A 138,530-nucleotide genomic window follows, 5' to 3' on the forward strand; every position below is an offset into this window, starting at 1 on the left:
CTCAGGGAGAGAGTTAAGGCCTCAGGAGGAAAGAACTCAGTGTAGTAACCTAATTTCCCGTCCTCGCTGCTGTCCCTTGTATATACATTGTCACCTGCCCAAGTTACAATGCTTCAGCCACTCAACAGAAGCACCTGCAGCACACTAGGTCTTTGTTGGAAACAAGAGATACCTTGACAACCAAAAACAAAACACACAAGCTGCAGGGAGGAGCTTACACCCAACCAAGTCTCCTTAGACACATTAAGGCCTGTGGGTTAGAGTCTGCAGCAAAGAGTATCTTGGGCACCAAAAAGGAGCAAGGCACTAAGTTAAGGGGAGGGGGTCAGGAAAGACTCCCTAGAGAACGCAGCTCCCCAGAGAATGGGGTTCTAAAGGATGAGAAGGATGGGACACAGGATACAGAAAGGGACGAGCGAGAGAGTGCCACAAATGTGTGGAAAATTTGGTGTGGTTGGTCCACGGAGCTGAGAGGAGACCATGTGACATTAGGGAAAATTTTAAGGTAAAGATTTTAAGCTAGATTTTAATTTTAGTTTTACCATGATCACTCTGTGACATGAACGTATGTCTGTGACAGGCAACTGGTCTCGAAGACAAAAGAACAAAATCAGTGGGAAGGCAGCTGTACACTCAGGGCCAAGACAAAGAGTGTCCCTTCTAAAGAATAAAGATGTGTGTTATCAGGCCAGTGCTTGTGTGGGGGCTCAGAGATGATATCATTGGTCTTGGGAGAGGAGACAGTGAAGGAGCCAGCCACTGTGTGGGACCACGCTGAGGCCTCAGACTTAGGTACTGAGGAACTAGAGGCACGGTCAGGCCAGATGTAGGAACCGCCGAGAGAGACAGCAGTGATCCCATTTTGAATGTGCAGAGGGAGGAAGCTCCATGGGACACTCAGGGTTTCTGTTGTTCCGGGCATTCTGGGGTGTGTGCTGTGCTCCTCTCCTGGCCCTGCCCACCTTGTCCTCCTCTCAGGTGGCAGACCCTTCCCCTTGTCCCCCAGCCATAGCATCTATCTCTTCAGGAGACATGTTTGCCCTCTCTGATGACTTTGCCTCACCAGAGCCTGCAGCTCTGCTCTCTCCTGTTCACCTTTGTCCACAGGCCAAAGTACGCTTCTCAGGAGGACCGCTCAGGGACTTAATGGCAGGTGGGGAGTAAATGGTGATCGTGACTCACCCTGCCCACTAGAGCTGCCCTGGGGAGGCGAGTTTTTTGTTAGGGGGATGGTCCTAATGGCTAAGTGTGAATCAGGGTGGTCTCCTTTTATTATGGAAATGAGCCTAATTGGCGGTCAATCCCAGTGAAAAAACTAAGCAGGAACTTTCTCAGCCAGCCCAAAGGTCAGCTGTGAGACAGAATTTTCTTTCTCACAGTTTCTAGCAAGCGTGGTCAGTGTTTAGTCATCTCTGGAGGCTCCTTTAGGTTTGTGTAACTTAATATTTTCCAAGCGAGTTTATTAGTAAATCCTTTAGCACCCATTTTACTACCCCAAGTTTCTCCAGCATCAGCGTCTTTTAGGAGACAGGTGCCTCTCTGAGTCTCTGATGTCTTCTGATAATCTCTACCTTGGGAAGCAGGAAGTGGCCAAAGTAGTAACCTATGATCTTGTCACCTGGAAAGGAAACACAGAACTACAGGGAAAAGGAGAGTCCTTCCCAGGCAACTCCAAGCAGGAAGTGACGTACTGCCTCAGAGAGGCCGGCACACCTCCTCAGTGCCTGGAACCCAGAAGCAGGCCAACTGGTACAAGGGCCACAGGGACGGCAGGCTGTTCTTGTTTCACAGAAGGCAGACCGTACGTAAGGGCAGGGGTACGTTTCTGGAGACACAGTCGCCAGTTAAATCTCCCCTTGAACTGCAAGTCAACACGTGTGAAGGACTAGGTTCCCCAATCTCTCTGGGACCAGAAATCTACTGTCTTTCCAAACCTGTGCATTCCTCTTGACCCTTCCCCCTTCTCTCATAAGAAGAGAAACCCCAAGTCTGGCTGAAGATACCGTGGCTCTATGGCCTGGGATGAGTAGGCCATGGGGGTGGGGCGTGAGGGTCTCTGAGGTGAGATGCCATGGGGAACACAACAACTACAGACATCTTTTCCCCATAATTTCTTTCTTTCTCACTATATACAGTCACCATTTAATTGAACATTTTCCAGGGGCCCAATCACCTCACACAAGAGGCATTTAACCCTAAGACTCGATAGCAACACTGTTCTAAGAAACTGAGGCAGGAGTGGCCTCTCACTGGCCCTGGCTGCTAGGTTACAAGCTCAAAGGTGCTTCCCCATCCAGGTCCATCTCATCAGGAAGCCATTTCCCTCAGTTTTGCCAAGAGTCACTTTCTGAAGAGTGATCACTGGTGTGGTTGGGGATAGGCGACAGTCACCTCTGTGGAGATCCTTGACGATGTCACAGGGCAAGGCTGGAGTTGTAGGGTCTTGGAAATACGGGTCAAGTCTTCAGAGATCCCAGATGAGTAACGCCTAGAGACCCCAGAACCAGGCAGAGGGCAAGGCAGTCCACAGATACAAACAGCCCTAAGGAGGTATCACTCACCTGCTCATGGGATGGATATGTGGGTGCACATGAGCTCCCAATCACATATCCTGCAATGCCATGGCAGGGGGACACACATATATGCATGCACCTGTGCATATCCACCACAAGTTCTGGAGGATACTGAGGCAGGCCATGGGAAGAAGGGCTCCCTCTCTGTCAGATGAGGCTGGCAATGCTGGAGGTGGTCTCATGACGCTGGCCAGAAGACAACTGTCCCGAGATGCTAAAGATGCTGCCGTTATCAGCGTGGCCATTTCGGGTGGAGAACGCCTCTGTACAGATCCGGGGGCAGTGTCCACTCACACCCACCTGGTACAGTAGCAAACCCAGCAGCAAGACTGAGCCCAAGGAAGCCAAGGTAATGCCCACAGACAGCATGGCAGCCAGTGGCCGTGCTGGGGCAGGGGCAGCAGCCAGGCCAGCCAGGGTCAGGCCAGTGACCAGCAGCACAAGGCCACTGAGCAACACTACAACAGCGTCGGCCCCTCCACCGCTGCGTAGCAAGGCCACATGCTGGGCCTGGCGTATGCAGTTCATATCCTGCACGGCAGAGCTCATCAGCTGCTTCACCAGAACCATCAGGGCCAGCAGGCAGAGCACAGTGCCCACTGCTAGTCGCCATTCACCGGATCGGCTGCTGGTAGAGGACAGCAGTGCCACGCCGCCTGCCCCACAGCCAGCCACAAGGACCACGGCCACGGAGAAACAGAGCAAGGAGCGCCGGGGCTGCTGGGACCACCATAGTTCCACCTGCTCTGCCAGCACATCCGGGGGCAGCCCCCTGCCCACTGAGGCTTGTTGGGACATGGCTTGGTCAGGCAGGGTCAGGATAAAGGATCAATGCCAAGGTTCAGAGGGTGTTTATCATGTCCCTGTGACTCCATCACCTGGTGGGCAGCTAGAGGTCCAGTCTCCTCCTCTCAGTCCAGGTTATGGTTACCCTCACCTGCAGGATAGGATTGCATGTTATCTCCCACCTGTCTGGCCCTCACAGTCTCATCCAGGAGTCTTAGGGAAGGGCCCAAGAATCTTCCCCAGGTTTCTCAGGACCTGCTCCTGAAAGCTGCAACCCCAGCACTATACCTTGGGAAAGCACCTCCCCTGACCCCAACATTGTTCCCTCCACCTCAGAGCTTCCCTCCCCGTCAGAGAATCCCCTTGCCCAGCTCCTGACCTCTCTTGCTCGGGCTGTCTCAGTTGCCTGGTCCATCCAAGCTGTCGGAAGAAGCTGGTGGTGCCACAGTGGATGATGGGACAAACCGTCAGAGATAAAGCCTCATTCAGGACCAGACTCACATGGCCTCAGCTGTCATCGCTGAGTCCTAGGGTGGGGGAAGCTATGGGGAAGGGAGGCTGCTGACTTAACCCCTCTGGAACCAGCAGGCTGACCCTGCCCCTTCTCTCATAGGGCTGTATCCTTCCTTCTCTGTGGGTCAGTACCTGACCCCTAACCCTTCTTCCTCTAGTCCCACCCTATCTCTGTCAGGCAAAAAAAAAAAAAAAAAAAAAAAAAAAAGATGCACGCTCCAAGTCTCTCTTTCCAGGGCTGATCTTCCTCCTGGGCCAAAGTCATCTATGATGCAACAGGGCCCAACCCAAATTCCTCATCTTACCCTAAACCTGTTCCTCCTGTGTTCCTTTCTCAAGATGCTATTGCCACCCTCTCGGCCCACTCCGGGGGCTCCTCAAGGCCTTCTGCTGTTGCCAGTCCACGGCCCGAGGGTCTGCCTCTCGCCTCTAAACACATCTCTGTCCAGTCCTGTCCTCAGCTCCCATTCTGAACCTGCCTGCTCTCCACTGATCCATCCCCCCTGCTCTACGACTCCACGTGTTCTCCAAGGCAGCAAAAGGAGGACTCAGGATTTGAACCGCAGCCTAGTCCTTCCCACCGTGGGAATAAGGGGAGGGATCTAACAGTGTTACTCCTTTAACCTGTTCCCTATGGACAGGCAGCATGACTCACACCAGGTAAAAATAAAGCTAGCACTGCTGGCAAGGAACTCAACTTCCTGCAGCAGTAGAGGCCGATCCTGTAGGTGTCAGCTGCGAGTCCAGGGGGGGCTTGGGAAGCACCAGCTCACTTCTTAGAGGATTTATCTGAAAGGGGAGGACAGAGAAGTTTATTCTGAGGAGTGGGAGAAGTCATCTAACATCTTCCTCTCAGACTTCCCATGGGGCAAAGGGGCTCAAAACATACTTTTTGAGTCAGAGAGACTCTGGGTGAATCAGAACCCACATGGAGCAAGCACACTGCTGAGACCGAATTTTTACTCCAACTGTCCTTTGCAGAGGCTGCCCGGCAGGCAAGGTGGGTGGGGTAGGTGCTCACGCCCCCACGGGTGATGAGGGAGGGGCCGTGGGCGGAGTCTGTCCCAGCATTCCTCAGGACTGTCTGAAGGTGCTGGCACCGTCTATTGGGGAGCGACCCCAACGTGGTTGGAGGTTCCCGGTAGTAGAACCGGTGAAAAAAGGTGGGGGTGGGGCGTGTGGGGCACTCACGGGAAGCTTGGCTGTGCTGAATCCGATTTGAGCAGGCAGGACCTAGCAGGTGGGGCGCTCTAGGTCTGTTTCCGGGGAGACGCTTCACCTGCCTAACCTGCACCCAGGTGAGCTGGAAGGAGGGGGGATTAACAGGTGCTGTTTCCAGGGCAGGGCCTGAGCCAATTGGCTGACGTGGCCCGGCTGGGGCTGAGACATTCCTGGGAAGGGAGGGGCTTCTGGCCGCTGCTGTTAGGTCTGAAAGACAGTATGCAGATTGGGTCAGCAGGAGGAAAGAATGCTGTCCCTCTGCCCAAGTCTGAGTCCTACCACGCCACCCCCCAACTCCAACCTCATTCTACCTTCAGCCCCTCCCCGAAGATCCACAGCCAAGCCTGCACGTAATTACAGCCCAGGCCTGTAATCTTTGCACCCTGAGAGGCTGAGGCAGGAGGAGAGCCAGCGGGAGGCTCTCTGAAGCCTCAGCTCCAACTCCTCATTCCAGCTGATTCTGGCCTTTGGGTCTAAATCTCACTGTACCCTCAGTCCCAGTGTTGACGTCTAGCCCCTCAAAAACCCTCAGCCCCAGCGCCCAGCGTCAGCCATAGCCCAAACCTAGCTCCCCTCCATCTTAGGCTCCCCCTAGCCCCCAAGCCCTTTGTTTATCTTCCTGGAGGCTTCAAGTGGGTGGCAGGGTTAGCCTGCCCCGTGGGTTGGTAGAGGCTTTCTGGTAGACATCTGGAGCTCCCAAGCAAGCACTACTTGGATACATTTCACATCCCTTGACAAGGGAAAGGAAACCCTTGCCGTTCAGCCAGACTGTCCTCCACCTGCCCCAGGCCTCTCTCTGCCTGAGTCTGGCCAACTCATTGAGCCAAGATGCCCCATCCGATCCAGTTGATTCGACTGCACTCACGGCCTGTGCTTTCTCCATGTTCCCCCCCCAAAGTTAGTTAGCTTCCACTCCCGACCCAGCTGTGTATTCCCCAGCCATTCCAATTCAGGGATAGCGACAGTTTACTAACCACCATGGTCTCAGCAGCCAGCACTCGGTAGCGGGTATGGTGCAAGGTAATCGGTAAATGTTTGTTGAGTGGCTGGCTAAATAGACGTGTGAACTGACGGCTGTGACTGTTCTGACCTTTGAGCATTTGGGATGAAACCAGGCTGCGTGGTCCTCGAGTGCCTCAGGGATGCATTTGGACAATGCTGGGTGTCCACAGGGGTGTTCCAAAGTGGAGCGGGGATATAGTTCAGGGCTCTGCTTCTAATCCGCAAATCTAGTTCTTAGACACCATGCCCCAAGTGGGCAGAGGGTGACTGGCTGGAGGGTGTGTAGGCTGTCCCACATCTTCTGTCCTACCCCTTCTGCAAAGTATATGTTAGTATGTTCTTCACTCTCCTTTTGATGTGTATTAAAACAACAACAACAACAGCAGCAGCAGCAGCAGCAGCATCAACAACAAACCAAAACAACAAAATGAGATCCAGGCAATCTTCCCAAGAGCAGTTCATAAAATAACAGAGCCTGGTCTGGCTTCCTCTTTGTTTTGTTCTGTGCAGAAGACTGGGAGCCTCACATGGTCTGTATGCATGCATTACAGCTTAGTTTTGTACTTTTACTCTTCTCTCACAGTATTACATCCAAATTCAACTGCAGTTTCCCCTCCCCCTCCTCTCAGAGACTCCCCCTCCCCACATCCCTTCCTCCCTCATTTCTCTTAAAGGAAAAAAAGAGCAGGCCTCCCAGGGATCTCAAAAGAACATGGTATAACAAGTTATAAGGTCAAGTCCTCATATCAAGGCTGGATGAGGTAACCCAGTAGGAGGAAAAGGGTCCCGAGAGCGGGCAGAAGAGTCAGAGATAGACAGCCCCACTCCCATGGTTAGGAGTCCTATGAGAGCACTGAGCTAGACAGCTATAATGGACGTGTAGAGGGCCTAGGTCAGACCCAGACAGGCTCCCTGATTACCACTTCAGTTTCTGGGAGCCCCTCTTACTTATGTAACTTAAGCCTTTCTAATAGCCTGCTTCAAAAGAACAGGAAAACTAACACATTAAAATGAGTGTGTTTGCTGGGCTGGAGACATAGCCCAGTGGTCACTCAGCACATGGTTCAATCCCCAGAGCTGCAAAACACTCTCTCTCTCTCTCTCTCTCTCTCTCTCTCTCTCCTCTTTAGGATATATATATATATATATATATATATATATATATATTCTAAAATATAGCTTATTCTAGAAGGTATTAATGAGCTCTTCGAAAGTCTTATACATACAAACTGTATCTCAGTTCAAATTAGCTACACATTGAGTACCCGGCAGCCATTTTCGTGTGTGGCTGCGACTTTACAGGGGGAGTACAGCTCTGGCCAGCTCCCCCCCCCCCCCCCCGCCCGAAGACAACTTTAAGGCTGTTTGACCACTGCAGAACAGGAGACCTTGGATGACAGTGGCTATTAGTCCTGCCACTGTGCAAAGCATTGTGAACATGCCCTCTTTAAAAGAAACAAGCCTGGGAGAGCCTAGGTCTGGCAGAGCTCGCCAGCTTGGATTCCAATATCCTGGTCTTCAGTCTCGTGCTGACCTAATGTCCAGCCGTCTTAGACAAAAGCTCATGCGGGGAATCCCTGAACATCCCCTTTCTCTTCTCTTTCCCTTTGTGTCTCTAGAGGAGAAAGCAGAGCCTGTGGCGTGGTTCACATGGGGAGGAATGGAAGGTCAGGAGGTAGAGGTGGCAGTGGCCTGCAGGAGAAGCTGTAGGTCTTGAGGGGGTGTACAGGGGAAGAACAGGTGAGCTGGAGCCCCACCTCCCCCTATGCTCAGCCAGAGGCTGAACGAGCCTGTTACGGTCCTGCCACTGCCTGCTTGAGTCCCTCCCATGGCCAGCCTGGGTTCTTCATGATCTTTGAGGCCTTGTTTGATGTCATCCCACTGCTTCAAATCCTGTGGGTGCTGGTGGCTTTCTCTGCTTTCCTTCCAGATGATTCCTTTACTTCAGGAGCTCAAATGTCACCTTTGGCTGTTTAAATTCCCAGAGGGAGGTGTAAACAATGCCAACCCCTCCTCCTGAGGCCTCTGATTCCACTCCACCAAAGTTTATTCTGGGAGAAACAATGAGTTTATTGGGATTTCGTCCAGAGCATAGGTGAGGGGTTAGTTACTCGAATGTGGGTGCTACTCCCCAAAAGACTGCACTACCGAGCAGGGATGATGGCTTTCCCACAGCTTCGTAGACCCGAGTTCCCTCTAGTAGGTCCCCAGACCTCAGCACAACTGACTCTGGCTGGAAATACCATTCAGGCTGTAAAACTCAGCACATAGCACCCCAGTCAAAATGAAAACAAAGACCTAATCCATCAAGGTCCATAGTTTTGGGAAAGTCTCTAAATGTAGGAACCTGACTTTCTGGCTTCTGTAGTTCTGCTTCTGGCTATCTGTTCTGGTTAATAGAAAGCATGTCAACCCAGGACATAGTTTCGGTGCTTAAAAGCTCATCCTGAGAAGGGCTCAGACTAACACTGGGATCCTGAACACCTAGTGTAGCCTCCAGCCGGCTAATAAAGACTTTCTATTGGCTTAAACCCATGTCTGAACAGTCTTCTCTGGTGGCTACCCCTCCACATCCCTCTTTCATAGCCTTCCTTGGCCTATATACTGTAGCCCTTCCCCAATGACTCACATAATTAGGTCAGAGATGCACACAGCAGGTGGTATGAAGTGGTGATGGTCCCGTGACCCTCTCTGCTTCTCTATGAGAAGTCAGTAAGACCAGCTGGGTTAATCTTTTACAAGTGGCTCAGCTGAACTCTGAAGATGGCCATTGTTGGACTCTGAGGACAGTCATGTATGTCCCCTTCCCAGAAGAGCTACCTGAATACTGTTTCAAAATTGCCATGTCCTCAGCATTTCTCATCCCCCTTACTTCCTTTATTCCTCTGTCCTTCCTCTTATCACTCCTATATACACGTTACTGTGGGCCTCCCTCTCGAAGGTCCCTCTCGACCTTTATGAGGAAGGATTTGCTTTGTTTGTTTGCTACCAGTGCCTCCAGCTCCCAGAACAATAGGTGCTCAAGTCGACATTGTTGAGTGACTGAGTGGAATTGTGGGTTTTGGAGATAGGATGATATTGAGGCCCTAGCTCTAGTAATATAATTTTAGAAAACCTGCCAGGTTCCTATCACTTTGTTAAAGCATCATAACCAAAGGCAGCTTGGAGAGGAAAGAGTTTGTTTCATTTAGCATCACAGTCCATCCCTGAAGGAACTCAGGGCTGGAACCCTGAGGCAGGAGCTGATGCTGAGGCCATTAGAAGAGGCTGGCTCCTGACTGGTTCCCCATGGTTTGCTTAGCCTGCCTGAAATGAACACTTAGGACCACTAGCCAGGGATGGAGCCACCCACAGAGTGCTGGGCCTTCCCACCTCAGAAATCAAGAACGTGCCCTGTATAGACTTGCCTACAGGCCAATCTGATGAAGGCATTCTCTCAACTGAAGTTCCCTTTTCTCAGGTGAGACTAGCTTATGTCACATTGACAAAACATCTCACCAGGACAGGCTTGGTAGGTCTGGGTCTCTTCATTAGTAAAATGGGGCTAGCATAGCTTAGTAAGTGGTTATGAGGGGGAATTAAATGGTAGAATCCACCACTGAGCAAACAATTTTTGTGTCCCTTCTGTGATCCAAGTATTGTGCAGGAGACACAGGGGTGGGAGCTAATGTTCCTGTCATCTGGGAGGAAAGACTAGGAGAGGAAAGGACACACAGTACGGGGTAGCCACAGGGCATCAGTGGATCCATTCCTAGTGTGGTGACAGACCATTCTTCTAGGTACACATTTGTGGGGGACATAGGTCCCACTTTTGATTTTCATCCTCTTTCCAGGTAAGAGCTCTAGATTTATAATTCCTGGCTCATCCCCGTGTCTACAGGTAAGCTCCTGACTCAAGCTAGGCCCCAAAGTCTCCCTTTGAGCAATTTAAGACTGGGAGAGATGGCTCAGTGGTTAAGAGCACCTGCTGCCCTCGCAGAGGACCCGTGTTTGATGCTCCAGACACATGTCAAGCAACTCTGTTGCTAAAATTCCTCCCCTGAGGGAGAAGTAATGTCTACCTCTCTCCTGAGGTCCCTTGACAAGCCGAGGTACAAATTCCAACATTGTTCACTCTGGGAAACCAATGAGTTTATTAGGCCACCTTCTTCAGCAATGGAGGCCATGGGTGGTAGTGTGGGTGGCCTTAAAGCAGTCACACCGGAAGGTCTGCACCCAGAATAGATGACACCTCCCCCAGGAATGCATAGATGGAATTATTCTTTCTAGTCCTTTGACCTAGATTCACAGAATCCCACCCACTCACCCCCAAAGTCCACTTAGTTAGACCAGAATTGTATACACCTGGTTGGGAGGTTTGGCTGACTCCTCAGTGAGGGCCCCATGGACCCTCTGGCTCCACAGGGAAGGTCAAGGGTCAACAAACCCAACCGTGGTGACACTTTTTTTTTTAAGAGTGGCGTAGTTGAGCTGGTGAAGGAAGATAGTGGTAGTTTATCTCAGCAGATCGTCTTGTACAGTAGGCTTGAAAAACACCTTCAACCTCAGTACCAGAGGATCTGATGCCCTCTTCTGGACTCCATGGGCACCTGCACTCACCCATGTGCATGCATTTGGGAGAGTAAGGGTGTGTGTACATGCACTCAAGCAAACATTTACAAAAAAAAATTGGGCTAGAGATTTCATTTCTGTTTGGGGCCTCTGAGGAGCTGTATTAAAGTGCCCTTCTGCCAGCTGAAATTGTGACGGGGTGCCTGTCTGCACAGGGGGCTCTGTGACAAGACAGGGGGTGGGCTCCTCCTGTGTCCCAGGCCCTGGATCAGGTCCTTCTTGAGGTTTTGGGTGCTTCTCAACCAAAAGAAAGCCCATGAGACACCAACAGAGCCGGAAGACAAATTCCTCTCTCTTTGCTTAAGCGGTCTGGAGTCATAGCCAAAGAAGGGCACCTGGAGCCTCCCGCTAGAACTCACAGTTCCAATTTTAACAGTTACAACAATACACTAGTATGTGTGCCTAGAGCATTCTAGCCCTCCTCTGTCACATGACACCTACTAGACGAGCAATAAATACAGTTCTTGTAAACCTACCAGCCTCAGCAGGAAATCAGTAATGCTAGTCCCACTTGCTGCCTGCTACATGACTGAGTTGTATCCTTATGGGTGTGACCCCAGTGGGGCTCCACTCACGAGAATCTGCCTGCATTTCAGACATAAACAAAGCAAGTTTAACTGCTCTCTTGAATCTTTGATGGTCTTGGGGAGCTGAGGGGAGATGAACCCCACTCCTGGTCCTGAGATGTCACTTGTCTTTCTGAATTCAGAGCAGTAATTGTAGGGTTGGGGATTTAGCTCAGTGGTAGAGTGCTTGCCTAGGAAGCGCAAGGCCCTGGGTTCGGTCCCCAGTTCCGAAAAAAAGAACCAAAAAAAAAAAAAATTGTCCAGAGCAGTAATTGTAATGAGGTGGTACCTTATTACGTAAAATGGCTGTAATGATCATACCCAGGATTGCCTGTGCTTCTCAAATGCCCCTTGGCATTGATACATATTAGTCAGACATGCTTTCTGGAAATAGTGGAGGAAGGCACACATTGATGCCAAGACTGGGACTGTGGGCTGGAGTCTTTCATGTTAAAAGAAGAGGAGGGCAGAGGGGGCACATCTGAGATCTGAGCAGTTTACACTGTCTGGCCAAAACTGATACTGAGATTCTAGAACAATAGGGGTGGGCACACACATTGGATATCAGAGGCATGGAGAAAGAGAATGATTCTGAAGGCTCTTACACTAGGTTGACAAGCTTCTCCCAAGGCCATTAGCTGTCATACTCATTGAGTCCCCAGAGCTCAATGACGAACAGCAACCAGAAGAACAAGAACTGAGTTCATGTACCAATGGGTGACTGGCTGCCTTCTACAGCTGCTGTGGGGGATGGGGGACAAGGGATGGCTGCTAGACTCAATCTACCAGTGAGGGTCAACCAGCTGAAGAGACCTCAAGGACAAGGTGATCATTGTGCCTTCTACCTCCCCATGAAGTCAACATAGGCCAAGTGGAGGGAGGTCTGGAGTAGCCAGAGAACCCGGATCACCCAGCAGGTGTAGGAGTGTGGAAGGCAGGATATGGAGAGCTAAAAAAGACTGAGTCTCTAGCCTCAGATTCTGAAGCTATGTTCCTCTCTCAGCAGCTGAGAAAACAAGCCATTGGCTCAGGCACTAGCTGGAGGCTGGAGCTGGGGGCGGGGATGGGGTGGGAGTCTTCCTTACTTGCAGTTACTTCTGTTTTCTCTTCATCTGCTGGACAGCAGCCATAGAAAGCTTAGACATAAGATAGCTCATTTGGGGCATTTTCCACTGCCCCCACTTCTCTCTTGTTTAGAGTCTCTGGGAGTCACATTCTTATACTCTCCAACTCCCCTGGCCCCTGGTGTTTGTACAGGCCCCTCTCCAGGACAGTATACCAAAACACAGGCTCTGGAAGCCACTGGGCAGCAAAGTCCCAGTCATGGCCCCACCTATGTGACTGTGTGCCTGCCATCACTCCCAAGCCGTCTTTCTTGTAGGAGGAAAGGTGATGGCTTGATCAAGCACATTCCCGGGTGATGTGTGTGTCATTTGAATGACAACCTCAGTGAATTTCCCTCTGCTCCTCAGAGCTCCATTTCCCCCTGCAGGTTTCTCCTTTCTAGGCCGTGCTTCCTCTCCCTTCGATTGGCTAACTCCCACCAGTCCCGAAGTCAGCAGAGTTCATTTCTCGCCCTCTACTCAGTCATCTTCCTGGTCAGGCCACCAGTGGGCAAAGGACAGGATGACTGTCACACTGGTATGGAGGACAGGAACTGGCTTTGGAGATAGGGTGTGGGCTGAGAAAGGAAGTGGTCAGTAGAGACAGAGCCCCCAGGGACACTCATCACCCTCAGAGTCCTTTCCAGTCTTTGCCGTGTACCTTCCAGTTTGGAAATAGGACAGCAGAATTTCTGGTCTGACTGTGAAAACAACCAGGGGCAGTGGCTACAGTGTTGGCAAAGCAGTCTGGGGAAAACTGAGGAGCCTGGGAGATGGCAGGCTTCATGCAGCCAGAGGGGAACCACGAGGAAGGACTTGGTCTTAAATACCTATATAGATATTTGTTCTCTGCAAGAGAAGTCAGGAACATTTCCTTACCCTTCTTTGCTCAATATTGCCTAAAGGAGTCTCTTTCCTGGTGTCTGCATGTGGCTAGGCTCTTGGGATAACATCATTGGAGAGAAAAGTATAAAGTGTCCCCCCCCAAAAAGAGGAAGCAGGCAAGGTCATACAAACACGGGTGTGAAGGCAAGAGGAAGGGCAGGAAGCCCCTCATTTTGTTTCATAAGGAAGAAGAAACTGGAGGAGACCTTGTTTGGTCCTGACTTGGCTGGAAGAGACGAGAGTCAGGAGGGAAGCAACAGGTGAATTACTTAAGATGTGAGCAGGTGGGCCAGAGAGATGGCTTGGAGGTTGAGAGCACTGATTGCCCTTCCAGAGGTCCTGAGTTCAATTCCCAGCAACCACATGGTGGCTCACAGCCATCAGTAATGAGGATCTGGTGCCCTCTTCTGACATGCAGATATATATGCAGAGAACTGTGTATATAATAAATTAAAAAAAAAAAAGTTGTGAGCAGGTAGCCCTGTCCTCATCCCAGACCCATGGCAGGAAGCTGGCCCTGGATCCTGCCAGTTCCCACACAGGAACAAACAACAGTGACTTCGGAGAACCCACAGCCCTCAGTCCTCAGGCACTCTCTCCTCCTGGCTTTCCTGTGTGGCCCCTACCCTAAGCAGAAGCTGGACAAGGTTGTGAGCAAACACCTTTATTCTGACCCTGCCCCCTGCCCCCATCTTTCCATGAAAGAGGCTGGTGGGACTCAGGTAGAAGTCTGGCTCAGTGGCAGACACCCGGTGCATCCTGTGCTTCTGGCTGTGACTGGAAATGGCTCGCCCGGAGGTCACTTGGTGTGCACTTCAAAATCCACATCTGAGTCTACGAGGGAAGGAAGCCGAACTCCAGCGATGGTGTGGAAGCCTGGGACCTGCTCCTGCTCTTGGATCTGGTCTCTGAGGCGGCGGATTTCCAGGCGTTGCATCTCGATGATCCTCCCGGTTTCCTCTTGTTCATTTAGCCTCATAGTAGAACTGGTGCCGACGACATCCTTGGTGAGCACTGTAAGGGACAAAGCAGGGTCACTGTAGCCTGTTTACTAAACTACTGAAGTCACCCACCCCCTTTGAACATCTTGGGAGCATCCACAGAGGGAGAGAGAAACAGGTCACTTCACTGTCACTCCAAGTGGTAAGTAAGCCTGTGTGAATGCCTCACTGAGGACACTTATAACTCCCCAGGGGTTGATGCTGGAGTCTGGTAAAAGATGATGCTTCTAGATCCAGACTCTTCTCTCTGTGTGGCATCTGCTAATGCTTCCTGAACCTCTGATCTTGCCCTCATTCTGGGCATCCACAGAATCTGTGGCTTTTGTCAAGCCTGGGCCTCAAAGGTCTGGACTCCTGGCAGTAATATTGGCTCCCATGCCATGCCACCTCTTTCTTCACTACTCAGGGGTCCCTTTGCTGCCCATGTCCCATGCCAGCATGGTAGCCTGACCACAGACTCTTTCACTGTTTGGACTCCTCAGTAATCAAGACAAGATTGCTTCTTCCTGTAGTTCCCTCCTACCTATGAGATGGGCTGTAAATTCACAGTCTTCTCTGGCCCATTATATCCACCATGAGTCTTCCCCCCACCCCTTCATTTTCTTGGCACCCTTTTGCCCCTGTTTTCTAATCGATTTGTTCTTCCATTTCATGTATCTTGCCCAGCCTGTACAGAGACAGCCCGGCCTTACAGGGTCTCCCCATCCCCGTGTCTGGCCTGCTGTGTGTGCCTGAGAAAAGTAGCAGGTAGCCAGCCGACTGTTTGCCTTGCACAGGCCACAGACTTTCCATCCCCACAGCAGCACACCTGAACTCTGACCTCCATCCCCTCCATTGGTCTTAGCAGATGGCGCCGCCTGTCTCTCCTTCCTACAGCCAGCCAGCCCTCTCCTGTGGCTCTAAAGGGAAAACTAGAAAAGAATGGATGCTGGAGGCGAAGGGAGAAACCGTTTCTACAAGGAAGCAGTCAGCAGTGGCCAGTGGTCAGCCTTGCCTTGGCCAGCGTTTAAAGAGCAATCGGTTTATCTCGCCCTTCTTCCTTGGAGAGCCTGGTCCCTCCTCTTCCTGCCTTTACTTCTACAAGTCCTTTTCTGCAGTCCCACATTCACGATCTTAGTGGTTGTCCCTTCTTCCCCTCAAGTATCAACCCTTCATCCCTCCGATACACGCTACTCAGTGTTTCTGGAAACGACTGCCCTGGATTTGACCACTCAGCATCAGCTTCTGTCTTCTGGTCCTTCCCACTAGCCCTCAGAGACAGACACTTAACCAGTCACCATCCAGCTTCCTGAGGGATGAAGTGTTTCCTCAAGTCCTGGAGGCACTTGGGGTCAGCCTGAGAGACTCAGCACAGAGCTTTTCTTCCTGGTTACCACAGGCCTGCCGACGGTAGTTTCTTCTCTCCACAGCACCCCTCTATGTGATCTAAGAATCTTGCTCTAAATTGTAACTTTCTTTTTATATATGAGTATGCCGTCCTCATGTACACTAGAAGGCATCAGATCCCATTACAGATGGATGTGAGCCACCATGTGGGTGCTGGGAATTGAACTCAGGACCTCTGGAAGAGCAGCCAGTGCTCTTTACCATGGAGCCATCTCTCCAGCCCTAAACTGTAACTTATAAGGCCTTCTAGGATGCCCAATCACAGAGTGAGGGACCTCAGAGGTGGACAGTGGTAGGCTCTCCACAGAGGCAAGGAAGGTCCACCAAACCCACAGCCTCAGGCTGGAGGCTGGCCTGGCAGTTATTTGAAACACACCTGACTTGGGTCACATTGTCTATTGGGGTTACAGCTTGGAGAAGATGGCCCAGTAGACCCCACGTGGCCATCTGCTGTTTCCTGCTCTGTCTCCCACTCTGGTTTGTGAGCGTCCCTAGAGCCTGGGCCGTGCTTTTCCCATCCCCTCCCATCATTCCCCTGTGGCTTCTCTCCATTCTTTCTCATAGCAAATTGCCTGCTCCTCATACTGTGGGTGAGTCTTACGGGGGCTGCCTTTGGTGTTTGAAGCCCTGCCTCTTCCACAGCTGTGGGAAGCCATCTGCTCTTGCCTCTCTGCTCACATCCCCACTCTCCCCTTGCTCCTTTTCTGCTCAGAACCTGTCACCTTCCTGACCTGGTCAGTGTCCCCCTCTGCATGCTGCTCACAGGCTTCTTTTGCTAGACAGATGGCCGGTATTGCTTAAACAATGAAGTTATTATTATCACCACTATTGTTATTTGCAGTGTTGCGGTCTGAACCCAGCAGCCTCAGGCATGTGGTAGAGATTCAGTGACGGGCGAGCTGCATTCTCAGTCCCAAATCCAACTTCAAATGATGGAAGATAAGGACGTGGCCAGGGACGCAGGGACTCACTCCCACCTCCGTTCTACACGCTGTGTCATGTCTATTTTCCCTCTGGTGGTTTGCAAGATTTCTCTTTATTTCTCCCCCACCTTCCTTTATATCATCCCTCTAGGCTCTAAAAAGTTTAATATGCTCATATAACATAAAGAATGCAGTGCAGGGAGGCTGAGTTAGAAACTCTAGAACACACATGAAGCACAGTGGGAGATATATATTATATACATATGTATACAATATATATCACATGTATGACATCATGTGACATATCATATGCATGATATATATGTGTATATGTGTATATGTACTTATATATAATGTATATATACGTGTATATAGTGTATATATACATGTATATATTACACACATATATAATACATGTATATGCACATAACATATGCATATATTAAATACTATATTATATATAGTATAATATATTATGTATGTATTGTGTGTGAACTCAGAACTACGGGGAGATGGGAGTCGAGACAGGAGAGTTTCTGAAAACTTGTGTATAGTTAGCACTCTGGTACACATTCATCTGCATTTACACACACACACACACATACACACACACATACACACACACACACACAGAGTGGTTCTCCTGTTGTGAAATAATCAGAGACACAGAGTGGTTTGGTTCCAGAGCTCCGGCCTCGAAGCTTCTGCCCAGTATTTTGGTTCTTCTGAATTGCTGTTTGGATCCACAGTTCAGCCTTTGTCTTCCCTGTGCTAAGCCACCCCTAGTCTTCGGTGCCTGCATTTGCCCCTTTTGTCCATGTTTCTCCTTGCTGGCACACTTACCTCTAGGACCATTTTTCTTCTGATATACAATCTTTAAAAGTGATTTTTAAGAAGGTTTTGTTGGGGGACAAAGTTCAATTCTTGTCAATTTTCTTTCCTTTTAGCTCCATTTGAAAGAAGTCGTTTCCCTAGTGATATATGTCTGGGGTAGCCACCAAGCTTCAGCACTCTGAAGGGTCTGTGTCACCAGCACTGCCTCTCACTGTTGCCACAGAGATGCTACATGACGCCTGCCATCATTCTCCTGAGTTTGAGCCCTTGCTCTTCTCCCCGACTTCCCATCTTCCGTGTTCTGTGGTTCTGATGTAGGCTTGCTGGTAATTATCCTTTAGGGAACCATTAGGATTTCTGGATCAGATGGTCGCCATCTTTCATCTATTCTGAAAACTCCCAGTTACTCCTTGGGGTGGCCTCCTCCTTCCTCATAGTCCAGACAGCTGCTGGCTTAGTCCGCACCATCCTGGCTCTGTCTTGTCTGGGCTGACACCCGGCCACCACCATCTTCATTCTTTAGTTCACAGCATCTGCCTGCAGATGTGTGTATCTACCTTAGAGCTCCATTAGTTCACTGAGGTTCTAATTATAATAATTACAGTTCTCATTTCTACTACTTTGGTTATTTGTGGTTTTTAAATATAAGTTGTCTATAAAATTTTAGAAGACTCTTGCTTTAAAAAAAAAGGGTTCGGGGTTGGGGATTTAGCTCAGTGGTAGAGCGCTTGCCTAGCAAGCACAAGGCCCTGGGTTCGGTCCTCAGCTCTGAAAAAAAAAAAAAGAAAAGAAAAGAAAAGAAAAAAAAAAGGGGGGGTTGGGGATTTAGCTCAGTGGTAGAGCGCTTGCCTAGGAAGCGCAAGGCCCTGGGTTCGGTCCCCAGCTCCGAAAAAAAGAACCAAAAAAAAAAAAAAGGGTTCAAGGGCTGGAGAGATGGCTCAGTGGTTAAGAGCACCGACTGCTCTTCTAGAGGACATGGGTTTAATTCCCAGCATCCCCATGGCAGCTCACAACTGTCTTGTAACTCCAGGATTCAACGCCCTCATACAGGCATGCATGAAGGCAAAATATCAATGCACATAAAATAAAAATAAATAATTAAAAAAAATTCAAGCTGGGAGGTGATGGCTGTGTTGGCAGCCAAGCCTTTATTTATTTTTTTCTTTTTCTTTTTTTTTCAGAGCTGGGGACCGAACCCAGGGCCTTTAGAGTGCTTGCTCTACCACTGAGCTAAATTAAAGGCAGCCAAGCCTTTAATTCTAGCACTTGGGAGGCAGAGGCAGAAGCAAGGAAACTCTGACTGGAAAGACTAACAGTACGACTGCTGCTACTACTGCTGCTACTGCTACTACTACTACTAACAGTACTACTGCTACTACTGCTACTACTACTACTGCTACTACTGCTGCTGCTGCTACTACTATTACTACTGCTGCTGCTGCTGCTACTACTACTACTAGTAGCAATAATAGGAATAATAAAATAAAAAATAAAAATTCAAATTCCACTTTTTTTTTCTTTTCTTTTTTTTCGGAGCTGGAGACCGAACCCAGGGCCTTGAGCTTGCTAGGCAAGTGCTCTACCACTGAGCTAAATCCATAACCCCCAAATTCCACTTTTTATTTCTTTAAACATAGAGAGTATTAAATCTTTTTATTATTTCTTCATGTGTGTCCCGTGTGTGTGTGTGTGTGTGTGTGTGTGTGTGCATGTATGTTGAGTCCTTGTACAGCTCCAGGGACGTCATCTGCTTGGGGTAGCAAAGAATTGAAGAAAGGACAGGCAGAGAAAGAGAATCCAGAATCAAGGGGACTGGCTCTCTGACGGAGAAGCCACAGCAACCCCAGTAGCTCGGTGTGTTTATTCTTTTTTTTTTTTTTTTTTTTTTTCCGGGGCTGGGGACAGAACCCAGGGCCTTGCACTTCCTAGGCAAGCGCTCTACCACTGAGCCAAATCCCCAGCCCGCTCGGTGTGTTTATTATACGGTTGAACAGAGAGACCAGATTATTACATACGTCCTGACAAGGAGGTGGTCTCTGTAGGGAGCTGTCTTCAGGTCAGAAATATTTGGGTGGGGGTGAGGGAGAAGAAAACTACGGTGTGTATCTTTTTTTCTGCACATGCTGTCAACATTTGCACGTGGACCAGGAGGGAAGATTTTGGCATTTCCTGTGGGGTTGAGGCTCTGGGGTGCTGTCGACACAGACATGGCTCTTGACACACAGTTCATGTCAAAGCACATATTCCCTCGTTCAGCGCTTCCTCCATTTTCTGTGTGCATGTGAACACACATACACGTGTGTGAACACGTGTCTGAGTGTACATGCATGGGAACACATGTGTGCCTGTGTGTGTTCCCATGCATGCCGCTACACACATAGAGGTTAGATGTCAATTCTCTCCTACCATGCAGGTCCTGAAGATCCATCTCAGATTATCCTTTTACCGTCTTGTGGGGTCACCGTCTCATTTTAATAGTCTGACTTTTCGTGGTCTCTGTTGGTTCTATCCGACAGCTTGAGCTTGGAGGTTTTAGCGTATGTTGGATCTTTTCTTATGCTCTTGACTTTCAGCTTAGGATCTAGTTCCCGGGCCTTTGCAGTAGGGATCATTTGCCCACCCATTTCCCAGCTTTCTGCCGGTCTCTTATTTCCTTTGGTGCTCCCTTTGTTCTCACAGATCATTTATGCCATTTTAGTTGTCTTTTAATAGCCAGCTTTGGTTGTAAGTTCTAGTGATGTGGTTTTAGTAATGTGAAAACAACCAGGTATATCTGCTGGGTCTGTTAGTTAATTGTCTTGCAAATTTGAAAACAATATAAATGTTGTTAAAACTCAAGTAGTGGTTAGGGAACGATGAGTTCTCTTCTTCAAAGGATTCTTAAACACCAGCTAAATGGACCAGGTCTACGCAACTTGAAGAATGTGTATTTTTGCACTGGCTTGTCTTGGGAAGGGGGCGGGCGCACATTTCAGAATCCAAGGTCAGGCTTCTGTTTTGCACAACCAAGGTCAACAACTGGAATGCCTTGTCACCAAGTGTCACAGCGAGTGCTGCTTGAATAAATCTGTAGTGGATGATGAATATGATTGGTTTGTTTTCAGACAGCTCATGGTGTGAGTGTTAGGGGTGTGTGTGTGTGTGTGTGTGTGTGTGTGTGTGTGTGTGTGTGTAGCAGATGTTGAAGAGACTAGAGAGGTGGGGATCAATGCTTCCTGAAGTTGGGAAATGGATTCGTGCAAATTCACCAGATTTTTGCTTTCAACTTTTTATGTCTGGAAATTTCCATATCAATTATTATAAAGAGCCTGGTGTGTGTGTGTGTGTGTGTGTGTGTGTGTGTGTGTGTGTGTGTGTCAACTAAGAGCTTTTCAAAGTGCTTTGGTAAATCTATATAGTATTTTCTCCCCACTTCCTTCTTCTCCTCTCCTCTCCTCTCCTTTTTTATCCTTTCTCCTCCCCTCCCCCCTCTTCCTTGGTGTGTGCGCAGGTGCACATGGAGAAGTCACAGGAGGACATCTGTGTCTTGCTCTTGCTCTCGACCTCTTATTCCCGTGAGACAGGTCTCTCACTGAACTGAAGATAGTTGTTTTCAGCCAGGTTAGTAACCAGCGAGCCCCTGGGATCTTCTTGTCTTTCTTTCTCCACTTACCCCTGCACTGGGGTAAGACTTCTGTTTTCATTCCACCAAATCCTGAGACTACAGATGTGTGCCATTATACCTAGTGGCTCTTGTGGCAGGCTTTCTACCCCACCCCCAACCCCCTCCATCTCTTATGAGGTGGGTCTCATTATTTAGCCCCGACTTTCCTGGAACTCTCTAGATAGACCAGGTTTGGCCTTGAACTCACAGAGGTGCACCTGCCTCTGCCTTCCCAGAGCTGGGATTCAAGGTGTGCGCCACCATGCCGGGTTTGTAATATTTTAAGAGAAGTTTTGCAGTTGTCGACAGGTAAATCTGAGCTTTACCCTCCCCTGACCCCCGCTGACCCAAAAGAAGGTGGCCTCAGCTCTGAAAAATCCGTAGCACACGCTTCAGGATGGACACCGTGTTCTCATGTCCATGTTGAGGACTGGAGATGGTGGCTCCGGGTACCACTCTGGTTCTAATTGTCATACTAGCTGTAACCTGACACAACTGTATACAAGAATATATACGTATACGCTTAACAACAGATATGCATGCAGTCCAGGCCCTGAGAGTCACTAGGTGATCTCATTGCTGTGTGAAAATCAGGCAGTCCCCTTACTCTAAGAAGGCCGTGAGGATAAGGCACCAGAATCATACGTGGAGCTCATCATAGACTGCACATAGTCACATAGCACAGGGCTCCACACAGATCACAAAAATAGCCCAGAGAGTTCCTGTGGCATCCAGAATCCCAAGGCATTGCTCTGGGATGCTTTGGCGCACGAGTCTTTGTTCCTGAATAGCAACCAACAGAAGACAGGGTGTGTCAGCTTCACTGGCTAACCCTTCATAGAGATGCTGTATGTCCTTGGTTGGTCCTGATCATCAGGTATGAAGATGACGGACAGCATTTCTTTATTGCCACAGAGCCTGTGGGGACTGGAGGCTGTCGGTCAACATTCCTTTCTTAGAGAACTGTGTGATGTGTTTCTCATAGGCTCCAGTGCCAGGAAAAAGTTTATTCTCCAGAGAAAAAGCGAACAGACCAAACCCTTCTTTCTGCCATGCAATGACCACTATGTAAACTACCCCCTTTTCAAGACAGGGTCTCATACTGTAGCCTAGGCTTGGAGCTCATGGCAATGCTCCTGCCTCAGTCTCCCAAGTGTGGGCATTCACAGTCATACTTCTCTATTTCCCTTTATGCCTTGGCTATCAGATAATTCAGAGGTGCTTTAATGTGTCATCAAAGTCACCAACTTAGTGGACATTTCTTATGTAATTCCTCCCTCCCTATAAGTAGTTTCTCATTATTTTGTTTTAATTTTCATTGTACAGGTCCCTTACCCACAATTCTAAAATGTAGAGGTGTGTGTGTGTGGGGGGGGGATTGAGATTTAAAAGAAATGGAACGTGTTTTTAAATTCATGAAGCCTGGTTTGAATATTCACAAGTCACTGCAGAATACTAATATATTTGATTTCAGGGCACTGCCCCAGACCTCCTGGGGATGTTGCATAATATACAGTGTGCGCTTTTCTAAAACCCGCAAGATTCTGAGTTCTGAATTGTAGCTAACACTGAGGATTTCAGACAGGTGCCTAGGGCCCCATCAGTGGGAACATGTATGTGGGAAATTCCTCAGATCCTCTGGAGAACTGATGTGTGCCTTGGAGAGGCTCCGAAACACCATGGGTGGATGTGACCCTGTATTGAAAGAAGTCAAAGGGAGACCTGCTCATGGCCGTCACTGGGTCTTGGTCTCAGTGCCCAACCCCTCTCGGCATTACCTGACTCTGGAGCTTCTTGTGCTCGCGTTTTCTTGGATACTTTCAGGGCTGATTCAAGGTCATAGATTTGGGAGCGGGTTAACTTCAGCTCCCTGCGGAGCTCATTAATTTCTTTGATCAGAGAGACATTTTCCTTTAAAAAAAGAAGGAAAGACAGTGAGCGTGATACTCAGGTGCTCTGTGGGTACAGGGTGGGCCCTCCTGGGCTTAAGAACCCAGGGGCCTGGACCTGGGTTAACCCTCTGGATCCTGCACCTAGCAGTAGCCTCAGTCCTGCTCATTGCCAAACCTTTCAGAGTAGCAGCTAACTGGATTTCCGGTGGACTTGGCACCTTTCCTACCCGTCTGTGCTCTTTCTTAATATTTATTTATTTATTTTATGTGTAAGTACACTATAACTGTCTTCAGACACACCAGAAGAGGGCATCAGATCTCATTACAGATGGTTGTGAGCCACCATGTGGTTGCTGGGATTTGAACTCAGGACCTTTGGAAGAGCAGTCAGTGCTCTCAACCGCTGAGCCATCTCTCCAGCCCCTGTCTGTGCTCTTTCAAACATCCACAGTGCTGCTTTCCTGGAGACTCTGGATAGGCTTTAACTTGCATACGCACGGTGGCCCCTGGAGAGGCTAAATCCGCTGGAGATTTACCTACTTACGATTGCCTGATATCTATCTACTTATAAGTCTTTACTAGGTACCTGTGCTGGCTGGTTTTGTGTCAACTTGACACAGTCTAGAGTCCTCTGAAAGGACAGAACCTCAGTTGAGAAAATGCCTCCATAAGATCTGGTTGTAGGGTTTGTGCCATCCCTGGATAGGTGGTCTTGAGTCTGTAAGAAAGCAGGCTGAGCAAGTCATGAGGAGCAAGCCAGTAAGCAGCATCCCTCCATGGTCTCTGCACCAGCTCCTGTCTCCAGGTTCCTTCCCTGTTTGGGTTTCTGTCCCGACTTCCTTCGATGATGAACAATGATGTGGAATGTAAGTCAAATAAACCCTCTCTTCCCCACCTTGCTTTTGGGTCCTGGGGTGTTTAGAAAGGTAGACAAAGGGAGTGGGGCTGTCTCTGACTCCTTTGCCTGCTCTTGGGGCCCTTTTCCTCCTCCTGGGTTGCCTTGTCCAGCCTTGAGGGTTTATGCCTAGTCTTATTGTAACTTGTAAGGCCGTGTTTGATGGGTATCCCTGGGGGGCCTGTTCTTTTCTGAAAGGAAATGGAGGAGGAGTGGATCTGGGGGTCGAGGAAGGAGGGGAAACTGCAGTCAGGATATAATAAAGTGAGATATGGTCCCTGCTCTTGGGGACTTTACAGTTCAGTTGGGGTAGGAACACATTTGTGCTGCTCTGGCTTGCTGATGTGGAGGACACAGGCACACAGAAAGACAATCTTGTCTGAAGGACAGATGGACTCTTAGGAGTTGACCCCAGGGCTGAGGCTTAAAGGACTTAGCAAAGAAGAGAGACAAGAACGTCCTGGGTCATGGAACAGCAGGACACGGGGACACAAGTAGGACATGGCCAATATGGGGTGAGTTTCTTTCTTTTTTTTTTTTTTTCTATTTTCCTGCACCTCAAATCTCTGCCTTCCACTTCACACTTAGCACGAGGGTCCTCCTCAGATATCGCCAGGGAGGAGTCCCTGTCCCTGTAGGTATGGAGCAATTGGCCACTTTGTTCTCAGGGCCCATAGCCTCAGGGTTCAGCCTGTTTTATACATGTCCGCAACTAAATCAACTCAGCATAGTTAAATGGAGCTGCTGAATCAGTGGTTCTGGTGCAAGTTCCGAAACTATTTCTTCTTTGTATGAGAGACAGAGACAGAGACAGAGACAGAGACAGAGACAGAGAGAGAGAGAGAGAGAGAGAGAGAGAGAGAGAGAGAGAGAGAATGTATTAGATGTGCATGTGCACGTCTATGTGGGCATGGTGGCTAGAGGGGGACATCAGGTGTCCTGCTGAGACACAGTCTCTCACTGGGCCTAGAGCTCTCTGCCTACAGCTCTCCCACCTCTTCTGCCCACAGCACTGAGGTTGCAGGCACACACAGTCACGGCAGCTGTGTATGTGGGAGCAGGGCGTCTTCACACTTGTGCAACAAGTGCTTCACCTACTGAGCCATTTCCCCAGCCCAAGTCTCTGTTTTCCTAAGTGGCAGTGCCTGTCTCCCTGCTCTGTCTATTGGACGGTGCGGTTTAGGACCACATGGGGGCACTGCTGGGTGGGGGTGTCGGGCCAGAGCTTGGAGGACAAGTCCTCAGCTGTGAGGAAGCACCTGGGGAGCCCTGGAGAGAGCAGGGCCTGTTAGAGAGAACCCAGAGACCCCCTCCTCAGAGACTCTCAGTTTAAGCGCAGACCTAGACCTTTAGAGTTTCAGCAGGCCACTACATCTCAACACTGCACACTTTAAAGATCCCCTCCATGTTGGAAGCAGTTCCCTGCCAGTCCCCATTCTCCAGGCCAGGCCCCATGCCTGTTTTTCTGAGCTGGAGGGTTTTCTCCATCTAATGCCTTACTTTTTTAGGCCCTGATGACAGTCATTCATCTTCCTTTCCAGGTGCTGTAGTAAAATTCCCTGCCCGCCTCCCCTGGGTCTTTTCCAGGCCGGCTTTATACCATAGTGCGACTGCTTCAATACAGTTCTTTAATTGGACACTAAGACCTAGGGCATCGCGCTGCATGGGAGGTGCTCAGTAAATATTTGTGGGCTGGATAAGCAGGTGAAGAACGTGGTGGGCACAGAGACCGAGGAGAGGGTCTTTTGAGAGCCACAAAGAACTGGGCATACTTACGGGCCTGGGGGCTTGCTGGGGGTGGGGGCGCTTTTTTTTTTTTAACCTCTCTTAGCTGGCTTTGTTTAGCTTCACTTTTGCCTCATTCAATAAAAGTAGAACACTGGGACAGAGACTAGAGGCTATGGGTGCCCTGTCTAGTCCTCTCAGGTTCCTCTCCTAGGCACATCCAACCATTGTGTCACTGAGTCCCATCAGTTTTGTGTTTCGGCTGTCTGGCAGCCCCTTTCCTCTAGTGGAATGACTCCGGGCAGAGTCCTAGGTTCTCCCTACCCCTCGGCAGCCCACGACCCTGTGACTGAGATTTCAGGCTCCTGGTACCCTGTGGTGTGAGTCCCTGTCTTTGACCCCACTGCCAGTTTTTTGACACCTCCATGATGAGCCCCTCTTTATTCCCCCTTATTATTTTATTTTATGTGTATGGGTGTTTTGCCTGAATACATCTGTGTATCATGGGCATGCTTGGTGCCCGAGGAAGCAGGAACAGGACATTGGATCCCCCGGAACTAGACTTACAGATAGTCGTGAGCTGTGGGTGCTGGGAATTGAACCTGAGTCCTTTGGAAGAGCAGCAAATCCTGTAAGCCACAGAACCGTCTCTCCAGTTCCATGGGACGCCATCTTAATGGAGTGAAACTGAGGCCAGAAATCAAATGGAGCCCAGAACCCTGCACCTGCTCTTGCTCCTTCATTGGCCCTTTACCTCCAATGCCTCCGTTCCTGATAGTTATCTGTGAGCTGACGCTAAAGATGGAAGTCTGTCTTGGCTGTAGTCTCTGGTGTCATTTGAGTCAGAAGCAGAACCTAACCCAGTGAGAGGCAGAGACGACGACGGAGGGTGGAGAAGGCTATCTCAGCCGGGAGTCCCGAGGGAGCAAACTGAAAGGAAGGCACCACTGCTGTGCTGATAAAAATGACGCTAAGAATAACCGAGAGGCTCGGCAGCCTCCACACGCTCGGTGTGCGCGCATCACCTCCTTCAGCAGCCTCATGGGGAAAGTTTCTCAGATTCCTGTGGCTGTGAGGACGTTGAGAAAGTGACTAATGGGAGTTTGAGTATGGCTGTGTCCGCCTCCAGACTGGTGCCTTGTTCCTACTTGTCTACTCTCCTCTTTACGTCAGTCTTATTCCAGTGGTTCAGACAGAAGGATGGCCAAAGATATGCCCACAAAGACACAATGAGTTCCCTAAAAATGTTTTCTAGGGGAGCCTAGGTTCTGAGGAACCCAAAGGTCAGAGTGATGTCAACTGCGTGTGACTTTGTAAATTAAATAAATAAAAAAAAAAGATAGTGAGCTCAACAACTTTCAAGTTTGGAAAATCCCAGAGCAGTCTGCAGACACTGAGGTGTTCATGCGGAGGCTTTGAAACAAGGTAACCAACCAGGGCCGCCTTAGGCCTTTGGAACAGAGAAGTGAAGTCTTGGCTGAACTTTCTGATAGTGATGTCAGGGAAGGGAAGGAAAGGGAAGGGAATGCCCATAGCTCCCCCTACTGGTTTCTCTGAGTCAAAGCCTTTAAGAACCTGATCTGGCCAAGGATGAGGGTTGTGATCTAGGGAGCCTCACATCTGTTAGCAGGATCATCTACCTGTACGGAAAAGCCAGCTGGTTATCTTGCTTCCTTTTCCCACCACACTCCCGTGCCTGACATGGCATCTCAATTCGTCGTTTCTACTCTGATATGCCTTTGGCGTTGTCACATTCCTCTCTCCAAGATCTTTTATTTACCCCTAACCTGACAGGTTTTCCTGTCTCACCTGCTTCTTTGCTCGCCAGACTGAATTCTCTGCTAATGGGGTCCATCTTTATGAGACAGTGACAGCTGTGCCCGAGAAGCACTCTGCTCTACACTCAGGATGAACCGCGACCCAAGGCTGCTCCAGCCAGCTCTTGCTGCCTCAGATGCTCTGCAGTAAACTGAGGTCTGTGGGTTCAGGAGCCCCCCACATTCTACGCTTTTTATCAAGCTTTTGCCTCTGCCTAGAAGCAGGGCTCTTCTCCCAGCTGGCCCTCAGCTACCCTCTAGCCACCCTGGGGCCAGACTCCAATGACCCTCACTCCTTTAAGACTTCTAGGAGCATGTTTCCCTCCTCGGGCCCACACCACTGGATAGACATAATGGTGGGCGTCCCTCAGGAGTTCTCTGAGGGTGGCGATACTTTGTATCGATCTTGGAATCCTCTGTGGCGGAGACACAGCTTGTTGTGTAAAAAGACCGTGGAAAATGTGTAGGGAAGGAATAAAGTGTGTATTCTAGGTGTTTGGATTGCACAGCGACTTGGATTTCCATATTTGTATAAGCTGGGGAATGGTGTGGAGAGGCCCTGAGCTCCTATCTGGATATACAAATGAGATGGTGGCCTCATTCTTTTTCCTCAGTTGTTTTCCAGTGAGTTGCTCAGCCGCCAAGCCTGCCCTGGCTTTCCTTAGCCCATATGGGATAAAGTGTTGAGGACCTGGGTGTGTGCATCTGGAGTCAGTAGCGTTCCTCTTTCCCACCCCAGGCCACAGGCCTCCCTGGCCATGAATGATGGACTTTTAGACCCATTTATTTCCACAGTAGCTCTCGACTGATTCCTTTGCTGGGGTAAAGGAAGAGAAATGGCAGTTTTTGAGCCCCAATTCTGTACCAGGACAGTGGCTGCTGTTTGTCTTGGCCAAGCATTGTACCAGTCCCTGGGGCTGGTGTCATTTGTCCCATATTACAGATAAACAGAGCAGTTTCTGGAGGCCCCCAGTCTCCTGGCCAAAGAGCGGCAAAGTGCTGTTGCCTTGGTCTGCACGGACACTGTGTCTGCTCACTTCCCACATCCTGGGTGAGAATACAGCCCCTAGATGGGCTTTGCATGCATAGACCACGCAGCCTCCTGTGACTCTGGCCTGGCCCTCTTGCCTAACCTCAAGATCAAAGAAAACAGTCTTGGCACCTGGAACAGTAGTTCTTTAAAAGAGAACATTCTTTTTAAAGTGTCTTCTGAGCTGGCCATGTGGCTCAGTGATAGAATGTTTACCTGATGTGCGCAGAATTCCTGGATTCAATCTAGCCCTTGGGAACTTTTTGCAAGCCAGTCTTACCTAGAGCCCCTGATGTAATCAGTAAGAAGTCTTTGTGTGCACGTGGGATGGTGCTGGTGGGACCCAGAGCCGTACCCCCAGGTTCCCTTCTTGTTTTCAGATGGTGTCTGGGTCACTTTTCTAGATCCACAGAAGTCACAGCACACAGGTTTCCTTCCTCCTTCCTTTCCTCCCTCCTTCTCTCCCTCCTTTCCTTCCTCTCTTCCTTTCTTTTCAAGGCAGTTTCTTTGCCTTTTGGACTAGTTCTGTAGAACACGCTGGCCTCAAATCTAGAGATCCACCTGCTTCTGCCTCCAGGGTGCTGGGTTTAAAGGTGTACATCACCACGTCCTACTAACACACAGGTTTTAATACTGTTTAAGACAGAAGACTTTCTGCGATCTACCTCACAGGAGCATTGGTTGAATCTGTTCTTCTGCCCCCTCCTACCCAGCATTCTCCAGGAAATGGGGGAGGGAAAGAAATATGGTGTCTGCCCTAGTACCCTCATGCAGGTATCTGCACTTTGCAGCAAACCTCCGGTCTTCTCTTCCTTCTTTCCTGGAACTGACTTTTGCTTTGGACTTCTACTTGTTGTGGAGAGAGGGACCAGCCCCCAGAAGTCCTCAGGCTTATGTGCTGAGGTCCTCCACTTGGCAGTGAGACAAGGTGACAAATACTGCTGTCACCCTGGCCTAGCTTCCTGTGCTTGAAGCCCATGTTTTAGATAGCCCTGGCTCTTAGCAGGGCTGTGTGTGGTTGCTGGTACCAAGGGACCGACCAGTCACATCTGCTCCTCTTTCCCGGTCTCTGAATATTTTTATGGTCTAGAATAGAAGTGATCTGAATGGATAGTGGGAAGGGGTGCTGGTTTTAAAATGGGAAAGAGACCAGCTGTGCCTTGGTGTGGCCAGGATTTGCTGTGTTCTCTGCCCAACTGCGTGTAACTCTACAACCTAGTATCTGGTTTCAATCCAAACTGCACCCTGTTCCCATCCCAGTATTTCAATTAGGACGTTAAAGAAATGTAACCATAAAACTATGTGCCCCATGCGATTCTGATGTTCTCTTTTGATATAAATTCTTATCAGTTGCCTCAGATGATACTGACACCCAAACGGAAATCTGGCAGAAACATCTCGATGGGCAGTCCCAGTAAAGTGCATGGGTGGGGTGGCAGGAATGGGGCCAGGCTCTCTGAACTGTCTGCTGAGGGATCCTGGGACCTGGGTGTGTGGAGCTCATTAAGTCCCAGGGTTGCCAACACTGTGGGTGTGGTTCAATCTGGACCAAGAGATAAGGGTAAGACCTGAGGCACCAGAAAGGAAGATGAGGCAGGTGGAGGCTGGCCAGGCACATCCCAAGAGGCAGGAAGATAAAAGGCAGCAAAGCTGGGCGGTGAAACGGGAGTTGGAGACAGGAGAGAAGGGAGCAAAGGAGTCAGGAGAACTGGGTCTGGATGCATCATGGGTAACGGAGAAGAGCAAGGCAGCACAGTAGCTTGTCAGGGATAGGAACGGGGTGGCAAAAGGAATAGGGTTACCAGTGGGTGTGACCCCTTGGTGGGGCCTGGGCCATGGTAAAAGCCAGGATGAACTCTGGGAGATCAGAGAGGAGGAGCTGTGAGAAAGCTGTGGGTCCCTGGCTGTCTGGGGAGCCTAGAGAACGGGTGGTCTCAGGCGGCGAAGGGACGCACCCGTTACCTGCATGATGCGGACGTAGTCGGCGCGGTGCAGCTCGCCTTCCTTGACCACTTTCTTCTTGAGTGTGGCAAGGTTCCTCTCCAGGTGTTCCCGCTGGCGGGCGTACTCCTGTTGCAGGTCCGAGTTCAACCCCGCAATCTCCACCTGGTGTATTACATGGCGAGACATTCAGCCGAGGAGGGGAGATGCGAAGCCTAGCACAGGGCAGTGTGGGAGGGCAAGGGCAGGGCAGGGCAGGGCAGGCACTCAGAGCTCACCATGTCTGCCCGCTGCACATACTTCTCAAAGAGAGCACGGATCTTCTCCTTCAGCTGCCGGGGTTCCTGGATGTACGACACGCAGTTGTGAAGGTCTGTCTTAAACCGCCGGACCAGCGCTTCCAGGTCCCTTTCCTGTAATCAGACATTTACTCTTGTGCCATGGGGAGGGGCAGGTGCTTCAGTCAGGGGCTAAGGAGAGGGTCCAGCGTGTCCTCATCTGGGATTGACACCTGACTGTTGGGGCCCACCCTGGGCATAGAAACCTAGGTTGGCAGCCAGCCCAGAGACAGCAGTTCTGGAACACTTGAGCACCTGCCTGGACTGGGTACCCTGCCTGGACAGCTGCCGAGAGAGAGGGCTCGAGACCACACACATGGCATCCCTATTGCTCCGTCTGGATTCCTTTAACGGCCCCAGGCTTCTAAAATGGAACTCGTGTGGCCACACTTTCCTTCAGTGCCAAGAAAAATACATCATTCTGTCTCACAGATCCTTACCTAGGGCTGCCCCATGGCCCTTAGGACCTCACGAGTGATTGTTCCCTGACAGTCAGGAGCACTGCCGTGGCTGATGAGAAACCCCCACAGATTGCTGTAGACCGGACTCACCCTCCATCTTCAGCCGTGCTTTCTGACAGCTACCTTTCCTCACCCTTACCCAAGAGGGTGTCTCCTTTCTCTCCTCTCTCATAGCCCTTTATTGACTTTCCGTGTGTGTGTGTGTGTGTGTGTGTGTTTGCGCGCGCACACGCGTGCTCTATACACACTGATATATAGAATTTCTCTCTGTATATATTTTTCTATCTCTACATATTTTATGCAAAGGCTCAAATCACTCATCAGCCCTTTCAGCTTACAAAGAGCGGGGCCACACCCTCTTCTCATGTGTGGCTCCAAGCTTTGGCAGTGTACACTGCAGTGTTTGATGTGGACAGTGGAAGTTCAGTCTGCTTTGAAAAACATCTCAGTGGCCTGTGGGAAGAGTGTATATCTGCATCCTAGCCAGGAGCCTGAGGACCAGAGTGTCCTGGGCTGGTTTGGAGTGAGAGCTAGCTATGGCTACCCGGTACCCGGTGGGGTTTCCTACCCCTCTCATTTCTCTGCCTGTATCATTCTTACTTGCAACACAAAAAGGCTGGAATGGGCCAGGTGTGGTAGCACACATCTGTAATCACAGCACTTGGGAGGCAGAGATAGGATTGAGATTCCAAGGCAAGCTTGGGCTAAACTGTCAGTTTCAGGCCAGCCTGGGCTACAGAGTGAGGTACTGTCTCAAAACATGTAAGGAGCCAGAGAGATGGCTCAGCCAGTAAGAGTGCTCATTGTACAAGCATGAGGATCTGGGTTTAGAGTCCAGCATCCAGATCAAAGCCGGGTGGTGTGGCCACACACAAACTTAAAACCCAGCACTGGCAAGTGGAGACGGGAGGGTCACTGGGGACCCTGATCAGCCAGTGTTGCTGAAAAAAATGACAGCTCCAGGCTGAGTGACAGACTCTGTCTCAGGTGAATAAGGGGAGTGAGGGAGCAGACACCTGACTTCCTCCTCTGACCTCTGCACATGGGCATCCGTGTACGCATGCACACACGCACACACACACACACACAGGAAGTAAACAAGACTGAGGTGGATGGTCTCTAAGGTTCTCCCAACATCAGCAATTTTGGGGTAGCCAAAGCTTTTAACCACTAAGTACAAATGACTTTTTTAAAGACTTTTTTTTTTCTTGGAGCTGGGGACCAAACCCAGGGCCTTGCGCTTGCTAGGCAAGCGCTCTACCACTGAGCTAAATCCCCAACCCCACAAATGACTTTTTAAGTCATGTTCTTCTCCAGGTCAAACAAACCCAAGGCTAAGGGTATTCCTTCCTCCCTGTAAGCCAGCACTCTGGCCCTCTCCTCCCTACACCCAAGTCGTTTTATAGCCTCATAAGATTTTGAGCATGTGAATTTGTGCAAGCCTGGAAGCCGGCAGGCCTGTGGGCCGGAGCATGAGTTAAAATGGGAAGTGTTTCTTAGCAATGGCTGGCTCTGTCTCGGGGAGCCAGCTGCCCGTTGCGGGCAGGTGCCAGATCCTGAGTCCACGCACTGCCAGACTCTGAAATCCTCACACCTTCTGCTGCTCCTTGCGCATCTCCTGATCTGTAGCTCTCAGTTTCTGCAACAGTTCCGTGATGTTCAGCTCCAGTTGCGTGTTCTGTTTGTGGAATCGCTCCAGCTCGTCTTCCATCTATAGGGAACCAGGGGATAGAGGCGCGCGGCGCGCACAGGAAGTCAGGAGCAAACACTGCGCACTCCTGACGACCACAGTCTGGCGCGCACAGGAAGTCAGGAGCAAACACTGCTCACTCCTGACGACCACAGTCTGACGTGTGGGGAACGAGACCTCTCACCTTACTGATTGCCATCCTAAAAGCGCCCGTCTGATAGTGGGCCCCCCGGAGTCCTGCACCCCGTAACTGTGCAGACTCCTCTTCTCTTGCATTCTTTCTAATTCAGTCGCTCTAAATCCTGAATTCTCAGCTCCTGCTCAAGATGGGTGTCTCCAGAGAAATACCTCCCTCACCTGATTTGAGAGGGTGTACGAGTAGAGCTGACCCTCGGGCTCATAATCGTTCTAAACAGAAAGTTGAGGCTTGTTTCTAAATTAGAGGGTTTTGAGGGACCAGAGTGGCATGTGGCCATCTTCAATCTCGGGCATAAAGCGGAGACAAGCTGGGGACAGACGGTCTGATCATCTAGGGGTCGAAAGAGTACAACCGAAGGCCATTCCCTGTTGAAAGGGCTGGCAGGAGATAACGGCGAGCATCTGAAAGTCTTTCTCTCCCTTGTTAAATCTGTCTTACCCAGGGCACATCTACTTCAGATGAGATTGGCTGTGGAGAAACCCAGTTCCCACTCAAAGCACAACTGGGTGATGTTTGATGGACATTCCAAATCTGATGGGCACGAGAACTCCTGTGGTGCTGTGGGAGCTCACTGGCTGCTTTTAGGGGACAGGACAGTTCATTGTTTGGTGTATAGGGTGGAGGTAGGTGGAAGGCCCACCCCTTGAATTCAGTCATCACGTTTTTAGGTTCCTGTCTACCCCAGGAAGGTCTGAGAAGGTGGAGGAAGCTCTCATGTTCTGGACAAAGAGGAACGCCTCTTTGTTAATAGGAGGCATTTTACTAGGTAGAAGAGTCCTCTGAGGCGACGCCTGGCATCTGGATGGACCCTGTGAACGACTGATGAAGGAAGGAAGGACAGGCATGTGTGGGGAGATTGAGGGTGGGAGGGGAAGTAGGAACTGCCGGCCTCTGGAAGAGGCGTGGCGAGATAAACAGGCCACATCTGCAGAGCCGCAGAGGGCCTCCTCTTACAGGGAACACACAAGAATGGGGCTTCACAGCAGCTAAAGCAAGAACCGAGCACTGTCGGGGCTGGGGAGGCGGTTCAGTGGTTAAGAGGACTTGCTGATATGGCAGAGAACCTGGGTTTTGTTCCCAGCACCCATGGTGGTTCACAACTCTCTGTAACTCCAATTTTAGGGGATCTGATGCTCCTTTCTGGCCTCCGTGGGAGCCAGGCCCACATGTGTTACACACCTGTATGTGCAAGCAAAGTACTCTTACATAAACCTTTTACAGCTAAATAGTCTTTTCTAAAGCAATGAGCAGTGTAGGAGGCTTGGGAACACAGAACTTATGTAGAGGTAGTTTCTGGATCCCAGAAGCCTCCAGTCTAAAAAGATGAGAAACCTGAGTCAGAAGCTGATATGAAATGGATTAAATGCCATCTGTGGTAGAGGCAGAAGGTGCCCCGTGTACACAAGGGACGTGAGCAGGGGCCCTGGGCTGGCTGAATGCTGTAGGGAAAGTATGGGGGAGGGGTGACCAGGGAGGGAGAGAACAGTAGGTGGGGACAGCCTGCCTACAGAGGACTGGTGGGTGGGTAGCATTTCTGTGGGCTGGCATTGGTCCGGATGACTGTAAGGTGGTGCAGCTCTGGAGGCAAGTGCAGAGGTCCGCCACACGGAAGAAAATCGCCAGCAGCGACTGGTATGTCAGAGGTGGGTCTACATAGAACATCTATCAGAAGAGAGAAAACCAGGAGACAAGCTTCTCCGGGGAAGAAAGATGGCGTCCTATCACAGGGAAATGGCAGGTGGAAGAGACAAAGGATGCCCTGAACATTCAGGGCCCCTGAGGTCGCGTCTGAGTGGCACAACCGACCTCTTACCGGTCCTGAGCCAGGAGACACAGACGGGGTTAGGATGGAAGTGGTTGTTTTCTTTGCCTCGCGCTCTCCTCTGTAGACAGAGCCTCACGTTGCTTCAAGGATGATAAGTATAAACCGACAAATATGTGAAGTGTGCGTGTCTGGCTGGAAAGCCGGAAGACAAGCCCAGAATGTGGGAACAGAATCTCCCGCCCAGCTTGGACATCTCACCCTTCCACTTCCCTGTCTTATTTATCGAGATAATTCTCCTTGGGAGGGGTGGGAGGGTGGAAGAAGTCATTTGTCCCCCAGTGGACATTTGGCAGTGTCTGGAGAGGTCTTGGATCATAACAGCCCAGGCAGGGGGTGCTTCTAGTGTCAAATGGGGAGTCAAAGTTGGTGCTAAAGCCCTTGACAGCTCACAGGACAGCCCCTCCCATCCCTACAGCAGAGAATCAGCCATCCCAGAGCACAGACAGTGCTGAGGAACCCTCCCCTAGGTAAACAAATAACGTAACTGAAGGGAAAACCACAAGGACCCCGGGAGAGATTCATTTGCTCCACAGAGATGCTGGAGAGGCGTGTATGGAGCAGGGAGGCCTCTGTACACAAGCCTGGAGCTTGAGACTGCCTTCCAATAGCAGGAACATCAGAGACAAGCAGTGAATATTTCTCAATGTGTCAATAACCCCCAGAGGAAAGGCTCACCGTCAGAGGTTTCTGCAAAGAACCAGGTCCAGATAACAGCCCTGACTTACTGGAATAAGGGGTGGGCATTGTGTGTGTGTGTGTGTGTGTGTGTGTGTGTGTGTGTGTGTGTGTGTGTGTGTAAGGATTAGGTAAGAAGGATACTGCCCTAGTCTCCCAAACAAGGAGATCCCCTGCTTAGAATCACAGTTATGTTCAGCCCCCATCACTGCCAGGGACAGTGAATGATCCCGCAGGTGTCCCTTACAAATGCCTGTATAAAAGAGGCCTGGAGGAGCCTGCCACAATCCCTTTGCTCTTCCCTCAGTGTGACGACACACAGAAGTTACTATGAGCTATAACACACCCCTCAACCTCCTGATGTGCTAATCTTTCAGCACCTGGGACATGAAGAAAGATTTTTGTTGTTTGAAAGTTCCCAGGCTGAGATGGTTTGCTCCTGAAAGGTCAAGGACAGTTGCCGTTCCTCGGCCCTGAGGTCACCAGCATATGTCACCAGGTCCCAAGAAGGCAGCTCTGTAGTCAGCTGGGGGCACAGAGAACACTGTGCTGATGCCATGGGGGACAAATCAATATCATCCCCTCTGGATCCCTATCCCCAGGCTGACCTCTGCTTGATTTTTTTACTGAGCCCCTCAGAGCAAAGGCATTGCCGAGCATACCAGCCCCGCCATGGCCGTGGGCATCCACCGTAGGCCGTGGGCATCCAGACAGGGAAAGACGCTGACAACTGCCATCCTCGCTCTGTACCAACAGCTCGAGAAAATGGGAGGGGGAATGGGGCCCTGCTTTGTAGGTGGGGTCAGGGAAGAGGTGACATCTAAGCTGAGACAGGGAAGATGAAAAACTGGTCCCAAGACGATCCAGGGGACAGTCTTTCAGCCAGGGGGCACCCTACTGCAGAGATCCTAAAATGGGAGAAGCCTGGCTTTCCTGAGCTGCCAGCAAGCTGGTGCTGGAGCAAGGGAAGGCAAGAGATGGGCTGCAGAGAGGAGGGACGTGCACAGCCTTTGGGTTCTAGTACAGTGGGATGGGACGCCACGGAGGTGGAGGCCAGGCTGAGTCAGGTCCAGACAGGAGATGGTCAAGGGGGCTGGGGAGACGGCTCTGTACGAAAGGCGCTCGCTAGCCCTGACAACACTTAGTTCCGACTCGGAACCCAGATGGTGGAGGAGGGAACTGACTCTTGCCAGTTGTCTTGGGCCCTCCATACGAGGTGCTGTGGCAAGTGCACCCCATCCTCTAAGGAAATACGTATAAATCAGTGTTTTTCTTTCTAAGGAGGCTATGGCGGAGGCTTGTGGAGGGCAATGGCATTGGGTTTAAGATCTGACTGGCTTGGTGTTGGTGAGGCTTTCGGACCTGGGAGTTAAGTCAAGAGTAGAATTAGGAAGGACTTTTAAATTTGCCTTTTGAGAAACACACGAAAGAAGGGGAGGGAAAAGAAATCAAGAGTGATTCTGGTGGAAAATGCCAACAATTCAATTTTAGGTCACCCTGGCCCCCAAGTCCTAGGTGTCTTGTACCCAGTGGGAGGCTGACAGGTAAACGGAATGTCACTAAGAAAATGTGCAGGAGCCTGGGGCTAAAAGGCACACATCTGAACTGCTGGACTCTAGAAGTCTTTATTATCCAGCCGGCCTGACTTCTAATCTCTCTCCCTTGTCCTTTGTCCTGTCTGTTCCCCAGAACATATTCTTAATTGCTCCACTCTTGGGCTTAAGAGCCACTGAAGACTTCTGATTTCCTGTCAGAAGTCCAAACACTGGACCCTGGCCTGGGAGTGCTCAGCCCGAGGAGGCAAGAGTATCTTTTGACTGAGTACATGCTGCCCCCTAGTGGCCAAATATTCAACAGCCGCCTCTCCCGTTTGCCACGGCAATAAGACTACTCCCACTCCCTTACCCCCATACTGCCTTACCACAAGCTAAATTCCCATCTAACTTGTTCTGGGGAGCTGGAAGCCGCAGATGCCTTGGCTGTGTGACACATTCTCTCTCCCTGCTTCTGAGCCAGTGATTGACAGGGTTCTGAAGGGCAGGATGTGTGTGTGTGTGTGTGTGTGTGTGTGTGTGCTCGCGCATGCGCCACAGCCCTTCCTCACCTCCTGGATCTGCTCCTTCATCACTTTGATCTCGTTCTCCCTTGGTTCTATTTGCTTCTTCAGTTCCTTTATTTTGTAGTCAAGGACAAATTTGAATTTCTCTAACTCTTGGTTCTTCTTCTTCAGATCATAAATTCGCTTCTCCTGGAAGTGAGGTGAGAGAGAAAGGGAAAGTGACTGATGTCCCAGGGCCCTGGCACATGGGAGCCCTCTAGGTTTGAAAACACACAGCCATGAGGCTGCAGATGGGTGAGGCCACAGACTGCTGGCTGGGGATACAACTGGCCCGGCCTGGTACAGGCCACTGCCTGGACTCCACAGGAACTCGCTCCCTTTTGTGTAGGTTGTGAAAGACAACGTCTTTCATCCCACACTGTAGTTCTGCCTCGTGGCCTTGGTGCATCTCTGTCAGCAAGCAGAATCAGTTCTCCTCGCTTGTATCTCCCTGGATTCACGACTCTCTGGAAACCCAAAGAAGTGGGAAGGATGCTGTTGCGGCTGCCATAGCTGGGTCAGACAGACAGGCAGCTCCCTTAGGGCTCTGTGGCTGAAAGACTCAGATGAGCCCAGCCTCCTTACCATCCCTGCCTTGGGGATGGAGCTCAGCACGTAGGAGGCACAGCCACTGTAGACGTTCATCTTCTACCCTCTAGCTTTTGGAGGCCCTCTAGTCTTTCCCATCTGAGTTTCCCCGACATCGGGGTCAGAGATCAGCCCTCTCGTTGGACCCCGTGCTCTTTCTGACCCTAAGAGGATAGCTACACAGCTGTTTGTTTGGACAACTGAGTTTTTGGGTAATCTGATGGAAGTGGGGCATGGGGTCTATCAAACAAGCCTGGACTGAGTGACGACATGTTCCTCTCACAGCTCTATAAATTGACACAGTCCCCCATCCTTAAGGCAAAACCACGGACTGGGGGAGCAGACACAAGTAAATGCAATCCCAGAATGGGGGGGAAGCAGCGGGTGCGGGGTAGAGTATGGGGGTGCGGGGTGTGGGGGACACAGGCATCATGGTGGTTTGTACTGCCTCAGCAGGAGGGCAACCTGTTTCAGTGTGACATGCTGGTTCCCAGGGAAGTTAGAAATGAGGCTGGAGGGTTGGGGATTTAGCTCAGTGGTAGAGCGCTTGCCTAGCAAGCGCAAGGCCCTGGGTTCGGTCCCCAGCTCCGAAAAAAATAAAAAAAAAAATAAAAAATAGAAATGAGGCTGGAGAAGAAGGGGAGGAACACAAGGCTTTTGCCTGTTGGTGCAGAGTTCCGAAGTCATCCTGGAGGCCAGGAATTGGCAAGCTCAGCCTGAGCCAAACTTGGGCCTGCTGCTTGTTTTTGTCCATTTCAGTGAGTACATTGTGTCTGTTTTGTTTCTGGGTGTCTTCACATGTGGTACCCAGAGCTGATTAGTTGAGACAGAGAATTTATGGAAAGTATCTACCATCTAATCCTTTACACACAAAGTTTGCTGACCTCTGCTGGGGCCATGGGAAGCTGGTGGAGGACTTTCCAGTGGGGGAATAATTGTGCTGGCTAGTTTTATGCTGGCTCGACACAGCTAATGTTATCTGAGAGGAAGGAACCTGGATTAAGAAAATGCCCCCATAAGGTTAGGCTGTCAGAAAGCCTGTAGGGCATTTTCTTCATTAGTGATTGATGAAGTCCAGCCCATTGTGGTCCTGGGTTCTATAAGAAAGCAGGTTGAGCAAGCCATGAGGAGCAGGCCAGTAAGCAGCATCCCTCCATGGCTTCAGCTCCTGCCTTCAGGTTCCTGTCCTGTTTGAGCTCCTGACCTGTCTTCCTGCAGTGATGAACTACGGTGTGGAAATGTAAGCTAAGTAAACTCTTTCCTCCCCAACTTACTTTCAGTCACGGGGCTTCCGTGCGGCAACAGAAACCCTAACTAGGACAATGGCCTAACTACACTTGCTGCTGACGACCAGGGCTGCGACGGGGAGAAGGCCGCTAGACTCACAGGGTTATGGTTTTCTGCGTTACGAATGCTTGGACTCTTTCTTGTCAGTTTCTTCTTTGAGAATCTAAAGAGAGCCCTGCCCCATCTCTAAAGCCCAGACCATATACAAGACTTCCTGTGCAGAAACATGCCGTAGGCTACTGCTCACAAAGATCCTTACAACCCCCCATTTCCGAGGGAAGAACAGGACAGCTTTGAGAAATTGCCTAATGCACAACACCTGGCTGACGCCCATGGGTGGTCACAGGAGGATTCTGCCCGATGGGGCAAAAGATGCAGAGTGGGTGGAGAAGTGGGACGGCGTCTCGGCTTGCTCAGGAGGATGGCAAATCCCGGATGTTGAGGTGGTGTGCCCATAGAAAACATATGTGCCTGTCAGCTGAGTGTCTGCACAAAGGCATTCCCTTCTCCCTGGCCTATCCAGTAGTTACAGGACCAACACTATGGGAGTCCCCTTCTGACGGACAGTTCCGTGTGGGCAGTGTGGCAGGTGAATTATGCTCAGCCCATAAAGTGGGCCATCCTGGATGTCTGGTTCAGTGGCGAGCAGGGAGCTGGGAGCCAGCTGACCTAGGTTCTTATCTGAAGTCTGTCTCCGACAAAGAGCGAGATGTTGGGCAGTAAACTCAGCCTCCTAGAACTCGGCTTCATGAGACACGTGGTGTGTGGCACTCATGAGCTCCACGCCACACGCACGGTGGATGCTTTAGAGACTGTCCTTCCTCCAAGTGACCACCAAGTCAGGTCACTGATCTTGGAGAAGCCAGAACCCTTCCGGCTCCGGGTGCCTCTGGGCAGTGGCAGGGAAGGGCAGCGAGTAGCTCTCACCTTGTCTTGAATGGTCTCATCCCTCTCCTGGATCTCTCTCTTGAGTCCTTGGATGTCCTTCTCTAGGGACCTGATGACCCCCTGCAGCTTCACCTGCTCCGTTTTGAGGAGCTCGATGTCATTGGTGCGCTCTTCGATCTCCTTCTGCAGGCTGCTGAACTGAGGAAGCGAACGGCAGCAGTGAGGACCCCGGGGGCCTCTGAGCTGATCCCCATCCTCCTACCTCAACTGGGGATACAGCTGTCCTCCAGGAACGAAGAAGCCCCATCACTCAACATCCACGGGCTTTGGGGAGTGGATTTTGTTATCATTGTTTTTTTTTCTGTGGGGATAACCTTTTTGTAAATTGAAGAATACCCCCCCCCATACTTGAAAACCTCATATTTGCAGACAATGTACCGTGGCCATATCCACCCTCCACTACTCTCTCCTACTTCCACCCCAGTTCTGACAGACACTTCCCTTCTTCACAGCTACTTTCCCTCTTACTGTAAGGAGACAGCTGTTTTTATGTAGCCAGACTGGCCTCGAACCCACGATCCTCCTGCCTTAGCTCCCAGGTCCCGGGATTTCCGGGATGGACTATCAGGCTTATATTGTTTGTTCCGGAGAGTGGGTTTTTCGAGAATTTGGAACAGTTCAGTATTTTTCCAGGTCAAATGCGTGAAGGACTCTCCACTCTAATAATGTTCGGGTCTATTGAGGGTGACTCTTTAATACAGTTCCCCATGTTGTGGTGACCCTCAACCATGAAATTATTTTGTTGCTACTTCATAACTGTAATTTTGCTACTCTTAGAAAATGTAGCATAAATAACGATATTGCAGTATATCTGAAAGGCGACCCCATTGGGTTAAGAAGCAGACTATTTCCTGCAGGAGAGAGCAGTCTGTCTATAAGATGCTTTAGAGACCCACTCTCTAGATGGACCTGGGTTCTTCCAAGACCATACTGACCTTGAGAGTTGGTCAAGGTCACAGAGATGAGCTCTAGTAGTAGCCACTGTAGCCGTGTCTAAGGAGGGAGAGCCTGGCTGTCTGGGGAGTCACCAAGCAGGGCGATTTCTAACAGGAAGCTTTGATTCCTAATGGGCTTCTCTGTGGCTAACCATTTTAGAGGAAGTGAAGCAGCTCTCTGGGGGATCTGTGAATGGCGTCCTTCCCCTTTCAGTGTCAGTGAACTGAACAGCTGCCTCGTCTTGCAGTCAGGACATCTTCACTTCCCACCACTCTTCTAAGGAGAGGTCTTTGAGTGGGAGCCTCTTGAGCTGAGGCGTCTCCAGGCTGGGCTACTGCCCATCTATCTCATCCTCATACACTGCCATTTCCAGCAGATCTGACTTGTCTGGAAAGGAAAGCTCAGAGCATCTTTCTGTGCCTGGGAAGCCCACGAGAAGGAAGGAAAGGGTCAGGCGTGATGGTACACTCCTGTAATCCTAGCACCTGGGAGGATGAGGCAGGAGGATCATGAGTTTGAGGGCAGAATGGGTGTCGCAGTGAGATCTAAGCCAGCCTGGGATACATGGATTCCAATCTCATGCTTCTCCAAAGAGGAGGGGAAGCCAGATGTGGTCCTTTCTGAGGGTCCTGGAGGTGGGACCTCTGTGTGGTCACCCAGGGCTGTCTGTCCACTTGCCCCTTGCCCCTTGCCCCCAGCCTCCTCTGGGATGCTTCCAGGGCCCGCCCCTGGGTCACCACAGAGCTGCTCACACCTTCTTCCTCATGATTCCTGTTTCTCCCTTAAGCCGAAGGTTGGACTCCTTTTCATCTCGAAGCTTTCTCTCATACTTGGTTTTGATGTCTTGGATCTCCCTGTCCTCATCTTCTTCAATCTGCTTCTTGGTTTCCTCGAATTCCCGGAGCTGCTGTCGGACATCTTCCTGTGCCTGGCTCAGAGTGGGGAAGGGAGAGAGAACGTGTGCTGAGGGAAGGGGTGGTGAGGCTGCTGTGCTGAGGGCCTGGGATGAGGACAAGCGCACAGAAGCCTTTCTTATGAAAGAGAAGATGAGTCAAATCACAGAAATGGAAGCCAAGGCCCCTCCTGCCTCCTGTCTGTCCAGGTCAGGCCTCAGGGTCTTCCTTCTGCCTTCTCTTCCTCTTACCAACAACCCCACACCCTGCACGTTTATCTGGTTTATCTCTGTTCTTCTGGGACAGGGTTTCTCTCTGTAGCTTTGGCTGTCCAGGAACTCTATAGACCAGGCTGGTCTCAAACTCAGAGATCTGCCTGCCTCTGCCTGCCAGGTGCTGGAAGTAAGGCGTGTGCCACCACCTGGCCCAGACACGCCTTTAGAGAGCCTGGCTCACTGGGATCATATTTATAACATTATGTGGTTATCTCTTCCCTGAGATGGGAATGCCGTGAGGGTAGAAACCTTGTCTCCTATGTCCATACTTGACTCCCAGGGCACGTGCCTGCTGCACACAGTAGCTGGGGGTGAGGGGGAGGAAGGCTGACCAACTGGGAAGCTCTAGTTACCCCACCCCCAAGCAGGTCCACGCTGCCCTTTCTCACAGACAGGAGGAAGGTGGAGTGCGGCTCCCTGGCATCACCTCTTCCAGAAGGCCGGTTTTCTCCTGGAGTTTGGCCTCGTAGAACTCGGTCAGCTCCTCCAGTGCTTGGCTCTTGGTCTCATCATTGTCTCGGAGCTGTTTTTCGTACTCCTCCTGCATCCTCTGGGACTTGAGCTGCAGCTCCTGGTACTTCTCGTATTCAAGGAGCAGCTTCTGGTTGTTACAACATTCTGGGGGAGAGGCAGGGGCGTCTGTGCAGCTCGTGGGACACACACTCACCCCCAGAGCCAAGGTTCAAGGCTCACCTAACTCCAATGACTGCCTCTGCTTATCTCACCAAGTGGCTAAGCTCCCTGCACCCAACTCTGGACAGAGAGGAATCACTTTTATGAAGGCACTGGTAGGCGGCTTTGCGGGTTCAGGGCCAGAAAAGTGTCTGGAGTGTGCAACACAGATTTTATATACCCATTTTACAGATGGTCAAGCTGAGCCTTGGTAAGGCCAGGGGATACCCCGAAAGACACAGCAAGGAAGTGCTGAGACTGGGACTCAGCAGTCTCTCAGGTTCCAAATCTGAATTTCCCATTGGGATGTAAGAGGTGTTGTGTGGGGCAGGAGGGATGGCTCTGTGGTCCTGAGTTCAATTCCCAGCAACCACATGGTGGCTCACAACCATCTGTAATGGCATCCGGTGCCCTCTTCTGATCTGGTGTGTCTGAGGACAGCGGCAGTGTAGTCACATACACAAACTAAATAAAATCTTAAAAAAGAGGTACTGTGTGTGTATTTTGAGGAATGGGCAGATACACAGGAGGGAAAACCATGGTGATTTCCAATAAAATAGTTTATTCATAGACAGAATCACGTTCCCCGACTTCTGCTGTGTCCGGGAATTGGGGTGGGCGGTGAAGAGGAGCATCTTTCAGATGGTTATCCCTAAACTGCCTTTGTCAACTCTGGCTAACTGCCCATAGTCACGTGGCTCCCCCTTGTGGACTCACCCAGGTCTTGCAGCTCCCGGCTCTGTCTTTCTATGAGGTCTTCTAAGTGCTCTCGGTGACTGATGTCCTGTTTTTCTTTCTCTGTTTTTAAAACCTGAAACAGAGATTCACCGTTTCTCACTTCCACACATTTGCTAAGGCACCAATAGGACAAGAACTACTTTGACTGGCAACATCGTCATTCATAAACTTTTCTCGAGCCCTTACTTTGCACCGGACATTGTTCTCTGGAGCCATGAGCATGTGATCACCTTTTATTCACATTGTATTTCGCTCTGAAAGTTCTACGCTTCTGCTCTTTACGCAATGAGGCAAAAATATATTCATCAGCAAAGAGTTTGGGTTTGGACATGCATCGGGTAGATTTTGAGAAGAAAAAAAAATCGGGGATCCATTCCAATCATCTACTACTGATGGCTAAGTGCGGTGGTGCACACCTTTAATCCCACCACTCAGGAGGAAGAAGCGGGCAGATCTCTGTGAGTTCGAGGCCAGCCTGGTCTGTGCAATGAGCTTCAGGCTGGTCAGGGCCACACAGAGAAACCCTGACTCAAAAACGAAAAAACCTGACCAACCCAACCAACTAAGCAAATCCAACAAGAGCCCCAGCTGGACGCTGCTGGCACATGGTGTCAGTTCAGTATGTTCACTCATCTCTAAGTATTTACCTGAGCCAACCAGTTCCTGGCAGGCTGAGGGTGCCACCCTGGGGCCTGGCTTGGTGTTTAGCTCACAAACGAGCAAACTAACACGTGATGCCTGGCTGAATGAATTTTAAATAAATACACGAATTAGTTTAACAGCCAAGAGCTTTTCAACCAAACAGAAACATGAAGATAAGTTACCAGTACAAATACCCATTGAGCCAAAAGAGGGGAGGGGCCAGGCAGGTTTTGCATAAAGCTGGGCTTATAGATCCCGGGGCCAAGTTTAACTGCACACTGCTAAGACAGGTTTCACTTTGGACAATAAACACTCACTGTAGAGAGTCTGGAAATTACAAACGCGTATTAGGAATGAAGAAGAAGTTACCCATAACAGCAGCTTTCAAGACAGTCATCTGGTACCTCTTCTCCACGGGCCTGTTTTACCCAGCAGCCCTTAGTCCTGTCAGACGCATCTCCCCCCAGCAGTCCAGATGCCCTCGGACCATGCAGCCGGCCCCAGGCTCAGCAACATGGAAGCCGCTCTTTGCTGAGGCGGCCCGCTCCGGCTCCCCAGACACACCTGGTTCTTCGTCTTCAAGGACTCCATCTCCTGGATGAACTTGTCTGTCAGCTCCTTGATCTTCTCTGAGTAGTTCATGTCCTTCAGCCGGAGCTGATACTCGTTCTCCATTTTCAGTTCCTCTACACGCGTCTTCAGCTCCAGCATGATCTGAGCCTTTGGGAGAAGGATGAGGAATCAGGAGTGCTTGTGGCGGTGGGAGTCGGGATACATGAACCTGTGATCCTGTCCTGGGACCCACCGTTCTATGTCGCTTCAAATGCACAACCAGCTAGAGCTTGTCACCATTTCCCCCACAAGATGTACAGGTGACATGAGGACCCATAAGAGTGTTTTCCTTTATCATTCTAATATGTGCCCAGTGGCCCTACTATGTGCTAATAGCTCTCATATCTCCCTCAAACTGGCATAAAGGTTACCTGTCTGGTGAGGCCTATGGGGACCCTCTACTTAATCCTACTTTCGCCTTCCTATTCTTAGCATGGAACTCTATTTTTAAAATTATTTCTTCAGATACCAGCACTTGGTAGCTATTAAGTTTGCTTTTAAATGACTTGCTAATTATTATTTTTTATTCTTTTTTCTCTTGTTAGGTTTTAAACTCCTCACAGATGGTGTCTTCGCTGGTTTTTCCTCCCCAATATGGCAGATACACAGCTAAAACAGGGTAGGTACTCCAAAGGCAATTCCTTTCTCTGTGTTTGGTACTGGGAATCAAACCCGGGGCCTCACACCTCTGGTGTTCTACATTGGCCCACACACCACACACCAACCACAAAGGACACTTGTCCCCATGAAACTACCAAGGCAGCCAAATAAACACATAATTGCAACTAAGTGTCTGTGGGTTGATGTCATTATTCAGGTGGAGGCAGGTACAGGATAGAACGAGGCCTGTCATTGGACGAGAAGGAAGGATGGGCAGGAGAAAAGTTTTAGAGAAGCTGAAGAGGCCAGAGTGAGGAGGAGGGAGCTGAGAGAACATGGTGGCAGACGTTAAGATTCTTCTTTATGCATAGTTACAGGTTGTTATGACTGTTCTTAAGGGCCGAGTGTGTACAGGGTTTTGTGTTGTCTACATGGGCAAATTATATCTTATCAATTGGATCAGAGGATATTGTGTGATGTGTTCTTTCATGTGGCGACTTAATTGGGTTCAAGAGAGTGTATGGTGGCCAGATGCACTGGGCCAGCCATGGAATTAAGATGTGTATGCCTGGCCTGGTGGAAACCAGCCAAGAGAGCTGTGAGTGGGGGCAGAGCGGCCTGACAGGGTGCTGTGTTGGAATGGCTCGCAGACAGTGGGTCAGAAAGTAGAGGGGGGCAGTGTGGATAGATTAGTAATAGTTCCAGTGGTCCGCTGGAGCCGGAACTAGTGAGAGCGAGAAAGCGAAACCGCCAGGGTACTCTTGAGAACCGCTTCCACCACTTTTTCTTTTTTACCATTATCGCATCAAGTGTCCAGTGACATGGGTCACTGTCCCCTCTCGTGTCCTTTATTCTTTGTGTCATCGTCATTACTTTTATGAAGGCCCCACTTGTGCTTGGCTCCAAAGTCTAGTGTCTGCTTTCCCCGTTACTACCTCCGTCTCCTGAAAGCCCCGTCGTATGAGTTACCCTCGGTTCCTGAAGAGTCCATGCTGAAGAGTGGGGAAGGACTCAGGTGATTTCTTCCCGCTCACCTTGATTACATTCCGCGCACCCCCACCCTGTCTCTGCCGGTTTGTTTCTCGTACCTCCATGACAACAGAAACGTGTTCCATCTGTTTCTGTACTCCTAACTGGCACCTGGTGTGGACTGAGAGGAGGGGTGCCCACTGGGGGTCCCCGTGTGGTTCGGCGCCAGTTGGGAGTAGAGGTAGAGGGGTGTAAGCTTGGAAACCACTAACGTGTTACAGGCCATGTACGAGGCGTGGATGAGACACTAGAGGCCTCCGACGAGCCTCCTCTAACCTCCCGAGGCTGGCTTTGGTGGGATGCGGACTTCCTGATGATGAGGGGCAGTACAGAGCGTGTCAGAGGTGAGATGGTTAGCTGGGAGGTGACTACAGAGTTCAGGTGGGAGGTGGGAGGGGACGGAGGTGAGGTGGGCAAGAGGAGCATGGAGGAATGGAGAGAATGTAGAAAGAGATTCTGGAAAATGTGGTGCCCAACTGGCTCTGTGGTGATGCGGGGGCATTGGAAGACTCCCCAGGTGACGGGCTGTACCTGGGTTGGAGTTGACCTATCTGGCTTCACTGCGCTGTCCACAGAGCCTCTTGTAGACGCAACAGCACTGTCAGTGCTGACGGGTGTTCTGCAGGTGAGTACATGGCCCCAAGGCCTGGGCTGGACCGGGGAGATATTTATTGTTGTGAGTGGCCCAGTTTCCGATGTGGGACACTCAAGGTGCTTGCTCATTGGCCTTCTGAATTCCGTTGCTAAGTTCCTGTGGAGTATCTTTCCATGGAAGGAATCTTGTCATAATACTTCCTAACTTAAGGGCTATCTGTCTGCGCTCCTTCTTAACCATTTCCTGTCTAAGACAAGTAAAAGCCCTCTGTGGTCTCTGATTTTCTCCAGCTTTCTTCGCAGCAGATTCTGCTCACAGCTGCCCATTATCCCGGAGGACCACCCCTCCGCACGGTGCTGGCTGGATACGGAAGGCCTTTTGTTCTGGTAGTGTTGTGCAGGGTTTGCTTCCTCCCATACAACTTGGCCTGGCGTGGGGTCCTTCCCCTGTGTTCCCACGGCAGTGTTCTCTGGTAATCTCACTGCTGCTTGCTTTCCTGTTTGCTTTTCCCTGGCTTTCCTCCCAGGCTACAGGCAGAGGGACCCTCTGTGTCTTTTATCTCTGACGCGCCAGTGTTGGTGGCCTGTCAGGCATACAGCAGATGCCAGCACGTGGACTTGTATATCCAGATGACTGAGTGAGCGAGTGAGTCCCTGGCTGAGAGATCGTTACATGGAATACCAGAGAATAAAAAGATGGGGAGCTGGAATTGGGGAGAATGTGGAGTGTCACTCAAGGGACATAGAGAGAGGAGGCAGAGAGGGAGCTGGGGAGAGGTTTGCAGAGAATCATCCTGATGGATGGGAGAGGTGGGAGGCTCAGGGAATGGGCCTCCCCCCCACCCCCCCCCACAGACATACACACATACACACTACACACACACTACAAACACATACACACACACTATACACATACATACACACATACCCTACACACAGGCACACCACACACACACACTACACACACACACACACACACTACATACACACACACTACATACATACATACACACATACACTACACACACACAGACACATACTACACACACACTACAAACACATACACACAATACACATACATACACACAGACACACATACACCACACACAGGCACACCATACTACACACACACACACACACACACACACACTACAGACACACACACACTATACACACAGACATACTACACACACTATACACACACACTACAGATACACACATACTATACACAGACACACACACTGTACACAGACATACTATACACACACACACTGTACACAGACATACTACACACACACACACACACACACACACACACACAATTTCCATTGTGGTGGCAGCAGTGCTGTCAGGTCTGGCTGTAGTCAGGAGTCAGGGGTCAGGGTCAGCTGAGACACTATGAGACCTTGAGCTTATCCTTGTGTCTCCTATTTGGCTTTTCTATCCTCTGGGAAGAACAAGAAGAAAGCAGAGGAGAGAGCACACATGTTTGTCACAGGGAAGCTAGGTCCTCCTCCCTCCTCTTTTGCCTTTCATAGAGAAAGTTCCAGGGCTGTCCAGGGCCACCAGGGCCCTCCACCCTGCCGCGCCTTTGCGCTGCTGTTCTGGCAGTTTTATTCTCTCTCCTCCCAAGACTGTGAGCTTCCTGATCATAGCTCGAGTCCTGTCTGACTTTCCTAAACACGCACGCTGGGAGCCTAGCTGCAGGAGGCTCGCTCAGCTCCTCAGATTCTCTTCCCAAATGGGAAGACTGTGCAGCTCAGGGATTCTCTGAGAGCCAGACATTAAGCTTCAGTCATGAGCTGTGCCTGGGGCTATGCACTCAGATTTCAGCAATATATTTACTGTGTTGAACTTGCTGTATGAACAGGGAGAGGGTCTCTTGGAACAGTGACGACGTAGCGCTGTCTCCAGATGCAATCTGGGATCTAATGATTCAGGGGTCAGCACAGTGGGTTTGGATCCTGCACTAAAACTCTGACTGAGGTGGATCAGTAACCCTTGAGCAACAGTATCTTTTCCACGGAGGCATTTGGAGGTTTCCATGAGAGATGCTATGTCACTGGCACTGTGCCTGCTGCATAGCAAACACTTCTTTCCTTCTTTCCTCCCTTTCTTCCTTTCTTATGCTGAGACAAGGTGTTACTATGTAGCCCATGCTGTCCTCAAACTCATGGTCTTCCTGTCTTAGCCACCTGAATGCTGGGATTACAGATGTGAGCTATTGTGCCCATGTGCATGCATACACTTACAAATGTGAGTGTTGATGTCGTGTGAGTGTGTGTGTGTGTGTGTGAGTGTATGTGTGTGTGTATGTGTGTGTGAGTGTTGATGTTGTGTGAGTGTGTGTGTATGTGTGTGTGTGCGTGTTGATGTGTGAGTGTGAGTGTGTGTGTGCGTGTGCATGTGTGTGCGCGCGTGTGTGTGCGTGCGTGTGTGTGCGTGCGTGTGTGTGTGAGTGTTGATGTTGTGTGAGTGTGTGTGTGCGTGTGCATGTGTGTGTGTGTGTGTGTGTAAGTGTGGAGTCCAGAGGTTGGTGCTGGGTGCCTTCATCAGTTGCTCTAGAGTTTGTTTTCTGAGATAAGGTCTCTTGTTGGACCTGAGGCTCATGGGCTCAGTCAAGTTGTCGTGCCAATGAGCTCCAGGGTCCTCTGGTCTCTTCTATCCCTAGCACTGGGGTTTTATATACACGGGCCTTTGTGTCCAGCCGGGTGCTAGGGATCCAATCTCAGGTCTTCATGCTTGCCTGACTGAGCCATCTACTTCTCACCCGCCCCACCCCTGCCCCACCCTGGTCACGTATTTGAAAATGAAGGTTCACCTGCACTGGAAACCATTATGCTTTGCAGATATGACCTGGGCATGTGGCTTGGCAGTTTAATCTTGTGAATGTGTACTGTTTATCTTTAAAGTCCCCAGCCCTGGTTCCCACGCTTACATCAGGGCAGAGAGACAGGCAGTGTGAAGGTGGAGGTGGTCAGCAGCAAGCAGGATGGCTTGCTGGCACGAATGGAGTTGTAAAGGGAGCTGTGGTAGTCTGTACCAGGGATGGGGGAGGCCAGACTTCGAGAGGACCTTAGATCCCAAACCCTCTGAACGCAGTCTGCTGAGGAATTCTGTGTTCCTCTTCGTTATCCCCAGCTCTTACCTTCTCCTCCATGTCTGTCTTAGTCACGAGTACCTCTTCAGCAAAGCCCACCTCCCTCTCTCGTTTGATTCCCCGACCCTCCTTATCAAAGACTTTCCAGGTGAACAGGCAGCCATCCTCAGAGACCGTCAGCAGGAACTGGTCATCGAAGGTGAGCAGTATCTGTAGAGGCAAGGAGCATGGAGAAGCACTCTCTGGGGCCATGATGGCCAGGGGGGAGCTGGCTACCGGACGGGTCTCTGTCCCCACCACCCTGCATGCTTCACTGCATCTGTGGGCCCGTGCGCTCTCTACCAAGAGACTCAGACAGAAGACCTGGCTGCAGCAACACATGTTCTTGTGCCAGGGAGTCAGTGCTTCGGGAGAGAAAATCTCCAGCTCATTGAAAAACGAAGAACAGAAGGAAGTGTGAAGCCCTTTTGTCATCTACCACCTACTCAGGGATGAGTTCCTGATGCTGCCGTGTGGAGAGGGGGAGGATTAGCCAAGCCTGCACTCTTCTCCATCTTGCGTCTGTGTGACATGTGGTCCCTGCTTCAGTGTGGGTCTCACTGTGCTAATGGAACAAAAGTAGTCACGGGCAACCATGGATCTATCGTTGTGACTTCATGATGCTTTTGTCTGTTCCCGAGTGGAGTTTGTCCCTCATCGTGGACCACAGGCCCTACTTGAGTTTGGGAGCAGGGTGGATCATTACACTGCCTCAGTAGATTTGAGTTTTATGATCTTATTTTCTGGTACTGCTGCCAATGTCTTGAAGGCTGAGCTGGCTTCCTGACTCCCTGGAGACTGATTTACAGTTTTTAACCCCCAGTTTCCTGCTGTGCTTGTCAACTCTTAAGACTGAGGGCTAGGCACAGCCACCCAGCAAGGAAGGTTGGAGGTCAACAGGAGGGGGGGTTTTGACAATGTTCATTAGGACTCTACAAGGGCAGCAGCAACGTCCTCTGCCGCTGAGCCATCTCTCCAGCTCCTAAAAAGCATCCGTTTGAGGGACATTCAATCATACAGAAAAATTCTTACAATAATGTTAAATTTTTAAAAAGCAGGATGCAAAAGAGTGACTGTATAGTGTGATCTTTATTTCAGAGGTAATATATACGAGGGAGGATGCTGTCAGTGTCTGAATGATGTTGCTGCTGTGAAGGTCTGACTTCTAACGTAAATATACACTGCTTCTATAGTGAAAAGCCATCTTTCCACAGGACTGAGTCGATCTGGAGGGGAGATAGGACGATCTTGTGGCACTTTGTTTTCCACCCAATGTCCAGGTTGAGTATGGAAATATGTCATAATGAAAAATCCTTTTCTAATGAGTACGGTTACCTACAGGTAAGGGTGATGAGAATGTCCCCCAGAGGCTCACAGATTTGAACACTTGGTCTTCAGTGGTGGAACTGTTTCGGGGAGGATTAGGAGGTGTGGCTTTGCTGGAGGAGGTGTGACACTGGGAACTAGTTTTGAGGAAGGCTCATACAATTCCCTGTGCTCTCTGCCATGTGGTTGTGGGTCAGTGTGTAAGTCTCAGCTGTTTCTTCACTCTGCCGTCATGGACTTTGACCCTCTGATACCGTAAGCCAAATTAAACACTTCTGTTTATAAGTTGCCTTGGCCATGGCATTTTATCACAGCAGTAGAAAAGTAGCTAAGACAGTAAGCCAATATAGAATTTACGGCACAATTAAAAACGTTTTCACGTCGTCCCATCTCAAATAAAGGAGATGTACATCTTCTCAGGGTTTGTTTTTCAGGGGTCCGTGTAACACCTTCCCAACTTCCATGAATAACTTTAGCTTTTCCCTTGGCTCTGACTTATGGGCATCTGTTTTTCATGCTAGGGAACTCCTTTCTTTTCTTTTTTCTTTTTTCTTTTTTTTTACTTTTTTTTCGGAGCTGGGGACCGAACCCAAGGGAACTCCTTTTCATTGACTTCTTGTTATGGCAAAATACAATGACTGTAAAATTTACTGTTGTAACTATTTCTTGGTATACAGTTAATGACTGATGTATCTGCGAAGCTCTAAGGCCATCACCTCTGTCTATCCTTATTTCTTTGTCCTTCAAAACAAAGACTGCACAAATTGGACAAAAACTCCCCTTCTTGCCCATCCCAGAGGAGCATAGGATGACTACCATCCTATATCTTCTATCATTTCTCACTAGTCTTAAGGGTCTTCTTTTAGAAATGTGAATTAAGGTTCTATTGGTCAGTCTGGGCAAGTCACAGGTGGACATGATCTAATTTGCTTTTCCACACACTCAAATCCTTGACAGTGGGCAATGGTGGGGCATGGAAAGGACCCAAAGACCTCAGAATCGACCAAGCTCTGGGGACCAGAACTAATGCCCTAGGAATAAATCCACCTTGGGAAAGGGACCACCGAGCAGTGGGGACCCTGTAGACGCCAGATCCCTGTCTACTCTGGCTCTAGACTGGGAAGCCAATGGCCATATCTTATAAGCTACATTGTTCATAAAAACCATAAAAGCCCTGGAAGGGACCACAAAGCCCCGTCTCACAGTGGGGCTCTAACATCTGAGCCCATTTTCACTACCGTTAAGCATCAGGTGAGGGCAGAGGGCACTGTGCTGTGTTTGGGATTGGCTAGTTTTACTCAGTACAGTGTTCTTAAAACCTATTCCTGTCGTAGCACGGTGCAGAGTTCCCTTCCCTTTCAAGACTTTTACTCCACTATATGTGTGAAACACATCCTTATCCATCCATCGGCCTCTGGACACAGGCTGCTTTCTTAAGTTAGCACTTTTCTCCTTTCTCCACCATTATGACTTGAACTGTTTAGCCATTAGACATGGACATTACTTCATCAGAAGAGGGAATAGGGCTATTTGCAAAAGCATGCCTATGGTCCTATTCCCAGGGGCAGTCTTTATACCCACATCTCAGGGAGAGGTTGTGTGGTGGCTTGAATAAGTCTGGCCCCCATAGACTCGTGTGTTTGAATGTTTGGCCCATAGGGACTGGCACCATTAGGAGGTGTGGCCTTGTTGGAGGAAGCGTGTCATGGTGGAAGCAGGCTTTGAGGACATGTATATGATCAAACTCTGCCCAGTGTGGAATCCAGTCTCCTCTTGGCTGTCTTCGGATCAAGGTGTAGAACTCTCAGCTCCATGTCTGCCTGCACACTGATATGCTTCCCTCCATGATGATAATGGGCTGAACCTCTGAACCTGTAAGCCAGTCCCCATTCAGTGTTGGCCTTTATCAGAGTTGCCTTGGTCATGGTGTCTCTTCATAGCGATGGAAAGCCTAACTAAGACAGATTGGGTCTAGTCTCTTGGGATGTGACGTCCCTTTGCTGGGAGCACTGGGCATCCGAGGGTCATCAGTAGGTAGACCTCACTGCAGTTAGGAAATCTGATGGTGACCTAGCTGGGTCTTCTACAGCACCCATCCAAGGGTCCATTATTGGGTGTAATTTTTTGCCAAATGATCATTAGGTGTGATTCTGGTTACTTCTTAGGATAAATTCCCAGTAATCTCATTGTGGGTATGTCTAGCTAGCAGGTGCCTAGCACATGGGTGATAGACAAATGAACGGAGAGAGAAGGAATGAGGAGGAACAGGCAATGCCGGGAAGGCACTGGGGCAGGCAGGCTTGTGAGGCAGAGCCTGGGCTGGGACCTGGTGGGGAGGCACCACTCACCTTCGTGACGGGGCCAGCGTGAGCCTGGTACTCATTGAATTCTCTCTGCAGAGGCAGCGGGTACTTCATGGCACGGATAGTCCCCACTGAAGTGCCCACGAATATCATGCGTCCGGAATGTGAGATGGTGATGGCCGTGTAGACGACATCAAATGCTGGTATCTCTCGAAGGATCTAGAATGCAGGCAGGTCTGTTTAGTGGGAGGGGTTGAGCTGTGTATCCAGTGTCCCAGCATCATTTTTGCAGTAGAATTCTATTCATCTTTTTCTATTTCTTATAGTATTTGGTATGGTATCCAGCATGTAAAGGGCCCAAGTTAAATACATGGTCGTTCCTCCCCCCCTCCCCTCCCTCTCCCTCTCTCCTCTCCCTCCTCTCCCTCCTCTCCCTCCTCCTGCTCCTCATCATTGTGCCGCTGGGGATGAAACTCAGGTTTCACAGATGCTATGCAGGCTTTCCCATCACCCACTTCAGAATCCCTAATTTCCATTTCAATTTATGTATGTATTTGTTTATGTATTTGTTTATTTATTTATTTTTGAGACACTGGGTAGCTTTAGGTAGTCTGAAACTTTCTATGTAGATCAGGCTTGCCTCACAGAGACCCACCTGCTTCTGCCTCCCAAGTGCTGGGATTAAAGGTGTGTGCACCCATGCCCATCTGGAGTTCCCAAGTCTTATGGTGTGTGTGTGTGTGTGTGTGTGTGTGTGTGTGTGTGTGTGTGTGTGTTTACACCAGGTGAGTACATGGAGGCCAGCAGGACATCAGGCATCCTATTCTATCAATCTCTGTCTAATTCCTTTGAGACAGGGTCTTTTCACTGATCCTGGAGCTGTATAGATGGCCAGCAAGGCCCCATGATTCTTTTCTCTCTGTCCTGCCTGCATCTGCCCAGCACTGAGGTTACAGGTACATGTGGCCACACCTAGGTGCTCAGATCACAACTGAAGTCCTCATGCTTGCACAACGAGTGCTCCCCCCGACCCCACCCCACTGTCTCTTCAGCTCTGGTTTCTCGACTAATAGCCAGTTGTGAGTGTTAGGAACAAGCTGCTTATGGCACTATATGCAAACACTGTCTGTAGTGGCTTGAAAAAAAAATGACCCCTGATAGGCCCACAGGGAGTGGCATTATTAGGAGGTGTGGCCTTGTTAGAGTAAGTGTGGCTCTGTTGGAGGAAGTGGTGGGCTTTGAGGTCTCAGATGCTCAAGCCTGACTAGTAGCTCACTAGCTTTTTTCCTACTGCCTGTGGATCCAGATGTAGGCCTCTCAGCTCTCTCTCCAGTGTCATGTCAGCTTGCGTGCCGCTATGCTTCCCACCATGATGACAACGAACTAGACCTCGGATGTGTAAGCCTGCCCCAATAAAATGTTTTCTTTTATGAGTTGCCTTGTCATGGTGCCTCTTCACAGCAGTAAAACCCAAACCCAGTCACTGTCTTATATCCTTTACCTGGTATAACTCGCCTGCTCATGCCAAAACCTCTGAGGAAGTTACAGTCACATTTAACAGACAGACAATAGAAGAGGAGTCACTGGGGCAGGACGTAACTTGCCTCAGCTCCTAGGTGTGGTCAGTGGTGGCATCATGTCTGTCCTGCTGTGCACACACCTCAGGGTGCCACAAGATGATGAACATGGGCTGGAGAGATGGCTCAGTGGTTAAGAGCACTGACTGCTCTTCCAGAGGTCCTGAGTTCGATTCCCAGCAACCATATGGTGACTCACAACCATCTGTAGTGAGATCTGATGCCCTCTTCTGGAATGTCTGAAGACAGCTACAGTGTACTCACATAAATAAAATAAATAAAGCTATAATCATATTTATAGGGGTTGGAGAGATGGCTCAGTGGTTAAGAGCACTGACTGCTCTTTCAGAGGTCCCGAGTTCAAATCCCAGCAACCACATGGTGGCTCGTAACCATCTGTAATGAGATCTGATGCCCTCTTCTGGTGTGTCTGAAGACAGCTACAGTGTACTCACATATATAAAACAAATAAATCTTTTTTTTTTTGGTTCTTTTTTTTTTTCGGAGCTGGGGACCGAACCCAGGGCCTTGCGCTTCCTAGGTAAGCGCTCTACCACTGAGCTAAATCCCCAGCCCCAAAACAAATAAATCTTAATTAGCAATAATTGCGCCTTGGATAAAACTCATTGGCTACGATACTGCCACTGCGCAAAGCTCAAATAAATCTTAAAAAAAAAGAAATTTAGTTAAAAAAAGATTATGACTGTAAATTTATCCAGGAAGCATTTATTAACATCTAACCTACGCTACCAGGAAACACATCCACTCCTCTCCTCACAGCTGTGCTTGTTCACTCATCCACTCACCTAGCTGCACATCTGGTTTTTTTTTTCTTTTTTTTTCTTTTTTTTTTTCGGAGCTGGGGATCGGACCCAGGGCCTTGCACTTGCTAGGCAAGTGCTCTACCGCTGAGCTAAATCCCCAACCCCTCTAGCTGCACATCTGTTAAGGTGTGTGGGAGTAATGGGGCTGGGTTAGCCGGTGTACCACTTAGTGGAGAGGTCAGGGGGAGGGGACATGGTTCTGCCCTGAGGGAACATTATTCTGGTCTAGTTTTGTAAAAGCTGCCTAAAAAACGAGGTTCAGACACCTGAGAATCCACAGGAGAGAGGCCCTGTGTTAACTAGGCTGTGTTCCAAACCTGTCTCAGGTTTATTTTCTGGTCAAGTAGCCATGAGCCTCCTCCCACACCCAAGGTGCCAGTCCATGACAGAAGCTGAGAAAACCCAAGAAGCCAGAGATCATCTGCCCCTGGGCTAGAGAGGAGCATCAGCCACATCTGTATAAAGGGTCCTCATGGAGCTCTTTGCCCTCATGTCCTGGAGTCAAATGAGGTAATATAAAAATCTGTAGGTGAGAGTTTTGAAAGATTACAGGGGCAAGCCTGGGCAATGGCTTGGGCTTTATCTCAGCCAAGCGTGTGGAACAAGGGCTAAGCATGCAGTTTAATTAAAAATTACATTTTAATTAAATTTTTATATATGCATGTGAAGGACCCTAGGGGCTTTCTCCAGCTTTACACCCACTGGCCTTGGGTCAAGGCTTGGCCAAATTCCATTTTCCGCCTACAGGAACATTCTTGTAGAAAATTCTCAGAATGTACTGACCGATGCTTGCTAGCCAATAGATTTAAAGGTCAATATGCTTAGCCAATAAGTTTGACCTGTAACCTTGCTGAGGTCACCTGTGTCACCAAAAAGTATAAAAACAGTTTGTGATAGCCATCCAGGGTCGCTTCTAGTCACTGCCTCGAGAGACTGATTGAGGGGTGACCCTGACGCTCTGAAAAACAAACCTCTTGCTTTTGCATTGATCTGCGTATGGGTGTTTCACTGGGGGCCTCTTGAAGTGAGGACCACTGACCGAGGATTGGGGTCTGACACCATCGGAAGCCCGGGAGCCTGTCTTCTGTGGCACCGCAGAGCAGCCAGAGGGAGGCAGGGTAGGCTCACCAAAGAATCGGCGATCTCCTTAAGAGTCTGGTCTGATCCAACAGCGAAGATAACTTTGCCGTCAGGGGAGATAGTGACCGAGTTGTAACTACAGACCTTGAGTACACACTCTGTCTCCCTCTTCCCCGTGGACAGATTCCACTCATACACGGCACCGTCCGTTCCAGCAGAAATCAGTTTGCTGTCATCTGTGTTCCATACAAGTGAACGAATCTGCAAGGGACGCAGACATACCTGGGTGAGAAGAGCACACACACACACACACACACAACACACACACACACACACACACAACACACACACACAACACACACACACAACACACACACACAACACACACACACCACACACACAACACACACACACACCACACACACACACCACACACACACACAACACACACACACAACACACACAACACACACACAACACACACACACAACACACACACACCACACACACACCACACACACACCACACACACACACACACCACACACACACACACACACACACACACACACACACACACACACCAACTTGGGGAGAAGACAAACTCAGGGGCTCTAATACACTATGGCGGACTATATGCTAATACACCGTACCTCCTGGTAGAGGCCTATCTGTAAGCATGAAACATGGCTTCCCGGCCAAACTTTTCTGAGATCTGTAAAATTCTGGGAAACAATGTACTCCTATTTCCTTTACTGACTCAGATTAGCTTTTTAATGTTGTAGTTGATCAATTATTACTCCTGTTTTGAAAATGTTTCTATTTGTGTGTGCATATCTGTACATGCCCATGTATGGGGTATGTGCTGTGTGTATGTGAAGGTCAGAGTTCAACCTCATGTGCTGATCCTCAGGAGCAAACCCACCTTGCTGTTAGACACAGAGTCTTTCCCTGATCAGGAGCTCACTGAGTAGACTAGGCTAGCCCCAAGGATCCACTTGTTTCTGCATTGCCTGTTCTAGGATTACGGACTGAGACATCATAGTAAGATTTGTTCTGGGCTCCAGCTCAGTAGGCTAATGTGGCAAATACATTACTGACTGAGCCATCTCCTTAGTTTTTTGACAACTCTTCCTAAGAGCATCTGCAAGTGTCTAAGATTTATTTATCTCATGTGAATGTATGGTTTGGCAGAGGTTACAAGAGTCTGCAGAGATCAGAAGAGGGAGTCAGATACCCTGGAACTAGACTTTGAGTTACAGATGCCTGTGAGCCACCACACTGGTGCTAGGAGGTGAACCAGGGCCTTCTGTAAGAGCAGCAAATGTTCTTAACTATTGGGGTATCTCTCTAGCCCCCTTTGAGGACCTTTTTAGTTTTAAAATATTCGCAGGAGACTGCAAATGGTAGCTTAGAGTGAACTTGTAGAACGGCAGAGTGATCAACGGCTGGCCTCCCCAGTGACCTAAGATACCTGGTAAAAATGATCAAAGAACCACTTAGGGCCTGGGGAACAACTCAGTTGATAAAGTGCTCTCTTTGTTAGCATGAGGACCTGGATTCAGCTCACAGAACTTACATTTAAAAAACAAACAAATAAACAAACAAACAAACAAACAAACAGGGCTGGAGAGATGGCTCAGTGGTGAAGAGCACTGACTGCTCTCCCAAAGGTCCTAAGTTCAAATCCCAGCAGCTACATGGTGGCTCACAACCATCTGTAATGGGATCTGATACCCTCTTCTTTTTAAAAAGAAAAGCAAATGAGTATAATTGTAAATAATACAAAGGTTCCATGACAGAGAATAAAGAAAATGTAACATGTAACATGCAATCACACTGTCTCTCAGCTGCTTAGGAAATTACCATGTTACATGTTGCATTTTCTTTTTTAAAAAGGTAATAAAGTTATATAAAGTAGTATTATAAGCCAGGTGTGGTAACCCACACCTTTAATCCCAGTACTCCAGACACAGAGGAAGGCAGATCTCAGTGAGTTTGGGGCTAGCCTGGTTTACCCCATAGCAAGTTTCAGGCTAGCCAAGGATACATATTGAGATCCTGTCTCAAAACCAACCAACCACCCAGTCGCCACGATGTACACTAGGGTATGTAATAAAAAGAAAATACAGAGTTGGTAAGTTTGACCTATGCCATGAAAATAAAATATAGGCCCAGTGAAATGGCTTGGTGGGTAAGTGTGTGCTTGCTGTCAACTCTGATAGCTTGAGTTTGATCCCAGGAATCCCCATGACAGGAGGAGAGAATTGGCTCTCTTCGGGTCTCTACACTCAGGCCACACACATATGCACACCTAGTAAAAGAGTTAAACAAAAATAAATAAAACACATAGAATACGACAAAGACTAGGAGCGACCAGGCCTAGGTGTACCATTCCTCTGGAGCTCAGTCTGACAATACTTGAGGTTGAAGCGTTTCCTTACTTAGCCTGTTAATACAGTGGATTACCTTGTCAAACCAGCCTTGCACTCCTACGATCAACCTCACTGGGTTACAGTCTGTGACTGTATGTTGCTAGGTTTCAGGGTTCTGCTGGCTTGAGATTTCTCGGCCTGTGTTCATGACAGGTATAGGTCTACAGTTTCCCTTCTTCTTCTTCTTCTTCTTCTTCTTCTTCTTCTTCTTCTTCTTCTTCTTCTTCTTCTTCTTCTTCTTCTTCTTCTTCTTCTTCTTCTTCTTCTCTTCTTCTTCTTCTTCCTCCTCCTCCTCTTCCTCCTCCTCCTCCTCCTTCTTCTTCTTCTTCTTTTTTCTTTTTTTCGGAACTGGGGACTAAACCCAGGGCCTTGAGCTTCCTAGGCAAGCGCTCTACCACTGAGCTAAATCCCCAACCCCAGTTTCCTTTCTTCTTTTGGACCATTTTGTAGGATTTTTGGGGTACTGATTTAATATATGTTACACTTCTGAGGTAGGGAAGTGATTGCACGGAATTGGCCTTCTGTTCCCTTTCAATGCCCGGACACACCGGCTCCCATCTTTCTGGATCTGCTGACCTCTCTCTTCGTTAAAAGCCATAAGCTCACAGCATTACCTTTAATTTCAGTCAAACCACAGATTCATCCCATGATTCCCCCTCTCTCCATCCTTGTAGACCTGGCTCCTCTGATCTTTAACATTTGCTTTCCTGGTTTTCTGTAAGTAGCCGATCTCGTGACCCCAGGGCTCCTGTTGGGACAGTGTCTATCCCCTCTCAAGCCAACATCTTCAGCCACCTTTGCTTTGTCCTTCATTTCTTGAAAGATACACTTCAGTTGTTCATGGTATTATAGGAAAACCCAGTGACCTCATAATACCCCTAAGTGCATGTACTGCTTTGATACTGGATCTGAACACTCTTTGGATTCTGTGCCTCCCCAGTCATGTTGTCTGCAGTGGTTTTATTAACTGCCATTTGTTCCACTTTTTCTTGTGTTAGCACTGGTCAGGACTCAGAGAAAGGCTACCAAGGAAAACACAGTGTAAAACACGAAGATGGACAAGTTTCTATGCACTGGGGGTCCTGTAGACTGTCAGATCATCTGTATGTCTCCTGACACCTTTGCTCCGTCCCTCTGTCACAACCTGTGATCTATCTGTGGGGTTTGCATTGTCATATGTAATGGTTATGGCCGCCAGCTCTGTCTGTGTGTGTAATTCCTGACCATTTCCCCAGGACCAAGCCCCCCTAAATTAAGCCCACCTCTTTGGCAGACTGCAAGGTTTTCTTTCACTGAATCAGTTGCAATTTGTCGTTGGGTGGGCCCCGTGGCTAGCACAGTGTGTGTCTCAGTGCCCCTTGGCCACGGGTCACCGACTTACCTTCCCTGTGTGGCCTTTCAGGTTGTTGATATTCTCCAGGTTCGTGGTGGTGAAGATGTGAATCACATTACCATTGACGGCAGCAAACAGGTGACCTCCATTGCTAAAGGCACACTACAGGGAGGGAGAAGGCAAGCATGAAGTGGGCATCCGAGGGGAGGCCACTTTCCCAGGAGAGTTCAGGCAGGAGTCTGGGTGGGGTGGGAAAGGGCTGTTTCCAGACACCACCGATAAAGAAAAAGCGTAGCTCAATGCCATCTATCACAGAACCTCATGGTGTCTGCAGAAGCTCTGATTCAGGCTCGGGGGGTGATGCTTTACGTCACTGACTTGCTTCTTTAAGTCATCTGGGGGAAATCTGATGGGCCTCAATGGCATCTCACTGTTGACTCGGTTTCCCCAGTTCCTCACAATCTCCACTGTTACCTTCCTGGCTGGGACTCTCATCTTGGGGGTTGCTTTTCTTCTTTAATCTTTATTAAGATTCTCAGGCCTATCACAGATGGAATCCCACAAAGCCCTAGGCCCAGTGAAATGGTTTTGGTGGGCGTGGCAGAGCATGGACAGGAGCTGGAGGGATGGATCAGTGGTTAGAGCACTGGCTGCTCTTGCTGAGGACCAGGGATCAATTCCCAGCAACCACATGGCAGCTCGCAATCACCTGTAAGTCCAGTTCCAGAGGATCTGACACCTTTCACACAGACATGAATGCAGGCAAAACACCAATGCACATAAAACAAAAATTAATACATTTTTAAGAAGAGATGAATGAATGAATAAGTAAGAAAAATCACGGACAGAACCATGCACTTGGTGAGCCTGGTGACAGACACTCTGGCTGCTGTTTTAAGTCACCAGGGTCCCACGAGACAGACTTAGGTCCCACAGTCATTACCTCTTTGCATCCTCTGACAGAATATTCTTTGAAAGAACGGATGTCATCAATGAGCAGGTTCATAAGGCGAAGTTTGTCAGCAAACCCCACCACAATGTAGTGTCCGGAGGGGTGAAGGCTGACCGTGTAGGCCTCTTCTTGGTATTCCTTATATAGCTCCAGTGTGCTGGGAGAAAGGCGCACTGAGTTACTGAGTTAAGAGCTGAGCCCCCTAGCCCCAGCAACATGCCCATTTTATTTGCTTTTGTGTATCCCAGTTGTTTTATTGTTTTCTGGATTCTGGCTAAAGATAACGGTGAGCACTGAGTCGAAACACTGGCTAGTAATGGACGCACAGCCCTGTCTAAAGCCCAAGCATCCCAAGGACTCTCTACAAATAGTATCTCCCAGCAGCCCCTTGTACACACAAGAGTAAAGAGGAATACAGGTCCAGTCTGCGTTCGGAGATTCTCATGGAAGCCGTACCAGAAGAATATCACTGGTGGGGAGCTAAGGGTGGCCGGGGCAGTGATGTGGAAAAGGAGGAGGAGCCAAAGGTCTTCTCTGAGAGCCTTGCAGCAGGAGGAACTGGGGAAAGGGAAGGCTCAGGAGGGCTGGAGGGACAACGATATTAACAGAAGGTGGGGTGCTAGTGTGGGGTGCCCACCTCTATGTTTCTAGGGTCTAGCATAGTGTCTGGCGTATAGCAAGCATTTAATAAACCAGAAAGTAATTTTCTAGCCCGTGCAAGACTGAGAGGCTGCTGACTAATTTGGTTTTTAGTAAAAGGCTTTTCCAGCTCAAAGCATCTAGGTCGCTGGACTGTAAATCTCTCTAATTAAAACACTTTGCATAAACAGACGTAACCGACTGACTCTCTCAATAGCTGTGGAGCCTTTTCCTCCTTACTTCGACTCGTAATTCCAGATGCGAACGGAGCGATCCAGGGAGCAGGTGGCAATGAGGGGTTTTCGGATGCAGGTGGCCAGGCCCGTGATGGACGCTGAGTGAAGTGGGTACAGCAGGTATTCGAAATGGGCGGCCTCTCCCTGGGGAAGCCACACAGAATGAGATCCAGCAGGGTGAGCAAAAGGCTGACTGTGTCCTCCAGCGTGTGATAGCACCTGGGGCCCTTTGTTAGCTCGTGTGCACAGAACTCACGCTAAGGCAAATTGTTCCGACGTTACACATGGCTTTCCTGAAGTGGTATTATTTTAAAACATTGGCGAGGCCATGGAAGCTATAGGAGACCCTATGACAGCCCGTTGTTTTTCTAAGCCAGTATAACCTCTAACTGTATTCTAAGTACTTATCCTTATGCATGCGAGGAAGTGCGGCTCTCACCGTTGTCAAAGGAGTTTCTTTTCGCAGACAGCAGAGGACATTGCAGAAATACACAATGCTCAAAGTAGCCATGGTGTGCCCACCCTCAGCGGATACATCTACAAGACAACTCCCACACCGAAGACTCAGGGACCATCCCAGAAAAGGGGGTGGAAAGATTGTAAGAGCCGGAGGACCAGGATGTGTGACAGGAAGTGGGACACAGGGGATAGATCTGGGAGAAAAACTGGGAGGTGAATATGGTCAAGATTTGTTGTATGAAGTCTTTAAAAATTATACACACACACACACACACACACACACACACACACACACACACACACACACACACATATATATATATGGTTTTTGGGCCTGGAGGGATGGCTTAGTGGCTTAGTGGTTACAATCACTGGCTGCTCTCCCAGAGGATCTGGGTTTGTGTCCCAGCACCCACATGGTGTCTTACATGGACTCTAATGCTCTCTTCTGGTCTCCTACAGTACCAGGCACAGGCACGAGTGCACGCGCGCGCACACACACACACACACACACACACACACACACACGCTATACAGATACACTTGCAGGCAAAACTTACACAAAAACAAATAAATAATAAACAAAACTTTACAATTAATTATTTTAATGGCAACACAAGTCCTTCATTCTAGGCTTTAACCAATCCTCCTCTGTGGGAACATTTATGTGGCTTTTAACTTTGTTATTTGAGAATAACACTACAGACTGAATATGTCTTTGTTTATCTCTCACTGCTTCCTTAGGATAAGTTTCTGGATGTGGAATTCTGGGTAAATGCTATGAATTATTTTTTAAGTGTCTTAATAAACAATGCCAGATTTCTGTCCATAGACACTGTACTAATTATGTGAGAACCATTAGCACATGAGCAGTGGGTGGGTGGTCTTTTGGGTGTTACAAATGTCTATCATCTGAGGCATTTTATTTAGTGACAGAGGAGAGTGACAGTTGGGAAACTGAAAGAGATGAACACACGCTAGGTTTGTTCTGAAGCCAAGACAAAGGCTCAAATGAGAATTCCTACACTTATGTCCACCCCACCCACCTCCTTTCAGCTTTCCTGTCGAAGACAGATGCTGCACATCTGTTACTCCTTTGCCCTCAATATGTTTGGCAACAGTGTTTCTGCTAGTTTACATTTACTAGCTTTTATACATACTCTTGCTTTCCCCCCAACCCCTTCATACCCCCCCAAGGGAATCAATTCTTTCCTCCCTGTAGGCCTAGTAGTTGTGGAAAGGCAGGGTGCCAATCAAGCAAGCTCACTAGTCTCCCTCAGAATCCATGGCCAGGAACCTCTATGGCCTGCTGATGTCCTGGAATGCGCTTACTTTCTGAATTTCTGTACCTATCTCATATTCTATATTTTCTTTTCTTTAAACCTTACAGTCTGAATGTGAATTGTCCCACATAGGGTCATGTGTTTGAACACTTGGTCCCAACTTGTGACACTTTCTTGCAACTGTGTAGACTTTTGGGATGTGAAGCCTTCCTAGCCGAAGTGAGGGAGGGATGTTACAGCTGTGCCTTGCTTCTTGTATTTGCTCAGTTTCCTGATCCAAAAAGATGTGAGCAGGCAGCCTCGGCTCCTGCTGGCACATCCTAAGATGTTTCTGACATCAAGCCTTCTCCTCCATGTTAAACCGTACCATCCAACTGTGAGCCCAAATGACTCCTTCCTCACCTAATTTGCTATCTGTCATGTATGTCACAGTGTCAAGCAACTAATATGCAGATGCTAGCCCAACTACACCAATAATAGCACTAAATGGGAGTGGCCAATGAGTGGCTAGAAGTGGCAGAGCGTGTGTGAAGACCTGGGTCCAAACCCACTTCAAACCTAAACAGACATAAAAGTCTCGACCTCGAGCTATGTAGAGAAAGTATATTTTTCTTTTTTCTTTTTTTTTTTCGGAGCTGGGGACCGAACCCAGGGCCTTTTGCTTGCTAGGCAAGCGCTCTACCACTGAGCTAAATCCCCAACCCGGAGAAAGTATATTTTAAAATGAAAGTGCGAATGTATTGGAAAGGATTTAAAAAGATGAATCATGCAAACAGCACCCATGAGACTGCTGGACTCCCCATAGTAATATCAGCCAAATAGATTTCAAAACAGAATATTAGTAGGAACAGAGCTGCATGTTATGATGACAAAAGGGTCAATCCATCAGGGAGGTGGCATGTCATAAACATGTGCATGCCTAAAAACACAGCACCAAGACATGAAGTAAAAAACTTCACTGGGGATGGGAGTGGGGATGGGCGTGGGGGGGTGAGGGGGGACAGGTACTTCAACTCCAAGAACTGAAGATTTCAACATCTTACTTCCCACAGGGTTAAGGCAAACAGACAGAAGGTAACAAGAAGTTGAAGATGTGAACATTGACAGGCAGATAGACAGTCAGACATCAGTTGAACATCCAACCCAGCAATAGCAGATGGAGTAGAACTAAGACTCTAGAATCAAGCCCATGTGCCAACTGAGGTTGGCAAACGTGTCAAGACTATCCAATAGTCCTTCGACAAATGGTGCCGGATTAATACACATCTACACGTGCGAGGCTACAGTTGGGTCCTGTTTTAGGGTTTCTACTGCTGTGAGGAGACACCACGACACAGGAACCCCTATAAAGGAAAGAAGTTAATTGGGGCTGGCTTCGTTCAGAAATTTGCATTGACCTCATGGTGGGAAGCTTGGCAGTATGCAGGCAGACACCGTGCTGGAGAGGTAGCCGAGTGTTCTACATCTGGATTGGCAGGCAGCAGGAAGAGAGAGTGACACTGGGCCTGGCTTAGGCTTCTGGAAACCCACGACCACCCACAGTGACTCACTTCTTCCAGCAAGGCCACACTTTCCAATATAGTGCTACTCTCTGTGAGCCTCTGGGGGGCACTTTTATTTATTTATTTTTTTCAGGAAAACACTTTGCAGTCCGGGTCCTTTATTTCCTTTGTGTACATTAGGCCATGAATCCGTATGGACTGGGCTCCAGCAGCTCAGGCTCCTTCCCGTTAGTCCTCACAAAGTGGGCTTCTCCGGGTGGCGCAGGCTGGTGCTTCAGCTGAACCCAGGTGTCCTTCTCTTTGGCTTCCTTTTTCTTCTGATCATTCTCTTTCACCTGCTTCAGGAAGCCGTCTCTGCTCTTCGAGTGCTTGATGTGCTCAATCTGCACATTGATCCTCTTGGCCAGAATCTTGCCTTTAACTTGCTTGTTTACAATGATGCCCATGGCATGCTGGGTGACATTGTAGACTCTTCCGGTTTTGCCGTGGTAACACTTACAGGGCATTCCTTTTTGAACAGTGCCCATTCCCTTGATGTCTACAATATCACGCTTCTTGTAGATTCGCATGTATGTGGCCAAAGAAACAACTCCATGTTTCCTAAAAGGCCTAGAGAACATAGACTGAGTACCTCTCCTCTTTCCTTTTGGGTTTGTCATTTTGGTGAGTTACTGGAAGATGGCTGCCGCTGGGGGCACTTTTTATTCAAGCCACCACAGGTCCCATACTCCATGTCACACACACACAAATTCAAAATAGACCAAAGCATTAAATCTAAGAGCTAATACTACAAAACTTTTAAGCACAGGGTTAAATTTTCATTACCCAAAGCTATGGTGATGGATCCTTAAACATAGCTGTAAGGACAATATCTAGAAGAAAAGTAGACCAATTGGCCTTCATCAAAATAGGGGTTTTTATGAACTCCCAAGCAAGTGAGAAGATTCTAGAAGTGATGGTGCACCCCAAAAACCCCAGCAGCACTTGGGAGGCTGAGGCAGGAGTCCATTACAGACTCACATGCCTATAATGCATAACTCGTAGAGTCTGGTGGTAAAAAGACAGCACGGAATTAAAATACATATCTGATGTAGACAGATCTGATCAGAATTTCTTCCAAGAAGACAGACAGATTGGGGAAAAAAAGCACCTGAAGAGATGCTGGTAATTATGGCCACCAGGGAAACGCAAACTCCAACCATGATGGTGAGATACCACTGTGTAACTCCTGGGATGGCTGTAATCAAAAAGTCAGATCATCCCAGGTGTCCGTAAGGATAAAGAGAAACCTGAACCCTCATGATGCCCCCATTTGGAACTTAGGCAGTTTCTCAAATGCCCAACTTGGAGTTAGCAAGTGTGGTTGTTTGAATGAAAATGGCCCCCATAGGCCCATAAGGAGCAGCACTATTAGGAGGTGTGGCCTTAGAATGGGTGTGGCCTTGTTGGAGTTGGTGCATGATGAGGGGGTGGGCTTTGAGGTCTCAGAAGCTCAAACCAGTTCTCTTCCTGAGGCCTGTGGGTCAAGTTGTAGAACTCTCATCTCCTTCTCCAGTACTTTGTCTGCTCCACACTGCCATGGTTCCTGCCTTGATGATAGTGGACTAAGCCTCTGAACTGTAAGCCAGCCCTGGTGAAATTCTTTTCTTTATTAGAGTTGCGGTGGTCATTGTGTCTCTTCACAGCAATAAAACCCTACAAAGACGTCAGGTAACCAGCATTTCCACTATTAGGAAGAGAGATGAAAATCTATGTCCAAACAAAAACTGGTATGGAAGTGTTCACAGCGATAATATACATAACATCAAAAAGTAGAGATAGAGGTTGGGGATTTAGCTCAGTGGTAGAGCGCTTGCCTAGCAAGCGCAAGGCCCTGGGTTCGGTCCCCAGCTCCGAAAAAACAAAAAAGTAGAGATAATTCGAGTGCCCCAAATTGATGTACAGATAAATAAAATGCGGTGTGTCGGAACAGTACACTGGAATATCATTTGGCCATGGGAGGTTATGAAGTATTGATACATGCCCGGGAGTAGATGAGCCTTTATGATAGCTTGTTACATCAAAGAAGCCAGTCATCGAAGTCCCACATACCGGATTATTTCTTTAGGGTTGGGGAGGGAGGGCAGGTGAGGGGTGACAGTTAAAGGGTATGGGCTATTTTCTCTATTTTTCTCTATGAGGTGATGGCTGTATTCCACAATTAACTGCAGCACTGGGTTTTCAACTCGGAATAACAAGGTCACTACTGTAAACCACCCTGGGGCTGGAGATGTAGCTTGGTCGGTAGAGTGCCTGCCTAGCATGCACATGAAACCCTGGGTTTGATCCCCAGCCTGGTGTGAATGGGAAAGGCGATGCCTGTGCCATAGAGGAAGAGGCACGAAGGTCAGAAGTTCAAGGTCATGCTTAACTATTAGGGCTACACGAGTCCCTGTCTCAGTAGCAGTGACTCCCCCACCCCAGTATGACTTAAAAGGATGTGTTAAAGCCCCCGACTGGGATTGCAGGAGGTCTATTGCCTTCGCTTTATATATTTGAGTCCATGCTGCTAGGCAGGTCTGAAACATCTCTTCCTGATGATGTGTGCAGTGAACATCGTGAGTTTTGTTAAGTTGCCTGGAGTGTTTTATGGTGGTCTCCTTTGCAATTCCAAAGCAAGCCAGAATTTGATTGGCAACGCCAAGGTGGCACTCCCACCCCTCCGCCCCACCCCCACGACTGCTTCCTCATGCTCGGTTTTCCGTTTGCTTATGTGATTAGGGTGCACGTACTGGCATTGTACCAAGCTCTGCGGGAGCTTCCACCCACGTGGTGAGCGGCCCCTCAGATGGGCATCCCAGCATGGACTGAAAGCGGGCGCTGATGCCCTCGGAGGAGGCTCACCTTGCTGATCTCTGTCAGGGACATGGTGATGCTGTACAGCTGGTTCTTGCTGGTGCTGGCAACCAGGGTTTCTTCTGATGGGCTGAAGCATAGGCACAGGACATCCTGTTTGTCTGACTGACTTGGGTCATTGCTTTGTGGGTCCACAGGGATCTGCCCAAGGCACAAAAAACAGCCATCGGTCATTCTCAGTCAGGGTCCCACATCCTCAGCGTGTGCCTGGCCACAGGGGAACTCTTGGCTTACAGACTCCTCACCACATCTTGCTCGAGTCTAGAGATGGGGGGAGGGGGGCTGGTTTGCCTCTGCTTCTGTTGGTTTTAAACAGTGTGCTCATTTAAGAATTAGACAGCCGCACATGTGGGAATGAGAGGGCCGGCCATCCCAGTGTGAGACTCCATGACAAGGAAGCTCATTTAAACCTACTCCGGCCACCCATGGGAAGCCCAGTGCATGAGCTCTCTTGGCACCCAGCATACCCGTGAGGATTTCAGGGTGTCGGAGGGAGGTGGTGGCCCTTCTACAAGGGGGGTAAAAGGATGCAGGAAGGAAAAAGGCTATTGCTGCCAGCAGCTTGGAGAGGGGCTGCTGCTCCCAATGAGACATTCTAAAATTGGATTTCGTTTCCCCTTCTATTAGCTTCTGTTAGTGACCAAGGATGCTGATGGGCCAGCTTGCATGAACCATTTCTGCAATCTTGCCATCTGCTTGGGCCTTGGGTTCTTAGAGTAGTGGTCCTCAACCTGTGGGTCTTGACCCCCTCGAGGGGGTTGCATATCAGATATTTATTTATTTATTTATTCCATTTTTAATAAATTGGGTATTTCTTATTTACATTTCAAATGTTATTCCCTTTCCTGGTTTCCTGTCCATCAGTCCCGTAACCCCTCCCCCTCCCATTATGTAAGGGTTGTTCCCTTCCCAATCCACTCCCCTTTACCCTCCTCCCAACAATCCCCTGCACTGGCGGTCCAACCTTGGCAGTGTTGGGGGACCAAGGGCTTCCCCTTCCACTGGTGCCCCAACAAGGCTATTCACTGCTACATATGCAGTTGGAGCCTGGGGTCAGTCCATGTACAGTCTTACGGTGGTAGTTTAGTCCCTGGAAACTCTGGTTGGTTGGTATTGCGCGTATCAGGTATTTACATTACAATTCAAAACAGTAGCAGATTTATAGCTATGAAGTAGCAATGAAATAATTTTATGGCGTGGGGGTGGGGGTGGGGTCACCACAACATGAGGAACTGTATTAAAGGGTCACAGCATTAGGAAGGTTGGGAGCCACTTTTTAGAGTCTGGCTTTCCCCTGTGTCATCGGCTGACAAATGCTCAGAAAGAAGAGGGATCTGCTCATCCCCAAAGCCAGAGCCTCCGCCTAGTCACATCTCCTTGGTGAGTCCCTGGGGCCTGGGACACTGGGTTCTTGTGCATGGCTCCCTATGGTTGGAGTCACGTCTGTGTACACAGACCAACCCTTCTTCACACGGCTAACAAGCAAGCCTAGCAAGTCTTCCCCGAGCATCCTGGGATAAGGAGACAGATAGCGCCAGAATCTATCAGTAGCCCCTGGGAGCCCCATCTCATCACACTTATCACACTACACAAAGCAGAGCGGGAGCCGTGGGCTGAGGGGCCTGCTCACACCGTTCCACAGATACACCCCAGTGTGTGCGCACGGGCCTGGAGTATAGCGGGCACACAGTGAACTGATGGCTGCAGTAAAGGATGTGTCCCTGTTCTCCTAACACAGTAAGTTCCTGTAGAGAAGAGGGTCGTGGCTGACTCCACTGTCTCAGCCGACAAGCTTGGGATCTGTCCCCATGGTAAGTGCACATCAGATGTGTGGTAAATGAGGAAGAAAATGAAGATGGACCCTTCAGCTTTCTTTATTCCCCTCCCCCTTGAAGGGCTGTGGTTTCTCAGTCCCAAGGCTACTGAGTGCTGTGATGCACTTGAGACATCCTGTGTTCCCCTTGGGCAGCCCCTCGAGATTAGCTTCCTGCTGACTCCCCCCATTGTATGATGGTTTTCTGTTGACTGTCCCCTTCCCCCTGTAAACTGTATATAAGCTGCTGTATTTCCCAATAAACCTGCTGCTATGAGCCATCGGTGTAAGACCTCTTGACTCCAACCTGCTGCTCCGGGTCATTTCTGTATCATGTAGTCCATAAATGTGTGCACTGGGAAGTCTGATTAATATCATGGTTATAATAATGGAAGGGTTATGGGGCACCAGGTTCGGGGAGGGAGGGAGTGTACTTGGCCACATTTCTCCACAGGACTCAAATCCAGATTGGGATACTTTGAAATTCCAACCTAGTTTACAGGCTCCTAAATCTCTGAGGGCCGGGTTCTCTGTTTCTTGTTTCTGCCCAGTCCTTCCCGGTGACGTGCTCTGTCACGGCTATGCAGAACAACCCTCCTCAGGACTCCATTTGCTTACCCGGATTTCCCTGCTTTCCCGGTAAAAGTCCTTCTCTTCCACCTTCTCGAACAGCAGCACTCTTCCTGGCCCCGCGGAGCAGGCGAATCCCTTTGAATAGGCTGCAATGGCGAACACCTGCGGCAGGACCACTTGTTGTGTGTACGTGGTTGTGGACATTTGTTCAATGGAGGAGGCTGGGGAGCTGGGTGGTGGAAACTCGACCAGGCTGGAAAAGGAAAGAAACTATCATGTTTTAGGAGACAGTGCTAAAGAGAAGAAATAAATTCTGGAGGAAAAAAAAAGGAGAGAGAGAGAGAGAGAGAGAGAGAGAGAGAGAGACAGAGAGAGACAGAGAGAGACAGAGAGACAGAGACAGAGAGACAGGGACAGAGACAGACAGAGACAGACAGTGGCACACAAAATTAATTAATTAATTCCAGGACATGGGAAATAGAGGCAGGTGGTTCCCTGTGAGTCCAAGGCCAGCCTGGTCTACTTAGTGACTTCCAGCACCGTGGGCCAGCCACATAACGAGGCCCTGCCTTCTCAGGGGTGAGGTGGGAGATGTCTTTGCCTGAGAGTGATGCCACCCACTGATTGCCTTTCCTGTAGCCAATTGCTGCTTGGAACTTGACTTGGAGCATGGTGGGAATGCTCAGTAGACCGAGGGTGGCGATTCCTATTTTGTTTAGAAGTAAGTTGTTGAGAAGATGGAGTTTACTAGAATCACACAACCCAGAGCTGGTATTTGAACCCAGGTTTCTCTTTTCATTCATTTGCTCGATACACGAATATTTATACCTGGTCATAAATTTTGATTTAGAATTATAATGGCTCCTTGAAATGACAGTAAATGAGGCCAACACTGTCCTTGCCTTGGGAAGCTTCCAGTCTTGAGCTCATGTCCTAGAGACTGTTAAGGCACAACTAGGCATGCCACAGGCATCACAGGCTTTCCGAGGACAGGGTCTTAGGTGAGCAGAGACTGAGTGCTCTTGGCCACGCCCTCCAGGGCTAACATGAATCTGCATGTGTCTGGGTGATGGGCAGGGAATGGACAGAGGGAACTGCGCCTGGCTGAACCCACAAGCAAGAAAAAGCATTGGTCATGAAAGGTACCCAGGGTTGAGAGCTGATGTTTCTTTTTAGGAGAGGAGAGAAGCAGGGCTGCTTCTCCTGAGCTAAGGAGCCTTTGTGCTGGGAGTCCTGGACCTGCCGAAATACTGTGCATATAAAAGATGTAAACATTTGTCTCCATCAAATGTTATTATAAAATTCCAAGGCATGGTGGCATATACAGGATAATCTCAACTATCTAATGTAAGCAGTGATAATTATGGGGAAACAGTTCTGTCTAGAATCCCTTAGGAAGCCCTCACATAAGCAAAATAAGGAGGTTGGCATGGGGAGGGGATTGTGGGTAAGCACAGGAGTTGTGGAGGAGAAGGAATCCACAGGGTGTCAGGTGGCAGGGAGCTTGGGCTCCGAGATCAGAGAGAGCAGAAATGGAATTCTAGATCCATCCCAGAGCAGTGCTGAGATCTTGGGCAAGTGACTTAACTCCTTTGAGCCTTGGTCCTCTGGTATGTAAAGGTGGTGTGATACCGACATGCTTCGGTGAAGGATAGGACTCAAATGGGTATGTCGGCAGTATCTGACATGTCCCACAGCACATTCTGCTGTGTGAGATGTGAGCTCCCTGTTACACTGTGGATGAAGCTGAGCACTCCTCCCTGAATCTCCCCCAACCCCCGGCCCCTCCGCCCCACCACAGCCCCACAACCAAGGCCATTTTCTTTCCCCTCTTTGCTCATTGTTGCCTCCTATTGAACTGCACCTACCTGAGGGTCTGTGTTCCTAGGACATCATGGCAAGGGCCTTGCACACTCTAAGGCATCATTTATTTCTCAGAATTGGTAAATTACACAGCCAGCCATAGAAAACATGCTTTTGAGAAAGAAAGTCTACCATTTTGAAGACCTGTCATACTGAACTGTGCATAAAAATGAGGTTAGGCATAAAAATAAAAAGACTTGTACGTGGGCTATGGCCGTAACTGCCAGGGTTTGCGCTTGAATGCAGACGGTAAAAGAGAAGGAAGAAATGCACACAGTTGGTTTTCAAGGTGCAGTGATGGTGAGTGGCTTAAAAGAAAGATTTGTTTTTACAGTTTGCATGTATTTAAATGCACTACGTGGGTGTGTGGTGCCCTCCGAGGCCAGAAGAGGGCGCCACGTCTCCTGATGGGAACCAAACCTGTATCCTCTGCAAGAGCAGTAAGTGCTCTTACCTACTGCATAACCTCTCCAGCTTTGGTGAGAGGCTTCAGGAGAGGCTCATTTTACAGAACTTTGGCAGTACAATGCAGGTGTACAGTAGCCCAGCAGAGGGCGCTGTTACCTCTCTGACTCGTGGATGATGTCCAGGCTCCGGGAGCTAGTAGGCTCCTTGACCATTATGTTTGTCTCCCAACGCTGATCTCCAGATTCAAAGAGAAAGAGTTTGCCGGTGTCGGTGCCAACGATGATCCTGTCCTCGGACACCCAGCTGTGGGCTAGGCAGTTTGGGGATTCTCCCCTCTGGAAATTGGTTTGCTTTAGGGTTCCTTCAGCAAAACGGAGAATCTTAAATATCCCATTTCCAGTGATACACACTTGAGTATTATCTTGGGGATTGATGCTAACCTGAAAAATGTAAGGAGATAGAAACAAAAACCAAAAACCAAACAAACAAAAAAGAGAATATGATGAATTTCGATGCAAGTATTCTCTGTTTGACTATTTGATATTAATTTTACACAGCTTGTGCATATTACAAAACTATGGGATTTTATAGTATATTTGATAAAGGTACTCATCTATGCCTACAGGATGAACTATCAGTCAACAACAACAACAAAAAAATTTTTTTTGTAGCCTAGGCTGGCTTTAAATGGTTATTCCTCCTGCCCCAACTTTCTGTCTGCTGTAATTACAGGTGTGCACTAACATGTCTCCTCATAGGAGCAGAGCTATACTCTGGACCAGCATGATGGGATGAAGTCTGGCTGGAAACAGAGACGTGGGGTTCAGTCCGTGTAGGAGCCCTGTCGGTGGGGAAGAAACCACACATGAGGAGGGATTACGTGGTCTCCCACCAGAGCCCTTCTCCTGTCACCCACTAATGGCAATTACCCTGCTGTGTGCACTAGACAGACAGCAGCTTGAGGGCATGTTGCTGCCAGGTTTCTGGGTCCCCAGGGCTGGGTTCATAGTGGGCACCTAGGAAATGCTCACTGGATCTAGTTCAGAGGTGTTCTCTGCTCTGAGAGGGGATATCACTGGGAAACTGTGGCCTGGATGAACCAGCCTTCCGGTTCTCCCTGCCTTTGTGATTTGTCGGTCAGCACTCATGTCTGTATTGAGAACGGATGTGAATGCTGGTGATATTTGGGCTCACACATCAACCTTTGGGTGAAGAGTGGTAATGACGAATGCTTGAGGCTCTGATGAGCTGCCGTCTTTGAACATGGACTGGACTGACGTCGTGAAGGTTTGAACATGAGTTTAAGGTGCTGGACAGGGCTTGGGGCTTCCTGCCTAAGCAGCCAGTTTCCTAAAGGGTCTTCGTTTTGTTCTTCAATCACAGTAGAAAATCTGCTTTTCACATAACTGTAACTCCAGTGGCATTTTCCTACACAACTACCGTTTTGGCTGGGCATGCTGGCATCCGCCTCAAATCCTAGCACTTGGGACACAGAGGCAGGCAAGATTGTGAGTTCATGAATATCCTGAGCTATGTGGTCATAACCTGTTACAAACCAAAAGTAACACCCCTCCCGATCAAAATAAAAATCCAAACCTACCACTTTATAGCCATTCCTGAAATCCTTTTACTGCCCAGGATTCTACTGCAAAGGGGCCAGAACCAAGGACAGTAAGTTTTTGGGTTTTTTTGTTGTTTTGGGTTTTTTTTGGTTCTTTTTTTCGGAGCTGGGGACTGAACCGAGGGCCTTGCGCTTCCTAGGCAAGCGCTCTACCACTGAGCTAAATCCCCAACCCCAAGGACAGTAAGTTTTAGTCAGCACCACTGGGTCTAAGCTGGGCCTGGTAAGGAGCTCTGGGCCAGAGGAAAATAGTCAAATGACAAAGTTGGGCACCAGTTGGTTCTGTCTCTTCCCCACTTCTGCAGTCCTGGATGGGTTACTTAGCCTCTTGGGGGCTCAGGATTCCCATCTCTAAGATGGGATAAATAACCACATATTCCTGGTATGATTATTGTGAAGCTCAAGTTTAAAAAAAAAATGCATGGGAGAAGTGAGCACTGGCAAGTGCTAAGTAGAAGTCAGAACCTGCTGCTTTACAGTGGGCAAGGCACTCATGCTAGGAGGTACCTGGTAGATGGGATTGTTCTGAATGTCAGCTTTAATAACGGCCATGACTTTCTGCTTTTCCCACAGCCAGTAGACGAGGTTTGACTCTGGAGGCGACGTCTGTGTCAGCAGGTATTTAGAGTCTGGAGAAAAAGCCATGCTGGTGAACTTTTGAACTTGGAATTCAAAATTATTCAGGACTTTGCGCTTCCGGCAAGGGATGGACGATAGTTCATAAATGGTGATGATGGGTTTGTCTTGCACCGTCTCGGAGATGGCGAGGTATCGCCGATTGGGGCTGATGGACAAGGCCAGCATGCCCTGACTCTTGTCTGAGCCTGCAAGAGGAGGTAAAAATGGGAACTAAGGACAGATGATGCTTCCTTCCATCAAGGTCCCACTGGGCTTAGCAAGGGGGCACCACGGACAGAGGAGAAAGGTGTACAAATACACAGAGATCTGTCCTTGGCCACCCCTTAGTGTGACTGTGTGCAGGTGGTTGTAAAACTGGGCATGGGCGGCTCTCTAGGCTGAGCTGGGATGCTGAGGAAACTTCTCTGAATCAGGACCACAGAGGATGGAGGAAGCTGCACCTGGCAAGAAGAGCTTTTGAGGCACATGGATGCAGCAGAGGAAGTGGTATGGTAAGAGAATCCCAAGGAGACAGATTGCAGGAGCATTGCGTGGGAGTCAGACATGACCATGGATAGACACACAAGGGTAGAATAGGGTTGAATCGTATGGGCTTTAGTGTCCTAAGAATCCGGCACTCTGTACTCTACTGTTGAGGCTGGATGCTAACCACTGAGCTCCCCAGTCTGCCCGTTCGACAGATGCAGAAGTCTTTGTGATGAAACTTTGTGCTTCCTTGATAACTGAAGACACAGGCATGCTGTCCTCCCTTTTCTTAGAGCTTAGAGATGACAGCTGGGAAATGCAGCCAAAAATGATAAAAACAGGGATGGTGACTTTGCCACAGGACCCGAGCCGGTCCCCAGCACCCACATCGTGTGGCTCACCAGCACCTATTAACTCCAGGCCTGGGGGATTCAAAGCCTTGGGCCTCCAAAGACATCCACAAACACGTGCACAGGAGGTAAGAACACACACACACACATGCATAATTATAAACAAACAATAAAAATAGAGTTGGCAAGATGGTTCAGTGGGCAAGTGTGCCTGCTGTAGAGGCTGGTGGTCTAAATTTGATCCCCAAGACTCACATGATAGAAGGGACAAATTCCCAGGAGCTATCCTCTGACCTTCACATGCATGCCATGTCATGCAGGTGCAGAAGCGCGCACACACACACGCACACACACACTGAATACATAAATGTAATAGGAACGAATATATACATATTGAAAACACACACACATTTCCATATTTGATGGCTACACTAACATAAAGGGGAATATAATCCAGGCTGAATTCATGACCATATAATCATTACTGACATATTATTAATTTTCTTCTGATATTAATACAAAGTAAAATCTTTTCACAGTGCCTTGGGCACTGAGCACAGGACAAGTCATTCGTGGACGTGGGTCCCACACAGGGAGGTCGAGCGAGACAGGGGAAGACATACTAGAAGGTCGTATGGGAGTCTGTCTGCGATGCGCTCCGTGCTGTTGCTTTCTAGCAAGCTAAGGAGAGACAGATATGTTGTCCTGCAGCACACTGGCCAGGCCACTGGACTCCTGCAGGAAGGCTGGCGGGACAGCTGCGCCAGAGAAGAGCGAGGCTCTGGGTCGGCGAGAGTCTTGCACAAGGGTTTAGACATAGCTGGGAGCCAACACAAGCCCCTGGGAACCTTCAAGAAGGGTCTGGAAAATCTCCCTGGCAGATGTGTGGATCTCTCTGGAGGTGGGGATCTAGCTGGTCAGCAGGTGATATGTGAAGGCAGCAGGGATAGTGGACATGCAAATGAGGGGTGACCAGGGAAACGCTAAGAGGTAGAACCAGCAGAATTCAGTGATTGGCTGGGGGAGGGCATGAATGTCACTGAAGCTTCTGGGTCCTGTGCCCGGGAGAGGTGGGATACCAGGGGTGGAGCATAGGCTGCAAAAGTTACCACGGTTGGCTTTTGCTAAAATGGTCCCCCTGAGCCACTGGGCTTTGTGTGTATTTGTTTCTAGTTTTTAACGATTTGAGTCTTTGGGATAAAGGAAATTAGTGAGACTCTAGAGTCTGAAGGGATGGCTCTAAGGTTGTGAGTGTTCTGTTCTTCCAGAGGATCCGGGTGTGATTCCCAGGACCTGGGTTGGGAGGCTCAAACTGCCTGTAACTTCAGCTGCAAGGGATCCGATGTATTCGCTGGCCTCTGCAGGCACCCGTGCTCTCACACAGACAGAGACAGAGACAGAGACAGAGACACACACACACACATACACACACACACACACACACACACACACACACACACACACATTTTTTAAAAAGAAAAGAAACAAGACTCTACATGGCTTCCCAAGCCCACACTGATGCCTAATGCTACTTCTACCGTATATTAAAGTTACATATTTATATACGGATTTACTAGGCTTCTGGGCTATTTATTTCCGAGTGTCATTGCTATTGTAATAATGTCTTTAACACAGGTCTGAGTGTCCAGCAAGGAAAATCACGAGGGAAGAGGAACTAATAAAACTAGAATTTGAATGAACACCGTGAACTCCATAGTGTGAAAATCTGGAGTAGAGGGTATAGAGGCTGAATAAGATTCTGAAGCCAAGGGCAGAGGTTGGGGCTGAAGCAAGGATGGGAGGGACAGGGAAAAGTTAAAGCTGGGATTATGTGGGTCATGGTAGTGCCTGGAGGTGGCAAGCCTCACTCCTGTCCTCTCTGCCAGGCTGTGCCGTGGGAAACATTTGTCCTTCTCATTGATACAATGCTACAATGCTACATTGATACAATGGTAAAATACATTGATGCACTGGTACAAGCCTGTGTGCTGAAAGCATGCTTTCTCTCTGCTAGGGCCAAAGCATATGAAGGGCAGGGGCTATGTCTTTCTTGCCCATTCATACACTTGTTCATTTACCAGGGGCCGACTACCTAGCAGATACTTAGTATAGCCATGCCCAGTGTAAGAACAGGCATGTCGAGAACTGTGTCCTTAATAAGGTTGTTTGAATAACGTAGTAGGGACTAAAGCAAGATGTCTACAGCATCCCTAGGCAACACAGTCCTTTGGGTCCATGGTTGTAATCTCAGTCACTAATATTTCTATGCAGCCCATGACTGGGCTTTTTAACTGATTTTAGTTAGTCAGACATTTTCACATTGCTTTTAGCCCAGTTAATTCGGTTATCCTTGAAATAGCTTCGGCTTTCCCACAAGAGCACGTACCTCCCTCTACCCCAGTCTTCTTGGTCCCTCTTCTGCTAGTTCTTCCTCAGCTCTGGGAGGAGGGTCCCAGAGATAACAGAAGCTTCACCAGCTCAAGCGCTTTCCATTTCATCCCTCTGACCAGATTCCTTTCTCTGAGCCTAGGAATTCCAACTGCCCCTTTATATATGCTTCCACGTCTCTAGCAGACATAGCTCCTTCCTCAGTCTTTCCTGCTTCCGGTAAACAGCAGTTCCATCACTCCGGATGCTCAAGCATAACAACGGTGCTTCTGTGTCTGTTTAGGAGGGAACTGGTCATGTCTCCCTTCAAAACAGACCCCAGTCTGGTCTCACCATCCCTAAGGACTCTCCCCAGCCTGCCTTACATGCCTCATTTTAATGATATCAATCCCTTATTAACAGGGCTCTTTGGTACCCTTGTTCTTCCTTAAGTCCATCCCCCCTCTGCACTCCATGAAGTAGCCAGGGTGAACCCAGAAAGGTTAGCTGCTGCTCTGCTGAGTGTCCCATGGCTTTTTGTAACATGCCTGTGCAGTGTTGTACCTGCCATTGCCTTGCCTTGACTTTCGATCCTTGCTTCCCTACCCCCTCCACCCCAGGTGTGCCTGGCCTCTTTGAGATTTCTCCATCACACTCATCACCCTCCAGGGATGTCACCCTTTCACCCATCCCCCTCCTAGGTGAGCATGGCCAGCTCCTTGACTACCAGGACTCATCACCAGACGTCTGTGAACCAACTCCAGTACCCGACCCATCATCTTACACAGTCCCTCAAAGTTCTTCACGTTTCAGGTTCCATTTCCTTCTTATTAGCATCTGCATTCCACTTGTTGCTCTCCCTGAGTGTAACAGAGTCACCGTAAAGACAGGTACGCACTTGAGTGTGTGTGTGTGTGTGTGTGTGTGTGTGTGTGTAAGAAGTGCCTAAAACATTTTTGTTAAATGAACAAATGACTGAGCCTCATTATTACTTGGTGACCACAGCACGCTCATATTTACTTTTAGCTCCTTCCTTCCTCCCTCCCTCCCTCCCTCCCCCCTCCCTTCCTTTCTTTCATTCATTTTGGTTTTTCAAGACAGGATTTCTCTGTGTAGTCCTGGTTGTCCTGGAACTCCCTCTGTAGATCAGGCTAGCCTTAAACTCAGATATCCACCTGCCTCTGCCTCCTGAGTGCTGGGCACCATGCCCCTCTGACCTATTTACTTTTCATTTCACCAGTAATGGTCTGTCTCTGTCCACATGGAGCCTGCTCTGGCCCTGTATGTTAGAGTGGTCCTTTCCTGTCTGTAGTTCTTACCAGGAGATAAAATTCAGGACACATGGAATTCTGAATTGCCTTTCCTAGATTATGTCCCAGCTGCCCCAGTCCCTGGAATGCTGTGCCCAGCTGGTCCTGAGCTTATGGGCTGCACCAGCTCCAGTTTTGTCCTTGCCTGTCTCTGCCCTTGGCCTGGGCTTGAAGGATGCTCAAAGGGTGGCTGCTTCCAGAATGGGGGGCGGGGCTGAACATGTGCCTGGGACTACTCTCACATGTATGCCAGGCTCTTGGTGATACAAGATGAAGCTCCAAGAAGAAAAATGGTCAGGACTGAATGCATGAACATATGAACAAAATCATGGAAATTCAAACCTCTGGATCCAGGGTTGGGGAGATGGCTTGGTGGTTAAGAGTGTTTGTTGCTTTTCTAGGGGGCCTGGATTCAATTTCTAGCACCCACAAGGCAGTTCAACCATTTATAACTCCAGCTCACAGGATCTTACACCCTCTGCTGGCCTCCACAGGTACTGAACAGGTAGGGCACAGACATAAATTCAGGCAAAACACCCATACACAGAAAAAACCAACAACCAATCAGTTAATCAATCAATAAATTAATTTCTGGATACACTGAACAGTAGGCTAGCTACAGTTGAAAATACAGTGAAAAAATTATCTGGGAGCTAGAAGGTGATAGACAGAGACTAGGAAATGGAAAATCCAGATAAGAATTACACACACACACACACACACACACACACACACACACACACACACAGAGGAAGTTTCAGTTAAAAGAATCTAAAGTTGCAAAAGGAAAAGATAGGACATCTGAAGAGACAACTACTAAAGTTCTCTAGAATCCTTGCAATACACTTGAGATATCAGAGAACCTTTAAGTGAATGAGAAATGAAAGCACACGCATGCGTGCACACACACGGGAAGGGGACAGCACACATGTATGTGCAGGTACACACACAGTCAGAGAAGAGATCCCAGTGGCTAGTTCTGTAACTACTATAACAAAGCAGAGGCCAAAAGACAGTGGAGTAAAACCTGTATCCAAAAAATTTTGTGCCCAGTCAAACTATCTTCTAAAAATGAAGGTAAAATAAGGCATTCTCAGACAAAGACTCGGAGAATTGAGTGCTATGCCTCACCACTAAAAGTAAGAGGAAAAATGATACCAGCTAGACTATATTATTGTAACAAGCAGTAGCAGAGTTGAGAAAATATGAGAGAAAATATGCATATTGTCTGAATAAAATGGTGGTTGGTTTAGTGTTAGTAAGTCATATATAAATATATATATATATGTACATATATATATATGACAGAAAATATATGCTAGGAAATCCGTTATCTGACTACTGAGGGAAAACTAATAAAAAACTGGGAAAAATAGTTTACTTAATCTGATACAGGACATTGATATTTCTTCATAGCAAACACCATTCTTTATAAAGAAATATTAATAGAATTCTCTTTATGATTAGAAACATGATGATTGTGAGCATTTTCATTGCTTCTAGTCAACTCTTGAGAGGCTTCCCAGTATAGAGACAAAGAAACCATTATTATGGGTTCACGTGACTGTCTGTGTAGGACACACCAAAGAATCCACAGAGAAGATATTAGAATTAGCAACAGTCCAGCAAATACGCTGGACATAAAAGCTAATAAATTAAAGTAAACTGCCTCCCCCTCCCTCTCCCCCTTCCCTCCCCTCCCCCCTCTGTGTGTGTATGTGTATATATGTTTGTTTGTGTGTATGTATGTTTGTGTGTGTATGTGTGTTTGTGTGTGTTGTGTATGTATGTGTGTGTATGTGTGTTTGTATGTGTATGTGTGTTGTGTATGTATGTGTGTTTGTGTGTGTATGTGTGTTTGTGTGTGTATGTGTGTTTGTGTGTGTGTATATGTGTGTTTGTGTGTTTGTGTATGTGTTTGCATGTGTGTATGTGTGTGTGTTTGTGCATGTGCGGTATGTGTTTGTGATGGCATTCCTGTGGATGTGAGAGGACAGTCATCCAGGAGTGGAGGTGAAGAGGACAGACATCCAGGAGTGTGAGTGAGAGGACAGACATCCAGGAGTGTGAGTGAGAGGACAGACATCCAGGAGTGTGGATGAGAGGACAGACATCCAGGAGTGTGGGTGAGAGGACAGACATCCAGGAGTGTGGATGAGAGGACAGACATCCAGGAGTGGAGGTGAGAGGACAGACATCCAGGAGTGGAGGTGAGAGGACAGACATCCAGGAGTGTGGATGAGAGGACAGACATCCAGGAGTGTGGATGAGAGGACAGACATCCAGGAGTGTGGATGAGAGGACAGACATCCAGGAGTGGAGGTGAGAGGACAGACATCCAGGAGTGGAGGTGAGAGGACAGACATCCAGGAGTGGAGGTGAGAGGACAGACATCCAGGAGTGGAGGTGAGAGGACAGACATCCAGGAGTGGAGGTGAGAGGACAGACATCCTGGAGTGTGGATGAGAGGACAGACATCCAGGAGTGGAGGTGAGAGGACAGACATCCAGGAGTGTGGATGAGAGGACAGACATCCAGGAGTGTGGATGAGAGGACAGACATCCAGGAGTGTGGATGAGAGGACAGACATCCAGGAGTGGAGGTGAGAGGACAGACATCCAGGAGTGTGGATGAGAGGACAGACATCCAGGAGTGTGGGTGAGAGGACAGACATCCAGGAGTGGAGGTGAGAGGACAGACATCCAGGAGTGGAGGTGAGAGGACAGACATCCAGGAGTGTGGATGAGAGGACAGACATCCAGGAGTGGAGGTGAGAAGACAGACATCCAGGAGTGTGGATGAGAGGACAGACATCCAGGAGTGTGGATGAGAGGACAGACATCCAGGAGTGTGGATGAGAGGACAGACATCCAGGAGTGTGGATGAGAGGACAGACATCCAGGAGTGTGGATGAGAGGACAGACATCCAGGAGTGGAGGTGAGAGGACAGACATCCAGGAGTGTGGATGAGAGGACAGACATCCTGGAGTGGAGGTGAGAGGACAGACATCCAGGAGTGTGGATGAGAGGACAGACATCCAGGAGTGGAGGTGAGAGGACAGACATCCAGGAGTGTGGGTGAGAGGACAGACATCCAGGAGTGTGAGTGAGAGGACAGACATCCAGGAGTGTGGATGAGAGGACAGACATCCAGGAGTGGAGGTGAGAGGACAGACATCCAGGAGTGTGGGTGAGAGGACAGACATCCAGGAGTGGAGGTGAGAGGACAGACATCCAGGAGTGGAGGTGAGAGGACAGACATCCAGGAGTGTGGGTGAGAGGACAGACATCCTGGAGTGAGGCAGGGTCTCTTTGCAGTTCTCTGCTGTGCATGCCAGGCTAGCTGGCTCACAGGCTTCTGTGGAGTCTCCATCTTTCCACAGAAGCAATGGGGTTACAGATGTGTGCTCCCACTCCTGGCTTTATGTGGGTTCAACTTTAGGTCCTCACACATGCCTGGAGAGTGCTTTACCTACTTAGCCATGTCTTTAGTTAATACGGTTCATTCTTGCAGAATATTTACATGGTATTTGATGACTTTTACTTCATTAAAACTAAGAATTATTGTTTATTCATAGATACCACAAGGAAGAATAAAAGCACAGGCTTCAGAAAGGAAATATTTCTTTCTTTCTCGTGGGACTGGGAGAGGCACCCTGGTTCCCATTTGAGCTAAGGCCTGAAACCCCAGTGACCCTGAAGGGACTGTAGGTGTTTCACCTGACTTCCAGGCACCAGGCCCCTGTCACAGCCCTCCATCGATTTGTGGCCATCAGTCATGTAAGGGCAATGCCCCAAGCCCCTCCACAGGTAGAGGATGTGACCACAGGTCTTGTAGACTCAAGACAGATCTCCATTATAATGAGGTACCTAAGGCCTGGAGACTTAGCCAATGAACTTTCCTTCCCAGACACTCCTCCCTGAGAAAGGTATTTAATCTCAGGCCCACCCTGAGAAGTGGGGTATGGTTCTACACATCCCCTTTCCACCATGACAATAAATGCCTTAAAACCATGGACTGCCTCTTTTCATCCAGATCCACCATGGGGAGCCATGGAGAAGGCCTTCACTTACAGAGCCACCATCTAATCTCCTGTAGAAGGCCTCTCTGTGCTCCCAGCCACAATGGCTGTCACCAAGTCCAGATCCACCTGAGTCAAGCCCCCCCACTTTTCTCAGCTCTTCCGCTGCACCCTAGCAGTGCCTGGATGCCAGAGAGCCTGACAACCAGATAGCCTAACCTCCTTGCAGGCCTGGGGACCCCATGGCTTCCCTACAGCACTGGGACTAAGCACACAGTCAAACTTCAAATCCTGCCTGTGGAGGCATAGAGATGCTCCCAGGCAGGGCCAAGTAAGGACTGGTGATGGGTGCAAGTAGGGGCTGGAATGCCACCCTTGAGAAGAAAATATTTTTCTCATTTGACCTTAAAATATGTTCTGCTGTGTCCTATTTCGGTGGAAGTGGCTCTCATGCTCTCTTGGTTATGGTGAGTATATTTTGATAATAAGAAGAGGGATGATTTGTTATATGAATATTTTGAGAAGCCTTTGTTTAGTCTTATTTCTTTGTTTAGTCTTGCCTCAGTTGTTCCTGGTATGGTGGGAATAACAATCTTATGGTATCTTGCCAAAATGGAAATCGAGGCAATGCATATTCATATCTATATAAGGATTAATAAAGCTTGCAACTGCGTGCAGTTGCTTCTGCCTTTGCTCTGCATCCCCTGTGTCCTGATCCATACCCAGGGCCCCCAATGCAATAGACGGTGACACCTGCCTCCCCAGCAGCTGTGCCCTGTGGATGAGCAGACGTGGAACCCCACTAACCCTAACACTTAGCTTTATTTTGTTTTTGTTTTCTGAGACAGGGTTTCTCTGTGTAGCCCTGGCTGTCCTGGAACTCACTCTGCAGAACAGGCTGGCCTTGAACTCAGAGATCAATCTGCCCCTGCCTCCCCAGTTCTGGGATTAAAGGCACCACTTGGCTAATTATTTCTAACACATATACCTGACAAATGTTTAGCATATAGAATATTTAAAATGTGTCTATAACTAAATGAGAGAATTACCCCTTAGAACAAAACCTTACAAAAGTAATTGAAAAATTGGTAAAACTATTAACATAAAATTAAGGATATTCCATAAATATATGAAAAGATATTCATCTTAATTAGTAATGTAGACATGTATCCAAAACAACAAGATTACTTTTTTTGGATTACTAGGATTACACACATACACAAAAGGAAGTTGGACAATACCAAGGGTTAATGAGAGTGGGGTGACAGGGACCCTTATGCATTGTTGGTGGGGATTTATAAACCAATATGGTCACATTTATCAGTAATCTTAGTTTTGGTGTGTGTCCTGGAAAATCTTTGCAGATGTGTGAATGTAAGAGTGGTTATGTTTCTAATAGCAAATAATTGTTATTTTCCCCATGGCAGTCAAATCTAGAATGGCTATATAATGTCTGTGTATTTGCATTCCCAAATTGGAATGCCATATTGCAATGAAATGGACTCAGTTATATGTGTGCAACAGAAAGACTATTATTCCATTTGTAACAAATAGAAAAATTGTGAAAGCAAGCGCATACTTTGTATAAGGTTACACAGATGTGTGGTTAAACTGTGTAAGACCCAAGATAGGCTGGTGTGGGTGTGGGGATGGGTTGAGTGGAATGAAGAAGCTCTGAAACTGGCTGATCCTGGGTGTCTGGGGGCACAGGTCTTTATGTAATAGTAACTCATTAAGGATTACATATATGTAGTGTGGTCTATTACATATGCATATGAAGCAATAAAAATGGTCAATGCAAAAAAAGTGGGGAAATATGAATATCATTGCCCAGACTAATGTAAACAGAAAACAGGAGGTAGGTTCTAAGGGAGGTTATTTGTCACTTAAGATAAAATTTCCAGTGTCTCCATCATACGAGGGTTTGATGAAGGTCATGAACTCTCGAAACTATTAGACTCAAAAGAGGTTTCTGGTGAGGACAAACCCGACTGCAGGAGAATGCAAGAAAAACCACTGTTTAAAATAACTCTTCTTTGTCACTGTGAAAAAGTACTTTTTTTTTTTTCTTCTTTTTTTCGGAGCTGAGGACCGAACCCAGGGCCTTAGGCTTGCTAGGCAAGTGCTCTACCACTGACCTAAATCCCCAACCCGAAAAAGTACTTTTAAAATGAGTGTTATTTTATGTGTCATTCTGGCTACTTGAGTTGGGTTAATCTAAGATTAAACAGTGTAAATCGACATTTATTTTGTCTGCATTTATAAAACTATGTGGATAACCCAGTTATTAAAAAAAAAAAAAAGATCTTCCCAATCGTTGAGATTGTGCGGTTCTGTGCAGCACATGCCTTTAAATGTATGTGTCAGGATGGGAAGGGTGGGTTTTTTTTCTTTTCTTTTCTTTTCTTTTTTTACCTGCAATGAATTTTTGCCATTTCTGATCTAGATTGTACTTCACACAGTGATTTCCTGAAGGAAATATAACGATCTGTTCATCGAAGAAGAAGATGTTGTTGGTCACGTGAGACCGAAGACCAAAAACATGAAGCGACTGAGCTACCACGGTGGACATGGTACCTGTCAAAGAGTATTGTAAAAGATTAAAAAAAGAGGGGCTGGAGAGATGGCCCAGCCGTTAAAGGCTAGGCTCACAACCAAATATATAAAAAAAGAGGCAGGCGGGTGGGAGTAAAGACATAAGAGTGTATCTCCCTGCCCCACCCATGGCCCCGCCCCACCCTGGGCCCGCCCCACCCTGACCCCGCCTCGCCCCTCCATCGCCCCGCCCCCAGGCTCCTCTTCCTCTTCAGCCCACTCCCGGGGCTCTTTCCAAGCTTTGCCTTCCTCCCATGCACTCCCAACGCCTCCAGGCCTTTAGGTGGACCCCAGAGAAACTATTCACCTCTTGCTTCACGACTCTGGATTACTATACAACGTAGCGACCCGCAGGTGTTCTTCCTAAAGAGCCGGAGCAATCCGGGCACGCCCAAACGCCAGAGCAGTTCCTATAGCAACGAGAAAACCGGAAGTTTGGCTCTGCACCCGGAAGCGGAAGTACTTGTTGAAAAGCCAGAGGCTAGTGGAGAAGTTGCTGGCGCTGGTGCGTCTTGCTGGCACGTGGAGTGGCAGCCGAACCTCGCGGGGCGGGAAGCCGCGAGATGGACACCCCTCCGCTCTCAGACTCGGACTCCGGGTCGGATGAGTGCCTGGCCTCAGATCAAGAGGTAGACGCTAGCGGGGTAGGGGGTGGAACGGGAACTTTATTTAGCTCTTCGGTACTGAGGCGTCCCGGTCTATAGTTGCAGGATGCGTTTTCCCGCGGACTCCTAAAGCCAGGCCTCAATGTCGTGCTAGAGAAGCCGAAGAAGGCGGTGAATGACGAGGTGAGCTCGTGCGAGGGTCGGGGTCCTTGGAACGGGATGTGCACAGGCGCTGTGCTTCTTGGGAGACCGATTCTTGTGGGACAGATGTACCCCTGCGCAGCGGGCGTCATCCTTGCGGGTATTTGAGCATAGGACTTTGGGTTTGAGGGAGACAGAGTCGCGGTTCTCATGAGTGCCGTGTCTGACTTTATCTAGAATGGCCTGAAGCAGTGCTTGGCTGAATTCAAACGGGATCTGGAGTGGGTTGAAAGGCTCGATGTGACCCTGGGTCCTGTGCCTGAAGCCAGTGAAACTCAGTCAACACCCCAGAACAAGGACCAGAAGAAAGGTGTTAATCCAGAAGACGACTTCCAGAGGGAAATGAGTTTGTACGTTTGTTGTGGGTCCTTCTACAGAGTTACAGAAGGAGGATCTTAGTGTGTCTGCAACCTCAGGGGCACTGGGGAGTTAGCATGAGCCAAGAGAGTGGAGCTAGGGGGGTTCCTCTGGTTGAAAGAATAGATTCTTGGTCACCATTTAACCAGCACCCTGCTTGAGGGATGTTTCAAAAATAATTCATTTGAAATCTGGGTGCCTCCAATCGTCAGAATAGACCTTTGCCTAGGGAGTGCTTGAGTGGTCTTTCTGTAACGATTGGGAAACAGTTCATAGTTTGCTCAATATTTTTTAATAAGCTCGTTTTAAACCTTCTTATTCTTGGAAGTATTTTCCCTTTCTAAATAAACATAAAGTGAAATTTCAGTTATATACGAAATTAGTGGAGTTTTAGTTGACTCGTTTGTTTTATCTTGCCAGTGAAGGTGGGATGCGACAGCTCTGAGGTTAGTTAACTTCTGAGAGGCAGTAAGAAGAAGCGAATGCCTCTTCCCTCCCCTCCCCTCATATCACTCTGTCCTGTAATTTCAGCTACCGCCAGGCCCAGGCTGCTGTGCTTGCAGTATTACCCCGACTCCACCAGCTCCAAGTCCCTACGAAGAGGCCCACTGATTATTTTGCAGAAATGGCCAAGTCTGATCAACAGATGCAAAAGGTAAGTTTTTCCTCTGGAAAGCGGAGGTTTCTCCTGAAGTCTATTCGTTCCAGCTGGCTCATTTCCTGTAGTCTTTCAAAAAGGAAACAAAGATTTATACTATTTGTAACTAGTATTTCTATAGTCTCTGCTTCAGAGGCATGGCAGTCACTTAGATAAATTAGGGAGAGACGGTCTGGAAGAAGTGTGGTCCTTGCAATAAGAAGGCTTGTGTATTTCCTCTCTGGCAGGGTGAGTGGAATGGTACAGACACAGTAGTCTTATAGTTCTGGGTCCAGCAATGCCAAGAATACTATTGCTTCTAGACCGATTTTTCTTCTCTGGGCCTTTAGCTTTCTAGAACTGAAGGCTTGATATCTAGCTAAGATATGGTATGATTTAGAGTTAGGGGGATTTGATCTTCATTCAACTTTGGGAGAAAAAAACTCAATGTCCCACCCAGGATGTATTTAAATTGTACCATTGGTCTCAGTCTTCATCTTAGAGAATTACAGGTCGTACCCCAAGAAGCTGCCCGTGTGAGACGAGCACAGATCGTCTCTCTCTCACAGTCACACTGATAACAAACACTGTCAGTACAGTGTGTGTGTGATTGAAGAGGCAAGGTGTGAGTGTGCAGGAACTTTATTACATAGGTGGGCCATTAGAGGAGAAGGCTCAAGTTTAGCCTTAGTCTTTGGGGAAACAGGTCCTGTGTGACAAGCAGGCAGCTTTGTGACGGAACATGCCTGTCTGGAGAGGCAGGGCCGCTTCTCAGCAGTGGCTGCCCACTGACACTCAGCTTTAGGACTGTATTGTCCTTAATGTGGAAGCTTTCAGAGCTAGTAAAACTTGGAGCCCCCTTCTAGTGTGCTCCAGATAGTGCCTAACAACATCCCGTGCTTTAGATTCGACAGAAGCTGCAGACTAAACAGGCTGCCATGGAGAAATCTGAAAAGGCCAAGCAACTTCGAGCGCTTAGGAAATACGGAAAGAAGGTGAGAAAGGGCACCTGTGTGGAATGGCACCGCCGGGCACGCCAGGGCTGATCGTGGTGGGGTTTGGTTCTGGCCCTGTGCATGTTTGATCCTGATAAAGTGTCTGCTGGTGTCCCCAAACACAGGTTCACTTGGCACTGTGGCACACCTGGGTGTATCCAACATAGTGTGGTAGCGGCGGCTGAGCTGGCAGTGTCTGGAGTCACGGTTTGGGATGCAGGACTAACCATGTATCTGTCTCACAGGTGCAAACTGAGGTCCTTCAGAAGAGGCAGCAGGAGAAAGCGCATATGATGAATGCCATCAAGAAGTACCAGAAAGGTCAGCGTGTCTGTCTGCTAAGAATGTAGGGAAACCTGCGTATCAGTGCCTTAGAAGCGAAGGGATTCTCTAGTTCTTTGGAGTTATCTTGGCTTTCATCTGCTAGGCTTATGTTTGGGAAATGTTGTGGGGAACAAGATGTGCTCCTTCAGATGCAGTTAGGGAATAGCAGGCATGTCTTGAATGCTCCCAGACACACACTGGTGCTAATGGCAATGCTCTTCCCTACACAGGCTTCTCTGATAAGCTGGATTTCCTTGAGGGCGATCAGAAGCCTGTGGAACGAGGTGCAAAGGCAGGAGGAGCTAAAGGCCAGCAGATAAGTAAAGGGTAAGTAAGGGTTTCAGTTTGGTTTTGTCTTGTGATTCGAGTCTTGTGATGGACAACAGTCAGTCTGGTGAAGGAACTCCCCAGGGAAGGCCTCCAGTGTGGGGTACTGCCCCTCAAGGGTCAGACACTGTGGGGTGTGTCCCTGACTATAGCAATGTTTGAAGGTAGAAGTTAGTACCTGGATCATTTGAGGTGAGTGTCAAATGACTCTTCTACTCCATGACCCTCAGAGGGATGGTGGGGAGTCCAGTCAGAGAAATCAGATCTTGGTCCAGACACCACTAGGAGGGAGGCTTCGAGCACCCCCTGTACTTGCTTCATTCACTGTGAGGCAGCGCTTTGTGCCTCAGTGCTGTGAAGCTTTACATAATCACTCTCCGTACAGGTGGACATATCAGGGCTTTAGTGTGGCCTGTCCCGGCATAGTGTGGGCATGGCATCCTGGTGAACCACCCTACCCAAGCCTAATGTGAGGGACATGAACATCAGGGCAGGAAGACCTTGGCTGAGCAGAGGCACAGAGATGAGAGGCCAGGACGTAGGGAACCTTCATCCTGTTGGCATTAGGGGGACAGACTGATTTGACTCAGTCATGCTCCTGGTTTGAGAAGGTAAGAGAGTTGTGTGTGTACATAAAAGGTAGTTAGGGAAGTGGAGGTTTAGTCTCCACTTCCACAGCAGCCCCAGGGAGCAAGGGCTGATTAAGATGTTAGGCAAGCAGGGAGAGCTCTGTGCTGGCCTGGTGGTAGGAGGTACCAATGGCAAGTTGGCATTTCTAAGGAACTGGAGCCAGTCTAAGAGGAGAGGCGGCATGGTTTGGCTAGACAGAATTTGAGAAGTTTTTAAAGCTTGTTTCATCTGTGTGCTAACTGTTGTTTTGTCCATGAGGGCTGAACTAGCCTGATTAAATTACAATGGATGCCAGTGGAAACAGGAAGCTGGCAGCGCTGTTTATAGATCCTTTCTGCCTTTTCTTTGTTGGTTTTCTTTCTCTGGAGTTATTTCATGAACAGATGAGTTTGCCTGGGTGGTTTGTAGAGTAAAAGCCAAGGAGAGCCCTAAGGACCACAGAGACGAGCTTGCAGCTGTCACCCATCCAGAAGGCTTGTGGGGTTTACAGTGTATTATCCCTGGGAACACCTTTTCCAGGCCCAATGCCAAACGAAGATACAAAAATCAGAAGTTTGGTTTTGGCGGAAAGAAGAAAGGCTCCAAATGGAACACACGGGAGAGCTACGACGATGTCTCCAGCTTCCGGGGCAAGGTGGCTCATGGCAAGGGCCCCAGAAGGCCTGGGAAGAAAGGGGCAAACGTAAGTGAGGGGGGGCGGGGGGGCTGATCAGTCCCTTCTCAACCCCCTTTCTACCCCCCTTGCCGCCTCCTCACCCTGGCACTGAAGGCCAAGTGCTGTGTGTGACAACATGTGGTCTTTGTTTTGTCTGTGCAGAAGAGACCCGGAAAACGTACCAGACAGAAACTGAAAAGCAAAACCCGCTGAACAGCACTGTCCTGTGTAAAGAACCAGGAGAAGGATGCACAGCACACTCAGTGTTCGTCCTGATTTTTGTAGGAAATTATTTTAATAAATTAAACCTATGGAAGAAAGATACTCTTGGGTCAAAACCAGATACTTTTTAAAAGATGGAGAAGTTTGCACATTAAAAAATATTGCTGCTCCTCAGCTGTGGTAGTTCACACCTTTAATCCCAGCACTTGGGAGGCAGAGGCAGGCCATCTGTGTGGAGTTCAAGGCCAGCCTGGTCTATAGAGGGAGTTGTAGGATGGCCAGGACTGCACAGAGATAGTCTTTCTTGACTAGAAGAATATTGCTGTTTATTGGTAACACCTTTCTTTCGGTAGCTTCAGGTTGAACCTACACCTCACTTTTTCCTCATTCTCCAAACTCTCCTTTTACCTGAGTCCCTGAACTGCCACAGCCATTCCTCCAGTTTCCTGTGAGAGCCCAGGTCTGGCATAAACTGTCACATGGTCTCTGTTAGGCCATCCAGATTGGTCCCTTACTTCTTGGGCCGGGTATTTTCCTTTCTTAGTTTTTGCCTTTTGCTATGCACCACTTTTAGGATCTTTTAAAGAAAGGACACAGCTAAAACTTCCACCTCCCATTCTGAAACTGACTTTAATTTGACCGATATGAATTGTGGCCCCACCCCTTGTCCTGCTGCCTCCCGTAGCCGTGGGACTTCTCATTCCCTGTCCTTCTCTCCTAAGCTCTTCTGACGTGGGAAGCCTATGGTGCTCTGCTTTCTGGGCTGGTGTTTATTCTGTAATTATGGTATTAAGAGTCAGGCTTTAAAACTATTTTGTTGTTTTTCAAATCAGGGTTTCTTGGTGTAGCCCTGGCTGTCCTGGAACTTACTTTGTAGACCAAGTATGCTTAAAATCAACAGACAACGCCTGCCTCTGCCTCCTGAGTGCTGGGATTAAAGGTGTGTGCCTGACAGACTGATGTTTTCTATTTTGGAAAACTGCCTAGTAACCCCTCCCTGCCATTTTATCATCCCCGGAATGCCAGTTTTCCCCCAGTCACAGTATCCTGATGTCCCCATGTCAGCTCTCCCCCAGTCACGGTGTCCTGATGTCCCCGGAATGCCAGTTCCCCCAGTCACAGTGTCCTGATGTCCCTGGAACGTCAGCTCCCCCAGTCACAGTGTCCTGATGTCCCCGGAACGTCAGCTCTCCCCCAGTCACGGTGTCCTGATGTTCCTGGAATGCCAGCTTTCCCACACTGACGGTGTCCTGATGTTTCTAGGATGGGAGTGGTAATTTTTGAGAATAGTTTTTTCTGTCCCCTTCATCCTGTTTGAACTATTTTTTTCCTTGGACATTTGGCTCCAAATTATATTTTGTTTGGGATGTTCTCAAACTGTAGCCCAAGCTGGCCTCAAGCTGATCCTTACCCTCTCCCTCCCAAGTGCTGGGATTGCAGACTTGCTGGCGTGTCCGGTCAAAAAAGGTATTTGTGGCTATAGTGTGTACAGTGTGTTGGTGGTAATCAGTCAAGATAATGGACACTTGTGTCTCATTCTCACTGCCTTGTGTCTAGAGTTTCCTGCTTCTGAAAGAGCAGATGGCTGTGGATTTCACAACCCCTTCCCCACCCCCGTCCAGTAGACACTTGGATTTAGAGCCCTTTCTACCCTGTCTCCCTTTCACGAGTAAAACATTGCCCACTTCACAATTAAGGTGCAACTCTATATTCTATACCCTTAAGCAGTCCCTCGTTTGGGATTATTTTGCTGGTGTTTTGTAGAAATGTACCTGTGGTGGTTTGCATATGCTTGGCCCAGGGAATGGCACTATTAAGAACTCTGGTCTTGTTGAAGTCAGTGTGACCTTGTTGGACGAAGTATGTCACTGGGGGTGGACAGTGAGACCCTCCTCCTAGCTCCTCCAGATGGGAGCCAGTGTTCTAGCAGCCTTCAGATGAAGATGTAGAACTCTTCAGCAGCACCATGCCTGCCTGGACTCTGCCCTGCTCTTGCCTTGATGATAAAGGACTGAACGTCAACCTGTAACAGCCCCAATGAAATGTCCGTATAAGAGGTTGGTCATGTTGTTTCTTCATCGCAATGCAAACCCTAACTAAAACACTAAAATTTTGTTGCTCTATCAAAATATCTGAGTTGGAAGTACTTCATAAAGAAGGGTTATTTACCTCAACTTTGGTCAGTTTAGGAACAAGATGGTATACCATTCCTTCTAATCTGAGGAGGGCAGCATGGCCCTGTGGTGGCATGATGATGGAAGGTCTTAGAGGAAGCAGAGGTTGTGGGGCCGGCCTTGTTTAACTTGCTTTTGTAAGAACTAAATTTGACACAGGTACCCACTCCACCAATGTCAACACCCCTGTGACCCAGTACCTGCCCCTAGGACTCATCTCTTTTTTTTTTTTCCCCATTTTTTCTTTATTAACTTGAGTATTTCTTATTTACATTTCGAATGTTATTCCCTTTCCTGGCCAACATCCCCCTCCCCTTCTGTATGAGTATTCCCCTCCCCATCCTTCCCCCCATTACCGCCCTCCCCCCAACAATCACGTTCGCTGGGGGTTCAGTCTTAGCAGGACCAAGGGCTTCCCCTTCCACTGGTGCTCTTACTAGGATATTCATTGCTACCTATGAGGTTAGAGTCCAGGGTCAGCCCATGTATAGTCTTTGAGTAGTGGCTTAGTCCCTGGAAGCTCTGGTTGCTTGGCATTGTTGTTCATATGGGGTCTTAAGCCTCTTCAAGCTCTTCTAGTCCTTTCTCTGATTCCTTCAACGGGGGTCTCATTCTCAGTTCAGTGGTTTAATGATGGCATTCGCCTATGTATTTGCTGTATTCTGGCTGTGTCTCTCAGGAGAGATCTACATCCGGTTCCTGTCGGCCTGCACTTCTTTGCTTCATCCATCTTGTCTAATTGGGTGGCTATATATGTATGGGCCACATGTGGGGCAGGGTCTGAATGGGTGTTCCTTCTGCCTCTGTTTTAATCTTTGCCTAGGACTCATCTCTTAAAGGATCTCCTTATCCCACCACCTAAAGGATTGTGTACCTTCAGCATTTAAGCCCCTGGGGGACAGTGGTGTCTGCATACAGGGGCAGCTTTCCTTAGTGTCTGCTGAGCCTTGCTGGTTGGGTTGGAGATGCTGGATGCTTGTGAGAGCCCTCAGGTGTGTCATGTGGCCCCTTCTGGTGCTGGGTTCTGCTGCTAATGCAGTAGTAACCAGCTGGTCTCCACTCTCCTCTCATTGTGCTGGAATCATGCTTTGTTTTTTTTTTTTTTTTTTTTTTTTTTTTGGACTCTTAACAAACTCCAGCAAACATTTTATTAAAACAATTTGTCGTTTGCTTTGAATCTTACAAAACAACCAATTTAAGTAACATTTTAAATTACATAATATAACTGGATTGTTTTTTTCCTGAGTTCACTGGTTATTTTGTCATGTAAAAATATTTTTTTTTTTTTTTTTTTTATTAACTTGAGTATTTCTTATATACATTTCGAGTGTTATTCCCTTTCCCGGTTTCCGGGCAAACATCCCCCTCCCCCCTCCCCTTCCTTATGGGTGTTCCCCTCGCAACCCTCCCACCATTGCCGCCCTCCCCCCATAGACTAGTTCACTGGGGGTTCAGTCTTAGCAGGACCCAGGGCTTCCCCTTCCACTGGTGCTCTTACTAGGATATTCATTGCTACCTATGGGGTCAGAGTCCAGGGTCAGTCCATGTATAGTCTTTAGGTAGTGGCTTAGTCCCTGGAAGCTCTGGTTGCTTGGCATTGTTGTACTTTTGGGGTCTCGAGCCCCTTCAAGCTCTTCCAGTTCTTTCTCTGATTCCTTCAATAGGGGACCTATTCTCAGTTCAGTGGTTTGCTGCTGGCATTCGCCTCTGTATTTGCTGTATTCTGGCTGTGTCTCTCAGGAGCGATCTACATCCGGCTCCTGTCGGTCTGCACTTCTTTGCTTCATCCATCTAGTCCAATTGGGTGGCTGTATATGTATGGGCCAAATGTGGGACAGGCTCTGAATGGGTGTTCCTTCAGTCTCTGTTTTAATCTTTGCCTCTCCCTTCCCTGCCAAGGGTATTCTTTTTCCTCATTTAAAGAAGGAGTGAAGCATTCACATTTTGATCATCCGTCTTGAGTTTCGTTTGTTCTAGGGATCTAGGGTAATTCAAGCATTTGGGCTAATAGCCACTTATCAATGAGTGCATACCATGTATGTCTTTCTGTGATTGGGTTAGTTCACTCAGGATGATATTTTCCAGTTCCAACCATTTGCCTACGAATTTCATAAACTCGTTGTTTTTGATAGCTGAGTAGTATTCCATTGTGTAGATGTACCACATTTTCTGTATCCATTCCTCTGTTGAAGGGCATCTGGGTTCTTTCCATTTTCTGGCTATTATAAATAAGGCTGCTATGAACATAGTGGAGCACGTGTCTCTTTTATATGTTGAGGCATCTTTTGGGTATATGCCCAAGAGAGGTATAGCTGGATCCTCAGGCAGTTCAATGTCCAATTTTCTGAGGAACCTCCAGACTGATTTCCAGAATGGTTTTACCAGTCTGCAATCCCACCAACAATGGAGGAGTGTTCCTCTTTCTCCACAACCTCGCCAGCATCTGCTGTCACCTGAGTTTTTGATCTTAGCCAATCGCACTGGTGTGAGGTGAAATCTCAGGGTTGTTTTGATTTGCATTTCCCTTATGACTAAAGATGTTGAACATTTCTTTAGGTGTTTCTCAGCCATTCGGCATTCCTCAGCTGTGAATTCTTTGTTTAGCTCTGAACCCCATTTTTTAATAGGGTTATTTGTTTCCCTGCGGTCTAACTTCTTGAGTTCTTTGTATATTTTGGATATAAGGCCTCTATCTGTTGTAGGGTTGGTAAAGATCTTTTCCCAATCTGTTGGTTGCCGTTTTGTCCTAACCACAGTGTCCTTTGCCTTACAGAAGCTTTGCAGTTTTCATGCTTTGTTTTTAAGAAAACTGAAAATAAGAACTGCATGTATTACTAGGAAGAAGACTTTCATGTTTTCTTAGGGCACACTGGTGCACACACGGGACAGTTCTGGTTTTATATGCTAGTGAATTTCTAAAAGCAAATAGTTTTGATGAGTTCATTTCAGCTAAAAGTTCTGGTCACACAGGTGTGTTTTCAGAAGACCTGATATTAACAGTTAACAGCATCTCCAGAGTCTAGTAGTATAACATCTCATTATTAAAGCGTGAGCTTCAGAAGCAGAAGCTTTGAGTTCTGTGTGGAACATACGATTTAGGAAAATGGTTTGCCATGGTAAGTTATGAATGTAACAGCCTTTTATATAAGGCTTAGAAGTGACTTTCTCCCCTTTTATTGAGCAAAGGCAGATAAGCAGAATCCATTTTACTGACTCAGTTTCTTTTGTAGGACTACCCTCATGTCCTCGTACTCCATCCCTGAGAATAAATTGACCAGTACACACAGCAGTATCCATATTGCTTGAAGGAAAGTATTGCCATGCCTTGAAAGGGAGGCTGTTCCCAAGGCAGGACATTTGTACTTTGTGCTCTGTACAGTTGCGACGTGCATGGATTTCACTTGCCAATGAAATTTCTGTCCCTTACGTGTTGCTGGGAGCGGTTCTGTTACATGGGAACCACTCGGCAGTTCTTCAGTCTACAGCATCATTATATGAAAAGCTCAGCTTGGTGACCTCCACACCTTTTCAGAGTCTGTCTGTGGTTGTCATTCTGCCTGCTACCCATTTTAAAGACTCATGGACAGCACAGTGTAGTTCTGTTGCCTTCTTGTGCCACACAGCAAACAGCGGTGTTACTATGGAAATAGCTGGTGTTGGGGTGTCTCTAGACTTGAGACATCTACTCAGAGATACAGCAGAGGAACACAGTGATGTTCCCAAAGACGTGACATTAGCAACAGACTTTAATGAAGAAAAAAAAACCTTCAGAGACTTCATGATGGTGAAAGCACAAATGGTTAAAATGTTGGGTGGGAATCCAGACTGGAGATAGAAAGGCAATTTGTCATGGTAAAAGGGTGGGGCCAATGAGATGGCTCAGTGGTTAAAGGTGCTTGCTGCTAAACCTGATGTCTTGGGTTCAGTCCCAGGGATCCACATGGTGGTAGGGCAGAACCAGCTCCTTCAAGTTGACCTCTGTCCTCCCCGTGTGGACACACATGACAATACAAAGTGTAATTTTGAGAAAAGGATGCTTTATGGAAGAGCACCAGCTTATTGCATCCTGGGTTCAGTCTGAACCAAAAAGAAAAGCTTACTCAGTGTCACAAGTGATGTGGTAAGACAGATGACACTTGGATCATAGTGAGCTGTTTTACATTATAGCCTACTAAACGCACATTAGTTTTACAAATTTTCTGCATTGAATGATCACCATTAAAGACAACTAGACGGGGTGATTTGGGGAAAGGTGAGAGCAGAAATATGTTGACTATGAAAAGGAACAGACCTGTAGGAACACCACAATCCCTTTCAGAATTAACCTTAATCAGAGGACTGGAGAGAGCTCAGCAGTTAATGGTTGCTCTTCCAGAGGATTCCCAGCACCCACATGGCTGACAACTTCAGTTCTAGAGATCTGATGCTTGCTATTGGCCTCCACAGGTACCAGGAACACACAGAGTACACATTCATGCAATCAGAACACACGTAATTTTTTATATTATAAAGGTTCACTTCTGCCCCTCAACTCAACTTCTTAGGTACTCAAATGATTGGAATGCATTACAAATTGATAACTGACTGGATGACCAGTAGGATCTTTCAGTGTTTTCAGTATAAGGTATGCAGTAGAAGTCTTTGGGCCTGAAATGCATATGTGTGAACTGACAAATCAAATCAAATGACACCCGGCCACCCAGTGCTACTTCCGAGCTGCTGTTGACAGTGTTCACATGGTGTTGCTCTGGGTGGTGGAGACTTTGGTGACACGGGGAGGGTAAAGGCTTCTTTGGGCCAACAAAAACAAAGACACAGAAAACAAGGAGAGCGGATACTTGGATTTTTTATCTGCTGAAGTTTCCAAACCATCCAAAGGAAGATGAGCCTCTCCCTTCCCAACCTGGGAGTGGTGCATAGTATTTCCTTTGTGATTCAGGCAACAGGACCATGGCTCTGTGTTGCAGCTATAAGGACCTTGCACACCATGCTGATCTCATTATGTATACCAGTCCACGGTTGTTCACACAGAGCCTTCTGTGCTAGAGTATAGAACTGATCCATAACCAGACCTTATGCGTCCTGTATTCTCAGAGCAATGAAGCTCCAAGGATGAGATCTGCATATATTAAGAGTGTTACGTGTCTTGTTGCTGTGCTTTAAAACAAAACAAACCCCCAAAATATTAAAAAGCCCTGACGAGGCAGCAATTTAAGAGTTTATTTTTGACTTACAGTAGTGTGTCATGGCAGGGAATTCACAGCAGTAGGAGTGGGAGCAAACTGGTCACCTTACAAAGATAGCCAGGAAGGCAGCCCACGTCTAGTGAGCATCTTCCCACTACAACAACTTAATCAAGATACCATTCACAGGGGGTTGGGGATTTAGCTCAGTGGTAGAGCGCTTGCCTAGGAAGCGCAAGGCCCTGGGTTCAGTCCCCAGCTCCGGAAAAAAAAAGAACCAAAAAAAAAAGAAAAAAAAAAAAAGAAAAAAGATACCATTCACAGGTGTCCCCAGAAGCTAACCCAGACACTCTCACAGGCATGCACAGAGGCTAGCCTACCCTAGATAACCCCCACAGGCAATGCCAAGTGATCCTGTCAAGCTGATGGTGTTAACGTCAAGAGGGGGAATGTTCTCTTCAGAAGCATTTTTTTGGGGGGGCAGGGGGGTTTCCAGAGGAAATCCTTGACTGTTTCTTTACAGTCAAATCAAAGGAAACGCTGCAATGATGGTATATCTCAAAATTCAGTAATTTCACTTTTCTTTAAGCTTTCCTTGTAGCTCTGTACTTGAAAAAAATGTTAGACTTTTATGGTCCATATTTACAGTATGACATAGGAAAAATCTGAAAATACTGATGGTGTGTCACACCAGTTTCTGATGCATTTGTCATGGGGCTGAGGATAGCATCAGAATTTTCTACATTATTCTTACCTTAAAGATTTATTTATTTTATGTATGAGTACACTGTTGCTGTCCTCAGACACACCAGAAGAGGACATTTGGACTCCATTACATATGGTTGTGTACAGATGGATGTGGTTGCTGGGATTTGAACTCAGGACCTCTGGAAGAGCAGTCAGTGCTTTTAACTGCTGAACCATCTCTCTAGTCCCTCTACATTACTTTTTACAGTGGGGACAGAGTTATTTTGAATTATTGTACTGTCCCATAGCTGATCTGGGTGTCTTTCCTTTCCCTTGGAGGAGGAGACAGAGGCAAGTGGACATCATTTTTGTGGTGGTTTGAATAAAAATGGCCCCATGGGCTCAGGGAGTTGCTTTATTGGGAGGTGTGACATTATTGAAGGAAGTATGTCACTGGGGACAGGCTTTGTGGTCTCAGATGCTCAAGCCAGGTCTGGGGTTGCCTTTGTCTTCTTGATGTTTGCTGATTCAGATGTAGAACTCTCAGCTGCCTCTGTAGCATCATGTCTGCCTGTGTGCCATGATGGTAATGGACCAAACCTCTGAACTGTAAGCCAGCCCCAATGAATTTTCCTTTATAAGAGTTGGCATGGTTATGGGTGTCTCTTCACAGCAATAAAACCCTAAATAAACAATATTTTCCATACAAATTTGATGATATTGAAAAAATCAGTGGCCTTTTGGTACTCTGAAAACTAATGTCTCTATCAGAAAAGGTCACCGTGACTTCTAGGTCCTCCAGGGCTGCAGACCTTTATTGCTCAGCATTTTGTGGACCCAAGGGATTTCTGAGCACCAGAGCCACCCTGTCCTACTTCTCCAACTGTGTGCTTTGAAAGCCACACCTGTCGATTCTCTGCCTCTGCTGGTGTCCACTAGAGAGCAAGCTCTGGGAGGTGAGCAGCTGCACGTGAGTGGATTCCTCCCTCCAAGGACAACATCCAACACACACTAGGTATTTGGTGTAGGTTTGTTGGAATTGTTGAAGGAGTCACAGAAAGCTGACATGAATTTTATGGAAACAATACTGTTGCAAGAAACGTAATTGATATATTTTAAGCAAATGTAAGGAGACATGCTGAGATGCCCCCTCAGCATGGCGCGCCATGTTTCCATATTGAAGTTGGGGGTACTCTTCCTGAATGAGGTGAGGGTTTCCCATTCATGGTGTTGCTCCTCAAGCTGATTCTGATTCCAGGCATCATCCTGAAACCAACTGAGATGCATCTTACAGGTCCACAGCACCTGTATCTAGTGTTTTGGAGGATATAATATCTTAGGTCGTCACCAGTGTCACCTGATGACATTGTTCCCATGTTTATAGGAGCAGGCACAGAGTGCTTCAGACCTCTTGCAACTTGGACAAACACAGTCTATTATCTGTAGGTTCCAAAGGGGTCTGAAGCAAGGCTGGCCTGCCTGGTCCTCACTGTCACGTGCTGTGAGCTCGCCACAGGTGTCTAGGAAGGTGAAGGATTCAACACGTTCACATGTATTCTTTCCACCAGAGAGCCAGGGCTCTACTCTTCAAGAGAAAGGAGAAAGCAGTGTTAAATTACTTGTACTCTCTAATATTTTTTCAAGTTGCCTGATTATTTAACTTGGATGATTTCCACTTACTTGCCCCACATACAACCCTCCTTCCTTCACTGCCCTTCTTTGTTAGTTACAGAGTTTCCATCATTGACCAAACTCCACTCACAGGGTCCTGAATTCTTTTGACTAGGTAAGGACCAGAAACCTACTTTTAAAATCAACTGACTACTTGAGTTTAAATGGCTAATACTAAACACAATTTAAAAACCAGTAGTATCTGGGTTGGGGGGAAAGGGCTCAGCAGGCAAAGTGCTTATTTTGTAAGCATGAGGCCCTGAGTTAGATTACCAGAACCCACATTTTAGGAGCTAGGCATGAATACACACATGTGATTGCAGTGCTGGGGAGACAGAATAGGTATTGCTAGCTAGCCAGACTAGCCTACTTGGTGAGCTCCAGGCTAGTGAGAGACTCCATTCCTTCTCAAAAGGTGGACACTATCTGAGGAATGACACTCAAAGGATATCCTGTGGTCTTTAAAAAACACACAACCGACGTACTCCAATACATAAATTTGTATACAATGTACACACACACACACACACACACACAGAGAGTCCGGTTCTTAGTCATATCAACCATGTTCCAAGTGTTCATTAGTCACAGAGGTCACAGAATAGATCTAGAACATTGTCTCCATCATTCACTAGTCACAGTGGCCACAGCACAGATCTAGAATGTTATCTCCATCATTCATTAGTCACAGTGGCCACAGAGCAGATCTAGAACATTGTCACCATCAAAGAAAGTTCTCTTGGGTCAGAGCTTTTGTTTAAGTTATTTGAGCACAAAACATATTACTGTGCTATCTCTGTGTGCTTGGCTGTCTGAATCTTTTGTTAATGCCATTATATAAACCTTTACATCATCCAGACACACTGGTGACGTCACACTTGGCTAGGCCAGAGAAGTACCTTGTCATTGTGGGCATGCCTGTCTCTCCACTGTTCCTGAGGGAAACAGGAAAATGGTCATTTTTTTTTTTTTTAAAGAAGCCACTATGTCAGTTTCTGGGAACCTAGCAAGAATGTTTGTGCCCCGAAAGCTGAGTTTCTTTAGCTTGGATCCACTTGACTTCTAATAGCCAGAATTGCCCCAGACAGAGTCAGTGCTTGGCTGGGTGGAACTCAGAGAGCAAGAGTAGTCAGGGCTGGAGTGACGGCTCAGTGGTTAAGAGCACATATTGTTTTTGAAGAACTGGGTTCAGTTCCCAGTGCCCACATGGCAGCTCATGACTGTAACCCCAATTCCAGTTCATCAGATATATTCTTCTGACCTCTGACAGCAGGCACACAGGTGGTGTGTGTGTGTGTGTGTGTGTTGTGTGTGTGTGTGTGTATTTTGCAGGCAAAACATATGCATGAAATAAACCCTTTAAAAATCCCAAAATTTGGAAAGGAATAAAAGAGCGGTCAGAGGCTCTGGAGCGTCTCTCTCCAACCCAAGTCCTGCATGTCTGTTTCCCAGGCGCCCTGATACAGACTCAGCTCAGGTGTCCTAGTGGCACGACATGACTGGCTTCTGCTTACCTGAAGTCCTTCCAGACCACCAGTGCATCCCACAGCCAGTTATTCCTTAAGGGAGACAGAATTCCTTCTTGTCACTGAACCGAGAAATACTGAAATGGTTTGACACACCTGGTGTTCTTAGGGGGCTGATTTCTCTAGAATTCTCTGGGTTCCTGCTCAGTTAGCACCATCTGCTAAGACCCAGCCAACACAGACGTCAACTAGAAAATGTAAGATAAAGTAACAAGGAATAAAGTATCAGGAATAAACTGTATTATCCAGGTGTCAACCTAAGAATGAGTTCGTGTGTCTACATATGAGTCATTTCTGGTACCCTGTGGTGAATTTGTCTGTATCAATTCAACATCACAGTGACAGTGACTACAGTATATAGATTACAGTTTGGGGGATTAACTGTCATATTTGGAACAATTTCTCTTGTGAGGATTTTGACTATTTTTAATTCTTTATATTCATAAATTATCATGAATTATTCAACTTCTGCTAAGATCTGTTGGGATTGTCGGGGTCATCTGCCTGGGAATTGTGGCACATGCCTGTAGTCCTGATACTTGGGAGGTGGTGGGGACTAGATCAGGAGTTCAAGGTCATCCTTGTTTTCATAGTGAGCTCAAGGGGATCCTGGGATATTTATGTGAGACCCTGTAGGTAGGACAGAACACAGGACCTACTTCTAGACGTCACCACCTGTGTTTGAGATAGAGGCAGCTGATAGCCCCTCCCTCAGAATCTTGATAAAAGCATAACTGGAAGCCCTCCCCTTGTAGTGGGAGCTGTTTCCCAGGGCAGGTGGTCTCTGGCCTGCTTCTGACGGCTAGGATGGGGGAAAATGGACTAATAGATTCTGGGAGGAATCAGACCAAAGCAGAACAACAAAATGGGCCCCATCTCTATGAGAGGAGCATGAGCCAGGTCCTACTATTACTTTAGTCCAGGGCAAATCCTGGTATCTGAACTCTGGTTATAGGCCACATTTTCTGGAAATGCAGATGCTCCAAAGAGGCAGCTGAGCAGGCAGGAGGGACAAAGGGGCAGTGTTCTCAACCTTCCTACTGCTGTGACCCATGCCGTGGTGACCCCCATCATAACATTATTTTGTTGCCACTTCATAATTAATTTTCCTGTATACGATAGCTAATGTGTGACCCCGTGGGAACCACTACATTAGCTCCACAGAAGTTAAAAATCAGAGTCTGGTTGCAGACGTCTCATGACTAACCAGAGAGGCACTCTACATTGGCTCCACAGTCCTGCATTCTTGTTTGTAAGGTCAAGCTTCCAGGTGCCCTCAGCCCCGGAACTTCTGAATGATGGCAGCAGTGGGGAAACTTTTCCCCAAGATGAGATCGGTGGCTCACCTGGTGTGGCTGAGGGTGGGTGGGAGGGTTGAAGGTGGGGGCTAGAGAGAAGGGAACTATTCAACAGGGCTGTTGGGGGGAGTAGGGACAAGGATGGAGGAGTAGCAGGAGAGGGGGGGGAGATGGACAGTGCGCTTAGTTGAAAGTCTGGAGGTGCTGGGAATGGAGATCCTTAAGGTGGGGTAGTAGGAAGGGGCTGTCAGAGGAGGGAAAGAGGTAGGGCAGAACACAGAGAGGGATGGGTCTTGTTGGAGAGCAGGCTGAAGGCTGGAAGGCTGAGCAGTTAGGAGAGGAAGGCGGGCTTTATGATGATGAGAGACGGGAGAACCAGGTGAGGAAGGAGGCTGCAGCTGAGCCGAGAACATACGAGGAAGCTTTCTGGTCATCTTTTCATAAGACTGCAGCTTCTCACTTCACTACAGCCAGTGTCTGAGCCAGTGTCAGGCCTGCTCTGGCATCAGTGTCATATGTCACTTGTTGCATCACCCATTGTGACCTTATACCCCACCCTTTTGGTTCAATGGGTAAATTCTGCTGAGCAAAGAGTGGGCCCCATTGCCTAGGTCCGAGTGATCTTGTGCAGTAACGAAAAGACATGGATCTGTAGCCATAGTCCCTTCCTGTTCCCCAATAACATGCATTTATGCCCCTCAGTAGGTAAAGCTTGGTTGAAGGGAAAGGACAGAGCCAAGAGTTTGGGGTGGGCAGCAGACATCCTGATGGTGGAATTGGGAAGATGGGAAAAGCTCAAATTGTCCTCTTCAGACAACCTTGCATCACCCGGGAAGAGAGTCTCAATGAGGGGCTGTCGATTTTGAGCTGGCCTGTGGGTGTTGCTGTAAGACTAAAGAAGAAATGTTTCTTTTATCCCGCACGAGTGGCAGCACCGTAGGGCCACATGGCATCTGTGGGATATTTTCATCTCAGTCAACAAAGCGTCTCACCCAGTAAGCTCCATCCCATATCACACTGCCAATGGTTACTCTCTGAGCCTGGCAGCAATCTCTCTACCCATCTAATTCCCAAGGTAGGTTGCCACCATGTCAGACATATACGTCCCAATTCTGTGGAGGCCCAGTGTGTCCAGCCACCTCAGGCATTGAACTCAAATCATCACAACACACAATAACCTCTGATCCAATTGATAAGATACAATTTAATTACCCACCTAAATAAGATATAAATTGCTCATCTGGACATACAAAGCCCTGTACACATCCATCCCTTAAGGATAGTCATAACAACGTGTAGATGTGCAGTGAGAAATCTTAACATCCGCTGCCATGTTCTCTCTCGGCTGCCTCTTGTCTCCTCCAGTCGTCTTCTCCTCTAAAACTTTTCTCCCACCCATCCTTCCTTCTCATCCAATGACAGACCTCATTCTATCCTGTACCTGCCCTCACCTGCATAATGACATCATCCTACATGTGGTCATCCTTGTGGAGATTTGTCTTAACTGGTGTGGGAAGACCCATGCCACGGTGGGCGGCACCATCCTCTAAGCAGGGGGTTCTGGAGCATGCGAGAGTGAAGAAAGAAAGCTGAGTGCAAATAGGCACTACACAGCCATCTCTCCCCAGCTCCATTGTCTAACTCTTAGGTAGAATCATAAATCCAAGGGGCAAGCTGGTAGGATGACTGCTGCCTCCTGAGTGTGTAGTGACTAACATCTGCACATTCTCATTATCTGAGATGCTTGCTCTATGAAGATGATTAAGGGGTTTCCCACATTTTGTCTCACGTGGCACTTCTACTCCCCACAACAAGATGGAGCTTGGCACCTCATGTTGATGAAAAGATTTTATATTCTCTTTGGCTCATCTAAATAGGTTCCCTTCCCTTCCCTTCCCTTCCCTTCCCTTCCCTTCCCTTCCCTTCCCTTCCCTTCCCTTCCCTTCCCTTCCCTTAACATTTTTATTTTTTTTGAGACACAGTCTCATCTATTCCAGGCTGACCGTGATACTGCTATGCAGTAGAGAATAATCCTGAATTTCTGATCTTTTACCTCTGCCCCTCAAGTGCTGGGATTATAGGCATCCATCACCATGCCTAGGTGTTCTAGTGCTATGAAGAGACATATGACCAAGGCAACTTCAAAGGCAACTTAAAGAAGAAAACATAATTTGGGCCTGCTACAGCTTCAGAGGGTTAGTCCATTGTCATGATGGTGGGAAGTGTGGCAGCATCCAGGCAGGCATGGTGCTGGAGAAGGAACTGAGAGCTACATTCTAATCTGCAGGCATTAGGCAGAGAAAGAAAGAGAGAGAGAGAGAGAGAGAGAGAGAGAGAGAGAGAGAGAGAGAGAGAGCGAGCTTTAACTTATTTGCATTTCCTAGTTAATTGTGAGTAGGGCAGCAACGACCATGGATGTGTGAGTCTCTCTCGTAGGATGTAAAGTCCTTTGGGTATATGTCAGGAGTGGTATAGCTGGGTCACATGCCAATTCTATGTCTATTTATTTGAAACCTCCACACTGATTTTCAAAGTGGCTGCACTAGTCTGCACTCCCACCAACAGTGTGTAAGTAGTCCTGTTCTCCCCAACGCACCAGTCTGTTTTCATTTACATTCTTGAGGATGGCCGGCCAGCTGGCCATTCTCACTGGTATGAGATAGAATCCTTGCATAGTTTTAATTTGCAAGACCCTGGTAGCTAAAGACGTTGAGCACTTTTAAAAGAGTTTTCTAGACATTTGCATTTCTTCTTTTGAGATTTTCCATTTGGTTCCATAGCCCAATTTTAATTGGGTTGTTTTTTCTTCTAATTGGAAATGTATCTTTTATTTACCTGATGTGATTGTCCTCTAGGAAGCTTACTGCCCCTGTGGACTAATGTAGGCCTAGTCCTGGAAGCTTCTAGCCTTCGCACAATCTTAGGTAGACCTAGAGTGTTTTCTGCCTCTGAGACTCACTGACGAATAAGCTCACTCTTTCTGTCCTTTCTTTCTGAGCTCTTGATGGGTAGTTCAACTCAGCTGTTCTGGTTCAAACTTCTCCCCAAGCTAACTGATTCAATCTTGCTTCTCTCTCTTGGCCTCTCCTGAATTGCTCTGCTTGACCTCACACTGACTTTGGAATCTGTTCTAATCTTCTGGCTTCTCATTCCCTGGCTCATTCTGTCTTCACCTGTGTCTAGCTCGGTCTCTCTCTGCAACCTGTGTCTGTTCAACTGTCCAGGTAAAACTGCCTCCTCTCTCCGCACTGCTCCTCAGTTAGCTTCCCTTCCCCCTTCTGTTCTTGGGGGAGTTGGGCATATCCTATTCTGTCAAATCTTTCTCTGATTCATTATTTTGTCTGCCACTCAATTAGGTATCATTTTCAAGCATGGGTACTTCCTTCTCCAAACTAGCTTTACTTTCATTGTCTGGGATTAAAGGTGTGTGATAATGTCTGGGCCACACCACAACAGAAACAGTAAATAACACAATCTTGGGGTTCACAGTGTGATCAAATATCCTGCAACACCTAACACTTAAGGTTTTGGGTTCTTTGTATGTTCTGGTCAGTAATCCTCTGTTGACTGACTAGCAGGGATTGCCCTGACTTTGTGGGCTTCAGTTTCCTTTGCCGTCTGGAAGACTCACTTTTGGTAAGGTCCTTCTATCTATTAACTCCAGAGATGGCTGCCTCCACTCACTGTTTGCTTCTTTAGACATTCTTTAACACTTCCAGGATGGATTGACATAATTCATCCTTCTTTCTGTAGTTATTATAACCTTCTTTTTCCCTGTACCTTGGAGACTTTCAATTTTTGCGAAAGGTCACTTTCCCCATTTATTGTTTCCAGCACTAAATTAAGTTTAGCTTAACTTAATTTTTAAGTGCAGGGCCCAGTCTAGCTAAGGATGGCCTCAGAACCATGCTGTAGCCGAGGGCATCCTTGACGTTTTATCCTCTCAGCTGTATCTCCATGTCTGCCTTTTGTTTGATTTTATGTGCTTAATGACTATTTGTCTCGTCTGTCTTTATTTTTCTTTGTTTTGTCTCTTGCAGCTGGTTGGAATTACAGAACTGTTACTTTCTTTGTCCTCCAGCTGTGTTCGCAGTGGCTGTGGGGCGGTGGCACACTGAATTGGTGCATCCGTTCTGATCAGAAGGCTGCGGCTGAGGTGATAGGTTGGGTGGTAACTCTGAGGAGGGTGATGCAGTAGGGGAAGACTGATAGTTTTGGGATGCTGGTGGGTAAAAGTACCGATGAGAACCCAGGCGGGAAGACAAGGCTATGCTGATGTAACTTGTTGAGAGGTACGTACTCGCTACCTAGTATACACAAGGGATGGAATTAGGAAACAGTTAGGAAAAGTTTCCTCGGGTACCTCCAAGGGATACTGTGTCATTTCTGCTTTTCTGCGTGGCTGCTGGAGTGGGTCCCCGCTGCCTAATAAGCCAAAGTTCTTAATGGTGTTCCTCTCATTTTCCGAAGCAGAGAAGTTAACAAGCCTCCCAGGAATTCTTAGTTCAGAGCAGCTCAACTGCAGCTTAAATGGAGGACTCCTGGGGCAGCGGAACAGAGGAGGAGGGGCCTTGGGAATAGAGGAGTGAATTGGAAGACTCAACGCAAGAGGGGAGAGGAGCCAAGAACTTTCTACTCACATGACTTTGGTTTAATGGGCTTAGAGGCAGGCAGATTTCTGTGTGAGCGGCAGTTTTTACATCCTCCGGGGAAGTGCCAGGCTAATGGAGAGCTTCTGGGAGTTCCCGGTGGCCCAGAGTCTGGGCCTTGTAACCCGGGCCTGTAAAATGACACACACAGTTATCCTCAGGCAGGTCTCTCAACCCAGGAGGCACAAGCTGCCGACTCAGAAGCTTCCTCCCCTTCGAGCTGACCTTGACATTACAGTTTCTAGAGCTTTGAAGGTTGACTTGGCTAGTTCTTCCGTGATAGTTCAGAGACTGGCAGTAGGGTCACATCTGAAACCCCTGAGGGTTTTATTGCCGTTATTTGTAATGCCTTTTAATTTTTCCTCTCTACAAGGAAATCATTACAAACAGCCAACCAGTTCAACCCCTCAACACCAATTCCCACACCAGACTGCAAGTCTATTGTTTCCATATATATATATATATGACAGGTGACTCTGGCTGTCCTGAAATTCACTATGTCGGTCAGGCTGACTTTGAACTCACAGAGGTCTGCCTTGTCTTTGCTTGTGATTAAAGGCATGCACCACCGTGCCTGGCCTTAGAAATAAACTTTAACATTGCATTGATAAGAACATATAGAATTTTTTTTTCACTTTTCCCAGAGATGGAGGCATATTGTGGCCTATAACAGTGTGACATAAATGTAAGTGACAGGAACATGGTATCTTTGCTTCTCATCTAAGACATATGTACTTTCAATAGATTCTTCCAAGAGTGCCTGGTGTTCTTAGGAGTCTCATCACCAGAGTAAATTATTGAAACTGAATCTATGAGTTGAACCAATTTGTCTCTGCCCATGTTGGGATGAGTCGAAAATTCACTCAGAGCCCCTGTTGGCAACAGTTTCAAGATCATAGAGTCAAAAGTGACTGTGATCATCCACTGTGGTGACACGGGCCTGTGACCCAGCTCTGGGTAGCTGGAGGAGAGAGAAGGGAAGATGATGTCATCTTGGCTGTGCAGTAAATTCAAGCCCAGCCTGGGCTGAAGGAGGCTCTGTCTCAAACAAATGGCCAGGCTAAATGACTCTTGGTCACATTGTTTTTTGCTTTTTGTTTTTTGTTTTTTTTAACTGTGGGAAGGGAAAAGAGGAAAATATTTTAAAGGTATAAATGTAATCTATAATTAACAAAGGGTTCATATTTTAAGAAGAAAAGTATAAAATATAAATTTGCTTATCTCCCATCGTTGTTCAAAATAGGGAAGCAGTCACTTTTTTCACTTGCGAACAGTCCAACAAGGAGTTAACATATATTTTAATCTGAAGTACTGATCACTGATGAGGTTGGGTGTCTTTGCAGGTATTTATCAGCTATATTCTTATTTTTTGAGGGCTTTCTGTTTATTCCATGATCCACCTTTCCTACCAGTTTTGTCCCTTTGACATGCTACTTACCAGTTATAAATATTTGTCCTTTCCTATGTATACTATGTATATTTTTATATATACTATGTATATTTTTGTAAACTGTACACTATATTTTTATGTATACTATCTATTTTTATATTATGTATATTATGTATACCCTGTATATTTTTATGTAGACTATACTATGTATATCTTGTGTAGACTATGCATATTTTTATGAATACTATGTATACTGTCTATATTTTTTTTTTTGAGCTGGGGACCGAACCCAGGGCCTTGTGCTTCCTAGGCAAGCGCTCTACCACTGAGCTAAATCCCCAACCCCTACTGTCTATATTTTAATGTATACTATGTATATTTATCACTCATAAGTATCTTTCCTCTCTATTATATGTTGCGAATATTTTCTCCCAATTATTTTTCTTTTAAAACATTCATTTTTTTTTGGTTAAAATAGGTCAGTCTCTTCCCTTTTGGCCATGCACCTGTCCCTACTCAGGTTTATAGTCTGCATCCTCAGTTTATAAGAATGTTCTAGGGTGGCTTCGTGATTAAGAGTGTACAATGCTCTTCCAGAGGACGCCAGCTCTATGGCATCTGATGCCCTCTTCTGGTCTCCATGGACATCTGTACCCACACAGAGGAACACCTACATATAACTAAAAATGAATATAAAAATATTTAAAATATAAAAATGTAAAATAAAATATATAATAAAATATAAAAATATAAAATAAAAATATAAAAATAGCCCATATTCTACATATTTTCATTCTCACTGGACATTTACTTTTATCATTGTGTGATTTTCTTCCATATTGTCCCAGTACTATTGGTTGAATAGTATATTCCTTACCCTATTTTTTTTAAAATTACAGCATTACCTTTAGCCAAAGCTTCTGGTAGTTATGACTCTAGTTTGTACTTAATTATTTCATTGATCCATCTGGCAGTTCCCGTTACTAATATGGATTTTTTTTCTTTTTAGTCTTGTTTTCTCTTTGACTACATAAAAATAATTTATTTATTTTTTTTATTATCTTTATTAACTTGAGTATTTCTTATTTACATTTCGATTATTATTCCCCTTCCCGGTTTCCGGGCCAACATCCCCCTAACCCCTCCCCCTCCCCCTCCCCTTCTCTTTGGGCTTCCCCTCCCCATCCTTCCCCCATTACCACCCTCCCCCAACAATCACGTTCACTGGGTGTTCAGTCTTGGCAGGACCAAGGGCTTCCCCTTCCACTGGTGCTCTTACTAGGCTATTTATTGCTACCTATGAGGTTGGAGCCCAGGGTCAGTCCATGTATAGTCTTTGGGTAGTGGCTTAGTCCCTGGAAGCTCTGGTTGCTTGGCATTGTTGTTCATATGAGGTCTCGAGCCCCTTCAAGCTCTTCCAGTCCTTTCTCTGATTCCTTCAACAGGGGTCCCGATCTCAGTTCAGTGGTTTGCTGCTGGCATTTGTCTATGTATTTGCTGTATTCTGGCTGTGTCTCTCAGGAGAGATCTACATCCGGTTCCTGTCGGCCTGCACTTCTTTGCTTCATCCATCTTGTCTAATTGGGTGGCTGTATATGTATGGGCCACATGTGGGGCAGGCTCTGAATGGGTGTTCCTTCTGCCTCTGTTCTAAACTTTGCCTCCCTATTCCCTGCCAAGGTTTTTCTTGTTCCCCTTTTAAAGAAGGAGTGAAGCATTTGCATTTTGGTCATCCTTCTTGAGTTTCATGTGTTCTGTGCATCCAGGGAAATTCGAGCATTTGGGCTAATAGCCACTTATCAATGAGTGCATACCATGTGTGTTTTTCTGGTACCTCACTCAGGATGATATTTTCCAGTTCCATCCATTTGCCTATGAATTTCATAAAGTCATTGTTTTTGATAGCTGAGTAATATTCCATTGTATAGATGTACCACATTTTCTGTATCCATAAAAATAATTTTAAAAGATGCTTTTACTTTATTTGCAAGGATGTTTTACCTGCTTGTATGTCTGTGCACCATGTGCATGCAGTACCTGCATGAGCCAGGAGAGGGCATCAGATCTCCTGGAGCTGGAGAGGGTTGGGAACCACCATGTGGGTGCTGGGAACTAGACTCAGGACTCTGCGAGAGCATCGCTGCTTTTAACCACTGAGTTGTCTCTCCAATCCCATTTCAGGTATGTTTATATGATTAATAATAAATTTAGAGTCAGCCCACCAAGTTCCATAAAGGAAAGTTTGGGGCTTAGGAGTGAATTGGGTGTTTTGCAGAGATGACATCATTATAGAGTGGAAGTTTCTCATTCAGATGTCTGAAAACCGGTGTCATTTTTTAAAGTAAAGCTTTACTCAGCTCTTCATTTAAACCTTAAATGAGCTTATTTCTACCTATCAATGAGCTTATTCCTATAAATAATGTATATTTTGTAGCTATCATTGATGATAACTTTTTTCCATTGTACTGACAGTACAAAGATATTTTAGATATTTTCTTCTTTATCTTGTATATGGGTTTATCTCTTAAATATTATTTTATTTTTTTGATTTTTGAAACATTTTCCTATGTATCCCTGAGTGCTCTGGAATTCACTTTGTAGACCAGGGTGGTCTTGAACTTACAGGGATTCACCTGTCTCTGCTTCCCAGATGCTGGCATCAGAGGCTTGTGTTACCACACTCAGCTTCCTTAAATCTATTTATGTACTATGCTACATAAAATGTTTTCTAATTTGGAATCCTTTTCTCATTTAGTGGGTAAGTGATTCTTGGCTATGCTATATTACTATTTTAACATGTGGCTAAATTCCGGTGAACATTTTGCTAACGATACTTACATCTAGTGTTTGTTCTTCAGATCATGTTTAATTTTGCATACGAGTGTGTGTCTGTGTATTTGATGTGCACCTGGGTGCAGTACCAGTGTAGACCAGAGGCATTTGATCCCCTGGAGCTGGAGTTACAAGGCCACCTGATGTGGGGGCTGGGAACCAAACCAGTTCACTGTAAGAGCAATGCACACTCTTAATCCCTAGACCATCTCTCTAGGCCCTGGGCCTGGTATTTGTGAGAGAAAGTTGGCCTTAAACTTTCACGTTTGTGGTATCTTTGCCCAATTATACCACCCTTGTGATAAAAAAGCACCAGCAGCCATACTTCCTGTGCTCTGAAATAGTTTTGTTAGTGTGGGAAAACTTGTTCCTTATCTGAGCCCTAAGACTCATTTTATTATGATTAATTGTGGGTCCAAATTCTGCCCCACCAATGGGGTGTGGGACACTCTGTTGGGGAGGTGAAAAGTGGGGAGCTTGACTGTGTTTATCCCAGGTTAGGGTGAGAATTAGGGTTATGGTTAGGGGTAGGGGTAGGGTTAGGGTTAGAGTTAGGGTTAGGGGTTAGGGGTAGGATTGGGGGTTAGGGGTAAGGGGTAGGGTTAAGGTTAGGATTAGGGGTTAGAGTTAGGGTTAGGGTTAGGGTTAAGGGTTAGGGGTTAGAGTTAGGGTTAGGGTTAGGGTTAAGTGCTGCGCTATAAGGAAGCAAGCATGGAGACACTTCTCAGGAGGAAAACACAGTTTTAGATGGGGGTTCCCTCACTCCTGGGGATCTAGTTGTCACTAGAAACTGCACAGAGAAGTCAGGAAAGAAGTGTCAGGGGTCCATGGGCCCAAGATGAGGCTGGGCCCATTGGGGTCCTGTGGGCTGCATTTAGCTTGGGTGCAGGGGGGTGAGGATTGGAAGGGGATATGAGAGCTCTGGCTTCACTCACAGGGGATTACTCTTAGCTTGGCAGTGAATGTCTGGAAGCACAGAGAGGCCTTCTAAGGGGAGACTTAGGCTGTGGCTCTGTAGGCAAAGGCTTTCTCCGTGTTTCCCATGGTGGCTCTCAATGAAAGAGGCAGTCTATGTTTATTCATACTGTTTACTGACTGTTCATCATGGAAAATGGATCCACACCAACTCAGGCTGGATCAGAGATTAAATACCTTTTACAGGGAGGAATGTTCTGGAAGGGAGGCTTATTGGCTAAGCCCTTAAGGCCTCAAGGTACCTCATTAGCATGTAGAACTCTATTTTAAGCTACTTGACCGGTGTGGGGAGTGTGGACATGTGACAGGTCAGGAATCTGACAGGGAGAAATATTAATTTTTTGGTTTTTTTCACGATGAAATATTTTTAAAATTAATTAATTAATTAACTTTACATCTAGACTTCAGGTTCCCCTCTCTCTTCTCCTCCCAGTCCTTCCCCGACGTTCCTTTCATTCCTATCAACTCCTGTCTTTCTTTTCAGAAGAGGGGAGGCCTCCCATGAATATCAGTCAGCTTTGGTATATAACGTTGCAGTAAGATTAAGTGCATCTTCTCCCAAGGCTAGACAAGGCACTCCAGGTAGGGGAAAGGGTCCCAAAGGCAAGCAACAGAGTCAAGACAGCCCGTGCTCCCACTGTGGCATGGTTTTCTGAGACAAGGTCTTACTTTGTAGCCCTGGTTGGCCTGAAACTATCAATGTAGATCAGGCTGGCCGCAAACTCACAGACATCTGCCTCTGTCTCCCTCCCTCAGTGCTGGAATTAAGAGTGGAACCACCACTCCCAGCACAGACTATGTTTTAAGGAGCATCTCACTGTGTAACAGGCTGACTTCAAAGTTGGGCTTCTCCTACCTCAGGCTCTGGGGAGCCTTTGCATGACCCTGCTTCACTTCTAAGGCTAAAGGTGTGGGCACCTGACTGACTTGGGGCTTCTACTTCCTGGGAAAATTTGTCCAGTTAAAATTTCTTTTAAGGGGTTGGGGATTTAGCTCAGTGGTAGAGCGCTTGCCTAGCAAGAGCAAGGCCCTGGGTTCAGTCCCCAGCTCTGAAAAGAGAAAGAGAGAGAGAGAGAGAGAGAGAGAGAGAGAGAGAGAGAGAGAGAGAGAACGAACCAGTGGAAGGTTATGTTTGTCTTCGATAAATTAAAATTGTTTATTAAAATTTTTTCTTTTAAAAAAAGCATCCATTTCATCTATATATTCAAAGTTTCTGATTTCAAGTTTTATATAGTAGTTTCTCAAAATGACAAGTGTCCCTTGTCTTTGTCATTTCCTCTCCCCGGAACATATTACTTGCCTATTGCTTATGCCTTTGAATATACTAGTGTGAAAAAGAAAACAACCCTTTTTAATATTTCATTAATTTATGCATTTACTTTCATTGGTTTTATTTCACTTGTTATTTATTTAATTGCTTTCACATAGTTTTAAAAGACTTATTTTATTATTTTATGTGCATGAATGTTTTGTCTGTCTGCTCACTGCACCAATGAACAGTGCCCAAGGAGGTCCGAGGAGGACGTAAACTCCCCCGAGGCTGGAGTTAGACAGTTGTGAGCTGCCATGTGGGTCCTGGGAATTAAACGGGGTCCTCTGCTAGAGTAGCCAGTGCTCTTAACTCCTGAGACATGTCTTTAAACCCCTGATTTTATGTCATTTTTTTTTTAGGTTGAAGCTTGCAGCATTAATTTTTACTTAAAGTGTTGTTTTTGAGTAAAGGTACTAAAGTATTTCTTTGTCTGCCTGTTTTGGATACAGACTAGGTCTTTTGTTTGTTATTTGTTGTTATATAGTTTATAACTTCCATTTTGATTTTCTTTTAATTCCAAGGGTGACATAAATAGTTTTAAATTTTCCAAGCGTAGGTTTTATTTGATTACATGCTACCTTGTGTGTATGTGTGTGTATGCGTACGTGTGCTGGTAATTGAACCCGTGGTGAAATTCACAGAGCTTGACACAGCAGACTGTTTCTCCAGCCTTTAGCCTATACGTTGATATTCTCTTGGTCTTTCAAGACAGATGTTAACAATGGCTACTTTTCTGTGCTTCCTGTTGGGCTATCTGTATGGTGCCTTCCCTTAGTTTTAAGGTCTTCTGGTTGTTGAGGATAATTTTTCATTTATTTATTTATTTATTTATTTATTTATTTATTCATTCATTCATTCATTCATTCATTCATTCATCTCACATCCAAATATCAGCTCCCCTCTCAAGGTCTTCTGGCTGCTGTGGAAAAAATATATATATATTCATTCATTTTACATCCCAATATCAGCTCCCCTCTCCTCCAAGTCCCCACCTACTCTGGCACATCAATCACTGCAGGACTAGACACATCCTCTCCCCCTGAGGCCAGACAAGGTGGTCCAGTTAGGGGAACAGGATCCACAGGCAGGCACCAGAGTCAGGGACAGCCCCTGCTCCAGTGGTTGGGGGACCCACATGGAGATCGAGCTGCACATCTGCTCTATACGTGCACAGGGGCTGGGGCTAGGTCGGGTCCATGCTCACTCTTTCGTTGGTGGTTCAGTTGTGGATACTTTGTCTCCCTGATATAGAAAGAAACACCCACCTAGTTGCGGATGTGTGGCAATGAAAGGCAAGAAGTTGCTCTCATTTCGAGGGGGGAACCTCAATAGCATGATTTCATCACTCCTTGTGCTGGCGTCTAAACTCAGAAGCATCATTTCATTAAACTGTCATTTTAAAGTGCCGTGTAATTTTAACTCATGCACAAATGGATACAAATTGTACATAACAATGGGTGTTATGTATTGTTTTGATACAGTGTATCTTTTTTGAAATGCTTGGGTTAAACATGTCTACCTGCTCCTCATCCGTTATTTCTTCAGAGTGAACTTTTAATATCTTCCCGATAGAGGTCTGAGGCACACAGGGCACAGCTGTTCTCTATAGTCGCCCTATGGGGCAACACCACTCAAAGTATCTTAATCACTGACCCGTCTAGTGGGTCCAGTTATTCAGGGTTCCGAAGGGGCGCTACCCTTGGGCCAATGGGGGGCGAGAGAAGAAGGAGACCAAGCAAGATTCTATTGTCAAGGTCTCGTTTATTGAGAGAAATGTACAGCATTTAAAGCTCTGAGGCAGGAATAGAAGCGGGAACTGAAGCTTAGGGTGGGGAGTTTGGGAAGTGCCCAAGGATATAGGGTGAATCACTAAACTGCAAGATATCCTCCTTAAACAAAGAGGCAACAGTCTTCCGGGGACATGTTCTTTGAAAAGGTCGAACCCTTCTCAGGAATCTGCTCAGGGACATCCGGTGTTTTGCTTAGGCTGAAACATCCTGTGATTGCTCCCGGGGTCTTCCTGGGAGAGGCTTTTGTCCAACAATCTCATAATCTTACAGCAGCCACCTGAGCTTCTGTGGCCATGCAGCCCAGAGTCACATAGCCACCTGGAGCTATGCAGTCATGAAGCGGCCAGACCCAAATCCAATACTGCTCCCTACATTTGACTGTAATATCATATCCACTGGCCAGCCTTACCCCAGACTTCCCTCTTTTCTACTCTCAGCTCTGTAACAGAATTCTCCTTCTGGTCTCCATGGTTACCTTCCCTAGACTACACATAGGAGCCAATTCATGCACACACTTGTCTTTCTCTGCCTGGTATATTTTCCTTTAACATGATGTTCGTTAGTTCCATTCATTTTGATGTAAATGATAGATTTCATCCTTTTTTTGATGACTGGTATTACATAGCGCATAGGAAACACTCCTCTCCCCATTCGTTCACTAGTTGATGGACACTTGGGTTGCTTGTGGTTTCTTGCCAACTGTGAACAGCTCTGCAGTAGCCATGGAAGCACATCTGTCTCTGACATACTGGTTTTAATTTCCATTCATTATATATCAAGTAGAGGGGTTCAATGATCATATGACACCTGTATTCTGAACTTGTGGAGGAATCTCCATCTACAATGGCTGGGATAATTTTCAATCCCATTAGTAGTGTTCAGGGGTTCCCTGGCCTCTAGATTCTAATCAGGAACTGTGTCTCTTATCTTGTTATAGCATTCATTCTTACCGAGGTGAGGTGATATCATACTGTAGTTTTGATTTGCATCTCCTTGATGAATAGTGAGAGGTTTCCAAGCATTTTTAAAATGACCCTAGCACATTATAATGACTATTCCTGGCTGTTAACTAGATCTGGAATGAATGACAAATCAGAATTGGAGAGAACACCCGTGATCCAGATCTTGAGACTCGATGACACAAGTTTCTGACCTGGACATTGACATTGAGATCTTGAGGCATAATGGGTCATGAAAAGCTTAGGCCCAGGCAAGGTAGTACACACCTTTAATCCTAGGAGGCAAGGAGGTCTCGGAGTTCATGGTTAGCATGGTACAAAGCAAGTTCCAGATCCAGATGTGGTGGTACTCACCTTTAATCTGGGACACACCTTCTGCTGGAGGCCTACATAGGGACATTGGAAGAAGGAAGATTCATTCTTCTTCACCTGCTTGCATTTTACTTGCCTGCACACCCACTTCTACAGAAGACCAGCTGGAACAACTAGCCTTGTGAGACTGAGCGACTACCAGATTCTTGTACTTCCCATCCATAGCTGCTCATTGTAGACTACAGATTCTAAGTCATCCCAATAAATTCCCTCAATATAGAGAGACATTCCATAAGTTCTGTGACTCCAGAGAACCCTGACTAATACAGCCATTTACACACCTTCCTTTAGCAATGTCCATTTAGATTCACTTATTACTTATTTTGAGTTAAATAGGATCGTTTTACTTTTGAGTTGTTTGAGTCAGCTTCCTGTCATGATGTGATGGGTGTTTCCTCCCATCCCTCTCACTAATGACTGTGTCCTTTCTGGGCAAAAGATCCTTACTTTGGGGGGAATCCTACTTTACCTACTTATTGTACTTTTTATCATTCTATTATTACTTATTACTGTTATTGTGTGTGTGTGTGTGTGTGTGTGTGTGTGTGTGTGGTGTGTGTGTGGTGTGTGTGTGGTGTGTGTGTGGTGTGTGCGTGCGTGCATGAGTGTGTGTGTAAGCTGGTTGATGTTGAGTGTCTTCATTAGCTGCTGTCCACTTTCTTTTTTGAGTGTCCTTTACTGAACATGGTGCTCACCAATGTGGCTCTGTTGTCTGGTCAATGAACTCCAGGGATCTGCTTGTGACTGCCTCCCCAGCAGCTGATATCCCATGCTTCTACACCCAGCTTTCATGTGGATTATGGGTACTCAAGTCCCTGCGGATGCACTTTACCAACCGTCCTGGATCCTACCTTCTTTATTTTTAATAAAGCAATGCAATATCGTCTGCTTTGTTCTTTATCTCAAGATCATTTTGGGCATTTGGTTTTTCTTTTTCTCTGAGTGTGGTTACCTACATATAGGGTGTTTCCTAGTTCTCAGAAGGAAGTCAACAGTGGTTTGATAGAAATACAATATCGTATAGCTAATTGGAATGTATAGACATTTTAATATTATGGATTCTTTAAGTTCATAAACACAGCTGTCTTTCCATCTCTTTGTGATCCCTTACTTCAGTTTTATAGTTTTTATCACAGACACCTTTCACATACTTGGCAAATTTAGACCTTAGTATTATGTATGTATGTATGTATGTATGTATGTATGTATGTATGTATGTATGTATGTATGTGTTTATGTATGTGTGTTTATGTATGTATGCATGCATGTATGGATTTTGTGTAGAATTGGGTTGATTCTTTTTTTAGACAATCCTCTGTTGGTGTTGTTTTTGACCTTTGTGTACTGACTTGTATCCTACAACTATCCTGACTTCATTTTCTGGTTCTCATGGCTTCTGGTAGATCTCGGGGTTCCTGTACAGATGTCAGAGGTATGTTTTATATATTTTACTTATTCATATTTTATTTATTCATATATTTTGTTAGAAAGAGGTGTTGAATTTTATTATGTTTTCTGGACACTTATTTAATGATCATATGGTTTTTCTACCTCATTCTACTTTCGTGGTCCCTCATATTTATTGATTTACATATGCCACAGCATCCTTGCGTCCCTAGGGTGGAACCCACTTTATCATGATGAAATAGTCTTTTTGATGTTTAGTTTCAGTTGCTACTATCTTGTAATTTTTTAACATAGATGTTCATCTCTTGTAGGATATAATGTTGCTTCCTTTTCCTCTTTTCCTTTTCAACCCCCTTATTTTTCTTTTGTATCCTTCTGTTTTTCAGTATTGGAATAATACTTATCCTAATAATGACTTTGGAAAAATTCAGTCATCTTTAATTTTTTGACATTTTAAATTGTGTGTGTGTGTGTGTGTGTGTGTGTGTGTGTGTGTGTGTCCACATGTGGAAATTAGAGAACAACTGTGGGTATCAGTTCTTATCTTTTACCTCATTTGATACAAAATCTCTTTGCTACTGTGTATTTTCAAACTTCAGGGGATTCTCCTGTCTTTGTCTCCCATCTCTCTGTAGAAGCACTGGGATTCCAGATGTGAACCCTCTCATATTCTACTTTTATGTGGCAAGCACTTTACCCACCAAACCATCACCACATTCATGGTTTTGGAGCTATTTAAGGGGAGTTGGAGACAGGAGGCAAAGGCAGGCAGATCTCTGGGTTCAAGGCCAGCCAGGTCTACACAGATAGTTTAAGGACAGCTTGGGCTACACAGAGATTCTGTTTCAACAACAACAACAACAACAAAGTCAAAAAACAAGACCAAAAAACAAACAAAAGACAACCAACCAAAACAACAACAATAACAAAAAACCAAACAGTAGAAGCAGAAACAGAAAAAGGAAGAAGATGGAGAAGAAACATTTGTGTTAGTTGTCATTTCAATGTTTGGTAGAGCTTAGCAGTGAGGCCTTTGACCCTGGGATTTTCTTTAATGGAACATTTATTACTAGTCTGTGAATGTCTTCTATTTCTTTATGACTCAGTGTCAGCAATGTGTACATTACTGATATTATACTGTATATTAACTGTGTGTATAGTACTCTATGTTTATTACTGAATTAGACAAACAGGAATTTGTCCATTCTTACAGGTTATCAATTTGGGGCACAGAAGTGTTCATAATAAGGTCTAAGGATCGTTGTGTGTCTGAAAACAGTCGTAATATTTCCTTTTTCATCTATGATTTTATTTGAATCTTCTCTTTTTCTTGGTATAGCTAAAGTTGTCAATTTTATCTTTTAAAGAACTTAATATTTGTGTCACTTGAATTTTATGCCTTTTCTATTTAATTGATTTCTACTCTGATATTTATTTCTTTCCTTTGGCTAATTTTGAGCTTCATGTGTACTTGTGTTCATGGCTCCTTGGGGTGTTATGCTAGCTCAATTCAGGTCTTTTCATTCTTAATCTAAGAGTTGACTATGGCAGTTGTGGATGAGTTGGCCCCAAGGATATGAGTGTGGGAGAGCAGGCCCTATGACTCATCTCCTGAATGATGGATAAGGAAGAGATACTGTCCTCCCCCATTGTCCCTTACCACCTGTGGCAAGTGGGAGACCTAGCCCTGGGGTCATGAGAGCAGGAGAACTGTCCTTGCCCCTCGCCAGCTGCAGCCCTTGGGAAAGGGGGCCCTGCACCTTGCTCAGGCATGACAGTAGAGCTGATCCTGGTGCAGGAGGAGATGAAGGCTTGCAGATGAGCCAGTCCCAAGAAAGTGAGTGTGGAAGAACTGGCCCTGCTGATTGTCTGCTATGTGGTGACATGGCCAAGAGAGAGATGTCCTCCCCTTTCACCCCTTGCCACCTACAGTGGGCAGGAGAGCTTATTCCAAGGTCACCAGAGCCTGACAACTAGCCCTGCCCCTTGCCTACTGCAGCACTCGGGAGAGTAGTTCCTGCACCTCACTTGGGCTGCAAGCAGAGCTTGTCCTGGATGTGGGGGCTATGGGTGATCTGTCCCCAAGACAGGAGCATAGGGAAGAGTTGGTCCTGCCTCCTATCTGCTGTGCAGTGACAACACAGAGAGAGAGAGAGAGAGAGAGAGAGAGAGAGAGAGAGAGAGAGAGAGAGAGAGAGAGAGAGAGATTCCCTCCCCTTCCTTTTGCCTGAGCCACTAGCTGCAGGTTGGAGAGCTGGCCCTGCCCCTCACCTAATGCAGGACTTGGGAGGGCAAGCCCTGCCCCTCACCTGGGAGGCACAGTAGAGCTGAATGTGGGAATTGTGGGTGAGCCAGTCCTGAGGGCATGAGTGTAGGAGAGATGAATCTGACTCTTGTCAGTGAGGTGGCACAGATGAGGGAGAGATACCTTCTTTTCTTCTCTCATCCCCTGCCACCCATGGCAGGTAGAAGAGCTGGTCCTGGGGGTCATGAGAGTGGGAGAACTGACCATATCCCCCACAAGCTGCAAAATTTGAGATAACAAGTCCTGCACCTCACCTGAGCAGTAGGGTAGAGCCAGCCCTGGTTGCAGGGGAGGTGGGAGGTATCACTGGTGAGTCAACTTCAAGGGTGTGAGATCAGGAGAGTTGGCCAGTTGGCCAGCTCAGATGCCTCTCAGGCCTACATCCAGGGCTTTGAACTGGCCCAGCCCAACATCTAGCCCATCGATGAACTGCTGGAGTGCATGAAGCGGCTGGTCATACAGATTCAAAGCTACAGGATCTCATGATGCAGGGCAACAACAGGATATTTGAGAGGCGTCCTAGTAAGGTTCAGTATAGTGTAATAGAAGCCAGAGTCTTCATGCCAGACCAACAATTCATTGCAATGAACATTTGCAAGCAAAGAGGTATAGATGAAAGGGTATACTGGAAGATATACTGTATCACACTACAGCTTCCACAAGGAAATTTTCTTCTTCTCTGTTGAGGGGAAGGTTGCCAAGGAGGAGAACAATTATGAGGTATGGGGAAGATGAGTGGGACTGGGGTGCATGATGTGAAATTCACCAAGAACCAACAAAGAGTTTAAAGAAAGAGCTGACCATTGCAAACTTCTCTCCTGGTGCAACTTCTGCTGTGTTTCACAGGTATGGGTATTGTCTTAGGGCTTTACTTCTGTGAACAGATACCATGACCAATGCAAGTCTTAAAAGGAAAACATTTAATTCGGACTAGTTTACAGGTTCAGAGGTTCAGTCCGTTATCATCAAGATGGGAGCAGGGCAACATCTAGGCAGGCATGATGCAGGCAGAGGTGAGAGTTCTACATTGTTATCTGAAGGCTATTAGTAGAAGACTGGCTTTCGCTAGGACTGGGGTGTAAAAGCCTACACCCACAGTGACACACTAACTTCAACAAGGCTACACTTCCAAATAGTGCCGCTCCCTGGGCCAAGCATATTCAAACCATCACAGGTATATTATGGTTCCATTTTAATTTGTTTTGAGAATAATTTTGCTTTCCTCTTCCTTGATCCATTGCTGTTCAGGAGTGAACTGAACTGTTTCGGCAGTAGATGGCAGACTAAGTCCAGGACTGCATGGAATAAGCTGAGGCTGTGTAGCTGCTGCTACTACAGCACCAGAGGGTGCCTGGTGGCCAGGTTTGTCTCAAACCTACAGATCACTTGTTATCCAGGATGACCTGGGGGAATGTCTGAAGAGGGTGTTCTTACCTTGCAAGCCTCTTTCAGGGTCAGGATAGGTCTATGTATCTTAGTCACTGAGTCACTAGGTTACTGGATCACTGGTTTGTGTTGTGGTCAGGCACCACAGAGTTCTGCTTAGCTTTGGTCTTCATCATGGAAGGACCAACCCCAGGCTTCCATGCCTGTGACTTGATGCCTCATCCCCCTTTCTTTTCCAAAGAAGATAATTATACCCTCTGTGTCATGATGCCTGAGATTGGGAAGGTAATGGTGGGAGCAGTCTCATGGCCACCAATGTTACAACATTAAATCATATTCAGAACCCCTAGCACAACGTTTCACAGGATCATGCCCCATGGTAGTATGCACTGTTTGATGCTAGGGTAGACTTATGGCCTAAGACTACTGGAACCTGCCCTAGGTGGTGATGTCTGAGAGACAAGGGCAAGAGTTCTCTAATTGGCAGTAGAGCCAGTCCAGAGTCCCTGACTGTGGGATCTCAGCCAGGGACAGGGAACAATTTTCCTAGTGTTAGGTCTTATCAGCTTGGTGCTGACATTCAAAACACAGCCTTGTGCTTACTTCCCTACTCCCTTCTTTCCTCAAAATGATCTTGGCTAGTGCGTTATCACAGCAATAGAGAAACAACTGCAACACATGCCCACAGGCCAATATGATGGAGTCAGCTTCCCAAACATATTTGCTGCCTGTGTAAACCAGGATCCAACCCACGCAGTGTGGTGGCGACTTGGAGAGAATATGGATCCTGGGAGGATATTGAGGCAGAATGGCAGCCAGGGACTCAAGGTTGAGGGGATGGGGATTGGGCTCTCCCCAGCCTCCAGTGGCGGGTGTTGGAGTTCAGACTTGTTATTCAGATCTTGGGGAATTCAAAGGTACATGAAGCTCATTAGGAAAGCTCCAGCATTACCCTCCTGGGAGTCAGGGCTCACTGGAGCAGAGTTTCAAAGGAGAACACCTCAGACTCCTCACTCACACCTCACACACGGCCTAAGACCAGGTAAGAGTGACAAGAATAGGGGAACCAGAGAGCGTCCCTTCTGCTGGTCTTTCTACTGTCCGTAGATCCTGGAGACTCTGGTGGACATCTGTATTGTTTTGCCTCTTCTCTGTCCACTGAGCTTCCCTGGTGTCTGTCTGTCTATCCCCCCACCCCCAGCCTCCCATCAGACTTAGGGCATGCAACATCTTCCTCAAGTTGTCTTCTGGTCAACTTCTGGTCTTCAGTTATCAAGAAAGACTGGAGGAGGAAGGGCTGTTGCTGTCAGGGTTATAGCACTGGGTTCTCACATGTTCCCACCCTGGCCAGGTTTGGGACTGACAGAAGTGGCAGATAGGTGATGGGAAAGGCTGACAGGACTTCATGGTGACAGAATAGAGCATAGAAGGAGAGTCTGAAGAATTGGCTGAGAGATGTGTGTGTGTGTGTGTGTGTGTGTGTGTGTGTGTGTGTGTGTGTGTGTGGTCTAACCTTAATTACCTCCCAATGACTCCACCTTCTAGTATTGAGATTAGGGTCTTGATATATAAACATAGTGGGGAGTACACAGCATGAAGTCTGTGATGCCTCTGATTAGTTAGTCAGCCTGAAGCTCTCAGCAGAAACAGGAGTTTCTGAGCTCTTTATATAAGCTAACAGCCCCATTGCAAGAGAGTTTTTCCAGTCAAACTGAAGCTTGTCATCCTTGTGGCATTTATGCTTATGTTCAAAGCTGGAGGCTAGGTTAGGTTCTTTACTACACAGACAGACAGACAGACAGACACACACACAGATAGATAGATAGATAGATAGATAGATAGATAGATAGATAGATAGATAGATAGAGATATGCTGGCTTTCTTGGAGTTAACCAAGATCTTTGAATTATTTATTAAACTTTTAATAATGTATGTAATTTGTAATATTTTGAGTTCTGTTGTTTCATGTTTTTGTTGTTGTTTTGGTTCTTTCTCTAGAGCAGGGGTTGGTAAAATTTACATTTTTAAAGAGCTTTTAAACTACAGTGTATGAGATGGGCTGGAGAGATGGACCTGGGCTCAGTTCCCAGCACTCACGTGCTGACCCACAACCACTTGGAACCCTAGCTCCAGAGGATCTAATGTTGCCTTCTGACCTCAATGGGCACCAGGTACACATGTGGTGCATATACATACATGCAGACAAAATATCTATACACACAAAATATAAATAAATTAAAAAGAAAACCATCCCAATTTTTTAAAAATTTCAGTTATGTGACAAGGATATGGTTTGAGAAATTTTGTCATTGTGTGGTGTTTATAAGGTGTATTTATACAAATCTTGAGGGTATACAGATCAAATACTTGAAGCAGCCTCATGAGTTAATTGAAGAATGCAATAACCATGATATGAGTGAGGCTGCTGCCAACATAACACAGCATGCCCTATGCCATGGTGTGCCCTGTGCCACAGCATGTCCTGTGCCATGGTGTGCCCTATGCTACGGTGTGCTGTAACTTTTGTTGCTCATACACTGACTCTATGCTTTTCATTCTCCCTTCCAGCAGTGTGCCCACAGAGAACCATTTCCTCCAGACTGAAGAAGTTCTTGGAGCATCTTTCGCTATGGGTCTTTGGTAATCTGCTTTCATTTGAGAGAAAACAACATTGGTTTCCAAAGGACTCTTTCACTGAGCTCTGGGTTAGTAGTTGGATCCTTTCTTGGTGCCCACTCTTCTCCTTTTCCCTCTTCCCTTCCCTTCCCTTCCCTTCCCTTCCCTTCCCTTCCCTTCCCTTCCCTTCCCTTCCCTTCCCTTCCCTTCCCTCTCTCCCTCCTAACCACACTGAATGTGTTACTCAGTTACCTTCTATTCACTGTGGACAGACCTCAGTCTGCCTCATTGTTGACCATTTGGAGAAACATATCTTCCGTTCTTAGACCAGTCTCAGAACAACACTTGTTTTGTTTGTTTGTTTTATTTTCAACCACTTTCCTTTATATAATATTCTTTATACGTATTATTTCCTTCCATCTTTTATCTTTCTTGGTATTCTCTAGGCTACATTTCTTTGTTCTGTAGGCCAGCCTGTCTCCTCCATTTGGGAACACTGTAGCCCTCATCCTTTAGTCATTGACTTATCCTTTATTCCTTGTATTGCTTACCTACAGTCCATGAACATATATGACTTTGGCTTATCGATGAACAAAGAGAGCTATTTTCCTGTTAGTCCAGAGTGTCAGGCTTATAGTCATGTCTCTCAAGTTTGGGGATGGTCCCTAAAATGGAGGCTGACCTCGACATTTGATGTTAGTTGCATACAAATGTTGAGTTCTCAAACACCCAATTCTTCTCATGACATCTTTCCCATGACTTTTTCATAAGCTGCGTGGACCATGAATTATAAGGCATAACTTTTTGGTAGTTCTCCCCATCCTTTTTGCAAATTCTACATTTTGAAATGTGGACTTCATAATCTGGCATCTCAGAAAAAGTTGGAATTGCACGATATAAGAAAAACACGTTTCATATAAAGTGGAAATTCTTCTTAAAACTTTGCTCTCTTGCTCTGTGGGACCCCGATATGTATTTGGCTTTGCTCTTCGTGTTTGGTGCACCTGCTGTACGAATGGCAGCACAGTTAGCATCTGGGGCTTCTTTTTTATGATTGACAGCTCTGCTCTCTCTTTGCAGCAGGAGAAGGATGCAGGACTTCCTCTGGAGAAACCGCAGCTCTCTTACAGAGTTTGTCCTTCTAGGATTCTCTAGTGACACACGGATAAATGGCACTCTGTTTGGTGTCTTTCTTCTCCTCTACCTCAGCACCCTCCTAGGCAATGGGCTCATCATCACCTTGATACACATGGACTCACGCCTCCATACACCCATGTACTTTTTCCTCAGCATCTTATCCATTCTGGATATGGGCTACGTCACCACCACAGTGCCTCAGATGCTGGTACATCTGGTCTGTGAAAAGAAGACCATCTCCTATGTTGGATGCGTGGCTCAGATGTATATCTTCCTGATGCTGGGAATCACCGAGTCTTGGCTTTTTGCAATCATGGCTTATGATAGGTATGTGGCCATCTGCCATCCTCTCAGATACAAAGTCATCATGAGCCCTTTGCTGCGTGGGTCACTGGTGGCCTTCTGTGGGTTCTGGGGTATCACCTGTGCCCTGATATATACTGTTTCTGCCATGATTCTTCCCTACTGTGGCCCCAATGAGATCAACCACTTCTTCTGTGAAGTTCCTGCTGTGTTGAAATTGGCCTGCACAGACACCTCTCTCAATGACCAGGTGGACTTCATCCTAGGCTTCATCCTTCTCTTGGTCCCGCTCTCCCTCATCATTGTTGTCTACATCAATATCTTTGCTGCTATCTTGAGGATCCGCTCAACTCAAGGGCGGATCAAGGCCTTCTCCACCTGTGTCTCCCACATCACTGTGGTCACCATGTTTTCAATCCCATGTATGGTTATGTATATGAGGCCTGGCTCTGAGTCCTCCCCAGAAGAGGACAAGAAGCTGGCTCTGTTCTACAATGTCATCTCTGCCTTCCTCAACCCCATCATCTACAGCCTTCGTAATAAAGATGTGAAAAGGGCTTTCCTCAAGGTGGTGGGCAGCAGCAAAGGGTCAGGGTGAAGGCTTGGGGGTTGTGAGACTAGTAGCCTTCTGGAACAGTCGCCATGCAGCTTTCCATAATGAAAAGGTCTTCTGTAATAACACTACATCACATCCAGTGAGTTGACTTGGTTCAAGGTCACTAACTACTGAAGACTTTATTGGGATGTTACTACATGTACTCGTTTGGCATATAATTCTATATGATCATAGAACACTTAGACATGTGGTCATATATACAGGTTCATAAAACTCCATCTGGGTATAGAACTATTCTACCACTGCACAAGGTAACATTGTATATGGTCCCCAACTCTGACTTCTGATACTGATGCCATTGCTAATTTCCCCTCCAGCATAACTTCCTCATTTTTTGAATGTTACACAAACAGAGGCGTATGTGATGTTGGGGATGTCTGTCACTCATCTTAAAACCCCTTTGATCCATCTAAAGCGCTGTGTATAGCAGTAGTATATTTCTATTTTGGCTGTAGTATATATATTCCATATTGCCACAGTTTAATTTGCCCACAATAGTGATAGTTTCTATTCTTTGGCTATTCTATATAAAGTTTCTATGAATATTCGTGTGAAGGTTTTTTTCCTCTTTTTAATAGTTTTAAAATGACATTTGCTGATTTGTTGTGGGAGGGAGCAAGTGTGCCACAATGTGCATGTGAGGACTGAAGGGCAGGGTGCGGAGTCAGTTCTCCTCCTCTACCATACGGGAACTGAAGATTGAACTCAGGGGGCCAGACTTGGAAGCAGGTGCCTTTGTCTGCTGAGCCTCTCCCTGGCCCTCACCCACAGGCTTTTGGAGAAAAGTTTTGTTTTAATTTTATTTTACCTCTAGAATAAATATATAGGATGGGATTGTCAGGGCATATGATATGTGTGTACTTCAGCTTATAATAATATTTTAATCAAATCCACAGTTAGATGTCATTTCAGACATATTGGAGTGAAGTTAAACAGATGCTCTGGAAGGCTGTGCAGCTCTGAGAATCCTACTTCTGGAAGGATGCAAGCCGGTATGACTGCTTTGAAAGCAGTCTGCCAGTGTCTCAAATATTTAATGTAGAAGGACATGTGGTCCATCCTACCCTCAGATACACGCCTAAGAGAAGTTAAAACATGCACTAATATGCAAAAATGTACACATGTGTGGCTGGAGAGATGACTCAGCAGTTAAGGGCACTGGCTGCTCTTCCCGAGGACCCAGATTTGATTCCTAGCATCCATGTGATAACTCACAACTATCGTAACTCCAGTTCAGGGGAGACGCCCTCTTCTGGCTTCCACAGGCCCTGCACACATGTGGCTCACAGACATGCATGTAGGCCAAACATGTAAATATATTTTTTTAAAACGTGTATACTTGTGGTCATAGCAAATTTATTCACGCCAACTAAAAAACAAGATCATCAACCCAAAGCCTGTTAGCTGAATGTGTAAATAAAATATGGTATGTCCACACAATGGAATATATTTTGCACTAAAAGTGAACAACTATAATATATGTTATATATGTATATATACATATATATACACACATATGTATAAACACAATATATACTCTCTCTATATATATATATGCTACAGTGTTGATTTTTCTTGAAATCAATTAAAGAAGATGGTTGCAAACAGTCATGCAGCACATCATCCCATTTATATAAAAGATTCAGATCAAGCAAACTCTTAGGAAGAGAAGGTAGATCCATATACTTGTTGGTCCTAAGGGTGTGGTGGGAATGGAGGTGCAACTCTTTTTATAACTATGGCATTTCTTTTGAGGCAATGAAAGTGCTCCAGGACTATATTATGCTAATGGGTAGGAAACTCCATGAATGTAGTAAAATACTGGGCTGTATACATGAGCTTTACAGCGTGTGCATTGTACCTAGATGAAGTGCTTTCCCAACAGCACGTGCCAGTGTGCTTTCTGAAGAGACAATGCAGTCTGGCACTCGGTTTGGATATAGGAGCTCCTGTTGCTCTGTGTGTTACCCAGAGGTAAGTGTAGTCAGCGTTTTCTTACTTCAGTCAGGCTGAGCAGCATGTCAGTGTCACTGTGTGCACCTGTACTCCATTGACAGCTCGTGATGGCGAATTTCTGTTATGTGCCTATTTTCTTTCCATTCTACTCCTTTTCTAAGTATTTGCTCAAAGTTCTATTTGGTTACTGGAATAAAGCTTTAAACTATTTCTTTTAAAAAATATAATTTTGTATGTGTATGCATATGAGGGGAGAGAAGGAGGAGGAGGGGGAGGGAGAGAGGTGTGATGTGTGTGGGAGGGTGTGGGGATGTGTGTGAGGGTGCCTGAGAAGATCAGAAGACAGCATTGGATCCCTTGAAACTAGAGTTGCAGATGGTTGTGAGCCACTTAGCATGGGCCCTGGAAACCAAACTCTGGTCCTCTGGAAGAGCAGCCAGCAATCTTAACTACAGAGACATATCTTCAGACCTCAACTCCATTTTAAAAATTGTGTTTAGAGGGTACTTTATATTTTTCTTTTAAATAATTAACTAGCTAATCAACTAACTTTACACCTGACCTCAATTTCCCCTCCTTCCTCTCCTTCTAGTCCTTCCTGTCTACTTCCCCTCCCCCAACCACTCCTCCTTCGTTTCTCTTCAGAAAAGGGGATGCCTCCCAGGGACATCAACCCACCTTTGCATATCTAGTTGCAGTAGGACTAGGTGCATTTTCTCCTACTGAACTGGACAAAACATCCCCAATAGGAGAAATAGATCCAAAGGTATGTCACAGAGTCTGAGATAGCCCTTGCTCCTGCTGTTAGGAGTCCCACATAAAGACCAAGATACACAAGCATTACATATGCTCTGAGGGCCTAGGTCAGTCAGGCTCTCTGGTGGGTGATTGTCTTAGTTAGGGTTTTCATTGCTGTGAAGAGATACCAATGACCAAGGTACCTCTTATAAAGCACAACATTTAGTTGGGGTTGGCTAACAGATTCTGAGGTTCAGTCCATTATCATGGCAAGAAACACAGCAGCATCCAGTCAGACATGGCGCTGGAGGAGCTGTGAGTTCTACATCTTGATCCAAAGGCAGATAGGAGAGACTGGCAAAGCATACTCCCACAGTGATATGCTTCTTCCAAGAAGGCCATGCATATTTCAATAAAGACACATCTCCTAATAGTACCACTCTCTGTGGGGCAAGCATTCATTCTTTTTCTTTTCTTTTTTCTTTTTCTTTTTCTTTTTTCAGAGCTGGGGACTGAACCCAGGGCCTTGCGCTTGTTAGGCAAGTGCTCTACCACTGAGCTAAATCCCCATCCCCACGTGGGTCAAGCATTCAAATACATGAGTCTGTGGGGGACAAACCAAACCTATTCAGTCTCTTGGGAGCCTCTATGGGCCCAGGTTAGTTGACTCTGGTTTTCTTGTGGTATCCTTGACTCTTCTGTCTCCTACAATCCTTCCCTACCTGCCTTCTACAGGATTCCCTCACAATGTTTGGCTGTGGGCTTCTGCATCCTTTCCCATCAGTTGCTGAGTAAAGCTTCTCTGATGACAGTTATGCTAGACTGTCTGCAGTATAGCAGAATATCATTAACAGTGTCAGGGGTGGGCTCCCTTTCATGGCATGTGTCTCAAGCTGGGCCAGTCACCGGTTGGCCCCTCCCTCAATTGTGACTCCATCTTTACCCCTGCCCGTCTTGTAGACAGGAAACATTGTAAGTCAAAGATTTTGTGGTTGGGTTGGTGTTTCAATCCCTTCATTGGAAGTCTTGCCTGGTTACAGGCTATGAATGGTTCAAGCTTCATATCTGCTTTTGCTAGAAGTCTTAGCTAAGGTCATTCTTATAGATTCCAGGAAGTGTCTACTGTCCTTGTCCCCTAGATGTCCCTTTCTGCATTCCAGTTGTCTCTCCCAGTACTGTCTCCCTCCCTCCTCCCCACATCTCATCCCTTCTGTTCCCCTCCCACCTCCTCCCTGTCCAGTGCCCCACACCCCCTCTACCCACGATGTCTGTTCTATTTCCTTTTCTCAGTGGTAATTTACATGTTTTCGATGTAAGATTTCATTTGGTTGGTTTTATTTTGGTCAGAGATGTGATTTACAGATGTTTTACCTCCAGTTTCTGCTCTGTCCTTTCACTTTCTTAAGAGTAGATATTTTCCCCCTTTCATGAAGTAGTATTTTAATTTTGGTGATGTCTACACAGGTATCAGTTTTTTTTTATAATTTGGGATTATGTTTGATGTAAATGTCTAAAAACAATATTTGCTTAAGCCCAGATCATCATTTTCTCTTATTTAAAAAATAAGTTTTATTTGTGTGTGGTTATGCATCCTGTAATCCCAACTCCTGGAGCCACATCCAAAAGATTTTGAGTTGAAGGACAGCCTGGGCTACACAGTGAGTTCCTGTTTAAAATAAAAAAGTCAGTGGGATGTGGTGGTGTACATCTTTTATCCCAGCATGTTAGAGGCAGAGATGGGAAGATCTCTGAGTTCAGAGCCAGCCTGGTCTACATGAGTTCTAGTCCAGCCAGGGCCACACACTGAGACCTGATGACTGTGGACAAATTGCTTGCTGTGCAAGAGAGAGGACCTGAGTTTAGATCCACAGAATGCTCATAATCAAGTCTGCAAATGGGGATGGCTTTCATTTGTTCCTTCTGATCTTGCTGCACTGAGATGGACCTCAGCACTGTCTGAGTAGGAGCAGTGAGAGAAGTCCCTGGTCTTTTCCCTCATCATTGTGGCAATACGATCTTCATCATGGTTACTGATAGCCAGGGGTTTCATAGTTGTACTTTGCCATGTATAGATGTTGACTTTGATATTTTCAATTCTATTCTATTGATCTCCCTGCCTGTCTCTGTACCAATACCATACAGTTTTTATGACTATTGCTCTGTAATACTGCTTGAAGTCAGGATGGAGAGTCGCCCAGAAGTTCTTTTATTGTTGAGGGTAGTTTTCACTATTCCAGATTTTTAATTATTCCAAATGGATTTGCAAATTGAGTTGGAATTTTGATGGGGATTGCATTGAATCTGTAGATTGCTTTTGGTAAAATGGCCCTTTTTATTATATTAATCCTGCCAATCCATGAGCATGGGAGGTCTTTCCATCTCCTGAGATCTTCTTCAATTTCTTTCTTCAGAGACCTGAAGTTCTTGTCATACAGATCTTTCACTTGTTTGGTTAGAGTCACACCGAGGTATTTCATGTTATTTGTGACTATTGTGAAGGGTGTCATTTCCCTAATTTCTTTCTTAGTCTGTTTATCCTTTGAATAGAGAAAGGCTACTGTTTGTTTGAGTTAATTTTATCCCCAGCCACTTTGCTGAAGTTGTTTATCAGGCTTAGTAGTTCTCTGGTGGAACTTTTAAGGTCACTTAAGTATGCTATCATATCATCTGCAAATAGTAATATTTTGACTTCTTCCTTTCCAATTTATAGCCCTTTGACCTTCTATAGTTGTCTGATTGCACTGGCTAGGATTTCGAGTACTAGGGAGAGAGTGGGCAACCTTATCTAGTCCCTGATTTTCGTGAGATTTCCTCAAGTTTCTCTCCATTTAGTTTACTGTCAGCTACTGGTTTGCCATATATTGCTTTAACTATGTTTAGGTATAGGCCTTGAATTCCTGATCTTTCCAGGACTTTTATCATGAAGGGGTGTTGAATTTTGTTAAATGCTTTCTCAGCATCTAATGAAATGATCATGTGGTTTTTATCTTTCAGTTTGTTTATATAGTGGATTACGTTGATGGTTTTTCATATATTAAACCATCCCTGCATACCTGGGATGAAGCCTATTTGATCATGATGGATGATCGTTTTGATGTGTTCTTGGATTCGGTTTGGGAGAATTTTATTGAGTATTTTTATGTTGATATTCCTAAGGGGAATTGGTCTGAAGTTCTTTTTCTTTGTTGGGTCTTTGCGTGGTTTATGGATAAGAATAATTGTGGCTTCATAGAAGGAATTCGGTAGTGCTCTGTCTATTTCTATTTTGTGGAATAGTTTGGACAGTATTGCTATGAGGTCTTCTATGAAGGTCTGATAGAATTCTGCACTAAACCCATCTGGTCCTGGGCTCTTTTTGGTTGGGAGACATTTAATAACTGCTTCTATTTCTTTTTTTTTTTTTTGAGGGACAAAACATTTTTTTTTAAAATTAACTTGAGTATTTTTTATTTACATTTCAAGTGTTATTCCCTTTCCCGGTTTCCGGGCCAACATCCCCCTAACCCTTCCCCCTCCCCTTCTTTATGGGTGTTCCCCTCCCCATCTTCCCCCCATTGCCACCCTCCCCCCAACAATCACGTTCACTGGGGGTTCAGTCTTAGCAGGACCCAGGGCTTCCCCTTCCACTGGTGATCTTACTAGGATATTCATTGCTACCTATGAGGTCAGAGTCCAGGGTCAGTCCATGTATAGTCTTTAGGTAGTGGCTTAGTCCCTGGAAACTCTAGTTGCTTGGCATTGTTGTTCATAAGGGGTCACGAGCCCCTTCAAGCTCTTCCAGTTCTTTCTCTGATTCCTTCAACGGGGGTCCTATTCTCAGTTCAGTGGTTTGCTGCTGGCATTCGCCTATGTATTTGCTGTATTCTGGCTGTGTCTCTCAGGAGAGATCTACATCCGGTTCCTGTCAGCCTGCACTTCTTTGCTTCATCCATCTTGTCTAATTGGGTGGCTGTATATGTATGGGCCACATGTGGGGCAGGCTCTGAATGGGTGTTCCTTCTGCCTCTGTTTTAATCTTTGCCTATGACTCATCTCTTAAAGGATCTCCTTATCCCACCACCTAAAGGATTGTGTACCTTCAACATTTAAACCCCTGGGGGACAGTGGTGTCTGCTTTACCATTTATTATCCTTCGTAGCGCTGGATTTGTAGAAAGATATTGTGTAAATTTGGTTTTGTCATGGAATATCTTGGTTTCTCCATCTATGTTAATTGAGAGTTTTGCAGGATACAGTAACCTGGGCTAGCATTTGTGTTCTCTTAGGGTCTGTATGACATCTGTCCAGGACCTTCTGGCTTTCATAGTCTCTGGCAAAAAGTCTGGTGTGATTCTGATAGGTCTGCCTTTATATGCTACTTGACCTTTTTCCCTTACTGCTTTTAATATTCTTTCTTTATTTTGTGCATTTGGTGTTTTGACTATTATGTGACGGGAGGAATTTCTTTTCTGGTCCAATCTATTTGGAGTTCTGTATGCTTATGGGTATCTCTTTCTTTAGGTTAGGGAAGGTTTCTTCTATGATTTTGTTGAAGATATTTACTGGTCCTTTGAGCTGGGAGTCTTCACTCTCTTCTATACCTATTATCCTTAGGTTTGATCTTCTCATTGAGTCCTGGATTTCCTGTATGTTTTGGACCAGTAGCTTTTTCCGTTTTACATTATTCTTTGACAGTTGTGTCGATGATTTCTATGGAATCTTCTGCTCCTGAGATTCTCTCTTCTATCTCTTGTATTCTGTTGGTGAAGCTTGTATCTACGGCTCCTTGTCTCTTCTTTTGGTTTTCTATATCCAGGGTTGTTTCCATGTGTTCTTCCTTGATTGTTTCTATTTCCATTTTTAATTCCTTCAACTGTTTGATTGTGTTTTCCTGGAATTCTTTCAGGGATTTTTGTGATTCCTCTCTGTAGGCTTCTACTTGTTTATGTTTTCCTGTGTTTCTCTAAGGGAGTTCTTCATGTCTTTCTTGAAGTCCTCCAGCATCATGATCAAATATGATTTTGAAACTAGATCTTGCTTTTCTGGTGTGTTTGGATATTCCGTGTTTGCTTTGTCGGGAGAATTGGGCTCCGATGATGCCATGTAGTCTTGGTTTCTGTTGCTTGGCTTCCTGCGCTTGCTTCTCGCCACCAGATTATCTCTAGTGTTACTTTGTTCTGCTATTTCTGACAGTGGCTAGAGTGTCCTATAAGCCTGTGTGTCAGGAGTGCTGTAGACCTGTTTTCCTGTTTTCTTTCAGCCAGTTATGGGAACAGAGTGTTCTGCTTTCGGGCGTGTAGTTTTTCCTATCTACAGATCTTCAGCTGTTCCTGTGGGCCTGTGTCTTGAGTTCACCAGGCAAGTCGCTTGGAGCAGGAAGGTTTGTCTTACCTGTGGTCCCGAGGCTCAAGTTTGCTCGTGGGGTGTTGCTTATGATCTCTCCACGGGGGGCAGCAACCAGGAAGATTTGTGCCGCCCTTTCTGCCCTTTCCGGGAGCTTCCGTGCACCAGGGTTCCAGATGGCATTTGGTGTTTTCCTCTGGAATCAGTAATGTGGACAGAGTGTAGTCTCTTCTGGTTTCCCAGGCGTGTCTGCCTCTCTGAAGGTTTAGCTCTCCCTCCCATGGAATTTGGGTGCAGAAAACTGTTTATCTGGTCGGTCCCCTTCAGGTTCTGGCGGTGTCTCAGACGCAGGGGACCTGCTGCTCCTGTGCCCTTATCTCCAGGAACCCAGAGGCCGTATACAGTTTCCTCTTGGGCCAGGGATGTGGGCAGGGGTGGGCAGTGTTGGTGGTCTCTTCCGCTCTGCAGTCTCAGGAGTGCCCACCCGTCCGGGCAGTGAGCTCTCTCTCCCACAGGGTTTGGGAGCAGAGAGCTGCTGCGGGCCGGGATCCGGGAGTTTCGCTTCTATTTCTTTAGGAGTTATGGGGTTGTTTAGATGGTTTCTCTGATCCTGATTTAACTTTGGTACCTGGTATCTGTCTAGAAAATTGTCCATTTCCTCCAGATTTTCCAGTTTTGTTGAATATAGGCTTTTGTAGTAGGATCTGATGATCTTTTGAATTTCCTCTGATTCTGTAGTTATGTCTCCCTTTTCATTTCTGATTTTGTTAATTTGGACACACTCTCTGTGTCCTCTGGTTAGTTTGGCTAAGGGTTTATCTATCTTGTTAATTTTCTCAAAGAACCAGCTCCTGTTTTCTTTCTTTCTTTTTTTTTTTAAGAACAATTTACTCTTTATTGATTAAAAATGAAAAAAAAAATGCAGTAAAATCCAAGTCAAGAGAAGAGGGTGAAGGTAATATTTTACATCTTTCACCACCCAGCAAACCTCCCAAGGAGGAATTGACATTGCTGGTTCATCCTTGTGCTAGCCTTAGGGTTGCTTAGCAGTCTCAGCTGGCTCTAGGATTTGGTTGAAAACAGAAGGGAAAACACAAAAAACAAGAACCAACCCAGATGATGCCTTTATCATTTAGAAAGACTATTTCACACATTCTCTTGGCTATATTGGCACAGGCTATCTTGTGCTATAGTCAGTCTCTGCTCCAGGGATATAGGCATCTTTAAGACTTAGTGGCAGAGTCCCTGGAAGCTCTGTTCCAGCTCCCTGGCTTCTGAGCTGTCCCATCTCTGCAGTTTCCGCTGACTGGTTCTCTCACCATCACTGCATAAGCCAGCAGAAGGAAGTCACCACACATCACGGAGAAGTAACATTGTCCTGGGGTTTTAGTGCTGACCTCCTCATTGCCACAAAAGCAAACAATGAGCAGAAAAAGATCCCCAGGCTACTTTTATTGTCATGTCTGTCCCCTCACAGCAAGGCAAAGGTGATGATAGTTTAGAGAACAAGCCGCTCCTG

General features: G+C 47.1%; 4 protein-coding genes, 1 long non-coding RNA gene and 1 pseudogene across 19 annotated transcripts; 2 read left to right on the forward strand and 4 right to left on the reverse strand.

Moving 5' to 3' along the window:
• Positions 1-1,423: 1,423 nt before the first annotated feature.
• Positions 1,424-6,119, reverse strand: NEWGENE_1311937 (transmembrane protein 125). 3 transcript variants are annotated; one of them, NM_001433465.1, is given in 5 exon segments: positions 1,424-3,510; positions 3,739-3,901; positions 4,528-4,661; positions 5,064-5,300; positions 6,068-6,119. In NM_001433465.1, a coding segment is annotated over 1 exon segment (651 nt). In that variant the 5' UTR covers positions 3,372-3,510; positions 3,739-3,901; positions 4,528-4,661; positions 5,064-5,300; positions 6,068-6,119; the 3' UTR covers positions 1,424-2,720.
• A 7,789-nt stretch (positions 6,120-13,908) lies between these two features.
• On the reverse strand, positions 13,909-87,875 carry Cfap57 (cilia and flagella associated protein 57). Of its 12 annotated transcripts, none has more exons than XR_015620065.1 (23): positions 87,763-87,875; positions 87,276-87,437; positions 76,215-76,531; positions 74,243-74,526; positions 71,861-72,068; positions 69,418-69,570; positions 63,295-63,434; positions 62,407-62,572; positions 61,512-61,625; positions 57,745-57,957; positions 54,261-54,434; positions 50,596-50,757; positions 45,177-45,332; positions 43,950-44,043; positions 42,988-43,178; positions 42,147-42,320; positions 40,436-40,589; positions 37,640-37,783; positions 32,741-32,857; positions 30,648-30,760; positions 30,369-30,512; positions 22,826-22,958; positions 13,909-14,274 (listed from the first exon to the last, which is right to left on the reverse strand). XR_015620065.1 is itself a non-coding variant. In NM_001431241.1 (23 exon segments), coding segments are annotated over 22 exon segments (3,750 nt in total). In that variant the 5' UTR covers positions 87,433-87,437; positions 87,763-87,872; the 3' UTR covers positions 13,909-14,059.
• LOC148006013 (U4 spliceosomal RNA) lies at positions 56,372-56,448 on the reverse strand (annotated as a pseudogene).
• Positions 87,876-87,892: 17 nt separating the features above from the next.
• Ebna1bp2 (EBNA1 binding protein 2) lies at positions 87,893-92,510 on the forward strand. 2 transcript variants are annotated; one of them, XM_087660048.1, is made up of 10 exons: positions 87,893-87,928; positions 87,984-88,084; positions 88,160-88,243; positions 88,439-88,611; positions 89,150-89,273; positions 90,161-90,250; positions 90,496-90,571; positions 90,805-90,901; positions 92,051-92,213; positions 92,349-92,510. In XM_087660048.1, coding segments are annotated over exons 1-10 (960 nt in total). In that variant the 5' UTR covers positions 87,893-87,927; the 3' UTR covers positions 92,400-92,510. The 2 variants fall into 2 exon arrangements, with proteins under 2 accessions (XP_087516174.1, NP_001008721.1); NM_001008721.1 differs by lacking the exon at positions 87,893-87,928 and having other exon boundaries at positions 87,945-88,084.
• Positions 92,511-101,542: 9,032 nt separating this feature from the next.
• Positions 101,543-105,431, reverse strand: LOC108351020 (uncharacterized). The gene is made up of 4 exons (XR_015620466.1): positions 104,857-105,431; positions 103,638-103,837; positions 101,861-102,037; positions 101,543-101,763 (listed from the first exon to the last, which is right to left on the reverse strand). It is a non-coding gene; the product is annotated as an uncharacterized LOC108351020 (long non-coding RNA).
• A 22,599-nt stretch (positions 105,432-128,030) lies between these two features.
• Positions 128,031-128,978, forward strand: Or13p10 (olfactory receptor family 13 subfamily P member 10). The gene is given in 1 exon segment (NM_001000409.1): positions 128,031-128,978. A coding segment is annotated over 1 exon segment (948 nt).
• Positions 128,979-138,530: the final 9,552 nt, after the last annotated feature.

This window comes from Rattus norvegicus, chromosome 5 (assembly GCF_021556685.1).
Source record: "Rattus norvegicus strain SHRSP/BbbUtx chromosome 5, alternate assembly SHRSP_T2T, whole genome shotgun sequence".
In the NCBI taxonomy this organism is placed as follows: Eukaryota; Metazoa; Chordata; class Mammalia; order Rodentia; family Muridae; genus Rattus; species Rattus norvegicus.

What these genes read in the sequence shown, in the direction of transcription:
- Cfap57 (NM_001431244.1), bottom strand. Translation starts at nt 47,576, where the DNA reads ATGAGCAAGCACCTTGAGTGTCCCACATCGGAAACTGGGCCACTCACA. An exon ending in TGCGCAAGGAGCAGCAGAAG is followed by an intron (nt 30,761 to 32,740) that starts GTGTGAGGATTT and finishes GTCTGATTACAG; the next exon opens with GAAAGGGACCTGGAAGCGCT. An exon ending in ACTACGTCCGCATCATGCAG is followed by an intron (nt 22,959 to 30,368) that starts GTAACGGGTGCG and finishes CTTTTTTTAAAG; the next exon opens with GAAAATGTCTCTCTGATCAA.
- Ebna1bp2 (XM_087660048.1), top strand. An exon ending in AGAAGGCGGTGAATGACGAG is followed by an intron (nt 88,244 to 88,438) that starts GTGAGCTCGTGC and finishes GACTTTATCTAG; the next exon opens with AATGGCCTGAAGCAGTGCTT. An exon ending in CTGGGAAGAAAGGGGCAAAC is followed by an intron (nt 92,214 to 92,348) that starts GTAAGTGAGGGG and finishes TTGTCTGTGCAG; the next exon opens with AAGAGACCCGGAAAACGTAC.
- NEWGENE_1311937 (XM_087660180.1), bottom strand. Translation starts at nt 3,371, where the DNA reads ATGTCCCAACAAGCCTCAGTGGGCAGGGGGCTGCCCCCGGATGTGCTG.